Raw genomic sequence first — 135,640 nt, forward strand, 5'->3', positions numbered from 1 at the left:
GCTACCGTGCTGCCCCACTCAACCATTTCTAACGTGGGGTTGGGTTGCCGGAGGTGGGAGAATCAAACTCTTTTTCTGATATTTAACTGAAAGCTGCGTTTACTCTGTATCTAACCCTGTGCGGTACATCCGTAAGATCACAAGACATAGGAGCAGAATTAGGCCACTTGGCCCATCGAGTCTGCTCCACCATTCAATCATGGCTGATATTTTTCTCAGTCCCATTCTCCTGCCTTCTCCCCATAACCCCTGATCACCTTATTAATCAAGAAACACTCTCTGTTTGATGGGGACAGTGTAGAGAAAGCTTTACTCTGCATCTAACCCTGTGCTGTACATGTCTGGGAGTGTTTGATGGGATTGTAAGATGTGGAAAAGTAATTCCTTCAAGTGAGCATTCAAGTGCTTCGAAATGTGATTACTGCCTCCACCACCCTTACAGTCAGTGGGTTCCAGATCCTCACCAGCCTCTGGGTGAAAATATTACTCCCCAATTCCACTTTAATGCCTCCACCAATGACATGCGCTTTGGGAGAGCCAGCACAGACTCGATGGGCTGAAAGGCTTTCCTTCTGCACTATAGATCCTGCGATTGGCTTCAATGCTGTGCCTGAAATGGAGAATTCCCACCACGAACAAAAAAAAAAACCAAAAGGTCGAGAATAATCTCTGCTCAAAATTCAACACATTGTTCAAGTGAGGTGATTGGTTTAGCCTAAGAGTTTTGTTTAACTAATAATCCCAGGTATGCTTATGTCATTTTCTAAGATCGTGTACATACTGTATTACAATCTGACAGCAACACCTAGCTCAATGCCATTGGACTTGTAACAGAGCACATGTTTGTTGCCCGCTTTAAAACCAGCACAGTGATGTTCCGGATAGAATTATTAATGGAACCAGCTACATTTCCACTAAGCAGTCGAGGGATTAAGGGGCAATTTAGCATGGCCAATCCACCCAACCTGCACATAAGAACATAAGAACATAAGAACTAGGAGCAGGAGTAGGCCATCTGGCCCCTCGAGCCTGCTCCTGCATTCAATTAGATCATGGCTGATCTTTTGTGGACTCAGCTCCACTTTCCGGCCCGAACACCATAACCCTTAATCCCTTTATTCTTCAAAAAACTATCTATCTTTACCTTAAAAACATGTAATGAAGGAGCCTCAACTGCTTCACTGGGCAAGGAATTCCATAAATATCTTTGGGTTGTAAGGGTGAAACCCACATGGGCATGGGGAGAATGTGCAAACTCCACAGGGACAGTGACCCAGGGCTGGGATTCGAACCCGGGTCCTCAGCGCCGCAGTCCCAATGCTAACCACTGCGCCACATGCCGCCCTATTACACCCATTTATATAGATTCATAGAACCCTTACAGTGCAGGAGGCCATGCAGCCCATCGAGTCTGCACCGACCCTCTGAGCTACCGTGATGAAAGCCAACGGTGACAATTTGCTGATGCCACCAGCGTAGTGGTCGGATTTCAAACAATGACGAGACAGAGAATAGGAATGAGATACAGAATCTGGTGAACTGGTGTGACGACAATAATCTCTTCCTCAATGTCAACAAAATGAAGGAGATTATCAGCGATTTCAGGAAGCGTAGTGGAGAACATGCCCCTGTCAATGGGAACGAAGTAGAAAGGGTCGAAAGATTCAAGTTTTTAGGTGTTCAGATCACCAACAGCTTGTCCTGGTCCCCCCATGCCGACACTACAGTTAAGAAAGCCCACCAACGACTCTCCTTTCTCAGAAGACTAAGGAAATTTGGCATGTCAGCTACGACCCTCATCAACTTCTACAGATGCACCATAGAAAGCGTTCTTTCTGGTTGTGACACAGCTTGGTATGGAGCCTGCTCTGCCCAAGACCGCAGGAAACTACTAAAGGTCGTGAATGTAGCCCAGTCCAGCCTCCCATCCATTGACTATCTATAATTCCCGCTGCCTCAGAAAGGCAGCCAGCATAATTAAGGACCCAACGCACCCCGGACATACTCTCTTCCACCTTCTCCCGTCAGGAAAAAGATACCAAAGTTTGAGGTCACGTACCAACCGACTCAAGAACAGCTTCTTTCCTACTGCCATCAGACTTTGAAGGGACCTACCTTGTATTAAGTTGATCTTTTCTCTACACCTTGCTATAACTGTAACATTATTTTCTGCAGTCTCTCCTTCCTTCCCTATATACGGTATGCATTGTTTGTACAGCATGCATGAAACAATACTTTTCACTGTATACTAATACATGTGACAATAATAAATCAAATCAAAGAGAAATATTATAGCTGTTAAAACAACGGTTTACAAAGACAGCACTGCAATTCAGCACACCACAAATCCAGCACATCTCACTCCTGACTTTGGAATAAAACATTCACTTATCATGATAAACTATTTGCAAGACTTTTGGATGTGCAAACTTGCAACATCTTTCTGCTACAATTTCATACATATTGTCACGTTCCAGTATATTGCGAACTTCGTCAATATTTTAGGGTTTTAAAAACCACAAAGGATTATAAAAAAGACGACCGCCTGACAGTCACCGAACGTCTCCTGTGGATGGAAACATTCTTTGACTCAACACGGAACGCAGGGAACTTTCGCGACTGATGTTAGCTCAATGCCCTTTCCTGAAACTAATGCAAAAGGATAATTTCAAATTGAATGGGACACTCAGATACAAAGACACTACCTCTCGCAAACTCTCAAGCTGCAAAAAGTAATCATACAGGATATATAATCGACCTCACCACCCATCTGATTTGGTAAAGGACTTTGGACTTGTAACAGGGCACGTGCTAAGACAGCCATGTTTCTTACCTGCTCTTCATAGTGTCATAGAATTTAGAGTGCAGGAGGCCATTCGGCCCATCGAGTCTGCACCGGCTCTTGGAAAGAGCACCCTTCCCGAGCCCACACCCCCACTGTATCCCCATAACCCAGTAACCCCACCCAACACAAAGGGAAATTTTGGACACTGAGGGCAATTTAGCATAGCCAATCCACCTAACCTGCACATCTTTGGACTGCGGGAGGAAACCGGAGCACCCGGAGGAAACCCGCACAGACAGTAACCCAAGCCAGGAATCGAACCTGGGACCCTGGAGCTGTGAAGCAATTGTGCTAACCACTATGCTACCGGGCTGCCCCTAAACCAACAAGAAGCTGTTCTGGACAGAATCAATCAGGTAGCCACTGAACCAGCTACACATCTACTAAGCAGCCACGGTAACAAACAAACGTGCCTTGAATGGCTCCTCCCAACCACTTATAACTTCTAGTTCACCCGGGTTATCACCCTCCTGGAAAGTCGACTACAAGAGGCCCTGCAGTCTACTGAAAATCTTACAAGAGGACTTACAAGACCTTCACTTCAACCAAAATATCATTTCATCTCAGAAACCACAGGCCTGCAACGAAAGAGACTGACACAATTGCAAATTGTAATTATATTGTCTTTTCACCCTAATCTTTGAGTGCGTGATATAGTGTGGTTAGGTCAAGTGAGCGAGAATGCATTTTGAAACTCCAGGCAGAGATAATAAATATCCTTCTCTATTTTTGAGTGCAAAACTAAAATTGCTGCTGGAATTATTTAAATTGGGACAATCATTCAGAGGGTAAGAAAACACACACGAACAAAACTGATCACGGGCAGTAAGAAAACAGATATTCTGTCCATGACAATACATTCACTCCAACAATGTTTCATAATTTCTTCTATTTTTATCAGTACCACAATGTTCGAAACTTCTGATTGGTAAATGTGCAAATATGTTACACAAAAGAAATGATTGTGTCTGCTTGTCAGTAGAATCATAGAACAGTTACGGCACAGGAGGCCATTCTGCCCGTCATCTGTGTGCTGATTCTCTGAAGGGGCAATTCATCTATTACCACCTTGCCTTCTCCCCTGCACATTATTCCTTTTCAGATAATCATCCACTTCCCTCTTGAATTTTTCGATTGAAATTGCCTCCGCCACACTCTCAGGCAGCACATTACAGATCCGAACTACCTGCGACGTAAAAATGCTTTCCCTTATGTCGCCAATATTAATAGGGATCCAAGCGGATTACTGAAGTCAAAGTCAATAGACAGAGCTTTCCTTTGCCGACAAGAGGTTTTTTGACATGTTCTGTTTCATAGCTCTCAACCCACACAGACCAGTGTCCCAGCTATCCCCTATTTATACTTGCTCGGCTGTTTCTCTTAACCGTAACAATATAATTGCTATGACATTAACAAACATTACGCAGTTGACAAGACGTGCGTATTTTGTCAATTACCTTCAATTGGTGACCGCGGGTTCTCAATCCTTGCGCCAATGGGAACAGTTGCACTCCACCTACTCCGTCCAGCCCCTCATGATTTTGAATATCTCTGCCAAATTTCCTCTCAACCTGCTCTCCTCCAAGGAGAACGGTCTCAACTTCTCCAAACTATGTAAATAATTGAAGTTTCTCATCGCTGGAATATGTTTAGACGTTATACTTTTGCCAATGGGAATGAATATTTTCAGCCTGTAGAACTATGAGGGCTGATAGATGAAGATTCAGGAGTTGCTCAAGCACACACTGCTTGCAAAAGAAAGCAAAAATGTAGTCTCAACACCTGGAAGGGGTTATGTCCACATGTTCGGGGCATGCCCGAAGCTTAGAGGGTTTTGGCAGGGGGTTCGCCAGGGCTAAGTCCACGGTACTTAAAACACAGATGGCACCAAGTCCGGAGGTGGCGATTTTTAGAGTGTCGGAAGAGCTGGGAGTTCAGGGGACGAAAGAGGCTGACGTCTTGGCCTTTGCCTCCCTGGTAGCCCAGAGGTGGATCCTACTAATGTGGAGGGACTCAAAACCCCCAAAATTAGAGGCCTGGGTTAGTGACATGGCTGGGTTTCTCAGTCTCGATAAAATAAAGTTCGCCCTAAGAGGGTCAATGCTATGGTTAGCCCGGAGGTGACAGCCGTTCGTCAACTTTCTCGAAAATAATTAAAATGTCAGCCGAAGCAGAAAACCGGGGGGGGGGGGGGGGGGGGGGGGGGGGGGGGAGAAGATGGAGAGAGAGACCTAGTGTATTGCTTTATTGGTTGAGGGTCTGAAGAATGGGATGAGGATGGAAATGTTCATCGTACCATGTTTTTGTTGCTGGTATTGTTATTATTATAAAAACTACAAATACCCCTAATAAATATATATTTTTTTTTAAATACCTGGAAGGGGTTAAAATCCAGTCCTCGAACAGGACCCGCATGCTTCTCACTCTGCCCAATGATGGGATCGTTCCCTGATACAAGTATCTGATCTGCACTATAAAGGGTGATGGTTCCTGTATCACCTCCGGCTGCAATGACTCCATTGGAGCTTGTGCCATGGTTGCTCCAGATCAGCTTGTGAAATCTGCAACAGTCACCACATGCGGGTTACTTTCCCAAAAGAACAGAAATTCGATATTTAAACAATGTTCATCCTTCATCTAAACCGCTCTGCCCTGGCCATGCGTCATTTCTAAGATTAGGCTCCATGTCGGAGGGCTGCCAACACTGTTTTGTACCGTTGTCCTAGCTGTACCACACAGCAGAGGCAGAGTCTCTTATGGACAGATCATGAGCTCATTATATTGAGTGCGGTCCTGCGTTCTAACCATGCACAGGAAAGTTTGTAACAACATGCCCTCAATAGGAATGCACACAAACACATCTGAACAGTGACAAGGACTAGTTATCCCGTGAATTCTAATCTCAGTCACTCTGGATCTTTGTTTTTTGAAGAGAATCATAGAATTTGCAGTGCAGAAGGAGGCCATTCGGCCCATCGAGTCTGCACCAGCTCTTGGAAAGAGCACCCTACCCAAGCCCACACCTCCACCCTATCCCCGTAACTCCACCCAACACTAAGGGCAATTTAGCATGGCCAATCCACCTAACCTGCACATCTTTGGACTGTGGGAGGAAACCGGAGCGCCCGGAGGAAACCCACGCAGACACGGGGAGAAAGTGCAGACTCCGCACAGACAGTGACCCAAGCCGGGAATCGAACCCGGGACCCTGGAGCTGTGAAGCAATTGTGCTAACCACTATGCTACCGTGCTGCCCAAAGAGTATGGGCAACGTTTTTTAATTAAAAGGTTAACAGTCTTTTTAATTACCATGCGTTTAGGTACCATACGCCCACCACTCACCTATTGGTAGCAGGTAGGCAACCTCGCAATTTTGCATCCAATGAGGCATCTGAAAAGTCCAGCTCATAGATCTCCAGTGCAGCACTCGTGCTAAAGGTGGCATCCAACTGCTGTGCTGAGGTACCTGCAGTACAAAGGAAAGGTGTAACTTCCACTCCAACAATAATTGATAGCCTGATGCAATCCGTCTGCTGAAACAACTATGGCTATGGCCGTTATTCTTTCAGCCAAATTAATTTGCTGAATTTCAGATGGTGCCCATAGGACGAGGACAGCAACACTCGCAGGCCTTTTGAGTGACTGGAGGCAGCAACTGAGGATTTGGTAACATAGATAAGCAAGCATTACGGACGAACAAACTAATATCCAAGTAGAACGTTCCATCACCTCAGAACGGCTGATCAGCAATTAAGTGCTAATATACCGTCATTGTTGGAATATAGGGAAAGAGAAAGATTCAACTAACTGCAGTTGTACTGAAGGTGCTCATTACTGTGTTGCTCGACACACAAAGCTGCATCATTAAATGTGGGTTGAATGAGTGATGTTATGTCGCTACATCTCAAGTTAGATGTCCTGTGGCTCTCAAAAGCTGGGCCCAGTGCATCAAAGGCGGTCGGGCCAGGCTGGGTGATGCTGCATGACTCAATGGTGAATTATGCAACACCGGGGCACTGAATGTAAGGTGGTAGTGAGGGCAAGTATCCATTCCAAAGACTTCAGTACATAATGTCGGCCGGCGACACTGAGGGCTGTCGATGGATGGCAGGTAGGATTGCACCAAACTTGGTTTCATATCACTCCAGGCAGAGAGAGGTCGTGCGAGCGAGGGAGCCCGGGTGCCGGCGCGAGGGAGCCCGGGTGCCGGCGCGGGGGGGGGCGCCCGTGACAGAGGGGGAGTGAGTGAGAGTGTGAGGGAGTGAGGGAGAGTGTGAGGGAGTGAGGGGGAGTGTGAGGGAGTGAGGGGGAGTGTGAGGGAGTGAGGGGGAGTGTGAGGGAGTGAGGGGGAGTGTGAGGGAGTGAGGGGGAGTGTGAGGGAGTGAGGGGGAGTGTGAGGGAGTGAGGGGGGAGTGTGAGGGAGTGAGGGGGAGTGTGAGGGAGTGAGGGGGAGTGTGAGGGAGTGAGGGGAGTGTGAGGGAGTGAGGGGGAGTGTGAGGGAGTGAGGGGGAGGTGAGGGAGTGAGGGGGGAGTGTGAGGGAGTGAGGGGGAGTGTGAGGGAGTGAGGGGGAGTGTGAGGGAGAGAGGGGAGTGAGGGAGTGAGGGGGAGTGTGAGGGAGGTGAGGGGGAGTGTGAGGGAGTGAGGGGGAGTGTGAGGGAGAGGAGGGAGAGGGTGAGGGAGTGAGGGGGAGTGTGAGGGAGTGGGGGGAGTGTGAGGGAGTGAGGGGGAGTGTGAGGGAGGAGAGGGGGAGTGTGAGGGAGTGAGGGGGAGTGTGAGGGAGTGAGGGGGAGTGTGAGGGAGTGAGGGGGAGTGTGAGGGAGTGAGGGAGAGTGTGAGGGGTGAGGGAGAGTGTGAGGGAGTGAGGGAGAGTGTGAGGGAGTGAGGGAGAGTGTGAGGGAGTGAGGGAGAGTGTGAGGGAGTGAGGGAGAGTGTGAGGGAGTGAGGGAGAGTGTGAGGGAGTGAGGGAGAGTGTGAGGGAGTGAGGGAGAGTGTGAGGGAGTGAGGGAGAGTGTGAGGGAGTGAGGGAGAGTGTGAGTGAGGGAGAGGGGAGGGAGTGAGGGAGAGAGTGTGAGGGAGTGAGGAGAGGTGAGGGAGTGAGGGAGGAGAGTGTGAGGGGAGTGAGGGGAGTGTGGGGAGTGGGAGAGTGTGAGGGAGTGAGGGAGAGTGTGGGGGAGTGAGGGAGAGTGTGAGGGAGTGAGGGAGAGTGTGAGGGAGTGAGGGAGAGTGTGAGGGAGTGAGGGAGAGTGTGAGGGAGTGAGGGAGTGAGGGAGGTGTGAGGGGAGAGTGTGAGGGAGTGAGGGAGAGTGTGAGGGAGTGAGGGAGAGTGATGGGAGTGAGGGAGAGGTGTGAGGGAGTGAGGAGAGTGTGAGGGAGTGAGGGAGAGTGTGAGGAGTGAGGGAGCGTGTGAGGGAGTGAGGGAGAGTGTGAGGGAGTGAGGGAGAGTGTGAGGGAGTGAGGGAGAGTGTGAGGGGAGTGTGAGGGAGTGAGGGAGTGAGAGTGTGTGTGAGGGAGTGAGGAGTGAGCGTGTGAGGGAGTGAGGAGTGTGAGTGTGAGGGAGTGAGGAGTGTGAGTGTGAGGGAGTGAGGAGTGTGAGTGTGAGGGAGTGAGGGAGGAGAGTGTGAGGGAGTGAGGAGTGAGAGTGTGAGGGAGTGAGGGAGAGTGTGAGAGTGAGGGAGTGAGGGAGAGTGTGAGGGAGAGTGTGAGGGAGGTGAGGAGGTGTGAGGGAGTGAGGGAGTGAGGGGAGGGTGAGGGAGAGTGTGAGGGGAGTGAGGGAGAGTGTGAGGGAGTGAGGGAGAGTGTGAGGGAGTGAGGGAGAGTGTGAGGGAGTGAGGGAGAGTGTGAGGGAGTGAGGGAGAGTGTGAGGGAGGGGGAGAGGTGTGAGGGAGAGTGTGAGGGAGTGAGGAGTGAGAGTGTGAGGGAGTGAGGAGTGAGAGTGTGAGGGAGTGAGGAGTGTGAGTGTGAGGGAGTGAGGAGTGTGAGTGTGAGGGAGTGAGGAGTGAGAGTGTGAGGGAGTGAGGAGTGAGAGTGTGAGGGAGTGAGGAGTGAGAGTGTTAGGGAGTGAGGAGTGAGAGTGTGAGGGGTGAGTGAGGTGTGAGGGAGTGAGGGAGAGTGTGAGGGAGTGAGTGAGAGTGTGAGGGAGTGAGTGAGAGTGTGAGGGAGTGAGTGAGAGTGTGAGGGAGTGAGTGAGAGTGTGAGGGAGGAGTGAGAGAGTGTGAGGGAGTGAGAGTGGGAGGGAGTGAGTGAGAGTGTGAGGAGTGAGTGAGAGTGTGAGGGAGTGAGTGCGAGTAGTGGGAGTGCGTGAGAGTGTGAGGGAGTGAGTGAGAGTGTGAGGGAGTGAGTGAGAGTGTGAGGGAGTGAGTGAGTGTGAGGGAGGAGTGAGAGTGTGAGGGAGTGTGAGAGTGTGAGGGAGTGAGTGAGAGCGTGAGGGAGTGAGTGAGAGCGTGAGGGAGTGAGTGAGAGTGTGAGGGAGTGAGTGAGAGCGTGAGGGAGTGAGTGAGCGCGCGAGGGAGTGAGCGCGCGAGGGAGTGAGCGCGCGAGGGAGTGAGCGCGCGAGGGAGTGAGCGCGCGAGGGAGTGAGCGCGCGAGGGAGTGAGCGCGCGAGGGAGTGAGCGCGCGAGGGCAGTGAAGGCGCGAGGGAGTGATGCGCGCGAGGGATGTGATGCGCGCGAGGGAGTGAGCGCGCGAGGGAGTGAGGCGCGCGAGGGAGTGATGCGCGCGAGGGAGTGATGCGCGCGAGGGATTGATGCGCGCGAGGGAGTGAGCGCGCGAGGGACGTGAGCGCAGCGGAGGGAGTGAGCGCGCGAGGGACTGAGCGCGCGAGGGACTGAGCGCGCGAGGGACTGAGCGCGCGAGGGAGTGAGCGTGCGAGGGACTGAGAGTGCGAGGGAGTGAGAGCGCGAGGGAGTGAGAGCGCGAGGGAGTGAGAGCGCGAGGGAGTGAGAGCGCGAGGGAGTGAGAGCGCGAGGGAGTGAGAGCGCGAGGGAGTGAGAGCGCGAGGGAGTGAGATGGCGAGGGAGTGAGAGCGCGAGGGAGTGAGAGCGCGAGGGAGTGAGAGCGCGAGGGAGTGAGGGCGCGAGGGAGTGAGAGCGCGAGGGGAGTGAGAGCGCGAGGGAGTGAGAGCGCGAGGGAGTGAGAGCGCGAGGGGAGTGAGAGCGCGAGGGAGTGAGAGCGCGAGGGAGTGAGAGCGCGAGGGAGTGAGAGCGCGAGGGAGTGAGAGCGCGAGGGAGTGAGAGCGCGAGGGAGTGAGAGCGCGAGGGAGTGAGAGTGCGAGGGAGTGAGAGTGCGCGAGAGTGCGCGAGAGAGCGTGAGCGCAAGTGAGCGTGTAATGAACCCACGATACCATTTGCAGAAAGTCAGAATAGTCTCTTCAATATCTTGGCCAGTGTTCATCTTTCAACCAATCTCACTAAAACATTTGCAGTCATTTACATATTTGCTGTTGGTGAGGTCTTTCTGTGCACAAATTGGCTGCTGCATTTCTGCCATTACAATACTCACCACACTTAAAAAGGTTGACTGCCAAACACTATGGAGGTGCTAGTTCAATTCTAATTCTTTCTTTCCTTCTTCTAATAATAAAACTTTGACACTGGGGGAGGCAGTGGCGCGATGGTATTGTCACAGGACTAATCCAGGCTAATGCTCTGGGGACCAGGGTTCAAATCCCACCAGGACAGATTCAATTAAAACAAAATCAGGAATCAGAAGTCTAATGATAACCATGAAACCATCGTTGATTGTTATAAAATACCCATCACGAACGTCCAGATCGGCCGGGGTTGGAAGCGGGTGTGGAGGCAGATGTTTTAGCCTTCGCCTTGCTGATTGCCCGACAGCGGATTCTGTTGGGGTGCAGGCCGGCTTCTCTGCCCTGTGCCTCTGCGTGGCGGGGGGGAGAGAGGAACCTGCTGGAGTTCCTAACGCTCGAGAATGTAAAATTCGAGTTGAGGGGGGAAGGATGGAAAGGGTTCTACAACTCATGGGCCTTGTTCATCCTGCATTTTCACGAATTGGATGACATCGAACATTAGGGGGGAGGGAGGGGTTGGGGAGGTTTGGAATGTATAAATTAATGATGATTCTTTTCATTGGTGTTTTGTATTCAAAATGCTGGGAGCGGTTTGAGGGTGGGTGGGTAAGGGGGATGTTGACTAGGGGATTGCCATTGTATTTGCTGTGATCGTTAATTATTTGTGGTTGTAAATATGATGAAAATGTGAAAAAGGAGAATAAAAATATTTATTGAAAAAAAGGTTCACGAATGTCCTTTAGGAAAGGAAATCTGGGGCAGCACGGTGGCCTAGTGGTTAGCACAACCGCCTCACGGTGCTGAGGTCCCAGGTTCGATCCCGGCTCTGGGTCACTGTCCGTGTGGAGTTTGCACATTCTCCCCGTGTCTGCGTGGGTTCCACCCCCACAACCCAAAGATGTGCAGAGTAGGTGGATTGGCCACGCTAAATTGCCCCTTAATTGGAAAAAATAATTGGGTAATCTAAATTTATAAAAAAAAAGGAAAGGAAATCGGTCTTCCTTACCTGGTCTGGTCTACATAATAATAATCGCTTATTGACACAAGTAGGCTTCAATGAAGTTACCATGAAAAGCCCCTAGTCGCCACATTCCAGCGCCTGTTCGGGGAGGCTGGTACGGGAATTGAACCCGCACTGCTGGCCTTGTTCTGCATTACAAGCCAGCATTTTAGCCCACTGTGCTAAACCAGCCCATGTGACTCTTGACTCTATGTGGTTAACTCTTAAATACCCTCGGGGATGGGCAGCCAGTGACGCCCACATACCATGAACAAATTTTAAAAAAAATTACTGACACCACACCACAAAGTATGTCCTGGCCCCGCTTGCTTCACTAAGGTGAAATTTAGTAGGTTCACTAGGTTCTTACATTGTGCGATTGAATATCAAGATTACGCGGAACCCTTTCTGTTGTCAAATGCTCCACTGCACTAAAGGTACTGCACAGTTCAATAAATGGCATGGTGCATTTACGCTACCAAAGGACTTTCAACATTTGTGCTGGAAAACTAAGACCATATCACCTGGCATTGTACATTCATGCCTGAAGGTTGGGTTCAATTCAACCGAGGCTGTGGGAATAAAAATTGATCCCAGCATGAACCGAGTTTAGATCAGTCCCAATTTCAGTCGCCGGGTCAAAATCCTGGAATACCCACCCCATGGCAGTGTTGGTGTGCCTACACCTCCGGGGCTGCAGCGGTTCAAGATGGCCCCTCACCACTACCTTCTCGAGGGCAACTCGGGATGGGCAATAAATGCCGGCCGAGCCAGCGACGGCCAGATCCCATAACGGAATAAAAATACATTTAGATTTGCAAAGACCAGGGCTGCAGAAGATTGGCCACAACTCGTCTCTTTTACCTTGCCAGAGCAATAAAAAGCTATCAAGGGGATTGGGAAAAGTCACGCTCATCCAGCAGTGGGCCTTCATCTGACCATGGGGCTGAGGCACATTGCTGAGAAAAACAGAAAAAAACTTCAAACTGTATCTGGAACAATTGATGCCAATGGACACAGAGTGACCGACTGGAAAAGCGACCCATTTTCTGGCACATTTTGATTTCTGGAGCCCACGTTTAGCAGATGGAATCTTAGATTCATACAAAGTATAAAGAATTATATCTTAAAACAAAATACTATGAAAGGACATTAAATATGTATTTGCCCAAAATTGACACATTAACACTAATTCCAAAATATCACGGTGCAGAGTACATTTCCCAATGGTTTGGGTGAAGCTTCCGAAGTTACCTGTTGCCAAAAAGAGGGGATGGTGAGAAGCAGGACTCCAGGACTGAATGGCTGTCCTCTCAATCTCCTTCAGCTTCATCTTCTCTTCTCGACCTGACAAACAGAACACGATGATCATGAAAAACTGCCTTAATATCAGACGGGCACACCATGTTCTAATAGAGGGTCAGTGGTCTGACATATTAACTGCTCCTGTCTCCGTGATGCTGCCAGACCCAGCCCGGCATTTTCTTTTTAATGCTATTTATTTCAGATGTGTCAGTGTCGGCTGTATTTAACTTTAGCGCACCATGTAGGAGGATGACGATATTAGGCAGGGCTGGGAGATCCATTGTGGGGTTTGAGGACCAGCCCTTCACATCAATGCAATGAGAAAAGCGAGAGAAACTAAATTGAGGAGAGTGAGCACCTTGATGCAGAAATGGTCCTCAGCCATCAGCAGTTACTGCTTATTACAGAGTGAATAGAGAAGACCAAAGCAAAAAAAGGCTGTATAACTGAGCACTTGGGGGAAGAAAAAAAACACATCGAGAGATCGACATTTGAAAATAAAGACTTCTGTGCAAATCTCTCGGTTTCCCCAAGATGTTGCACTGTCATCAGATTTGGCAGCCTTCTGTTATAAAAGTAAAAGCGAATTACTGCGGATTTGGAATCAGCAACAGAAACGGAAATGCTGTATAACCTCAGCAGGTCTGACAGCATCTGTGGAGAGTCATCCAGACTCAAAGCGTTAGCTTCGTTCTCTCTCCACAGATGCTGCCAGTCCTGCTTGAGGTTATCTAGCATTTGCTATTTTTGTGGCAGCCTTCTTTCCACACGGACACAGCGGGCCTAGCAGTGCCTGCCGAGCCGCATTTCACCCACAGATTACTAACTGAAACGTTCCCGACAGAATAACTTGGGTGTTTACAGTCCTAGCTTGCAAACCAAGTCTCCGGTGGCCTGGTGGAAGAGGATTTTCGTCCAACTCGTTCCTCTCATAAGATATTTGTATCGATGCACTTTGGGAACGTGCCAACACACTGTGATGTTGCGGCAATACACTCCTGTGGTATCCCTAATTATTCACCATAAATTGCTCCCAGCACTGCTCCAAGTCTGACAACTGTCACTATTTCACCACAAGAGTAAAGTAGTTAAAATTACTCTCACTTTATAATCCAACCTTAAAAGGAACAAGTCTGTAACGAACGGTATTGCTGATTGTTCGTCCACAGCTCCAGGCATTGTAATACATCAATGATTACATTTTTCTGAAGCTTGAACAACACTGTTAAGTGCACCAGGGCAGCAACACTTCAGAATCAGCTCAGCTGCCTACCTTTTTGATCATGGGAGTACGTTCGAAGGGTGGTTAAGTGCAGAGGTGGGAGCAATCAGCAAAGAACTGGCAGGCAAGATGTCAAAAGAAAAAAATTTCAAACAAAGTTGCAGGTTGTACAGTCCTGGAGGCTGCCCCTCAGAGGAAAGGGTTCACGGAAAGGTAGTTGCAGGTTCAAGTTGCGCCTGTTGCAGCTCCTGGGCAGCACAAGTGATTAGCACTGTGGCTTCACAGCGCCAGGGTCCCAGGTTCGATTCCCTGCCGGGTCACTGTCTGTGCGGAGTCTGCATGTTCTTGTGTCCGCGTGGGTTTCCTCCGGGTGCTCTGGTTTCCTCCCACAGTCCAAAGACATGCAGGTTAGGTGGATTGGCCATGATAAATTGCCCTTAGTGACCAAAAAAGGTTAGATGGGGTTATTGGGTTATGGGGATAGGGTGGAAGTGAGGGCTTAAGTGGGTCAGTGCAGACTCGATGGGCCGAATGGCCTCCTTCTGCACTCTATGTTGTGTGTTCTGTCCCTGTGGCCATCGAATAACAAGTTAACACTTAAATGAGGTCGTGTTTTCGTGCAAACACCTTGTACAAGCTGCAGTGTAGAGCCCTCTCAACCAAACACACAGCCAATCAAAAACAAAATCAAATTCCATTCAACTCCTGCATATTCAAAGCTACTTTCCCAGGAGCTGGTGGTGCTCCAGGCCTTGAACAGATACACAAGCTTTGTGGACACAATACAAATGCACAAGTGTTTTCACTCCACGAGCTGACACAGGTGCATACCAAAACGTGAATACCAAAACACCAATGGGTCAAAACACAGTGCACATTCAACACATTGCAAAACGTCAATAAATAGATAGCTTTGGATGATGCAGCTCCATGGACCATTGGGAGATTATTGGCACACTTGTATCTTTGAGCAAGCACATCATTTTAAAGTTGTTCACGGTCTGACAACAGAGACAGACAGATGCACAGATTCCGGGCACAATTCTGACGACGGGCTGATTTCAAAGCTGGACCAGTCCCACGCCGGCATACATACTCACACCTCCTGTGGCATAACGTTGATCAGTCACCTTGCTAACCCTGTGGGGAAACAGGTCAGCACAAGCCGTTCTGTCCATATCAGACTGATTGCAGCCAGCCCACCAGAGAAATACTAAATGAAGCATCGACAGCTCCTTAGTGGGAATTTAAGAGGAGTAACCATATATTTTTGCAGTAACAGAGCAAGCATATCCTTCATTGTCAATGGAGGCAAAGATTTAACTTCACTACTGATCGTCTTCTGAAGTTCACCAGCCGCCTCTCCTTGCACCTCCAATGAAGCATCTTTAATGACATCCTACAACACATCCCAGATATTAAGTGGTACTGAATTAATTCATGATGTGGAGATGCCGGCGTTGGACTGGGGTGAGCACAGTAAGAAGTCTTACAACACCAGGTTAAAGTCCAACAGGTTTGTTTCAAACACGAGCTTTCGGAGCGCAGCTCCTTCCTCAGGTGAATGGAGAGGTATCTCCATTCACCTGAGGAAGGAGCTGCGCTCCGAAAGCTCGTGTTTGAAACAAACCTGTTGGACTTTAACCTGGTGTTGTAAGACTTCTTACTGAATTAATTCAAGCAGCGCACACGGACATTAACACTTGCATGGTATAAAATTCTCAGCCTTGCAGGACAGGGCATCGAATTATTTACTATATGCAACACAATGCATTGAATGATGTAGAATTGACAGGCCTTTCAACCCAACTTGTGTTTCGCTCCACAAGGGCCTCCGCCACTCGGGCAACATATTCTCTATTCCCTTCCACAAGTACGTAACTCACTCCCCCTTAAATGCAACAATGCTATTCACTTCAACGATTCCATGTTGCAGCGAGTTTTACATTTAAACCCATTTCCAAATGCGACACTGAAAAATTTGTCTTACACACCAAAGAATGGGGGGGAAAGGCAATGAAATGGCCCCAAAACACAAAATAACAGAGCTGCAATATCTGAAGGTCCTTCAGCACTCTCTGAATGAAATTGTACAGTTTTCATAGAATTTACAGTACAGGAGGCCATTCGACCCATCAAGTCTGCATCGGCCCTTACAAAGAGCACCCTACTTAAGCCCACATCGCCACTCTATCCACGTAACCCAGTAACCCCACCCAACCTTTTCTGGACACTAAGGGGCAATTTAGCATGGCCAATCTACCTAACCTGCACATCTTTGGACTGTGGGAGGAAACCGGAGCACCCGGAGGAAACCCACGCAGACACGAGGAGAACGTGCAGACTCCGCACACTCAAGTCGGGAATCGAACCTGGAACCCGGGAGCTGTGAAGCAACTATGCTAACCACTCTGCTACCGTGCTGCCCACAAATCCACACTTGCTGAGTCCACACTTGGGACGGCTCTACTCAATTTTGGTCTCCACATTTAAGGAAGGATTTGCTTGTATTGGAGGCAGTGCAGCGAAGGTTCACTAGATTGTGGTTACTGGGATGAGAGGGGTGTCCTATGATGAGAGGTAAAATTAAGACTCTGCACCTCTGGAATTTAAAAGAATGAGAGGTGATCTCAATGAAACATACAAGACTCCGAAAGACCTCGGCAGGGTCAACATTGAGTGATTCTTTTGTTGGGGAATCTAGCACATTGGGACAGTGTGTCAGGATAAGGGCTCGATCATTTAGGGCCAAGCGGAGGAGAAACATTTCCACTCAAAGGGTTGCGATTCTTTGGATTCTTTACCCCAGCGAGTGTGGATGCACCATGACTGAATATATTTAAGGCCGGGATTTACAGATTTTTGGCTTCTAAAGGAATCAAGGATATGGACAGCAGGCGTGGAAGTGGTGCTCAGGCCAATGATTAGCCAGGAGCGCATTGAATGGTGCCATATAGTCAACTCCTGCTCCATGTTCTTAACAACAAGGCTCTCAGCTCCAGCTTGAATTGCAATCGACCGTTGAAATTCCAGTGTTTATTCACCAATTAAACGTTGCAGCCTTACAGAAACACATGCATAGCCTTACAGAAACACACGCATACACCGTCAGCAGAATAATGAAATAAAATGAAAATCGCATATTGTCACGAGTAGGCTTCAATTAAGTTACTGTGAAAAGCCCCTAGTCGCCACATTCCGACGTCTGTTCGGGGAGGCTGGTACGGGAATCGAACCGTGCTGCTGGCCTGCTTGGTCTGCTTTAAAAGCCAGCGATTTAGCCCAGTGTGCTAAACCAACGTATTGTTCTATTAAATGGTATAATGCTCCAGTGCAACGTCCAGCTGACAATTTATGGGATTCACCAGCAGTTTATAAAGCTGATGCATGATGAAATTCCTGCCCATCTCCACTCCTCGACCATCCTGGCTGGCGTGTTTGTAATGTGCACAGTCTGTGTCACAATTCCACATCACTGGCTCAAACCTTGAACTGGTAAATTAGATAACAAAGCAATTGCTTGGGAGAAAAGCAGCTGACTAAACCTTTAGCGAAAACGCCAAAGAACGTATCAATACAGGAGACGCCCTGAAACTCCAGGATAGCAAAACCTTAGAAGAAAGTTGCAGTAATCAGATGGTTCAACTTTAAACACGGAGTATTGTTGAATAAAAAGAGACATGCCGACAAAAGTTTTTGACTTGCACGCATCAGGTACAGATGCAAGAATATCAAATTTCAAAGGGAACAATACTGCATGAGAAAAAGGGTGCTGACTGGTTAACAAGTTGACTGTGATTGGTTAATTCAACATCATCTCTTTTATCAGCAATACTTTAAAACCCTTGTGATTTTTGTCCGCAATAATCATAATTACAACAGTATCTTTGTATTTATTTAATGCTCCGCACCTGCAGAAAAACAGTTTCCGAGCCCTTTAAAATGAGGAAACACACGGTGTGTGGGAAATGGGGAAGGGAGATGGAGCAGCGAGTTTGTGGAACTAAGTTCATGTTCCAGAGGAAGGGTTACGAGGAGGTTTCTAAAGCAGGGGAAGAGTCTGGCAAAGGTGAACAAAGTAGAAGGCAGGAGCACTGCAGCCTAAACAGGAAGTCAACAATAGTGCAGAGGAGTTATAGACACCATTGTTAGACATGTGGTCCAAGTATTCATTTCCACAAATGACAGTATGAACCCTTTCAGGATCGTCAGGATCTTGTACGTTTCGATAAAATTACATTTTACTCTTCTAAACTCTTGTGGATATAAGCCTAGCCTGTCCAACCTTTCCTCATAAGACAACATTTCTTGTGTTGGTCTGATAAATTTTCTCTGAACTGCTTCTAATGAATTTACATCCTTCCTTAAATAAGACCAATTACTGTACACTGGACACCAGATGTGGTTTCATTAGTGACTTGTACAACCGCCCCACATTTATATTCAATTCCTCTCGCAATAATCTATTTGTTTTCCCAATTAGTTGCCATATCTGCATACTAGCCTTTGTGGGCCGTGCCCAAAGACACCCAGATCCCTCTGAATCTCAGAGCTCTGCAATCTCTCACCATTTAGATAATGAGCCTCGTTTTTATTCTTCCTGTCAAAATGGACAGTTTGTCCACATTGTACTCCGTTTCCAGAATATTGGCCCACTCGCTTAACATACCCGTGTCTGCTTGGAGCCCCCTTATGTTCTCTTTAAAACTTACTTTTCTGTCTATCTTTGTATCGTCAGCAAATATGGCAACCGCCATACTGCTGCCTCACAGCGCCAGGGACCCGGATTCGATTCGGGCCTCGGGTGACTGTCTGTGTGGAAGTTTGCACTTTCTTCCCGTGTCTGTGCGGTTTCCTCCAGGTGCTCCGGATTCCTCCCACAGTCCAAAGATATGCAGGTTAGGTGGGGTTAGGGGGATGGGGCGGGGCTTAGGCCTTGGTAGGGTCGGTGCAGACTCGATGGGCCGAATGGCCTCCTCTGCGCTGTAGGGATTCTAAGTTATCCAAGTAATTTACCTAAATTGCAAAACATTGAGGCTCCAACACGGATCCCTGTACTGGTTATAGGCCATCTGCTGGAATGGTCTGTAACATGGGAGAAAACACCTGACTTTGGCATCTTGGACTGCATGGAGTGGGGAGTTGTTATTGTGCTCAACTCGAACAACAGGAATAGCGTCTCCCTGGCCAGGAGAATGCAAGGTAAACCAACGAGGAACAAATTCAACAAAACATATCATGGCACGTGGAGAGCAGCGGCAGGAGAGGTACATCATTTGAGCAAGGCAACGCACTCAGGGATAACTCAGATAAAGCCCAAGTACTGCTTGCAGGACAGAAGCCTCGACCCTGCCGAAGATGTACTGTCGCTGATTAATTTATACCTGACTCCCATAATCTGCTGGAAGAGACCGATTTTACAAGTTTCATAATGAATGATTTGGTAAGTTGATAGGTTTGATAAGTAAATGCACGTGAATTATATTCACTTCTATTAGGGACAGCATGGTGGTGCAGTGGATTAGCACTGCGACCTCACGCGCCAAGGTCCCAGGTTCGATCCGGCTCTGGATCACTGTCCGTGTGGAGTTTGCACATTCTCCCCATGTTTGCGTGGGTTTTGCCCCCACAACCCAAAAGATGTGCAAGCTAGGTGGAATGGTCATGCTAAATTGACCCTTAATTGGAACAAAAATTGAATTGGGTACTCTAAATTTTAAAAAAAAAAATTCACCTCTATTGTGCAAGCCGTTTTCTAACTAAAATTAATGAACGTAGCTAAAACAGTGTAGTGTTATGGTTCCGGATCGGAACCCCCAGTTTTAGTTAAGATTCTGGATTAGAACCCAACTATCTGCATTTGGCAAAAACCGAGGGGAAATGTTACTGCACGACAGGGGTGATGACAGTGGCCAGTGGAGAACTTTTATATTAAAACAAACCTTAATTAGAACACAAAATTAACCACATCAGCAACAAAGAAATAGCTTCCTATTTAATAGGCTATTTCTTTAACATCTTAATTTGCTTCCTGAAACCTGCCTCTGCACTCCAATTAAGCAACCCATCTATTTCAAATACCACTTATATATAAAGTTGACAACGAGGTTTTATTTCCTTAACTTGGTACAGAGTCCTAGAGAGAGAAACCTTTTTTTAGAGCACATTGAAAATCTTCTGCTCAGCTTCACATCCTGGGAGCAACTCCTTTGCCCAGACAGACCTGGCCCATCCCATTAGCTACGTCAGCTGCTCTCAAGGCACACAGCATTCTTTTGCCTCTTGTTACAAGATGTACCTTAATTGGTTTAGCTAGGCTCAACCGATTCCAACATTACATTAGCTCTCCATCTGCAAACAGGTAAAATGGCTTTTAATATCTATTAGCAAAACACTTCCACTGCAAACATCACTGATTGCCTCACTTTTAATCACAGCTCTCGCAGACATACTGCCTGCCTGTCAGCATTTTAACCCAGGTTTTAATAATATTACTGTAAAATGACAATTTCTTATATCTATCACACAAGTCAGTAATTTCTATTGGCCAAGATTGTCATGGTGTTGAATGCAGGACTGAAGAATTTACTAAAATTCACAGAGATATTTGAAAGCTGAGAATCTGGAGATGGGCACTGAAGCATGTGGAATGGGCACATTACTGGGCAATTCAGTGTAGCACTCAAGTGTGCCAGCTTGCTTTGAAGCCTTTTCACAGCCTGGTATGGCAACAGCTCGGCCCAAGACTGTAAGAACCTACAGAGTCGTGAATACAGCCTAGTCCATCACGCAAACCTGCCTCCCAACCATTGACTTTGTCTACAACTCCCGCTGCCTTCCACAAGTCCCAAAAGACATGCTGTTTGGTAATTTGGACATTCTGAATTCTCCCTCAGTGTTTCCGAACAGGTGCCGGAATGTGGCGACTAGGGGCTTTTCACAGTAACTTCATTGCAGTCCTAACGTAAGCCTACTTGTGACAATAATAAAGATTATCAGGGCAGCACGGTGGCGCAGTGGGGGCACTGCAGTCTCATGGCGCTGAGGTCCCAGGTTCGATCCCGGCTCTGGGTCACTGTCCGTGTGGAGTTTGAACATTCTCCCCGTGTTTGTGTGGGTTTCACCCCACAACCCAAAGATGTGCAGGTTAGGTGCATTGGCCACGCTAAATTGCCCCTTAATTGGAAAAAACGAATTGGACATTCTAAATTTATTTTAAACAAATAAAGATTATTATTATAAATCCATGGTCTCCGACACCCTCTTGGAGCTTAGTACCTGAAGGAGGAGCAGCAGAAGACAGCCAATATTACAGAGATGAACAAAACCAGTTTTAATCAGGGTGGAAGCTAGCATGACAAAGGCTTTGCATTTCTGGCAGGGTAGTTGATGGAAGATTATTTTATTTACATATAATACGAACAAAGGTGCACAAAGAGTGCACAAGAGAGAAAGTCACTTCTTACTGCTGCACATCTTCCTGGAAATCTTGCTTTTCCAATGGCAGCAGAATTAGTAAACTCCAGCTGACATTCAGATGCTCTCTGCCTGTGACTAAATCCAAAGTGGTTCAGCCAGCATAAGTAGTGCTTAGTGACTTAATCCAAATTTGCAAAGTCAGGTGGGGTCGTTTTCAGGTTTGTAAAGGCGTGGCTAATTTTGCCATTTGTCACAGGAGAAAAATTAAGCAGAGATGCCAACGTTTGCTGGTTTCGAGATGAACTTTTACCAGGTACCAGCAGCAGAATGCGGCAAGAACCAATACATGATTTTTTAAAAATACTTCACATAAGACTGGGTACAACCACAAAATTGACGAAGAACCTCCAAAGCTCCCTCAATTTGAACAGCCATCCCACAAGACTGTATGCCGTAGGAGCAGATGTAGGCCATTCGGCCCATCGAGTCTGCTCCGCCATTCAATGAGATCATAGCTAATCTGATACGATAATCCTCAATTCCACTTTCCCACCTTATCCCCATAACCCTTGATTCCCTCACTGATTAAAAATCTGTCTATCTGAGCCTTGAACATACTTAACGACCCGGCCTCTACAGCTCTCTGCGGTAAACAATTTCACAGGTTCACAACCCTCTGGAAGAAATTCCTCCTCATCTCTGTCTTAAATGGGCGACCCCTTACTCTGAGACGATGCCCTCTGGTCCTCGACCTGCCACAAGGGCAAACCTCCATAGACATAGAATTTACAGTGCAGAAGGAGGCCATTCGGCCCATCGGGTCTGCACCGACTCTTGGAAAGAGCATCCTACTTAAGCCCACACCTCCACCCTATCCCCATAACCCAGCAAACCCACCTAACATAGAACATACAGTGCAGGAGGCCATTCAGCCCTTCGAGTCTGCACCGACCCACTTAAGCCCTCACTTCCACCTGATCCCCGTAACCCAATAACCCCTCCTCGCCTTTTTGCACACTAAGGGCAATTTATCATGGCCAATCCACCTAACCTGCACGTCTTTGGACTGTGGGAGGAAACCCACGCAGGCACGGGGAGAACGTGCAGACTCTGCACAGACAGTGACCCAGCAGGGAATCGAACATGGGACCTTGGCGCTGTGAAGCCACAGTGCTAGTCGCTTGTGCTGTGGTGCTGCCCAAACCCAAGAGCAATTTACCGTGGCCAATCCACCTAACCCGCACATCTCTGAACTTTCAGCATCTGGTAACTTTGCAAAAATGCAAACGAGTGCAGAGCAGTGCTCCAGGCCACTGGAACATGCCTGGAAACAAAGTTAATCCTGGAACTTTACCAACAGCAATAAAAAAAAGAATTCACACACAGGATCAAATACAGTGCATATCGTACATTGAAAAGAAGTATAAATAAATAAACCCTTGAACTTTGGCCTCACCAATAGAGTCACACTCAGCATCAAGAGGAAACAAGTAAGAAATTACCCACAGAAAACAAGGACGGAAAGGGTTGCCAGAGATGTTTATGCAACAGCGATGTGGAAAAAGTTTTCACTCAAACAAAAAAAGGATTTGCATTTAGATAGCACCTTTCACAACAGCAGTATGTCCCAAACCACTTTATCGCAAGCGAAGTCTTTAAAGACAATCACTGCTGGAATGTAGGAGATGCACCAACATATATGGACGCGGAAAGCCCCATCACAATGTGAGAATGACCAGATGATGTGTTTTTCAGTGATGTTCAAACAATCATAGAATCCTTACAATGCAGACCATTCAGCCCATCTAGTCTGCATCGACCCTCCAAAAGAGCACCATACTTATGCCCACTCCCCCACCCTATTCCCATAACCAAACCTACCCTTTGGGCACTAAGGGGGCAATTTAGCATGACCAATCCATCTGACCTGCACATCTTTTGACTGTGGCAGGAAACCGGAGCACCTGGCGGAAAATCACGCAGACTTGGGGAGAAAGTGCAAACTCCACAGTCACCCAAGGCTGGAATCGAACCCGGGACAACACCCGTGTCTCAGTGTGATGCACTCTCAGAAGAGGGGAAGCTTGCAACCCCATTTGGGAACCTGCATTTCAAACCTAGGACACAGCTTAACCTCTCACCTGAAAGATTGTACCTCCCGACAGTGCAACAAACCCTCGGCACTGCACTGGAATGTCAGCCAGATTTTTATTCTACATGGATCAAAAAATAGCAAAGCAATTGCAATGATACTAGAATTGTGGCACAGTGGTTAGCACTGCTGCCTCACAGCTCCAGGGACCCGGGTTCGATTCTGGCCTTGGGTGACTTTGTGGAGTTTGTACATTCTCCCGGTGTTTGCGTGGGTTTCCTCCGGGTGCTCCGGTTTCCTCCCACAATCCAAAGAGGCGCAGGTTAGGTGGATTGGCCATGCTAAATTGCCCTTAGTGTCAAAAGAGGTACAGGTTAGGTAGACTTACGAGGTTAGGGTGGGGGAGTGGGCCTGGGTAGAGTGCTCTTTCAGCGGGTCGGTGCAGACTCGATGGGTTGAATGGCCTTCTTCAGCAACATAGGGGTTATGTGCAGAGGAATAATGGGAAATGATCGATGTGGACGTTGCAGTCAACTTCCATTCGTTTTATCTTGAAATAGATCAGAGTTTCAAGTTTGAATTAAGCAATTCAAAAGCAAACAGAAATCATTTACTAAAAACAAGCAAATTAGCAAACAAATCCAACTGAGCAATATTAGTATTCTTGCATACTTTATACCTTCTCAAGGCCAATTAGGGGTGGACAATAAATGCTGGTTTAGCCAGCAGCACCCACATCAAATGAAAGAATAAAAAAATAACTTTATTTTTTAACTGCCAGCAGTCACCCAAGGACTCATCCAACTGCTCAATGTATCAAGCAGAACCCCTAATGGTTAGACACAGCATTCCAATAAGTCAGCAACCCAAAGCATCTCCTTGATCCAGCGGTCAGCAATCTCATAAAGGCACCTTGCAAAGCAGAAACCCGCATCTGGGACACACCAATGGGAGTGGCATTTGGGTACATAACTGCAGGAGGACGATCGATCGTAACATAGAACATAGAACCGTACAGCACAGAACAGGCCCTTCGGCCCTCGATGTGGTGCCGAGCAATGATCACCCTACTCAAACCCACGTATCCACCCTATACCCGTAACCCAACAACACCCCCCCTTAACCTTACTTATTAGGACACTACGGGCAATTTAGCATGGCCAATCCACCTAACCCGCACATCTTTGGACTGTGGGAGGAAACCGGAGCACCCGGAGAAAACCCACGGACACACGGGGAGGACGTGCAGACTCCGCACAGACAGTGACCCAGCCGGGAACCGAACCTGGGACCCTGGAGCTGTGAAGCATATATGCTAACCACCATGCTACCGTGCTACCCTAGCTGTCCAGTAACCTGGACACAATCAGCAGGAGGGGTTTAAAATCTGGGGATTGAGACCACATGGACACCTGAAAAGTCTCTGGCAAAGGGAAGGGAAGGCACAGGTGGGGATGGTGGAAGGGAGCATTGGAACCTAACACACAGCCTTCAGGGGAACAGACAGCATCGAGATCAGAGGCAAGTGCCTGAGGAGTTGGGGAAGGGACAGGAAACGGGAACACAAACCTCGACGGGCATCGGGATCACAGAAAACATCTCAGCAGGGGTAAGAGCGCATATGGACTGCGGGGACGGGGCGGGGGGGGGGGGGGGGGGGGGACATGGTAAATGGCACAGCGAAGCATGTCGATGAAGAAGGTTAAGGGCACATGAACCCGAGGCACCATCACCAGCAACAAGCACAGCATTACACAAATCTAAAAGTTCCACAAGCAGCGATATAACTGACCAAATTGCCTGTTTTTGGAGCTGATTGCAGGATAAGTGATAGCCTAAAAACTAGCAGGAATTTGGGTTCTTTGTCAAATAGCGTTATGTTGCATCCAAAAAGGGCAGAGGGGGGGCCTCATTCTCAACTCTCATCTGAGAACGGGAACCTCCAAGTGGGCAGCACTCCCCCAAGTATTGCCATGCCAGATGACAAGCTTGTGACTCTGGGGTGGGCCTTGGGCCTTCTGACTCAGACGAGGAGTGTCACCCATTGAGTCAAAGACTAACAACCTCAAAGGAGGGTGGGGGGGGGCGCGGAAAGAGGGAAGCAGAGTGAGTACATTCCAGAGTTTGGTGCCTCTGGGCAGGGTAAGGCACAGTTAGCAGGTGTGGCGTGGTGCAGAAGGCGACACGATCAAGGTGATGGGGCAGAGAAGGAGAGGTCGGGGCGGGGCAGTAAGAGCTGCGAATTGGTGAGGGAATTTAAAGCTGAGGCACTGTACCAGGTGGATCAGCTTGCGGGGTGGGGGGTCAGCCAGAGGCGAGTGGGGGGGGGGGGGGGGGGGGGGGGTGTCAGCCGGGGGGGGGGCAGGAGAGGGGGGGGGGAACCAGGAGAGGGGGGGGAAACCAGGAGAGGGGGTGGGGAAACCAGGAGAGGGGGTGGGAAACCAGGAGAGGGGGGGGGGAAACCAGGAGAGGGGGGGGGGGAAACCAGGAGAGGGGGGGGGGAAACCAGGAGAGGGGGGGGGGGAAAACCAGGAGAGGGGGGGGGGAAACCAGGAGAGGGGGGGGGGAAACCAGGAGAGGGGGGGGGGGGAAACCAGGAGAGGGGGGGGAAACCAGGAGAGGGGGGGGGGGGGAAACCAGGAGAGGGGGGGAGGAAACCAGGAGAGGGGGGGGGGAAACCAGGAGAGGGGGGGGGAGAAACCAGGAGAGGGGGGGGGGGAAACCAGGAGAGGGGGGGGGGGGGAAGAAACAGGAGAGGGGGGGGGGGGGAAACCAGGATGAGGGGGGGGGGGAAACCAGGAGAGGGGGGGAACCAGGAGAGGGGGGGGGGGAAACCAGGAGAGGGGGGGGGGGGAAACCAGGAGAGGGGGGGGGGGGGAAACCAGGAGAGGGGGGGGGGGGGAAACCAGGAGAGGGGGGGGGGAGGAAACCAGGAGAGGGGGGGGGGGAAACCAGGAGAGGGGGGGGGGGGGAAACCAGGAGAGGGGGGGGGGAAACAGGAGAGGGGGGGGGAAACCAGGAGGGGGGGGGGGGGAAACCAGGAGGGGGGGGGGGGGAAACCAGGAGGGGGGGGGGGGGGAAAACCAGGAGAGGGGGGAGGGGGAAACCAGGAGAGGGGGGGGGGGAAACCAGGAGAGGGGGGGGGGGGGAACCAGGAGAGGGGGGGGGGGGAACCAGGAGAGGGGGCGGGAGGGGGAGGGGGAAACCAGGAGAGGGGGGGGGGGGGAGGAACCAGGAGAGGGGGGGGGGGGAGAACAGGAGAGGGGGGGGGAGAAACCAGGCGAGGGGGGGGGGGAAACCAGGAGAGGGGGGGGGAAACCAGGAGAGGGGGGGGGGGAGGAAACCAGGAGAGGGGGGGGGGAAACCAGGAGAGGGGGGGGGGGAAACCAGGAGAGGGGGGGGGGGAAACCAGGAGAGGGGGGGGGGGGAAACCAGGAGAGGGGGGGGGGAGGAAACCAGGAGAGGGGGGGGGGGGAACCCAGGAGAGGGGGGGGAACCAGGGTGGGGGGGGGGGGGGGAAAACAGGGGTTGGGGGGGGGGGGAAACCAGGGGTTGGGGGGGGGAAACCAGGGGTGGGGGGGGGGGGGGAACCAGGGGTTGGGGGGGGGGGAACCAGGGGTTGGGGGGGGGAAACCAGGGGTGGGGGGGGGGAGGAAACCAGGGGTGGGGGGGGAAGAAACCCAGGGGTGGGGGGGGGGTGGGAAGAAACCAGGGGTGGGGGGGGTGGGAAGAAACCAGGGGTTGGGGGGGGGGGGGAAAGAAACCAGGGGGGGGGGGGGGAAGAAACCAGGGGTGGGGGGGGGGGGAAGAAACCAGGGGTGGGGGGGGGGGGACCCAGGGGTGGGGGGGGGGGGGAACCAGGGGTGGGGGGGGGGGGGGAACCAGGGGGTGGGGGGGGGGGAGAACAGGGGTGGGGGGGGGGGGGGGGGAAACCAGGGGTGGGGGGGGGGGGGAAACCAGGGGTGGGGGGGAAACCAGGGGTGGGGGGGGGGGGGGAAACCAGTGGGTGGGGGGGGGGGGAGAAACCAGGGGGGGGGGGGGGGGGGGAGAAACCAGGGGGGGGGGGAGGAAACCAGGGGTGGGGGGGTGGGGTATAAACAGGGGTGGGGGGGGAGGAAACCAGGGGTGGGGGGGGGGAGAAACCAGGGGTGGGAGAAACCAGGGGTGGGGGGGAAACCAGGGGTGGGGGGGGGGGGGAAACCAGGGGTGGGGGGGGGGGGGAAACCAGGGGTAGGGGGGGGGGGGAAACCAGGGGTAGGGGGGGGAAACCAGGGGTAGGGGGGGGGGAAACCAGGGGTAGGGGGGGGGGGGGAAACCAGGGGTAGGGGGGGGGGGGGGGGAAACCAGGGGTAGGGGGGGGGAAACCAGGGGTAGGGGAGGGGGGAACCAGGGGTGGGGGGGGGGGGGGGACCAGGGGTAGGGGAGGGGGGAAACCAGGGGTAGGGGGGGGGGAAACCAGGGGTGGGGGGGGGAAACCAGGGGTGGGGGGGGGGGGGGAACCCGGGGTAGGGGGGGGGAAACCAGGGGTAGGGGGGGAAACCAGGGGTAGGGTGGGGGGGGGAAACCAGGGGTGGGGGGGGTCAGCCAGGAGGATTGGGGAGGGGGGGGTCAGCCAGGAAAGGGGGGGGGGGGGTCAGCCAGGAAAGGGGGGGGGGGGGGTCAGCCAGGAGAGGGGGGGGGGGGGTCAGCCAGGAGAGGGGGGGGGTCAGCCAGGAGAGGGGGGGGGTGGGGGGGGTCAGCCAGGAGAGGGGGGGGGGGTCAGCCAGGAGAGGGGGGGGGGGGTCAGCCAGGAGAGGGGGGGGGGGTCAGCCAGGAGAGGGGGGGGGGGGGTCAGAACGAGGGGGGGGTCAGAACGAGGGGGGGGGGTCAGAACGAGGGGGGGGGCGGGGGGGCGCAGACCGAGGGGGGGGGGTGGGGGGGCGCAGACCGGGTGGGGGGGCGCAGACCGGGGGGGGGGGGGGTGGGGGGGGCGCAGACCGGGGGGGGGGGGGGGGGGTGGGGGGGCGCAGACCGGGGGGGGGGGGGCGCAGACCGAGGGGGGGGGGGGGGGTGGGGGGGGCGCAGACCGAGGGGGGGGGTGGGGGGGCGCAGACCGAGGGGGGGGGGGGCGCAGACCGAGGGGGGGGGGGGGTGGGGGGGCGCAGACCGAGGGGGGGGGTGCAGACGAGGGGGGGAGGTGGGGGGCGCAGACCGAGGGGGGGAGGTGGGGGGGCGCAGGACCGAGGGGGGGGGGTGGGGGGGCGCAGACCGAGGGGGGGGGTGGGGGGGCGCAGACCGAGGGGGGGGGGTGGGGGGGCGCAGACCGAGGGGGGGGGGGCGCAGACCGAGGGGGGGGGGGCGCAGACCGAGGGGGGGGGGGGTGGGGGGGGCGCAGACCGAGGGGGGGGGGGGGGGGGGGGGGCGCAGACCAAGGGGGGGGGGTGGGGGGGGCGCAGACCGAGGGGGGGGTGGGGGGGGCGCAGACCGAGGGGGGGGGTGGGGGGGCGCAGGACCGAGGGGGGGGGGTTGTGGGGGGGCGCAGACCGAGGGGGAGGGGAGGGGGGGCGCAGACCGAGGGGGAGGGGGGATGCAGACTGAGGGGAGGGGGGGTGCAGACTGAGGGGAGGGGGGGTGCAGACTGAGGGGAGGGGTTGCAGGACTGAGGGGAGGGGGGGTGCAGACTGAGGGAGGGGGGTGCAGACTGAGGGGAGGGGGGTGCAGACTGAGGGGAGGGGGGGTGCAGACTGAGGGGAGGGGGGTGCAGACTGAGGGGAGGGGGGGTGCAGACTGAGGGGAGGGGGGGTGCAGACTGAGGGGAGGGGGGGTGCAGACTGAGGGGAGGGGGGGTGCAGACTGAGGGGAGGGGGGTGCAGACTGAGGGGAGGGGGGGTGCAGACTGAGGGGAGGGGGGGTGCAGACTGAGGGGAGGGGGGGTGCAGACTGAGGGGAGGGGGGGTGCAGACTGAGGGGAGGGGGGGTGCAGACTGAGGGGAGGGGGGGTGCAGACTGAGGGGAGGGGGGTGCAGACTGAGGGGAGGGGGTGCAGACAGGGGAGGGGGGTGCAGACAGGGGAGGGGGGGTGCAGACTGAGGGGAGGGGGGGTGCAGACTGAGGGGTGGGGGGGTGCAGACTGAGGGGGGTTGGGGGGGTGCAGACTGAGGGGGTTGGGGGGGTGCAGACTGAGGGGATTGGGGGGTGCAGACTGAGGGGTGGGGGGTGCAGACTGAGGGGGGGGGGGTGCAGACTGAGGGGGGGGGGGTGCAGACTGAGGGGAGGGGGGTGCAGACTGAGGGGAGGGGGGTGCAGACTGAGGGGAGGGGGGGTGCAGACTGAGGGGAGGGGGGGTGCAGACTGAGGGGAGGGGGGGTGCAGACTGAGGGGAGGGGGGGTGCAGACTGAGGGGAGGGGGGTGCAGACTGAGGGGAGGGGGGGTGCAGACTGAGGGGAGGGGGGGTGCAGACTGAGGGGAGGGGGGGTGCAGACTGAGGGGAGGGGGGGTGCAGACTGAGGGGAGGGGGGGTGCAGACTGAGGGGAGGGGGGGTGCAGACTGAGGGGAGGGGGGGTGCAGACTGAGGGGAGGGGGGGTGCAGACTGAGGGGAGGGGGGGTGCAGACTGAGGGGAGGGGGGGTGCAGACTGAGGGGAGGGGGGGTGCAGACTGAGGGGAGGGGGGGTGCAGACTGAGGGGAGGGGGGGTGCAGACTGAGGGGAGGGGGGGTGCAGACTGAGGGGAGGGGGGGTGCAGACTGAGGGGAGGGGGGGTGCAGACTGAGGGGAGGGGGGGTGCAGACTGAGGGGAGGGGGGGTGCAGACTGAGGGGAGGGGGGGTGCAGACTGAGGGGAGGGGGGGTGCAGACTGAGGGGAGGGGGGGTGCAGACTGAGGGGAGGGGGGGTGCAGACTGAGGGGAGGGGGGTGCAGACTGGGGGGAGGGGGGGTGCAGACTGAGGGGAGGGGGGTGCAGACTGAGGGGGGGGGGGGTGCAGACTGAGGGGAGGGGGGTGCAGACTGAGGGGAGGGGGGGTGCAGACTGAGGGGAGGGGGGGTGCAGACTGAGGGGAGGGGGGGTGCAGACTGAGGGGAGGGGGGGTGCAGACTGAGGGGTGGGGGGGTGCAGACTGAGGGGGGTTGGGGGGGTGCAGACTGAGGGTTGGTGGGGTGCAGACTGAGGGGTGTCGGGGGTGCAGACTGAGGGGGGTGCAGACTGAGGGGGGGGGTGCAGACTGAGGGGGGGGTGCAGACTGAGGGGGGGGTGCAGACTGAGGGGGGGGGTGCAGACTGAGGGGGGGTGCAGACTGAGGGGGGTTGGGGGGGTGCAGACTGAGGGGGGGGGGGTGCAGACTGAGGGGGGGTGCAGACTGAGGGGGGGGGGGGGTGCAGACTGAGGGGAGGGGGGGTGCAGACTGAGGGGAGGGGGGTGCAGACTGAGGGGGGGGGGGGTGCAGACTGAGGGAGGGGGGGGTGCAGACTGAGGGGAGGGGGGTGCAGACTGAGGGGAGGGGGGTGCAGACTGAGGGGAGGGGGGGTGCAGACTGAGGGGAGGGGGGGTGCAGACTGAGGGGAGGGGGGGTGCAGACTGAGGGGAGGGGGGGTGCAGACTGAGGGGGGGGGTGCAGACTGAGGGGAGGGGGGTGCAGACTGAGGGGGGGGGGGTGCAGACTGAGGGGTGAGGGGGGTGCAGACTGAGGGGAGGGGGGGGGTGCAGACTGAGGGGAGGGGGGGGTGCAGACTGAGGGGAGGGGGGGGGTGCAGACTGAGGGGAGGGGGGGTGCAGACTGAGGGGGGGGGGGGTGCAGACTGAGGGGGGGGGGGGGTGCAGACTGAGGGGGGGGGGGGGTGCAGACTGAGGGGGGGGGGGGGGTGCAGACTGAGGGGAGGGGGGGGTGCAGACTGAGGGGATTGGGGGGTGCAGACTGAGGGGAGGGGGGGTGTGCAGACTGAGGGGAGGGGGGTGTGCAGACTGGGGGGAGGGGGGGTGCAGACTGAGGGGAGGGGGGGTGCAGACTGAGGGGAGGGGGGGTGCAGACTGAGGGGAGGGGGGGTGCAGACTGAGGGGAGGGGGGGTGCAGACTGAGGGGAGGGGGGGTGCAGACTGAGGGGAGGGGGGGTGCAGACTGAGGGGAGGGGGGGTGCAGACTGAGGGGAGGGGGGGGTGCAGACTGAGGGGGGGGGGGGGTGCAGACTGAGGGGAGGGGGGTGCAGACTGAGGGGAGGGGGGTGCAGACTGAGGGGAGGGGGGGTGCAGACTGAGGGGAGGGGGGGTGCAGACTGAGGGGAGGGGGGGTGCAGACTGAGGGGAGGGGGGGTGCAGACTGAGGGGAGGGGGGGTGCAGACTGAGGGGAGGGGGGGTGCAGACTGAGGGGAGGGGGGTGCAGACTGAGGGGAGGGGGGGTGCAGACTGAGGGGAGGGGGGGTGCAGACTGAGGGGAGGGGGGGTGCAGACTGAGGGGAGGGGGGGTGCAGACTGAGGGGAGGGGGGGTGCAGACTGAGGGGAGGGGGGGTGCAGACTGAGGGGAGGGGGGGTGCAGACTGAGGGGAGGGGGGGTGCAGACTGAGGGGAGGGGGGGGTGCAGACTGAGGGGAGGGGGGGGTGCAGACTGAGGGGAGGGGGGGTGCAGACTGAGGGGGGGGGGGTGCAGACTGAGGGGAGGGGGGGTGCAGACTGAGGGGGGGGGTGCAGACTGAGGGAGGGGGGGTGCAGACTGAGGGGAGGGGGGGTGCAGACTGAGGGGAGGGGGGGTGCAGACTGAGGGGAGGGGGGGTGCAGACTGAGGGGAGGGGGGGTGCAGACTGAGGGGAGGGGGGGTGCAGACTGAGGGGAGGGGGGGTGCAGGCTGAGGGGAGGGGGGGTGCAGACTGAGGGGAGGGGGGGTGTAGACTGAGGGGAGGGGGGGGTGCAGACTGAGGGGAGGGGGGGGTGCAGACTGAGGGGAGGGGGGGTGCAGACTGAGGGGAGGGGGGGGTGCAGACTGACACATGGGGGGGTGCAGACTGACACATGGGGGGGGGTAACTCACTCCAGCCGCCCTCCCGGTGCCTGAAGCACCAGCCCGGGCCTTGGAGCTCCAGGCCCTGCCCACCCACAGACCGACCCACCCACCCACCGGCTGGCTGGCTGGCTGGCAGGCCTCCTCTCCAGGCCCACTCCCCACCAACCCGGCGGCCGCTTGCTTACCGTCAGAGGACGCTGCCCGCCTGCAATCGGCCTCCCGCCCCGGGCGGACACCGCGATCTCTTCCTCGCCCGCACTCAGGCCAGAGACGTGGCAACTGCGCCGGCGCCAACTCTGCGCCCCGCCCCCCTCTGCACCTCCATGACCAGCGGGCGGGGTGGTTGCCGCCCTCTTTGTAAAGGCGAAACAAGTCGGCGCGCTGCCGCCAGACCCGACATCTTGGTAAAGGTTAGGCGGGTCGGTGCCATCTCGCCAGACCCGACATCTTGGTAAAGGTTAGGCGGGTCGGGTCGTTCAATCTGGACCCGCCATCTTTGTAAAGGTGAGGCGGCCCAATGGGTGGAAGGGAAGGATGCTTGCTGTCTGCAGTAGAAAGCCTAAAAAGTGCATTCCCAAAGGCCTGATGTGGGATGAAAGACTGAGTTATAGGATGGTCCTGTCATGATGTGCAGACATGCACATAATAGAACATAGAACAGTACAGGCCCTTCGGCCCTCAATGTTGTGCCGAGCCATGATCACCCTACTCAAACCCACGTATCCACCCTTTACCCGTAACCCAACAACCCCCCCCCTTAACCTTACTTATTAGGACACTACGGGCAATTTAGCATGGCCAATCCACCTAACCCGCACATCTCTGGACTGTGGGAGGAAACCGGAGCACCCGGAGGAAACCCACGCACACAGGGGGAGGACGTGCAGAGTCCACACAGACAGTGACCCAGCCGGGAATCGAACCTGGGACCCTGGAGCTGTGAAGCATTTATGCTAACCACCATGCTACCCTGCTGCCCCCTGCTGAGATATAAACAGGCAGCTAATGAACACAGAGAACAGGACATAACCAATCAGCAGGCAGAACACTTTTTAAAAAGAAATTTAGTACCCAATTCATTTTTTCTCCAATTAAGGGGCAATTTAGCATGTTTTATCCATCCACCTATTGAATCACACTCCTGACTTGTGCCTTGTTGATAATGGACAGGCATTGGGGAGTCAAGAGATGAGTTACTCCCCACCAAATTCCCAGCCTCTGACCTACTCCTGTAGACACCGTATTTATATGACTGGTCCCAGTTGCAGCTCCTGTTAGACCGCTTGACGGCTCTGGAGCTGCGGATGGACTCACTTTGGAGCATCCGCAATGCTGAGGATGTCGTGGATAGCACGTTTAGGGAATTGGTCACAACACAGGTGAAAATTACTGAGGGAGATAGAAAATGGGTGACCAAAAGACAGAGCAAGAGTAGGAAGGCAGTGCAGATGTCCCCTGCGGTCATCTCCCTGCAAAACAGATATACCGCTTTGGATACTGTTGAGGGAGATGGCTCACTCGGGGAAAGCAGCAGCAGCCAGGTTCATGGCATGGTGAATAGCCAGCTGTCATGGTGCACTTGGGAACCAAACGGGATGAGGTCCTGCAAGCTGAATTCAGGGAGTTAAACTAAAAAGTAGGACCTCAAAGGTAGTAATCTCAGGATTGCTACCAGTGCCATGAGCTAGTCAGTGTAGGAATGTCAGGATAGATAGGATGAATGCGTGGCTTGAGAGATGGTGCAAGAAGGAGGGATTCAAATTCCAGGGGCATTGGAACCGGTTCTGGGGGAGGTGGGACCAGTACAAACGGGACGGTCTGCACGTGGGCAAGACTGGAACCGATGTCCTGGGGGGGGGGGGGGGGGGGGTGTTTGCTTGAGCTGTTGAGGAGGGTTCAAACTAACGTGGCAGGGGGATGGGATCCGATGTAGGAAGTCAGGGGGGAAGTAAAACGGGGCCGGAAACAAAAAGGAGTAAGGGGGAAGGCAGAGAAGCCATAGTCAAAAATCAAAAAGGGCCACAGTACAGGGTATAGTGACTGAGGAGAGTGTCAAAAGGGAGGTTGCCAATGCAGAATTGAGGGTGTTGTACCTAAATGCGCGCAGTATACGGAACAAGGTAAATGAGCTTGTAAATTAGTTGTTTCTGCTCCACCTTCTCCAACCTCCTCACCCACTGTATAATCCATCACATTTCTACCCCTCTTCAGTTCTGAACAAGAGTCACACGGACTCAAAACGTTAACTCTGTTTCTCTCTCCTCAGACGCTGACAGTCCTGCTGCGTTTTTACAGCATTTTCTGTTTTTTATTTCAGAATTCCAGCATCTGCAGTATTTTGCTCTTATTTGCGAACTTAGTGTTTTTTGTAACGCAACCAGATTTCTTGAATTATATTTCACAGAATCAAAGAACCTCTATATTGCAGAAGGAGGCCATTCGGCCTATCAAGTCTGCACCGATCCTCCGAAAGAGCGCCCGAGCTGACCATGGGAGGAAACCGGAGCACCCGGAGGAAAGCCACACAGACTCCGCACAGAATGAGGAGGGTTCAAACTAACAAGGCCAGAATTGAATCCGGGTCTCTGGTATTTCCGCTGGGAAATTAAAATTTGGTGCATTTAATGGTCGACGTTGACAGCTAGGATTACCACTCAAAGCTGTTGGAAAAACAGTTTGAGCAATCTGCTTAGTTCTTAGAACACAGAACATACAGTGTAGAAGGAGGCCGTGCGGCCCATCGAGTCTGCACCGACCCTCTTAAGCCCTCATTTCCACCCTATCCCTGTAACCCAATAACCCCTCCTAACTTTTGGTCACTAAGGGCAATATATCATGGCCAATCCACCTAACCTGCACGTCTTTGGACTGTGGGAGGAAACCGGAGCACCTGGAGAAAACCCACGCAGACACGGGGAGAACGTGCAGACTCTGCACAGGCAATGACCAAGCCGGGAATCGAACCTGGGACACTGGTGCTGTGAAGCCACGGTGCTAATCACTTGTGCTACCGTGCTGCCCACAGTTCTGTAAAATGTTGTTTCTGTGCTTGGTGCTTTTTGACTACATGAAAGGTGCTATATAGATCCAAGTTGTTGTTGGTTCTCAAAGGCATTGGTCACACCGGACGAGTCAACAAGACATTTCGTTGGGTGCAGTTTGCAGCTCAAGGGTGTAAGAGGATGAAGATTCAGAACTATGCTGCTCAAGTAGCAGATGAGCAGAGTTTTGTGCAACCATGTGACACTGTCTCAGAAGCTCCTTGCTTTCCTCACGCAGACAGATGCCACAGACATACCCCAGGGCCAAAGAACTGACCAACTGTTATACATGTATGGTACTATATTGCGATGTGCACCATGAGCGAGATGATTAATTCAGCAGATATGGGACTACCACCATGGTGCAAACATACAACCCAAACATTGCAAAATCGAGTGCTGCATCAGGTTTTGTGGGAAGTTTGAGAAGGAACCAGCACTACAATTGATGAGAATGAAAACATTCGTCTGTGGAAGGGTTCAAGGAATCTAACAAAACCTTCCCGATGGTCGGATAAGACCATAGCCTTTGAATAAGACGCTGCAACTATATTTAACTCTGGGATATCACTCGGAAATCATAGATCATAGAATTTACGGTGCAGAAGGAGGCCATTCGGCCCATCGAGTCTGCACCGGCTCTTGGAAAGAGCAGACTACCCAAGGTCAACACCTTCCCCTATCCCAATAACCCAGTAACCCCACCCAACACTAAGGGCAATTTTGTACACTAAGGGCAATTTATCATGGCCAATCCACCTAACCTGCACATCTTTGGACTGTGGGAGGAAACCGGAGCACCCGGAGAAAACCCACGCACACACGGGGAGGATGTGCAGACTCCGCACATGATTTAGACAAAGCGGGAAATACTGTTAGAAATGGATTAAGGACAATATTAAACAACATGAATGACATGGATCAGAACGAATTGGAGGATCATCCGATGATGACCGTTCATTTGCAAGAAGTGGTGGAGGAATCGAAAAGGCACGCTCATCACATCAATAAAGTTCTAAGGGGATAAAAATGTTTTTGATGTAGAATTACTAGTGCAAAACGAGGCCATGCGGCCCATCAAATCTGCACCAACCCTCTGAAAGTGCACTCTACTTCGGCCCATGCCCTCACCCAATAACCCCACCTAACCTGTGGGACGTCTAACAACACTAGGTTAAAGTCCAACAGGTTTGTTTTGAATCACTAGCTTTCGGAGCACTGCTCCTTCCTCAGGTGAATGAAGAGGTGGGTTCCAGAAACATACATATATAGACAAAGTCAATGATGCAAGACGATACTTTAAACCCACTTTCTAGAACCCACCTCTTCATTCACCTGAGGAAGGAGCCGTGCTCCGAAAGCTGGTGATCTGAAACAAACCTGTTGGACTTTAACCTGGTGTTGTAAGACTTCTTACTGTACTCACCCCAGTCCAACACCGACATCTCCACATCATAACCTGTTGGACACTAAGGGGCAATTTAGCACGGCCAATCCACCTAAACTGCACATCTTTGGACTGTGGGAGGAAACCGGAGCACCCGGAGGAAACCCATGCACACACGGGGAGAACGTGCAAACTCCACAGTCACCCAAGGCTGGAATTGAACCTTGGTCCCTGACGTTGTGAAGCAGCAGTGCTAATCACTGTGCCACCAGGCTGCCCCGAACCTTATGGGGGCTGTTGAGAATTATGGTTGCACAATGTATGGTTCTCGATTGGTGAAATCAGCCTGAGAGAATCTCCAATGGACTGCGTAAGGGAGGTTGCCCTCCTGGGTTCCTGGAAGACCCAGCTATGACAATTTACCAACTGACCATTGCTGTCCATAAAATTAGAGGGCTGGAATATCCCAATGGCGGGAACGGCCAGGAAATTCCGGCCATTGACATTGAAAGGAGCACAGTTTAAATTTACCGGAGCAATACGTGGACTCAAAGGGTTCATTTTCATTCATTCATGGGAATGGGCATCGCTGGCATGACCAGCATTTATTGCCCATCCCACAGTGAGACAGGAATGCCATCTGGGGAACAGCGCCATGCTGGGGTTGGGTTTGCATTATCCTGTTTTAAAGGAAGAGAAGCCTTATCCTCGTTTTAGAATTGAATCCATTGTGGTCAAGGATTACAGTCACGTTTCACATTGGGCTCAACAGCTGGCTTGTAATGCAGAACAAGGCAGCAGCGCAGGTTCAATTCCCGTACCGGCCTCCCTGAACAGGTGCCGGAATGTGGCGACTAGGGGCTTTTCACTGTAACTTCATTGAATCCTACTTGTGACAATAAGAGGTTATCATTATTATTATTGTGACCAATACCCTAGGTGCATGCCACAAGTGGCTACGATCACTTGGACAGCCCTGGTTTGTCTGAGGGGATACTTTTATTTGCCCGTGTGAATGTAACAGAAAATGGAGAACCAACCCCCGACTTCACTACAGATCGGGAAGGGCCCAATTATACCGTAATTGCGACCAAGGGTAAAGAGTTCCTGACACATGTGGCATAGAATCTACAGTGCAGAAGGAGACCATTCGGTCAATCGAGTCTGCACTGGGCCTTGAAAGACCATCCTACTTAAGCCCAGACCTCCATCCTATCCCCATAACCCAGTAACTCGACCTAACCTTTGGACACCAAGGGGAAATTTAGAGTGACCGAACCACCTAACCCGCATATCTTTGGACTGAGGGAAGAAACCGGAGCACCCGGAAGAAACGCACACAGACACGGGGAGAAAGTGCAAACTCCACACAGTCACCCGAGGCCAGGATTGAACCTGGGTCCCTGCCGTTCTGAGGCAGCAGAGCTAACCACTGTGACATTATGCCACCCATAAATGAAATATACAAGGCATATAAAGGAAAGGGGGAATATTGTGTTACATCCATACACTAGGATCTGACCTGTTCTTGCCAGGGTGGAATGTGTTGGTTTACCCTGGCTTAACCTGTTGGGCAAGGTACACAGGTATTATCGAATCTTTATGCTCATGAGCTGGTGAATATTACCGGAGGGATGGAATTAAGTGAATGGATTAGAATCACAAATGTAGTAATGTGTGTATGCCAAGTTATACACTTAAGGGTGGATGCTGCAGCATTTTAATCTGTGTTACTTGTAAGCAAAATATAACCCAGTTATGGTGTGGACCTGTGTGTGGAGTTCACCAGGTGCTGGGAACACGCAGTGAGGTCATCAGGACAAAGGGAGAAGTTTGACTGATGACATTATTGCTGGAGCTCACATTGGACTTTTTAAAAAGACAGTTCAACTGAGCAGGGACACACCCACAGACACGTCAGGACATGTCGTTAAGGTAGTGGCCCAGGCTAATTGCACCAAGTAACTCTGCCGACAATAACTCTCATGGACAATGGCCTCTCTGATGTGTGCAAATGGCTTTTACGCCTCATCAAAAAGCAGATTACTGATATGTCCATGGAGACACCCACTCCTGCCAAGGGAAGGTGGTCTTGCATAGCCACGGTGGGATTGCTAAAGCACTGAAACCCTATTGGATGATTCGATTAAAGGTCTGATTTATATGTCAAGAGACCAGGGTCAGAACTGGGGTATAAAGCTACAGCTCACAAGCTGCAGCCAGGGGAGTGTCACCTGGTCTGTCACAGGAAGTCGTGTCGAAGGATTTGTTCAACAGGCTGAGCAGCCAGGAATGGGTCCCAGCACGCGTGTCTCACTAAACAACTGGTGTTGTCTGTTTCTGCTATTGTTCGGTAGGTTGATTTTAAGTTTCTTACTTTTTAAAAATGTTTCCAATTAAGGGGCAATTTAGCGTGGCCAATCCACCTACTCTGGCTTGTGGGGATGAGACCCATACAGACATGGGGAGAATGTGCAAACTCCACACGGATAGTAACCCGGGGCCAGGATCAAACCCGGGTCTTTGAGGCCAAGGTAGCAGTGCTAACCACTGCACTATTGTGCCGGCCTACTTGGTAGGTTAGTAAAGGTTTTCCACAAGGTGGAAATTGCATGCAAAGTTTGTTTTGTGTCACTGATACTTAGGAGAATGCGGGCCTGCGAGGGTAGCGAGACCCCATCTTCAAGAGGTTTACAATTGTTACAATTTTTCATAGCCTTAAAGTGAATGAAATGAAAATCGCTTATTGTCACAAGTAGACTTCAAATGAAGTTACTGTGAAAAGCCCCTGTGGTGATATGCATCACTGTAGATACAGAAGGGGTTAATGCAAGTACAAGTAGACTAGCTAGACACTAGAGGGAGCACCAGAGACATGACACACAGACACTCAACCAATAGGTCAGTAAGATAGGACACGGCCAATGGGCATTCACGATACACACAGAGCTGACACTACCACAGGGGTGCATTACACCAACCCATATATAAAGGACACAGCGCACATGATCTTCCTCTTTCCGGTGGAGACACCCGGTGAGTACAGACACAGGGTTGATTCAACATCACACCCACCACGTGGATTGTAGCAGACTGGTTCGTCAGTCTGAGTAGCTATAGAAGGATTAACAGTAGAGGCGAATCCGAGTAGGAGAATTGTAAATAGTTTAATAAACGTGTTGAAGTTATCTCCACGTCTGAACCTTCCTTTGTCAGAGTGAACATCAAGGAAGCAGCTTATGCTACGCCAAGACAGCACCTAGTCGCCACATTTCGGCACCTGTTCGGGGAGGCTGGTACGGGAATTGAACCATGCTGCTAGCCTGCCTTGGTCTGCTTTAAAAGCTAGCTATTTAGCCCTGTGCTAAACCAGCCCCTAAGTGATTGAAAATATTCAAAGTGATGTTATTTTTTTCACAAATAGTGTTTCATTCGGACCAGGAGATTCAGTTGCAATCTGCAGCTAAGGACAATGTTACGCTGCCTCCGGTAAAGCAAGACAATCTGTAATAAATTAGATACGTTGGTGGCACATTTGTGTCCAGTTATGTGGCTAATAGTGGTCGTCACTCAAACATTGAGTGCAGCCTTTACAAAATCGATTTTAGTTGACATCTTAAACTTCAAAAGGGAATGTAATGGATAGTGTTGTCTATCCCTTTGCTCCACTACATCTCATAGATCATAGATTTTACAGTGCAGGAGGCCATTCAGCCCATCTGTTGGTATAATCCTCCAAAAACATATTTCATTTTTATTTTCCGTCAATAGGATTCCATAAATAGGATGAATATTCGGCTATTTATTATTCAGACATTAGACATTATTGACTGTACAGAATAAAAGATCAGTCCCAAAATGATCTGCACCCTACAATCAGACAAGGAACACTGGTCAGATTTTATAATTCTGCACTTCAGGCTGCTCTTTGTCAGATGCTCCTCCATTCTCCAGGTACAGGTTATTGTAGGGATACTGTTTCGGAGCCTGCAAAAGATAATTAAACATGAAATATCAGCTTTTTTTTTAAACAAAGTATTTTTATTCTCCTCCTTTTTCACATTTTCTCCCAAATTTACACCCACCAACAATAAACAATAAGCAGTAACGAATATAATGTCAATCCCCATACCATCAACAACAATCCCACACTCCCACAAACCCCCAAACAGCAGCCCGCATGTTAACATAAACAAATAACAAAAAGGATTCAGGAATGACCCAGTCACCATTAACACACACAGTCCCCCTCATCCCAGCACCAATGTTCCATGTTATCCAAAAAATGCCCATGACTTGTAGAACCCCTCCATCCTTCCCCTCAGTTCAAACTTAACCTTCTCAAGAGTCAAGAATTCCAACAGCCCCCCCCCCCCCCACCAGGACACAGGGTGCAGAGGTTTGCTCTCCATCCCAACTGGATCCGCCTTTGGGCGATCAACAAGGCAAAGGCTACAACATCTGCCTCCGCACCCGTTTCCAACCCCGGCTGATACGACACCCCGAATATGGCCTCCCAAGGGGCCTGGGTCCAGTTTCACGTGCACCACCTTGGAAATTACCCTAAAAACCTCCTTCCAGTAATCCTCTAGCTTTGGACAGGACCAAAACATACAAACGTGATTTGCACCCCTCCTCGCACACAACTTCTACCCCCTCAAAGAGCCGGCTCATCCTCGCCCTGGTGAGGTGTGCTCTGTATACCACCCTCAGCTGTATCAGCCCCAACCTTATGCACGGGATGGACATGTTCACTCTCCGGAGCACCTCACACCAGAACCATATCCTCTCCCAACTCTTCCTTCCACTTTGTTTTGATCCCTTCCAGTGGTGCCTTCTCCTCTTCCAAAATAGCCCTGTAAACTATTGACACTAACCCCTTCTCCAGTCCCCCTGTCTTCAGCACCTCCTCCAGCAATGTGGAGGCCGGTTCCTCGGGAAGCTCTCTATCTCCTTCGTGGCAAAATCTCGAACCTGCATGTATCTAAACATTTCCCCCTGCTCCAGCCCATATTTCACTCCCAGCTCCTTCAATCCTGCACACCGACCCCCAAGAAACAAATCTTTCAGTGTCTTAATCCCCATCTCCTCCCATTTCCGTCCCACTTCCCTGGCTCAAATCTGTGGTTCCCCCCGAATCGGCATTTCAGTCAAGACAATTTACTGCACCCCAACGCCACCTTTCAATATTTTCCCCCTCTCTTCCTGAATATATTCATCCTCTGGCTTCTTTCCCAACTCCACGATCCTCAACAGTGGGTGCCAGTAAAGTATTCAACTGGTAGGGATGTTATGCACCACAGCCTTACTCAACATCACCTGAGGAAGGAGCAGTGCTCCGAAAGCTCGTGTTTGAAACAAACCTGTTGGACTTTAACCTGGTGTTGTAAGACTTCTTACTGTTACTCAACATCGACACAGATATACGCCCAGTGGGAAGATATATAGATAAGGGAACGCTCCTGCGTAAGACCAACTTGAATTTATATAGCACCTTCAATGCAGACCATCCCCAAAACACTTCACTGATGCAAAAAAAAAATGGTGCCCAGCCAAAGGAGGAGATATTGGGAGGGGTGAGTCCAAGATGTGGGGTTTACTGGAACACCTTAAAGGATTTGCAGGCGTGGAGGTGTTAGGCAAAGCAATCCCAAGATGTATGGTATCCAACTGTGGAGCTTGGAAATAGGGCCTGCAAATTTGGACGAGTGCAGAAATATAGGTTACAGATAGGGAGAAACAAGGCCCAAGGCCAAGGCTCAAGTTAAACATGGGAGGGCAGCACGGTGGCCTAGTGGTTAGCACAACCGCCTCACGGCGCTGAGGTCCCAGGTTCGATCCCGGCTCTGGGTCACTGTCCGTGTGGAGTTTGCACATTCTCCCCGTGTCTGCGTGGGTTTCGCCCCCACAACCCAAAAATGCGCAGAGTAGGTGGATTGGCCACGCTAAATTGCCCCTTAATTGGAAAATATGATTGGGTAATCTAAATTTAAAAAAAAAAAATTAAACATGGGGATGAGCATTTTAAAAATCAGACAGCTAGAAGGTTGGAAGTGGGTGGTTAGAGTGGGGCTTGATGAAAGATAGACAGTAGAACTGGATGAATGGAGAGAATCTGGTCAGGAGGTGGCAAAAGGCCTGAGGGTTTCAGAAGTAAGTGGGCTAAAACGAGGGGGGGGGGGGGTTGTGGAATTGATCATGTGGCTACAGAGTTTGAAGATTGAATACAACGGTCTTGCTCTCCCCAGTGTCGAAGTGGGAAGCTCACCAAGGAGCAAACGTCTGGCAGCAGAGAGGCATTGGAAGGACAGAAACACTTTGTGGGGAAAGTAGAACTGGGTGTCTCGGGGTATTTAGAATCTGACCGAGTATCCTCAATGAGACACTCTATAACCCTCTGGGACTCAACACTCTTAAATCTAAATAAGTTTTCAGACAACATTTATCGGTGATAATTCTGCGGTTGCCATTTATATCTTCTGTTGCTTTACTTGTCCCATTACCGCCTCCTTTTGATTTGTACCATCAAGGGCAGCACAGTGGTTAGTACTGTTGCTTCCCAGGTTCGATTCCCGGCTTGGGTCACTGTCTGTGCGGAGTCTGCACGTTCTCCCCGTGTCTGCGTGGGGTTCCTCCGGGTGCTCCGGTTTCCTCCCACAAGTCCCGAAAGACGTGCTATCCTGCAATTTGGACATTCTGAATTCTCCCTCCGTGTATCTGAACAGGCGCCGGAATGTGGCGACTGGGGGGTTTTTAACAGTAACTTAATTGCAGTGTTAATGTAAGCCTACTTGTGACAATAAAGATTGTTATTAAACCTCTTATAGTGACTTGCCAGTGCAGACACGATGGGCCAAACGGCCTCCCTTCTCCACCACAACAATTCTGTGACTTAATTTCTTCTGCCTGTCACCCGTATCATAGACCTTCCCTTACTTCTATACTTGCTTAAAACCTGCTACATCTCTAACCATTCCCAGTTCTGACAGAAGTCAACGACCCAAAACCTCCACTTTGTTTCTCTTTCCACAGAAGCTGCCTGACCTGCTGAGTATTTGTGGCATTTCCAGTTTTTAAATTAGAATTCCAGCATCTGCAGTTATGTTGCTTGTGTGTGACTGTGAGGTGTATTGCGTTCAACATCGCACGCATATCATGAAATGGAGAATTATCTCGGCGTTGGAACCAACAATTCTACAGACACGTGCTTGTAGGATTAGAATAGCGGTTTTAATATACTTACAACAGAGCCAGCCTGTTAGCCGTTGAACTTTCGGTGAACTGGCCGGCTGACCCTGTGGCACTGATCTTTATACAGCAGCTCCCGGGGGAGGAGTCCTGGGTGGAGCAAAGGGAGAAGCCCAGTACAACTCTCGAGTATTCCCAGAGCTACTCCCCCTGGTGGTCAGGTAGTGCAACTGCACTTACAATATAGACACATATATATGGATTATAATCCCGTGTGAATCACATTCACCACACTAGGGCAGTGCTGTTTTAAAAGAAGAGGAAGGAGGTTCAAAGGGACACTGACCACGGTAGCATCAATCAGACTTGATAGAGTAAGTAAATAAGAGATTAATTAGGCAGAAATTTAGAATTACAACTTACCACAGGCTGATATGAAGGAAATATCTCCCCAATGTAGAACATGAACAACATAAAACCTACAAAGCCACCCAATGTTTTGACCATAGTATTCCAGTCCACAGGACTTGGGGAGGTGTCCACACGAGTCCTAATGAACATGTCAAAGTCCCAATGCATCTGGAAAAAAAAAAGTTTTCAAATATGTTAAGTGATATTTAAAACAGTATTTAGAAAACATAAATTTATACAGCACCTTGTTGAATCTCACATTTAAAAGAATACTTTGCAGAGGACTATTTAGGTGGGTAAAATATTGAAGGCATTTTAAGCCACTGGATGACTGAACAGCAAATCATATAGAAATTACAGCACAAGAGGCCATTCAGCCCATCATGTCCATGCGGGTTGACAACTAGCTAACTGGCCTAATTTCAATTTCCAGTTTGTGGTCTATGGCCTTGTAGGTTGGAGCACTTTTTAAGTGCATACTCAAGGGTTTATTAAATATTATCCAGGGCAGCATGGTGGCGCAGTGGTTAGCATTGCTGCCTCACGCCAGCGAGGTCCCAGGTTTGATCCTGGCTCTGGGCCACTGTCCGTGTGGAGTTTGTACATTCTCTCCGTGTTCGCGTGGGTTTCGCCCCCACAACCCAAAGACATGCCGGTAGGTGGAGTGGCCGCCCTAAATTGCCCCTTAATTGGAAAAAGATAATTGGGTACACTAAATTTAAAAAAAAATATTATGAAGATTTGTGCTTCCACCACTCTTATCAGACAGTGAGTTCCAGATCTCCATCCTCCTGTGGTGAAGCAATTGCCCCTTGAATCCCCTCCACATCTCCTACCTCTTACCCTAACCCCATGCTCCCAGAAATGGACATCCTCAAACAATCCATCTACTCCACCTAGATCTCTCAATTGTATATACTTCAATCAGATCACCAGTCAGCCTCTTCTATTCCAAAGAAAACTCTTCAACTCTCTCCTTGTAACTAAAACTCTCCAATCAGGCAACATGCTCGTAAATCTCCTCTATACTGTCTTGTGCAGTCCACATTTCCCTATAGCGCAGTAACGATAATCTGCTAGTTTGCCAGTGTCCATTGGCCAGGAAAGATCTTCCAGGTTTTCTTATAATAACATGGCAGCACCTTTATGTCCAGAACAGGCTGATGGGATCTCGCGTATGGCATTTCCACAGCTCTACTCTGCATTATTGACATAGATCACCTGGCCAAGGTTTGATGTGGGACTTCAAACCAACACCTGCCCAAGAGACAAAGCGCTACCAACTGAACCAAAACTGTGAACGTCACACAAAAAAAATTATTTCAGCTGTTTGAAGCTTTTCTCACCGTAGCACACCAGGAAGGTCGCAAGTTCAAACCCCGCCTCTGGGACTTGAGCACATAATCTAGGTCTACCTAATCAGTACATGACTGAGGGAGTGCTGCATCGTCAAAGGTGCCACCTTTTGGACGATACGGTGAGCGGAGATCCGGTCTGCTTGTTTAAGTGGATGTAAAATAATCCATGGTAATTTGTCAATGTAGAGCTGGAGACCTTGTCAACATTTATCGCTCAACCAATTCCTAGGGCGGCACGATAGCAGTGGTTAGCACTGTTGCTTCATGGCGCCAGGGACCCCCGGTTCGATTCCCAGCTTGGGTCACTGTCTAGGCGGAGTCTACACATTCTCTCCTTGTCTATGTGGGTTTCCTCCGGGTGCTCCGGTGTCCTCCCACAAGTCCCGAAAGACGTGCTGGTTAGGTGAATTGGACGTTCTGAATTCTTCCTCTGTGTACCCTAACAGACGCCAGAGTGGGCGACTAGGGGATTTTCACAGTAACCCTACTTGTGACACTAATAAAGATTATTAAACAGATTAGCTGGTCATTCCTCTCAATGCTGTTGGCGGGATCTTATCAAACAATTTACAGTGCAGGAGGCCATTCAGCCCATCGAGTCTGCACCGGCCCTTGGAACGCGCACTCTACCTAAGCTCACACCTCCACCCTATCCCCGTAACCACACCTAACCTTTTCTTTTTGGACACTAAGGGCAATTTAGCATGGTCAATCCACCTAACCTGCACGTCTTTTGGGACTTGTGGGAGGAAACCGGAGCACCCGGAGGGAACCCACGCAGACACGAAGAGAACTTGCAGACTCCACACAGACAGTGACCTAAGCTAGGAATCGAACCTGGGACCCTGGAGCTGTGAAGCATCTGTGCAAACCACTGTACTACCGTGCTGCCCTTGTTCTGTGCAAATTGGCTGTCATGTTTGCCTACGCAACAGTGACTGACACCTCAAAACGATCGTCGACCTAACACACCTGGGCATCCTGAGGACATCCAGGTGCTTTATAAATGCAAGATCTGTACTTCCTCCTTTTGTTTTAACCATTAACAACTTGTTCAGAATTTTTAAATCAGTAAAAACAAAAGAATCAGAAGATTTTTGCTCCAGTGGTTGATTTGAAAAGTGCACCTCCTTAAATACGGAGCCAAAAAACCACAAAGATCCCATGTTTGATTCCCAGTTTCCACCCCTTTAACCCATTTTTCTTTTGCCAGAAGATGATTTTAAATCAGAGGAATGGTCTTTGAGCGTTTTCAATACTTTAGCCAGGAACAATAAACTTGGAGCCACTTGGTCAGGCCTGCTACATAGACCCTCCGCATCACTGCTTACCGGCTCACCCCAGTTGCGACGCAGGTCAGGCTCATCCCAGGTGTACCACGGATCTCGCTCTTGCTGCGACAGGTTCGGTAGTTTCGGGTAGTCACCAAATCTGTTTAGAGGAAAGCAAACTTTCAGTTTTGCTGTAAAGAGCCTGCAGGTGAAGCTACAATAGTTACTCGGGTAACACGTCAAAACAATTAAAGCCAGAAACCAAACTTTGTAAGAGTAAGATTCGATTAGATTGTCTTTTATCAACGTGACATTTTGGCACACCTCTGATTTCCATTATCCCATAGAATTAAACACATTTTGCCAAAATAAACTCACCCCATTCCATCGTCAGGATATGGCTCATAATCTTCCACCCTTATATTGTACTTTTTTGCTGCCTTCTCTCTCTCCTCTGGTGTTCTGGGATACGGACCTGGCAGCATGTCCTTAGAAAGATCAGAGGCTGCAGAGGAAAACCCAGAGCATCAGCAAAAACAATCTGGAGTTAACTCTTTTTAAAAGGTTTCCTGCACTATCGGAGAAACAGAGCACGGTTCAGTGGCACACACTGTAGCAATTGCAGATTGAGCCACAGGAGCAGGAGGGCGACAGCTAGCTGCCCACACATATTGGTACTGTTAAGGGGGAAAATAAGGGTTTAAAAAAAAAAGGTAAAAACAAAGGAAAACAGGGAACTGATTCGAGGCTGACAGCTGGAGAAATTATGAGATGCAAATTTGCCCATCAGTGGAAAAGAAGTATTTTGCAAATATGATTAGAGAAAATAATGGGGTTACAGAGGTGGTAACTTCAAAGTGGCGAGATAAGGAAATGGATAGGTACCAAAAACCAATTGCATAGGGTGAATAACATCAAAGGGAAATAAATAGTATAATTACGGAACTAATAAAGAAAAAGACAGCCAGCTAACCTCAGAACTGCACGGTGGCGCAGTGGTTAGCACTGCTGCCTCATGACGCTGAGGTCCCAGGTTCGATCCCGGCTCTGGGTCACTGTCCGTGTGGAGTTTGCACATTCTCCCCGTGCTTGTGTGGGTCTCACCCCCACAACCCAAAGATGTGCAGGGTAGGTGGATTGGCCACGCTAAATTGCCCCTTAATTGGAAAAAATGAATTGGGTACTCTAAATTTAAAAAAAAGTTGCAAATATAGGCCAGAAATCCCTGGTCGCTGCGATACCCTGTTCCTGCCGTCTCCCCCCCCCCCCCCCCCCGAGTTTCCCAGCAGCATGGGATGGCTTCCTTGACAAGCAGCGGGAATAGTGAATCCCACTGCCAGCGAACGGCATGCTGCTGAGAAACACACAGTTGGGATACAAGAGAATCCAGCCCGGATTCTCCTGAAAGCAGTCATTTTCTACCGCTGCAGAGTCTGAAGACCATTCCTTAGACGTGACCACCTTAACCCGCTTGCGATAATTATTTGCTGGATTTAGGTCGTAAAGTTACTTATTATTGGATGTTGTTTGGGAAATGGAGTGCCTCAGAGATCAGGTAACATAGGTTTGGGGACCAAGGGATAGTTTCATCCAAAATTATGTGCACAGTCATCAGTTACTCAAGTGTCATGCTGTATTATAGTCCTTCTTGTGTGTGTTTTTGTTGTATAGTGTTATTAATATGCATCTTCTTATTTAAATCTATTGCTGATGACATCAGTAAGTGCTGTCATGTCATTAGTTGTAGTTGTTACCAGTGCATATTCGTAGTTAAATGCCATTAGTTCTAATTCTATTCTGTTTCTGTTACTTCAATGTTTAACTAGCTGCTTCCGTGTTTGAGTCCATACTGTATTTTAAACTTCGAAAATTTCCTGTATTAAAGATTAACTTTCACAATGCATTTTGAGTACTTTTTGTGGTCACGTTATTACATATTTTTGCCGACGAGGATGGGATAACAAAATTTGAGTTTCAGCAATTTCCACACCACGTTTTGCTAAGTTTACCGATGGAAGTCATGTTAGCAGCACCCTGGCTTGTTTGTGCCCCCATCAGTGAGTTTGCGGAAGAGAACGAGAACTGGACTGTATGTGGAAAGGTTGGAACACCTTTTCTTGACGAATGGGATCACAGGCAAGGCTAGAAAGCGCTCAGTTCTGCTGAGTGAGTGGGACTTACAAGCGCCTGAGAAATTTAGTTATACCATGGAAGCCGGGGGAGCGGTGCATTTTATTTGCGGATTTAGTTACACTCATCCAGAATCACAACAATTCTAACCCCTCAGTAATTGTACATTTCAAATTCCAAATGTCACTTTCAGAAGACAGGACAGTCTGTCGCTAACTGTGTTGCTGAATTGAGGCAGCTCTCTGAACATTGCAGATTTGGGGCAGTTTTGGATGACATCTTCAGGACAGACTAGTCTGTGGCATTAACAAGGATAGCATTCAGCTGGGAGAAGCCACAATTACGTTTAAGAAGGCTGTAGACATTTCTCAGGGCATGGAAATGGCTGCCAACAACGCAAAAGATATTCAGAAGGCCAATGGCGGTACACAGGCAGATGCACCGAAAAAAGTTTTAAAAAAAGAAACAACAAGTAAAAAGGTGGAGACAGTGAAGTGGGTTTGGCGTGGAGGGTCACGCTCTGCAAATCACAGTAAGTTTATGGATACTGTCACCAGTGCAAACAAGGAGGAGCATTTAGTGAAAAATGCTGGGGTGTCAAGAGAAAGTCGAAGGCTGAGCCGGGAACTTAAAATGCATGAACGTCTCAGTTGGCGGTGCATTGCTTGGGAAACACAGACCAGGCAGAGGATCACTGATAAGACATGTTCAATATGAGTGAGAGACGTGCAGAGCCTATTTATGCTGCAGTGGAGGTTGGCGGACAGAATATCAAGCTGGAGGTGCACACAGGAGGCTCTATATCCGTGAGGAAACCTTCAGGAAGATTTGCTCAGAGTCCCTCCACGCTGATAAGATCCGTTTCCGACCTACCAAGGAGGCAAAGGCCAAAATGTCGGCCTCTCTCGCCCCCTGGACACCCAGGTCTTCCGACACTCCAAAGATCGCCACCTCTGGACTCGGTGCCACCATTGTTTTTAGTAGATTAAGGGGGGAGGGGGAGTTAGGTTAGTTCAGTCTAGTTTAGGCGGGAACAGTGAGTAGAGATGGGGGGTTACGTACTGAATCATGGATACATTTGTATTTGTATCTTTTGTTGTTATAAAACCATAAATGCCTGAATAAAATGTTTGTTAAAAAATATGTCAAAATGCAATTGACAAATCTGCTAGCCCACTTTAATCCAGACAGGGAACCTATTCTTTCGTGCGATGTCTCGCCCTACAGTGTGGGGTGGTACTTTCTCAGGTAATGGAGGACGAGTCCGAGTAACGCATTGGTTTTGCATCGAGAACGCTGAAAAGGGGCATTCACAGCTTGACAAAGAAAATCTAGCTATCGTTTTTGCAGTAAAAAGATTCCATCAGCGGGCAGCACGGTGGCCTAGTGGTTAGCACAACCGCCTCACGGCACTGAGGTCCCAGGTTCGATCCCGGCTCTGGGTCACTGTCCGTGTGGAGTTTGCACATTCTCCCCGTGTCTGCGTGGGTTTCGCCCCCACAACCCAAAAAAAAAATGTGCAGAGTAGGTGGATTGGCCACGCTAAATTGCCCCTTAATTGGAAAAAATAATTGGGTAATCTAAATTTATTTTAAAAAAAGATTCCATCAGTACCTCTATGGTCGTTTGGCCACCATATCTACCAACCCCACAAGACATTGATGAGCCTACTCAGCGAGTCAAAATGTATTCCTCCAATGGCCGCAGCAAGAATACTGCGCTAGGCATTTAGATCGTCAGCACAGTGTACAGGGCAGGGAAGGACAATGCTAATGCAGGCATATTAAGTCATCTCCCTTTACCAGATTTGCCAATCCAGGTATTGTGTCCTCCCGAGACTGTTTCCTCACCAGAGAGACTTGTCCAATCCCCAGGGACGGGCAGAGATCCTATTCTATCACAAGGTAAAAGATTTCTGATGCAAGAATGGCCATTTATCATCGAAGATGGTGGGTTGAAGCCTTCTGTGGGGCGGAAGGACGAGTTGATTGTGCAGGATGATTGCATGTTGTGGGGGTTGAGAGTGGCCATTCCGTCCCCTGGTTGTTTGCTAGAAATGGATGAAATTCCTGAGGTTCATCCAGGCTACTCTCGAATGAAACGTCTAGCCAGATCGTATGTTTGGTAGCCGAAGATGGAGCAGGATTTGGAGATCAAAATGAAATCCTGTTTTTAAAAATAAATTTAGAGTACCCAATTCTATTTTTCCAATTAAGGGGCAGTTTAGTGTGGCCAATCCACCTAGCCTGCACATTTTTGTTGTGGGGGCGAAATCCACGCAGACACAGGGAGAAATTGCAAACTCCGCACGGACAGTGACCCAGAGCCGGGATCGAACCTGGGACCTCGGCGCCGTGAGGCAGCAGGGCCACTGCGCCACCGTGCTGCCGAGCAAAGTGAAATCCTGATCTGCATGTTAATCTAACCAGAAGATGGTGCGACGAGCACCTTTCCATACTTGTTTGAGAATTCATGTGGATTTTGCAGCTCCCTTCATGGGTCAAATGTCATTGCGGATGCACATCCTGAGTGGTTGGAGGTATACATCATGAACAACATTACAGCCCCCAGTAGCATGCAGGAGCTACGTCAAGTCTTTGCAACTTCTGGGTTACCAAATTCTCTCATTTCTGATAACGGTACAACATTTACGAGCGAGCTGTCCCACGAGTTTGTGCAAATATGTCATGTGTGTACTGTGCCTTTTCATCCAACTTCAAATGGTTTGGCAGAGCGTGCTGTTCGGGCATTGAAGGAAGGATTGAAGAGGATGGCAGGTGATACTTCAGGGACCAAGCTCCCGTGATTCGTATTCCAACATCGTATCACACGGCAAACAACCACGGGTCTCTCACCAGCTGAATCATTGGTGGGTCGAAGACCGAAATCTCGCCTGAATCTGCTACATCCAGATGTCAAAGCAAAATTGGGGAGGAGACAAGAAAAGCAAAAGGAGAGTGATGATTATCATACCGAGGAGAGACGTTTTAACCCAAATCACTGTGCCTATATCAGGAATTCTGGCAGCAACCAGCGGTGGCTACCTGAAATTAAATGAAAATCGCTTATTGTCACAAGTAGGCTTCAAATGAAGTTACTGTGAAAAGCCCCTAGTTATTCTTAACCGGTGGTCCAGTATCTTTGGCAGCGAAATTGAACAATGGAAGAGTTGTCTGTAGGCATCAAGGTCAGATTTATCTGAGCCTTGACTCTGCGATAGCAAAAGTTCAAGATAACACAATAGAAGGAAATGTGGCTGTGGAAATTCAACAAGAAGTGTTGTACCAGGACGTCAGTGGACTCTACTTCAGGAGAGGAAGACTCGTGCCCAGATACTGAATCTACTCCTGTGCCCAAAAGTTCAGCTGAACTAAGTCACGCATCAGAAGAATTAACAGAGTCAACAGTGGTACTGCGCAGTTCACAGTGTAGTTGCAAAGCTACTGAAAGTTTGGTGTATGATTGCAGCATTAGTTTCATTGCTTTTCTGTCTTTAAGGGGGATTAAAATTTATGGGGGGGAAAGTGTAATAGAGTGTTATTATTTTGCATCTTCTTATTTAAATCCATTATTGATGTAATTAGTAAGTGCTATGAAGTCATTAGTTATTACCTGTGTATTTTGTATTTAACGGCTGTTAGTTCGAATTCTATTACTCTTATTTTGACATTTAACTAGCTGCTCCTGTTTTTTAGTGTCACAAGTAGGCTTACATTAACACTGCAATGAAGTTACTGTGAAAATTCCCGAGTTGCCACATTCCGGTGCCTGTTCGGTTACACAGAGGGAGAATTCAGAATGTCCAATTCATCGAACAGCACGTTTTTTGGGACTTGTGGGAGGAAACCAGAGCACCCGGAGGAAACCCACGCAGACACGGGGAGGATGTGCAGAATCCGCACAGACAGTGACCCAAGCCGGGAATCGAACCTGGGACCCTGGCGACAAAAGAAAATTACTGCGGATGCTGGAATCTGGCGACAATGTATTTTAAACTTTGTATTTTTGTATATTAAAGATTAACTTTCACAATGCGTTTTGACGACCTCTTTGTGGTCAAGTTTCCACAGTTTTTCTTTTAAGTTAATAAACATTCTTTATTATTTGTTCACACAACAACTGGACCATTTCTCACTGGGTGGTATGGAATTCCTCACAATATAGAAAAAACACATACACCACAATAGGAGGAAATGTTGCTGTGGGAATTCAACAAGAAGTAGTTCCTGTTGTACCAGGACTTCCAGTGGACGTTACTTCAGGGGAAGGACATTCGTGCATAAATACTCAATCTACTCCTGCGCCCACACATTCAGCGGAACTAAATCAAACATCAAAAGAGTTGGCGGAGTTACCAGTGGTACTGCGCAGATCACAGCGCAGTCGGAAAGCTCCTGAAACCGGTGTTCCACGCTACTCTTCTGGGTTTTGGGATATCCTCGCATTGAACGCCAGGGTGGTTTGTAACAATACTCCTCGGATACCTTGTCATCAAAGTAGGCTTTATTTTGTTGTGGAACCTAGATGAAGGGCCAAGGCTGACTATTCACAGCCTCGCCACTGTCAGAGACTGAACCAAACTGTTGGAAACCTTAGTATCATGATCGACTCCGGGCTGAGTTTTTGACACCTCACGAAACATAATTGCTTCCATCTACATAACGGGAGGTCTGGTGGGGCAATGGGTCGTAACCCTGCTTCTGAGCTAGAAAACCCAGGTTTGATTCCTACCCCAGGACCAAGGTGCATTCAGAATGCAGTTCGGCAGGTCGAACATCAACTTTTAAACATACACCAATAGCAGGCAGTAAGAGTGGCAGAGATCCCTGGTCAGCCATGTGATGGAAAGAACATTGGAGCCTCTACCATCACTATCTATAGCTCCAGAGTACAACATGCATGTTGAAGTGTATGATGCCACTCAACTCTGAATCTGAGTGAACTCCAACACACTTGGAGAACCCTCCTCCAACCCTACCTCACTCACTTGCTGCTAAACTCCTCAGCCACACCTCTCTTACCTCAAGACAGGACTTTCCCAAAACTCTCCTGTCCACCTTATTTCTTCCACCCACTAAACTTCAATTTAACCATTACCGTAGAATCACAAATCCCAACAGTGCAGAAGGGGGTGATTCGGTCCATTAGGTCTGCACTGACCCTCTGAAAGGCCTACCTCGGTCCACACCCTCACCCTATCCCTGCAACCCCACCTAACCTACACATTCCTGGACACTAAAGGGCAATTTGCATCATGGTCAATCCACCTAACCTGCACATCTTTGTGACTGCGGGAGGAAACCCACTCAGACACGGGAGAACGAGCAAACTCCACAAAGAGCTACCCAAGCCGGAATTTAACCCAGGTTTCCTCCCACAAGTCCCAAAAGATGTGCTGTTAGGTGAATTGAAACAGGCGCCCGAATGTGGCGACTAGGGGCTTTTCACAGTAAATTCAATGCAGTGCTAATGTAAGCCTAATTGTGACAATAAAGATTATTAAAGATAGACAGTAACTCACTTTAACCTCTCATCCTAAGACCAGATGTCCCAAGCAGAATCCTGCAGAAGGGACATATTAGGCACAAAACATTCACTCTGTTTCTCTCTCCACATTTACTGACAGACCAGCAGAGTTTTCCCAGAAGTTTTGCTTTTATTTGAAATATCATCAGCAGGCTTTTCCTTTTTATCTTCAAACTTGCGTGAAAGACTTTGGTATTAGCCCGTATTAGGTACACAAATGCCTGGCCTCCTCACTGAGCGGAGTGCTCTACTCAGCGAGTGACAATTAACACATTGGCACAGCACTGCTGCCTCACTGACCAGGGACCTCAATTCCGGCCTGGGTGACTGTGTGCGGAGTTTGCACTTTCTCCGTGAGTTTCATCCGGGTGCTCCGGTTTCCTCCCACAGTCATAGAACATACAGTGCAGAAGGAGGCCATTCTGCCCATCGAGTCTGCATCGACCCACTTCAGCCCTCACTTCCACCCTATCCCCATGAGCCAATAACCCCATCGAACGTTTTTGGACACTAAGGGCAATTGTAGCACGGCCAATCCACCTAACCTGCGCATCTTTGGACTGCGGGAGGAAACCGGGGCACCCGGAGGAAACCCACGCAGATACGGGGAGAACGTGCAGACTCCGCACAGACCGGGGATCGAACCTGGGACCCTGGCACTGTGAAACTACACTGCTAGCCACCGTGCTACCCAGTCCAAAGATGTGCAGGTTATGTGGGTTGGCCACGATCACGGTTGGCAGGGTTACGGGGACAGGCCGGGGCTGGGTAGGGTGCTCTTTCAGAGGGATGGTGCAGACTCAATGGGCCGAATGATCTCCTTCTGCACTGCAGGGATTCTAATGGATTTTAGCTTTGCAATCCCTCACTGTCAACACATCAGATCTCCCCAGGTTTGCAGCCAGAGCTGTTGGACAGAGCAGGGTCTGACCCCTGCCCCATCTCCAAGGTGACTGCACTGACACTGACTCCGGTGCTGCCACCTCCCCGCTGCGCAGTTTATAATCTCCGGTGAAATCCCCACTACTCACCAGCCCTAACACTGGCCCAGATCCTCTCCGGCTGCAGGCTCTTACGGACCCTCCTGCCCAAGGAGCCAAGGCAGCGACCACTCAGCGCCATTGCTCCTCGCCCCACTGCGCAAGCGCGGGAAAGACGCGCAGCAGCCTGGGTAAAAGGGGGCGGGGGCGCTGAGCTCAGGTTACACTCGGGCTGCAGAGCGCGATACGATCCTCCCAGCCGGAGGGGGCGCTGCCCTCAGGTTCCGGTGGGAGCTGATGCTGGCCAGAGTCGAAGCGGTCCTCCGGGGCGGAGGGGGCGCTGCGCTCAGGCTACACTAGGGCTGCAGAGCGCGATACGATCCTCCCAACCGGAGGGGGCGCTGCGCTCAGGCTCCGGTGGGAGCTGATGCTGGCCAGAGCCGACGCGGTCCTCCCGGCCGGAGGGGGCGCTGCACTGAGGCACCGGTGGGAGCTGATGGTGGCCAGAGCCGACGCGGTCCTCCCAGCCGGAGGGGGCGCTGCGCTCAGGCGGGAGCTGATGGTGGCCAGAGCCGACGTGGTCCTCCCAGCCGGAGGGGGCGCTGCGGTCAGGCTCCGGTGGGAGCTGATGCTGGCCGGAGCCGACACGGTCCTCCCGGCCGGAGGGGGAGTTGTGCCGCGGGGTCGGGCCGTGCCGGCTGAGGCCGCACCGCCCAGTTCCGGCGGCCGAGCTCATTGCGCGGCGGCTGTTGGCTCAGTTCGCTGCCGGCGGAGCTGGAGTGAGGGGCCGGCCGGGCCCCGCTCGGGGGGCGTACTCCCTGAGCAGAGACGGGCCATGGCGGAGCCCAGTGGGGATGAGAGGCGGCGCTGGAGCGAGGTCCAGCTGAGGAATTACACCTTCGCCACCAAGGACATCCCCAGGATGTCCCACAGCGATCCGCGGGTCGAGGCGCTGATAGACAACGAGGTAATGAGCGGGCGGGGCAATCCCTCAGAGATCCAGCACGATCCCTCAGGGATCCAGCCCAATTCCAGAGAGATCCAGCCCAATTCCAGAGATCCAGCCCAATTCCAGAGAGATCCAGCCCAATCCCAGAGAGATCCAGCCCAATCCCAGAGAGATCCAGCCCAATCCCAGAGAGATCCAGCCCAATTCCAGAGAGATCCAGCCCAATCCCAGAGAGATCCAGCCCAATCCCAGAGAGATGCAGCCCAATCCCAGAGAGATCCAGCCCAATCCCAGAGAGATCCAGCCCAATTCCAGAGAGATGCAGCCCAATTCCAGAGAGATGCAGCCCAATCCCAGAGAGATGCAGCCCAATCCCAGAGAGATGCAGCCCAATCCCAGAGAGATCCAACCCGATCCCAGAGACATCCAGCCCAATCCCAGAGAGATGCAGCCCAATCCCAGAGAGATGCAGCCCAATCCCAGAGAGATGCAGCCCAATCCCAGAGAGATGCAGCCCAATCCCAGAGAGATGCAGCCCAATCCCAGAGAGATGCAGCCCAATCCCAGAGAGATGCAGCCCAATCCCAGAGAGATGCAGCCCAATCCCAGAGAGATGCAGCCCAATCCCAGAGAGATGCAGCCCAATCCCAGAGAGATGCAGCCCAATCCCAGAGAGATGCAGCCCAATCCCAGAGAGATGCAGCCCAATCCCAGAGAGATGCAGCCCAATCCCAGAGCGATGCAGCCCAATCCCAGAGAGATGCAGCCCAATCCCAGAGAGATGCAGCCCAATCCCAGAGAGATGCAGCCCAATCCCAGAGAGATGCAGCCCAATCCCAGAGAGATGCAGCCCGATCCCAGAGAGATGCAGCCCGATCCCAGAGAGATGCAGCCCAATCCCAGAGAGATGCAGCCCAATCCCAGAGAGATGCAGCCCAATCCCAGAGAGATGCAGCCCAATCCCAGAGAGATGCAGCCCAATCCCAGAGAGATGCAGCCCAACCCCAGAGAGATGCAGCCCAACCCCAGAGAGATGCAGCCCAATCCCAGAGAGATGCAGCCCAATCCCAGAGAGATGCAGCCCAATCCCAGAGAGATGCAGCCCAATCCCAGAGAGATGCAGCCCAATCCCAGAGAGATGCAGCCCAACCCCAGAGAGATGCAGCCCAACCCCAGAGAGATGCAGCCCAATCCCAGAGAGATGCAGCCCAATCCCAGAGAGATGCAGCCCAATCCCAGAGAGATGCAGCCCAATCCCAGAGAGATGCAGCCCAATCCCAGAGAGATGCAGCCCAATCCCAGAGAGATGCAGCCCAATCCCAGAGAGATGCAGCCCAATCCCAGAGAGATGCAGCCCAATCCCAGAGAGATGCAGCCCAATCCCAGAGAGATGCAGCCCGATCCCAGAGAGATGCAGCCCGATCCCAGAGAGATGCAGCCCGATCCCGGAGTGATCCAGCCCGATCCCGGCGTGATCCAGCCCGATCCCGGCGTGATCCAGCCCGATCCCGGAGAGATCCAGTCCGATCCCAGAGAGATCCAGCCCGATCCCAGAGAGATCCAGCCCAATCCCAGAGAGATCCAGCCCAATCCCAGAGAGATCCAGCCCGATCCCAGAGAGATCCAACCCGATCCCGGAGAGATCCAGCCCGATCCCAGAGAGATCCAGCCCAATCCCAGACACATCCTGCCCAATCCCAAAGAGAGATCCATCCCGATCCCAGAGAGATCCAGCCCGATCCCAGAGAGATCCAGCCCGATCCCAGAGAGATCCATCCCAATCCCAGAGAGATCCAACCCGATCCCGATGTGATCCAGCCCGATCCCGGAGAGATCCAGCCCGATCCCAGAGAGATCCAGCCCGATCCCAGAGAGATCCAGCCCAATCCAAAAGAGATCCAGCCCAATCCCAGAGAGAGTTCCAGCCCAATTCCTGACAGATCCAGCCCGATCCCAGAGAGATCCAGCCCGATCCCAGAGATATCCATCCAAATCCCAGAGAGAGAGATCCAGCCCAATCCCTCAGAAATGAAATGAAAATCGCTTATTGTCACGAGTAGGCTTCAAATGAAGTTACTGTGAAAATCCCCTAGTCGCCACATTACGGCGCCTGTTCGGGGAGGCTGTTACGGGAATCGAACCGTGCTGTTGGTCTGCTTTAAAAGCCAGCGATTTAGCCCTGTGCTAAACAGCCCCTGTGCTAAACAGATCCAGCAAAATCCCAGAGAGATCCAGCCGAATCCCAGAGAGAGATCCAGCACAATGTGTCCCAGAGAGAGATCCGGCGCAGTGTGTCCCAGAGAGAGATCCGGCGCAGTGTGTCCCAGAGAGAGATCCGGCGCAGTGTGTCCCAGAGAGAGATCCGGCGCAGTGCATCCCAGAGAGAGATCCAGCACAGTGCGTCCCAGAGAGAGATCCGGCACAGTGTGTCCCAGAGAGAGATCCAGCACAGTGCGTCCCAGAGAGAGATCCAGCACAGTGCGTCCCAGAGAGAGATCCAGCACAGTGCGTCCCAGAGAGAGATCCGGCACAGTGCGTCCCAGAGAGAGATCCAGCACAGTGCGTCCTAGAGAGAGATCCGGCCCAATCCCAGAGGGAGATCTGGCCCAATCCCAGAGAGAGACCCAGCAAAGTTTCTATTCATCAGATGCTGAACACTGCACAGTGAAAATGTTAATCACCAAAAATTTAGAAAGGACCACATGTGGAACAAAACGCGTCACAAGTTTATGACCTTAAATTTGCTGCGAAGACAGTGAAGAATTCAATATAACTACTAACGCCACCAATAATAACTTAGTGGCATTTTGCTCAGCTAGTCAAACATCCGATTATCCAACTTCCAACTTATCAGAGTGTGGTTATTAGGGGCTTTTCACAGTATCTTCATTGCAGTGTTAATGTTAGCCTACTTGTGACAATAAAGATTATTATTTTGCAGGATCATGCAATGAGTTAATTTGCTAATCAGTCAGTTTTTGGTGATTATTGAGTGAGGGAGGTTAGCCACACCATTGAGAATCCGCAGCCCCCCCCCCCCCCCCCCCCGGAATCTCCTATCCACCTCAACTATCTCGTCCAGCCTCCCCGAACAGGCGCCGGAATGTGGTGACTAGGGGCTTTTCACAGTTACTTAATTTGAAGCCTACTTGTGACAATAAGTGATTTTCATTTCATTTCAGCAGAATCCTGTGAGCCTTGAACAAAATGTTCTCCCCTCGAACCGCCTTCAACGCTTCACAAAACACGGCCGCCGATACCTCCCCATTTCTGATTCAGCTCCCAATCGGCAGTCTCACCTTGCCACAAAACACCTTATCCGCCAAACGGCCCGAGAGACCTTGTTCAATCCCGCACACCTCTTTGCCAGTTGTGGGCCAATGTCCTGGTATATCCAGACTCAATTACCCTCCCATTCACAGACTCGCTTTGCCCTGGCCCACCTCAGGATCTTCTCCTTGTCCACGAACTTGTGCAACTGCACAATCACCGCCTGCGGCGGGCTCCCCAGTTCTCGGCTTTTGCCTCAAGTACCTGTGGGTCCTATCCACACCTTGTTCAGCACCTTCTCCTCCACCAACCCGGCCAGCATCTTCGAAACGTACTTAGAACATACAGTGCAGAAGGAGGCCATTCGGCCCATCGAGTCTGCACCGACCCACTTAAGCCCTCACTTCCACCCTATTCCTGTAACCCAATAACCCCGCCTAACCTTTTTGGACACTAAGGGCAATTTATCATGGCCAATCCACCTAACCCACATATCTTTGGACTGTGGGAGGGAACCGGAGCACCCGGAGGAAACCCACGCAAACGCAGGGAGAACGTGCAGACTCCGCACAGACAGTGACCCAGCGGGGAATTGAATCTGGGACCCTGGCGCTGTGAAGCCACAGTGCTAACCACTTGTGCTACCGTGGCGCTCGTTCCTTCCACACCCTCTGGCAGATCCGCACTTTCTGCCCCCGGACCTGTTTCCCTGCTGCTCCAACTTCACCCGCAGCAACTTGCATAGATCCCCCATGATCCCCACCTCCATCTCCAAAGACACAATCTAGTCACTCTGGTCGGACACCACCTTCTCCACCTCGAGGCACTTCTTCACCCAATCCATCGATCCTGGCAGAGGTGCCACTCCTCCCTCAATTGCCTTCGACCAGTCGCTCTGCATCTCCTTCCTTTGCTGGCAAATTTTCTCCTGGATGAAGCTCATCAACTGCTCAATCTGGGCTTTCCCACTGACGCCAACGCTTCCCCCTCCACAGGTCTCCGCCAACTCTTTAGCCAGGTCCTTAACTGTCACCTGCCGGGTCTGATAGCCAGTAGACATGCCAATCTTGGGGACAAACTCTCCCTCTACACCTTCCGCTCTGCTTTTACATAAGAACTAGGAGCAGGAGTAGGCCATCTGGCCCCTCGAGCCTGCTCCGCCATTCAATGAGATCATGGCTGATCTTTTGTGGACTCAGCTCCACTCTCCGGCCCGAACACCATAACCCTTAATCCCTTTATTCTTCAAAAAACTATCTATCTTTACCTTAAAAACATGTAATGAAGGAGCCTCAACTGCTTCACTGGGCAAGGAATTCCATAGATTCACAACCCTTTGGGTGAAGAAGTTCCTCCTAAACTCAGTCCTAAATCTACTTCCCCTTATTTTGAGGCTATGTCCCCTAGTTCTGCTTTCACCCGCCAGTGGAAACAACCTTCCCGCATCTATCCTATCTATTCCCTTCATAATTTTAAATGTTTCTATAAGATCCCCCCTCATCCTTCTAAATTCCAATGAGTACAGTCCCAGTCTACTCAACCTCTCCTCATAATCCAACCCCTTCAGCTCTGGGATTAACCTAGTGAATCTCCTCTGCACACCCTCCAGTGCCAGTACGTCCTTTCTCAAGTAAGGAGACCAAAACTGAACACAATACTCCAGGTGTGGCCTCACTAACACCTTATATAATTGCAACATAACCTCCCGAATCTGCCGAAACTACCCCACTAACGGGGTAAAACGTTCCAAAACCAACGCTGTCGAGCCAGAGCTGCCCTTGTGTGCGCCGACTCGCTCCATGGCCACCACCGGAAGTCCCAGAAGAAGAATTATGCCATACAGTGAGGTGCTAGAAATCAGACTTCATATTTCAGGTTATCCTCAGCATAAGAATTTAGTCTGGAAGCAACTATATATATTTAAAATCATTGCCGGGATGTGACTGTCACTGCCCAGACTTAAATACATACTTAAATACTGATGAATTGATATTACCCCTGTACAGACCACCTTGGAGAAACTCTTTACTTGACAATCAGTGTACGATAAGATGGGATGAGAACAACCGACCCATTTCCAATAGCCTTTCGTAAAAGAGAAACATTGGATTTCCTTGTTTCCTCAGCTTTAAGGACACCATATCTTGTATGGGATTAAGCCAAGCCCTGGGGGTCAGTCTGTGGGATGTGTTGAGTTAGCTGCTCTCAGCTCCCAAATCACCACCACCACCAGAATTTGTGTTTGAGGGCATGTGTGGCAAGGGCAAGATTGCACCGATGTGAAGCTCTCTCTCCAATACAAATAGTTTTCAGAGACCATACCTAAAGCATGCCGGGCTCACAGGCATTCCGTCTGAAGGATAATGCAAGAGAGTATTGGGGGAGGCCAAAAAGTCCCTGGACAGAGAGAGACCAACAGCCCCTTAAAATAGGAACCTGGGAGACACAATACTGGAGAAGCTGATACATTCATGTAAAGAGACTGAAAGAAATAGCCGCGTCCCATTGAGAGAGAGAGTGCACGCGGTGAATTTACGAGCTGAGGGTAGAGGCGTGTGTGTATTGCTCCCGACAGAAACAATAATGCAGGAAATTCATTGGAACAGACTGTAACATTAGTGAATTATTTACAGCGGACATCACTCCGAGAAGATGGAGAGGCAGCTCAATTAAAACGCGAGCAGTCTGCCAGCGGAACGCGGTGAATGCCCAGGCAGGGTCGGAGCGTGGGGCTTGACTTTGCTGTGTGATATGTAGGGGTTCTGCCATTCGAGTCAGTCTCAGTACTTGGGTATGGGGTACAAAGCAAATGGAAGATATTGAAGTTACTTTTGAATTAGAATCATAGAATCTACAGTGCAGAAGGAGGCCATTTGGCCTAGCAAGCCTGCTCCGGTCCGTGGAAAAAGCATCCATTCCAAGCCTCCACTCTAACCCAGTAACCCCACCTAAATCTTTGGACACTAAGGGGCAATTTAGCACGGCCAATCCACCCAACCTGCACTTCTTTGGACTGTGGGAGGAAACCGGAGCACCCGGAGGAAAACCAGGCAGACACTGGGAGAATGTGCAAACTCCGCACAGACAGTAACCCAAGGCCGGAATTGAACCCGGGTCCCTAGAGCTGTAAGGCAGCAGTGCTAACCATCGTGCCGCCCTTGTGATCAGTCACTGATGAAGTGTAATTTAACGCTAAACATTAATATTTAGGTTATTGAGAAACCTGTCCTCTGTTTACACCCACTTTAGCAACAATGAGTCGGAAAATCCTACTCGTCTCCAAAGCAAGTGATATATTCTCCACCTCGAGCGGTGTCGCGCTGATAGCAAAACAGCATTATGCTAGCCAATGTTTACCTCTTACTCTCCTCGACCCCGTCTCTGTTTGCTCGTGACCTCGTGACCTGACCCCATTTCAGTTTGCACTCTGGCTTCATAAGTAGATTTCTCTGAGCTATGGTTAAACAAAAGCGTCATTCGCAACCTCAGGACAATCTCAAAGCAAAATTTACAACCAAATAAATTACTTTTGAAGTGCAGTCACTGTTGTCAGGTCGGAAACGCGACAGTCAACTTGTGTACCACAGGCACCCACAAGCAGCAGTCAAATGATATGTTTTGGCGATGTTGGTCAAGGGTTTAATAGTGGGCAAGAAACCAGGGGAAACCTCCCCTTCTCCTCTTCAGATAGCACCCTGCAGTGTTGTACTTTCCATTTGAACCTGGGTCTCATGCAAAATATGGCACCTCCTTCATTGCAGCGCTTTCCCAGTAGCCCACTGGAATTCAAGCCCAGATCAGTGCTTCCCAAACCTTTTCCCCGTGTGACTCCTTTTGAATGTCCCAGACTTCACGTGACACCAGGGTGAAAGGGCGGCACGGCAGCACAGTGGTTAGCAATGTTGCTTCACAGCGCCAGGGTGCCAGGTTTGATTCCCGGCTTGGGTCACTGTCTGTGCGGGGTCTGCACGTTCTCCCCGTGTCTGCATGGGTTTTCCCCGGGGGCTTCAGTTTCCTCCCACAAGTCCCGAAAGACGTGCTTGTTAGGTGAATTGGACATTCTGAATTCTCCTTCTGTGTACCCGAACAGGCGCCGGAGTGTGGCGACTAGGGGCTTTTCACAGTAACTTCATTGCAGAGTTATTGTGAAGCAACAATGCTAACCACTTCTACCGTGCCGCCCCTGTATTTGGAAAGCAGTGGTATAATCAGACAAAGTCAACATGGATTTACAAAAGGGAAATCATGCTTGGTGCAAATTAACTGGAATGCTTTGAAGATGTCACTAATAGAGTTGACCAGGGGGAATCGGTGGACGTGGTTCATTTAGACTTTCACAAGGCTTTCAACAAGTTCTCACGTAGCGGATTGCTATGCAAAGTTAAAGAGTATGGGATTGTGGGTAGTGCCCCGAGATGGATAGAAAGCTGGTTAGCAGACAGGAATCAAAAAGTTGGAATAAATGGGTCTTTTTCCGATTGGTAGGCAGTGACTAGTGGGGTACCGCAGGATCTGTGTTAGGACCCCAACTGTTCACATTATATATTAATGATTTGGACGAGGGAACTAAATGCATTATCTCCAAATTTGCAGAGGATACAAAGTTGGGTGGGAGGGTGAGCTGTGAGGAGGATGCAGAGATGCTTCAGCAGGATTTGGACAGGCTGAGTGAGTGGGCACATGCATGGCAGATGCAGTATAATGTCGATAAATGTGAGGTTATCCGCTTCGGTAGCAAAAATAGGAAGGCAGATTATTATTTGAATGGGTGTAAATTGAGAGAGGCGGATACTCAGCGAGACCTTGGTGGCCTTGTGCATCAGTCGCTGAAAGTAAGCGCGCAGGTACAGCAGGCAGTAAAGAAGGCAAATGGTATGTTGGCCTTCATGGCAAGAGGATTTGAGTATAGGAATAGAAATGTTTTACTGAAATTGTATAGGGCATTGGTGAGGCCACACCTGGGGTATTGTGAGCAGTTTTGGTGTCCTTATCTAAGGAAGGATGTCCTTGCTATGGAGGGAGTGCAGCGAAGGTTTACCAGCCTGAATCCTGGGATGGCGGGACTGTCATATGAGGAGACACTAAATTGGTTAGGATTATATTCATTGGAGTTTAGAAGAGTGAGAGGGGATCTCATAGAAACATATAAAATTCTAACAGGATTAGACAGGGTAGATTCAGAAAGAATGTTCCCGATGGTGGGGGTGTCCAGAACTAGGGGTCATAGTTTGAGGTTAAGGGGTAAACCTTTTAGGACTGAGGTGAGGAGAAATGTCTTCACCCAGAGAATGGTGAATCTGTGAAATTCGCTACCACAGAAAGTAGCAGAGGCCAAAACGTGTAATTCCGAGAAGGAATTCGATATAATATAATCATCTTTCTTGTGACAAGTAGGCTTACACTGCAATGAAGTTGCTGTGAAAAGCTCCTAGTCGCCACATTCCAGCGCTGTTCGGGTACACAGAGGGAGAATTCGGACGGTCCAAATTACCTAACGTAGATACCTAACATCAATATAGCTCTTGGGGCTAAAGGGATCAAGGATAAGGGGGGAAGGCGGGATGAAGGTATTGAACTTGATGATCAGCCGTGATCATAACGAAGGGCGGAGCAGGCTCGAAGGGCTTAATGGCCTCCTCCTGACTCTATTTTCTATGTATATTTCTCTGTAATAGTTTGCTTTTCCAGTGTTCGCAAGAGGGAAGCATGTAGCAGTGATATGCAGCAGTGATGTGTGATGCGTTTATACTGCAGATTTATTGTCAGCGTGAAGCTCTTTGAGCTCTGTGTCCATGCTGAACTTGTGCCGTATAAATCAGATGCTGACTCCAGATCAAACAATTGATCCTATTCATTTCTGATTTGACGACTTATGGAGATAAGAAGGCTCAAATCTGACGCCACCAACAGCTTAGTTGCTGGTTAACATGAGGCATGCTGCCACTCTTTGCCCCTTATTCCAGGGCTATACCATATATGCCTTGAAGTAGAAACCACAGACAGCGGTTTGTGTAGTTTGCTGTGTATTCTGTAAATGCTACGCCCTGGTCTGTATTATTTATAGTCCGTCGGAGTGGCTGGACTTCCCAGTTCCACCTTTTTTAGTTGAAGTGAATGTTAAGGTTACATGATGACATTGTTACTTCAGTGATTCTGGTAATACCCATCAGTCATTCCATTGAACCTCAAAAAATTGGGTAATTTTCTATGGATTGATATAATCAGAAACTATGACGCTGCTCTATACTGCATGGTGAACAATGCTCTTGTCTCTTGCTGTTAGCATAGAGTGCGACTCCACAGCAGCACTTGTGCAAGGCGGTTTTGCTTAGTTTACTGGTACGACTCTCACATTAGAGCCAAAGAGTTTGAACCCAGGATTTTGGTGGACCGACAGTGCAGTGCCGAGCGACTGTTGTTGTTCAACTCGGAGATCAAGGCTACATATGCTTGTTTGGGTGAACGTACGAGATCCATTGACACTTTTCAGAATAATAGCTGTGTTTTCCCAGCGTCCCAGCCAACATTCGCCCTTGAACTAACACCAGCAAAGCTGGCTCATTGGTCATTTTATCTTTTTGCGGTTTAGTAGATCTTTCCGTGTGCAGATTAGTCACAGAGTTTACATTTCAAAAGTACTCAGAGGCTATGAAAGGGCCACAATAAATTGAGGTGTTCAACGGGAATCTGCCGCCGGGTCCTCATCTGTCACCAAAGCGAATGGGATTGACGCTCCCTGCAGGAATGGGCCTTCCAGCACTTGCTACGGAGTTGGGTTTTTAACCGTGCCGTCTGATTCATGCTGCACAGGTTTTGCATTGATCCAAAGCGGGAACTACTTTCGGTCAAAAGTAAACCTGTAGCGCAAGTGCTGCTGTAAATCACTGTTGTAGCAACTGCTTCTCTCAATAATAGAAATGGCATCCATAAGACCGTGTGCATGGAGAGCCACCCTGCATTCGTTCAATATAAACAATTGTTACATAGAGGCCTGGGTATTCACTTTAACAGGTGGTGTTATTTTAAAAGGGTAACCTCATTTGTTACAATTGCAGCAAAGTGTAGGCCGTGGTGCCTCTGCATTGAAATGAGGGAGGTGGTTTGGTTGCAGGCCTCCAGTTTGTGCCACAGAGGGTTTACTGCACAGAAGGAGGCCATTCAGCCCATTCTTTCTGTGCCAAAGTGAATCCGTAGAATCCCTTTTTTAAAATTTTCCCAATTGAGGGGCAATTTAGCGTGGCCAATCCACATACCGTGCACATCTTCTTTTGGGTTGTGGGGTGAGGCCCACGCAGACACGGGTTGGATGTGCAAACTGCACGTGGACAGTGACCCGGGATCGAACCCGGGTCCTCGGCGCCGTGAGGCAGCAGTGCTAACCATTGCGCCACCATGCCGCCCGATCCCTACAGTGCAGCGGAGGCCATTTTTGCCCGCGTTGGCCCACTCTCCTGCGCTATCCATGGAACCCCATCTACCTTTGGACACTAAGGGGCAATTTAGCATGGCCAATCCACTTCACCTGCACATCTTTGGACTGTGGGAGGAAACCTGAACACCCGGAGGAAACCCACGCAGAGACGGGGAGAACGTGCAAACTCCACACAGACAATCATGCACGGCTGGAATTGAACCCAGCGCTGTGAGGCAGCAGCGCTAACCACTGTGCCGCCCTGTCATTGTCCTGCTCCCAGTTTCTCTTGTAGCCGCGTGTTTTCCTCCACCTCTAAAATTTATCCCAGGTGCAACTGTCTCTGCCTCAACTGTTCCCCAAATCTGTGCAAATATATATTGGAAGAAAATGTTGAGAAAAAAACTACTCGCGTTATCAAAACCTTGACTGGAAAAAAATTCTGTCTGTACCATAAACATTGATTTATTAGCAGAATAAAAGTGCCCAGGAAAGGTGCATTATATCCTGCTCAACTGGTTCATTTACTAGTTCAGCTAAGCAAACGAGGTTCATTAACCCAGTCTGATGAATGTAGGAATTTCAATTATATTATAAGTAATTGGTACAGTAAGAGTTAAAAACTTGTTTTAAGTGTGTATGACCGCTGCAGTATTGATTTTAAAGAATCCTGGTTTGAAAGGTTTTAGGAGCTGGGGTGCCATTAGGGCATCGTAAAAGCTTGGTCTAATGGAGTTTTGTTTGGATTAAGGAGGGTTCCCTGTGGAGTTAGATACTTTGTGTTTCGCCTTGGTGCGCTGATGTAATTAATGGGAGGAGCTAAGGCATTTTGCAGAGAAGCAGTTTAGTTGGGTTTTAGATTGAGATGTGAGCAGAGGTCAAGCATCTGCCCTTACTGCAGTTCAGCTAATGATATGCCTGCAGACAGATTAGCCGTTACTTTTCAAGCAGTTCAGTCTGGTTAGAAGGTAAGATGAACAAGCTGAGGGGCAGCTTCTGGAGGAATACATCCAGAGTTTCTGCATGGTTCTGACAGGATTCAGGTCTTTCCTTTAAGACAGTCTCAAAGAACATCTTGGTAAAGCAGGTGTTCCTGAGTGCTCGCTGTATTTGAAAATGGACTGAGAGCTGAGATGTTATTTTTGTTGTTTGAGTGGGAATAAAGTTAGCAGTTAAGGGTTAATGTGTCACTATTGATTAGCATTGTTTAAGGGGTAATTGTAAGCTATTTTCTTGTGTGTTAATAGAACATAGAACGATACAGCGCAGTACAGGCCCTTCGGCCCTCGATGTTGCACCGACATGGAAAAAATCTAAAGGCCATCTAACCTACACTATGCCCTTATCATCCATATGCTTATCCAATAAATTTTTAAATGCCCTCAATGTTGGCGAGTTCACTACTGTTGCAGGTAGAGCATTCCACGGCCTCACCACTCTTTGCGTAAAAAACCCACCTCTGACCTCTGTCCTATATCTATTACCCCTCAATTTAAGGCTATGTCCCCTCGTGCTAGCCACCTCCATCCGCGGGAGAAGGCTCTCGCTGTCCACCCTATCTAGCCCTCTGATCATTTTGTATGCCTCTATTAAGTCACCTCTTAACCTTCTTCTCTCTAACGAAAACAACCTCAAGTCCATCAGCCTTTCCTCATAAGATTTTCCCTCCATACCAGGCAACATCCTGGTAAATCTCCTCTGCACCCGTTCCAAAGCTTCCACGTCCTTCCTATAATGAGGCGACCAGAACTGTATGCAATACTCCAAATGCGGTCGTACTAGAGTTTTGTACAACTGCAACATGACCTCATGGCTCCGGAACTCAATCCCTCTACCAATAAAGGCCAACACACCATAGGCCTTCTTCACAACCCTATCAACCTGGGTGGCAACTTTCAGGGATCTATGTACATGGACACCGAGATCCCTCTGCTCATCCACACTACCAAGAATTTTACCATTAGCCAAATATTCCGCATTCCTGTTATTCTTTCCAAAGTGAATCACCTCACACTTCTCCACATTAAACTCCATTTGCCACCTCTCAGCCCAGCTCTGCAGCTTATCTATGTCCCTCTGTAACCTGCAACATCCTTCCGCACTGTCTACAACTCCACCGACTTTAGTGTCGTCTGCAAATTTACTCACCCATCCTTCTGCGCCCTCCTCTAGGTCATTTATAAAAATGACAAACAGCAACGGCCCCAGAACAGATCCTTGTGGTACGCCACTCGTAACTGAACTCCATTCTGAACATTTCCCATCAACTACCACTCTCTGTCTTCTTTCAACTAGCCAATTTCTGATCCACATCTCTAAATCACCCTCAATCCCCAGCCTCCGTATTTTCTGCAATGGCCGACCATGGGGAACCTTATCAAACGCTTTACTGAAATCCATATACACCACATCAACTGCTCTACCCTTGTCTACCTGTTCAGTCACCTTCTCAAAGAACTCGATAAGGTTTGTGAGGCATGACCTACCCTTCACAAAACCATGCTGACTATCCCTAATCATATTATTCCTATCTAGATGATTATAAATCGTATCTTTTATAATCCTCTCCAAGACTTTACCCACCACAGACGTTAGGCTCACCGGCCTATAGTTACCGGGGTTATCTCTACTCTCCTTGAACAAAGGGACCACATTTGCTATCCTCCAGTCGTCTGGCACTATTCCTGTAGCCAATGATGACCTAAAAATCAAAGCCAAAGGCTCAGCAATCTCTTCTCTGGCTTCCCAGAGAATCCTAGGATAAATCCCATCCGGCCCCGGGGACTTATCTATTTTCACCTTGTCCAGAATTGCCAACACTTCTTCCCTACGCACCTCAATGCCATCTATTCTAATAGCCTGGGTCTCAGCATTCTCCTCCACAATATTATCTTTTTCTTGAGTGAATACTGACGAAAAGTATTCATTTAGTATCTCGCTTATCTCCTCGGCCTCCACACACAACTTCCCACCACTGTCCTTGACTGGCCCTACTCTTACCCTAGTCATTCTTTTATTCCTGACATACCTATAGAAAGCTTTTGGGTTTTCCTTGATCCTACCTGCCAAAGACTTCTCATGTCCCCTCCTTGCTCGTCTCAGCTCTCTCTTTAGATCCTTCCTCGCTTCCTTGTAACTATCAAGCGCCCCAACTGAAACTTCACGCCTCATCTTCACATAGGCCTCCTTCTTCCTCTGTTGTTAAAGATATTTTAATACTGTGTTCGTAATAAAGTTTGTTTTAATAAACCATATCCCTATTTTACGTGAAATCACTCAATTCACAGTCCTCCAAAATTAAAATAAGATATTGGGGTTTCTGTTCAGTATCCTAGCCAGATCTGGTCAGGATCATAATACCACTCTGTTCCGAGCTGCCTGTGGTGGCAGCGGGAATGTATAATTATCCTCTGCTCCGTGCTTGGGAGTTGTGGCAAATCAGCCAGAATTCTCTGTCCTGATTGCTTTTCAGAGGTTTCTTAGTCTAAGTGTGGCTTGTGTGAACACCGGGCTCGGATGCTGCTCTGTTCTCCCAATGACATGGGTCACAGTGCACCAAGGCAATGTTGCAGTCCACACTATCTATCTCAATGTATTTTTCTGCTCTTTGATATAACTTCAATTGTCAAAACTCACTTTAATATGGTGTATTTTCCATTGGTGTCAGTGATTTGTGGAATTGTGAAATTGGTTGATCGATTCATTCATTCATTGTCACATGTGCCGAAGTACAGTGAAACGTATTTTTCTGCAGCCAAGGGAGCGTACACAGTATGTACACAGTAGTCAAAAAGAATAATAGTTACAGTGAATGCGAAGAAATACACAGTACATCGACAAATACGTAATTGGTTACAGTGCGGAACAAAGGCCAAACAAAGCAAATACGACTTGAGCAAGAGCAGCATAGGGGGTCCTGAATAGTGTTCTTACAGGGAACAGATCAGTCTGAGGGAGAGCCGTTGAGGAGTCTAGTAGCTGTGGGGAAGAAGCTGTTCCTATGTCTGGATGTGCGGGTCTTCTGCCTGATGGAAAGGTCTGGAAGAGGGCAAAGCCTGGGTGGGAGGGGTCTCTGACAATGTTGTCTGCCTTCCTGAGGCAGCGGGAGGTGTAGACAGAATCAATGGGAGGGTGGCAAGCTTGTGTGATGCATTGGGCTGAGTTCACCACATTCTGCAGTTTCTTGCGATCTTGGGCTGAGCAGTTGCCATACCCGACTGTGATGCAGCCGGATAGGATGCTGTCTATGGCACATCTGTAGAGATCTGTGAGAATCGATGCAGACATGCCGAATTTCTTCAGCTTCCGGAGGAAGTAGAGACGTTGTTCGGCTTTCTTGTCTGTTGCACAACGTGAGTGGACCAGGACAGACTGTTGGTGATGGTGATCCCCAGGAACTTAAAGCTATCGACCATCTCCACTTCGGAGCCATTGATGTATGTGCACAGCAGACAACAGAATTATAATTTGAGCAAAAGATAACGATTCAATCAATGCCTTACTATCAAATTGAAGGAGAAATAAAGCATGCTTAGATCCTGTGTACTGTTCTCCTTCTAAAAAGGATCGAGAGAAACTAGAGCTGGTGTAAAACGAAATACATAAGGATGCTACCAGAACTGAAAATGTGTAACTATCAGAAATGGCTGGGGTTCTTTTCACTGGGAAAACGGCTGAGGGGACCCGTGAAAATTCTGAAGAGATTTGATAAGATAGACGGAGAGAATATCATGTATCATATCATAGGATTTCCAGTGCAGAAGGAGGCCATTCAGCCCATCGAGTCTGCACCAGCCCTTGGAAAGAGCACTCTACCCAACCCCCCCCCACCCTATCCCAGTATACCCACCCAACCTTTTTGGACACAAAGGGCAATTTAGCATGGCCAATCCACCCAACCTGCACATCCCTGGGAGGAGAGTGAATCCAGAGGCCATAGATATAAGATCGTCACTATTAAGGCCAGTAAAGAATTTAAGATAAACTTCTTTACCCACAGAGCGGGTTAGGCCTGTGGTGGGCAGCCTGGGGCCACATGCGGCTAATCTGGGTTCTGAGTGGGGTTCACGGGACATTTTGTTGACTGTTTCCCATGCGTAGGATTTCCATCCGCATATCTGGGTCGTTTTTTTTTTCCTACCTGTATGACTGAAGTGATTCGCACGTAAAGCAAGGGGCAAGTGATGATTGCTCACAACATTGAATGTGAGAGCCGTGCTTATTCTGCTTTTACCATTTGACATTGATGATAGTTACACTTGTATACAAATGATGAAGCATTTTCCATAACTTGTTATGAAATATTCAAGTGCAGTAAATGTATTCAATTTTATTCATGGGGTCACAGTTAGAGAAGAAGCCCAACTTCAATCTTGCGGCCCAGTGAGACGAAGGAGGCCCACTCACGAATGAAATGAAATGAAAATCGCTTATTGTCACGAGTAGACTTCAATGAAGTTACTGTGAAAAGCCCCTAGTCGCCACATTCCGGCGCCTGTTCGGGGAGGCTGTTACGGGAATCGAACCGTGCTGCTGGCCTGCTTGGTCTGCTTTCAAAGCCAGCGATTTAGCCCAGTGTGCTAAACAGCCCCTATCTGGGGGTAGAATGTGGCTCTCACAAGGAGTATTTGAGGTTAAAAGCATAGATGCATTTAGGAGAAAGCTGGATAAGGACATGAGAGAGAAAGGAATAGAAGGATATACTGATGGGGTGAGAGGAAGAAGGGGGTTCTTCTTGTCCATAAATGTCACCAATGGACTGGTTGGGCCAATTAGCCTCTTTCTGTGCTATAAAATGTAATGCTGCGGTTAAAAAGAATGCACGAGGATGATAATATCAGTTACATCCCAGACAGGGGTGGTGACGGAGCATAGCCAATTATAAAAATTGGCAGTCATCGGTCCCAACTGATCATGCCATTCATACTTTCAATGGGGCTTCAGGCAGGAAATCAAAGATTCCATGTGAAACAGATGCAAACTTTATTTAAATATGAAAATAGGCCGTGGAAGCCCTGCTTGGAATCTACTAACTGCAGAGGAATTTCTTCAGCCAGAGGGTGGTGGGTCTGTGGAACCCTTTGTACACTGAGGGTGAATTCAGAACGTCCAAATTACCTAACAGCACGTCTTTAGGGACTCGTGGGAGGAAACCGGAGCACACAGACCATGGGGGAGAACTCCGGGTGCCCCGGTTTCCTCCCACAAGCCCCGAAAGACGTGCTGTTAGGTAATTTGGACATTCTGAATTCTATCTCAGTGTACCCAAACAGGCGCCGGAGTGTAGCAACTAGGGGATTTTCACAGTAACTTCATTGCAGTGTTCATGTAAGCCTACTTGTGACAATAAAGATTATTATTATTACCTGTAGAGCTGACCAGTCTTTTCTCACTCTTATCTCATCTACGTTCCATTTTTGCTTCCTGGCTGCTTATTCTTGGTTTTACACACTTTTATTGCAAGCATTAACGTTATCATGTTTTTGCTAATCTCCCCAATCGCTCATAAAGTTCCAGCTATCGTTGCGACCCTTTCCTGGTCAGGAAGTCTGTAACCTGTACATCCTGTCTCACAGCTGGTCTGGAACACTACATCCCAACATTCCCATGATGTTTACCTATGTCGGGCCTCTTATTCATCCAGTTCAAATTTGCTCGGACAATCTTGTTTTGACTTTTACGTTTTCTCCCTTCTGACTTTCTGCCTGCCTTTGCTTCTTGCTCCTAAGTTTTGGGTTGTCGCTCCAGGTTTTTAACACTCGGCTGAACAATTTCGAGAGGTGATCTCTTTGCAATCTTGACATTTTTAACTAAGTCCCCTCAGAACCTTTCCCAAAGAAAGCAAACCCCACCACCACCACACCCCAACCCCCCTCAAACTTTTCCCAAACTAAAATTCCTGTTATCCGTGAGTCATCACTGTTGCTCAGCTCACTAACCTCTGAAGAATGATAACAGCTTTTGATGCATGTTTGAGTTTTGACTGTTGAGGAATGCCTGATGTGTTGCCAGCTGCGGCGCAACTTACACTTCTTGCCCCAGCTTCGTCAATTATTAACAAAGGTGTAATTTGGTTTGTGTGTTTGATCTGTTTGTCGGAGCTGCTCAGTTTGGAACTGAATACAGGCAGGCAGCTATAGGTTATAGGCAACAGTTAGGTTTGCCTATGGCGACAAACTGATTGATTTCAGTTTGCTTTTTCCAGTGTGGTCTTAGTTCCTTCAGGTAGCAGGCATTTTAAACTGAAGCATTGACTCATGAATTTTATTTGCCATGTGGAAATGGAACCTGCATCGACATGGTGCCTTTTGCAAGCTCAAGACATCCCACAGTGCTTTACAGCCAATGAGGTACTGAGGGTCCCAGGTTCGATTCCCGGTTTGGGTCACAGTGCAGAATCGGCATGTTCTCCCTGTGTCTGTGTGGATTTCCTCCGAGCGCTCCGGTTTCCTCCCACAAATCCCGAAAAACGTGCTTGTTAGGTGAATTGGACATTCTGAATTCTCCCTCCGTGTACCCGAACAGACGCCGGAGTGTGGCGACTAGGCGTGCAGTGTTAATGTGAGCCTAGTTGTGACAATAATAAAGATTATTATTATTTTTAAAATGGACAGATTTTTAATCAGTGAGTGAATCAAAGGTTATGGGGATAAGGTGGGAAAGTGTGAGGATTATCACATCAGATCAGTCATGATCACATTGAATGGCGGAGCGGATTCGATGGGCCAAATGGCCTACTTCTACATCTGATGGAAATGTAGTGATTATTTAGCAATGCCTCACAATCACCAAGGCAGAAGGGCGTGCCCCCCCCCCCCTCCCCCCCCTGTCCTTCTTCCCACACGTTTCCACCCATCTCCGAGAGGGCAGAGAAGGCTGCAGTTTAGGCTGAGTATAAAAACTGGCCAGTCATACTACAGTTGTATAGAACTTTGGTAAGGCCACACTTGGAATATTGCGCACAATTCTGGTCGCCACACTACCAGAACGGCGAGGGTGCAGAGGAGGTTTTCCAGGATGTTGCCTGGTCTGGAGGGTGTTAGCTATGCAGAGAAGCTGAATAGACTCAGACTGTTTTCATTAGAAAGACGGAGGTTGAGGGCCGACCTGATGGAGGTCTACAAGATTATGAGGGGCATGGATAGAGTGGATGGGCAGCCACTCTTTCCCAGAGTGGAGGGGTCAGTCACCAGGGGGCATAGGTTTAAGGTCAGTGGGGCAACGTTTAGAGGAGACGTGCGAGGCAGGTTTATTACACCGAGGCTGGTGTGCCTGCAACGCGTTGCCAGAGGAGGTTGGCCAAGGTTGGTGTTATGTACATTACTTGGAGGGCCGAAGGGCCTGTTCCTGTGCTGTATTGTTCTTTGCTGTTTGTTTCTGTGCAGAGGCTGCCGAATCTGCTGAGATTTTGCAGCACTCTGTTTTTATTATCGCTACCAACTTACCCTTAGCCAAGTGAGGGGAAGAATCAGAGCTATTTTCGTTAGCTGCCAGAAAAGCTTGGCTCAGCTTGCTTCTGATTTGTCTCTGAGGTCTATTCCCAGTCTTCCAGTGGCTCTGAAGTACGGACCTGGACTACTTTTAAAATGTTCGCCATTCTATCTTTTGGGGTTTGTTTTAAGTCTGAAGCCTTTGACGGCACTTTCAAAGTACCGTCTCTCTTTCCTTCCTTTCACTGTGACACTAGCTCAATAGCAGCAACTTTCTTTTAACATAGAAGAAGCTTCCCAGAGGTGTAATCAGGCAAAAATGGATATTCTGCCAAAGGGGGAGATATTAGGCGGGAAGACTGTAACCTTGATGGAAGAAGTGGGTTTATGGTAGCATCTTAAAGGAGGAAAGCGAGCTGAAGGTTCAGAAGAGTTTAAGAGAGATGAGTTCTGGACCATGGGACCTAGATTGAAGCAATGTGCGGGTGTACAAGTTTCAGAATCAAAGGAACAGATAGCCCTGTGAAGAATTGTCGAACTGTTGATGGTTGTAGATAGGGAAGGGCTTAAATCAGTGGCATTTGTGTTGAGACCAGATTGTTATCTGTTGTTGCATTGAAATGTAATAACTGGGCAATTCAACTTTAAGCGCCTCCTCGTGAGGGTCTAGCGCTAATGTACAAATGTTTGGCAATGTTACTTTCAGGATATCGACCACTGAAGCTGACGGTACAAAGAGCATTTTGCTTTGCACAATTTAGAAGTTGAGTCTGACCTTCGTGGGAAGTGGAGTGGAACTCCTTCCTCCAGGGAGTCTCAGTCTGCTGTCAGGTCGGGAATCGAAGCTGCATTTAAACTGCATTGGAAGTGTTGGCGAAAAGTGAAACCAGTTTGCCGCAGTGCAGTAACACAAATCCATCTCTAATTCTTTGGCAACACCGTAACTCAATCTAGGCTGGGAATGGTTGCAAATGCTGAACTATTAGTTTTGCTGCATTGGGTCTAATCTCTGGGTGAGAGGTGTTGATGCTGAATTATTGACAATGCTGCACTAAGTATATAAAAGCGAAATACTGAAGATTCTAGAAATCATGCAAAACCATGGGGCAGCATGGTAGCATTGTGGATAGCACAATTGCTTCACAGCTCCAGGGTCACAGGTTCGATTCCGGCTTGGGTCACTGTCTGTGCGGAGTCTGCACATCCTCCCCGTGTCTGCGTGGGTTTCCTCCGGGTGCTCCGGTTTCCTCCCACAGTCCAAAGATGTGCAGGTTAGGTGGATTGGCCATGATACATTGCCCTTAGTGTCCAAAATTGCCCTTAGTGTTGGGTGGGGTTACTGGGTTATGGGGATAGGGTGGAGGTGTTAACCTTGGGTAGGGTGCTCTTGCCAGGAGCCGGTGCAGACTCGATGGGCTGAATGGCCTCCTTCTGCACTGTAAATTCTATGTAAATCTATGTAAATGCAAAATAAAACCAGAAAATGCTCAGCTGGTCAGGCAGCATCTCTGGAGAGAAAAAAATGTGTCAATGATTCCCGTTCATGATCTTTCATCATAACTAGGAAACGCTAGAGATGTGACAGGTTTTAAGCAAGTCTCAGTCATTTAAGATGCATCTAGACAGATGTATGAACGGGCGGTGAACAGAGGGAAGTAGATCCTTGAAAAATAGGTGACAGGTTTAGATAAAGGATCTGGATCGGCGCAGGCTGGGAGGGCCGAAGGGCCTCTTCCTGTGCTGTAATTTTCTCTGTTCTTTGGCAGTCGCTCGGGATTGCGGATGACTTGCGTCCACTTCAGTTTGATGGGTTCTGTGATGGTTGGTGAGTCCAATGCGCAATCTATAGATTCTGGCACATGTGGGGCAGGGGGGGTGCCTGGACCATTGGGTAAAAGAATTGTTTAGAGGTTTGTACGCTCTTTCCAACACCCTCAACCTCACCTCTGCATGCTCCCAGCGAAAGTCCTCTGTGTTCCCAAAGGAACTGTCTCCATTTTGGCCAGTCACAGGCCAGGGACCCCCCATGAGTCGGTGGGGAGTTTGACCTCTTCATGGGTGCATTGAGAACATCCATGAAGTGATGTCCTCCTCAGCGTTTACTGACACAATTGAGTTCTAAGTGGAGCAGTAGCTTTCGGGGGTCTGGCATGCGAGTGACATGTGTGGAACTGGTTTTGCATGATTAGCACTTTGATGCTGGGCACATTGTCTTGGGAGGGGACGCTGCTGTTGGTCCACCAGATTTGGAGGATCTTGGGAAGGAACCGCTGGTGGTACTTCTCCAGTGCTTTGAGGTGACTGCTGTTGGCTGTCCAAGTCTCCGAAGTCACAGCGCGGGGATCAGCGCCCCCTTGCAACCCATAAAGTTAGTCTTGAGTTTGAGATCCCATAGAATGGGATCCTGGACCTCAAAAACTTTCTTCCTCAGTCGGCCGAAGGGACACATTGGAAGTGACAAACAACTTCACCGTCTATATCTGCCTTCGTCGAGAGGAGGCTCCAAAGATGCGGGAAATGATCACGTTTCCCTGGATCTTTTGATTGATCCTAATCGACGGAGGGAGGTGTGCTGTGGGAGCTGGTTGGCAGAAGATCTTAGTTTTCTGGTGTTTAATCAAAGGCCTATTTCTTCCTACGCTGTTCTATAGTGTAGGTCAGATAGGCTTCAGATGGTTTCACAGGTCGGCGCAACATCGAGGGCCGAAGGGCCCGTACTGCGCTGTAATGTTCTATGTTCTATGAGAAGGTGTCAAAAGTAACCTTGAGCGCAGTTTGAGTGAGCACATACACGTGCATCATCTACCAACTGAAATCCAGATGACTGAAGTTACAGCGATTTTGGCTTTGAATTGAAGGTCAAACAGTTTCGCATCTGTTCTGGAAATTATCTCGACGCTTATGAGCAGTTTGCCGGAGGTGAGGTGCAGTAATTGTGCGGAATCTGCACATTCTCCCCGTGTCTGCGTGGGTTTCCTCCGGGTGCTCCCACAAGTCCCGAAAGACGTGCTTGCTAGGGCAGCACGGTATCATTGTGGGTAGCACAACTGCTTCACAGCTCCAGGGTCCCAGGTTCAATTCCGGCTTGGGTCACTGTCTGTGCGGAGTCTGCACATCCTCCCCGTGTCTGCGTGGGTTTCCTCCGGGTGCTCCGGTTTCCTCCCACAGTCCAAAGATGTGCAGGTTAGGTGGATTGGCCATGATAAATTGCCCTTAGTGTCCAAAATTGCCCTTAGTGTTGGGTGAGGTTACTGGGTTATGGGGATAGGGTGGAGGTGTTGACCTTGGGTAGGGTGCTCTTTCCAAGAACCGGTGCAGACTCGATGGGCCGAATGGCCTCCTTCTGCACTGTAAATTCTAAAAAAAAAAATTCTATGGACATTCTGAATTCAGCGTACCCAATCAAGCGTCGGAATGTGGCGACTAGGGGATTTTCACAGTAACGTCATTGAAGTGTTAATGTAAGCCTACTTGTGGCACTAATAAAAGATTATTACATGTCAGGAAGCGTTGACCGTTTCTGCCTCCAGGAGCTGCCAGACCTGCTAAGTTTATCCAGCATTTCCTTTTTTTATTTCAGATTTCCAACATCCGTAGTATTTGGTTTTTATTTTTCGGGTGTATCTCTGGGTTGGACCTGAAGATTAAAAAAAATAATTTTCTGGGGTGCGAGTGATGCTGGCCTGTGTACCCTTAAATTGCCCCTCGAGGAGGGGGTGGTGAACTTTCCCTCCACTCCCACCCTCCCATCTGTAGGTACACCCACAATGCTGTTAGGGAGGGAGTCCCAGGATTTTGATCCAGCGGCAGTGAAGGAATGGCCGGTATATTTCCAAGTCAGGATGGCGAGTGACTTGGAGGGGAACTCGCAGGCGGTGGTGTTCCCCAACCGGCAGAGGTCACAGGCTCGGAAGGAGCTGCCGGCGGGGGCTTGGCGAGTTGCTTGCAGTGCGTCCTGTCGACGGTACACACTGGGCTGGTCTAGCACAGGGCTAAATCGCTGGCTTTTAAAGCAGACCAGGGCAGGCCAGCAGCACAGCTCAATACCCGTACCAGCCTCCCCAAACAGGCGCCGGAATAGGGGCTTTTCACAGTAACTTAATTCGAAGCCTACTTATGACAATAAGCGATTTTCACTTTGTTCATTCATTTCACCGCTGACATTGTTGAAGGTGACGGATGTGGTGTCTGGCAATCAGGGTGATGCTGGGCTATTAGCAGTGCTGCCTTAAGTATATCTGTACCTGGGGAGGGGTGATGATGCTGGACTATTAGCAGTGCTGCCGTGAGTGTATCTGTACCTGGGGAGGGGTGATGATGCTGGACTATTGGCAGTGTTGTGGAAGTATATCTGTGGACTGGGACGGTGTTGAAGTGGTGCCACACTGGGCTGTCTCTCCCTCCCTCTTTCTCTCTCTCTCTCTCCCCCCCCCCCCTCTCTCTTGCTAGCCTTGCAGCTTGCCTCCTCCCCCATGTCCCTGTGTACGTTGCTGCAGTCACGTAGGCTCTGGGTGCTGCTGGATGTCGGTGTTAGCGGCACCTCGCGGCTGCAGCAAGCTCCCGCTTCCACTTCCTCACTGGGCTCAGCCGCAATTGCAACACACGGCGTGTGAAACAGAAAGCGCAGGCGGGCCATTGACAGCTCAGCAGTTGCATCCTCTTTAATGGCAGCGCTGGCCGGAGCGTGGGGAACGCCTGCCCGAACCCCCAGATTGAGCTTCTTCCCTTCTCCGGCAGTAAATTGCAAGGCAATTGTTTTTTTTTAGCATTGCATTTGTTTTTATGTCTGTGTCCCAGTCTTAGGAGCTGCAATAACAGCGGGAAGCTCCATGCTGAGCCCAGTGTGTAGTGAGCCGGAGGATTCAGCTCCCGTTTACCAGACGTCCCAACGCAAATTAAACATCTGAACTGGGTTCCACTTAATAGCTCTGCTTCACATTCGCCCTTGCCAACCCCCCCCCCCCCCCCCACACACACACACAGTAGGTGGCCTGGAGTCTCCAGGTATTCCGTATTATGTATTCTCTTGTATTTTCTTGAATTTTGTTTAATTCCCTTTTCTTCCATGTACTGAATGATCTGTTGAGCTGCTTGCAGAAAAATACTTTTCACTGTACCTCGGTACACGTGACAATAAACCAATCCAATCCAATTCCAAACTCATAGAATTTACAGTGCAGAAAGAGGCTATTCTTCCCATCGAGTCTGCACCGGCCCTTTGAAAGAGCACCCACTCCTCCACCCTAATCCTGTAACACCACCTAACCTTTTGGGCACTAAAGGGTAATTTAGCACGGCCAATCCACCTAACCCGCACATCTTTGGACTGTGGGAGGAAACCCACGCAGACACGGGGAGAACGTGCAGACTCCGCACAGTCACCCAAGGCCGGGATTGAACCTGGGACTCTGGAGCTGTGAGGCAGCAGTGCTAACCACTGTGCCACCCCTCATTTCCAGGCATCACTGAAATTAGCAGAGGTGATAATAGCTTTAGCTGTTTCAACAAAAGTGGTATTGTCACTGGACTAGCAATCCAGAGAGCCGGAGCAAGATCCAGGTGCGAATCGCGCCACGGCAGATGGTGCAATTCAATAAAAGTCTGGAATTAAAAGCCTAACGACTTCCATAAAAACCATTGCCGATTGTCATAAAAACCCATCTGTTCCACGATTGTCCTTTAGGGAAGGAAATCTGCCGTCCTTACCCTGGCCTGGCCTACATGTGACTCCAGACCCACAGCAATGTGGTTGACTCTCAAATGCCCTCTGAAATGGAGGGCACTTAGGGCCAGCAATAAATGCTGGTCCAACCACCGACCCACACGTCCCGTAAAATGAATTAAAAAAAAATACATCTGTTTGCTCGTCACAACAATATCAAAACATGGGACGGGAACAGTCATTGAGAATCCACTGAAGTATAAAGTTTATTCATTTTCTGATTAAATAAAAAGTGCTGAAAATACTCAGCCGGCCTGGCAGCATCTGTGGGGAGAGAAGTTCGATGTTTTGAGTGGAATATGAGTCTTCAGAACCTTCCAAACCCACGACCGCTGCCATTTCGAAGGACAAGGGCAGCAGACACGTGGGATCACCATTACCTAGATGTTCCCCTCCAAATCACTCACCATCCTGACTTAGAAATATACCACCCTACCTTAACTATCGCTGTGTTAAAATCCATAAAATCTGCACTGACCCTCTGAAAGAGCAGCCTATCTAGGCCCACTGCCCCGCCCTATCCTTGTAACCCCACCTAACCTGCACATCATTGGAAAGCTAAGGGACAATTTAGCATGCCCAATCCACCTACCCTCCACATTTGTGGACTGTGGGAGGAAACCCACGCAGACACGAGGAGAACATGCAAACGCCACGCAGTCATCCGAGACTGGAATTGAACCTATGTCCCTGGCACTGTCAGGCAGCTGTGCTAACCACTGTGCCACTAGGCCTCCCTACCTAACAGCACTGTGGGTGTACCTACACCTCATGGGCTGCAAGTGGTTGAAGAAGGCAGCTCACCACCATCTCGAGGGCAATTAGGGATGGGAGATGAATGCTGGCCTTGCCAGAGACGTCCACATCCCATAAATGAATAATTTTTTTATAAAGGATGGTAGAAATATGATGAGTTTTATGCCATTGGAAGGGGAGGAAGAGGAAATACATAATATTGGCTGCTCACAATGTGGTCTCCTGCACATTGGGGAAACCAAAGACAGACTGGGTGATCACTTTGTGGAACACCTCCACTCAGTCTGCAAGCATAACCCCCGAGCCTCCGGTCGCCTGCCATTTCAATGCACCATCTCGCTCCCACGCTCACATATGTGTCCTTAGTGTTCCGGTGAAGCTCAACACAAGCTTGAGGAGCAACACCTCATCTCTGGGGCAGCACGGTAGCATAGTGGTTAGCACAAATGCTTCACAACTCCAGGGTCCCAGGTTCGATTCCCTGGCTTGGGTCACTGTCTGTGTGGAGTCTGCACATCCTCCCCGTGTGTGCGTGGGTTTCCTCCGGGTGCTCCGGTTTCCTCCCACAGTCCAAAGATGTGCAGGTTAGGTGGGTTGGCCATGATAAATTGCCCTTAGTGTCCGAAATTGCCCTTAGTGTTTGGTGGGGTTATGGGGATAGGGTGGAGGTGTTTACCTTGGGTAGGGTGCTCTTTCCAAGAGCCGGTGCAGACTCGATGGGCCCAATGGCCTCCTTCTGCACTGTAAATTCTATGATTCTATGATTCCAGTTAGGCACTTCACTTGCTGCCGACCTAAAAGTTGTTTTTCGTGGTTTTGCTTTTGGACAGAGCTGTTCAACATTCTGCCTTTCACATTCACTCTGGGCCAACGCTTTCTTTCCTTACCTCCACCACTGCCACTCCCGCTGCCTTTTGTTCCATGACATTTTTGTTCTTTAATTTCTCCCGCCATCACGCTATCCCAGACCTTTCCTTAGGCTCCGCCTCCCTTCCTAAGCAGAGTCATATTCGACTCAACACCGCAACTCTGTTTCTCTAATCACAGATGCTGAGTGTTTCCAGCACTTGTGCTTTTTATCTCGGATTTCCAGCATCTGCAGAATTTTGATTCTATTTCACATCTGATTGGATTGGGAAGGAGCCTCAGAAGGTTTGACATGTCGGTTAACCAGTGGCAGGAGATTAGGGGGCTGGACACAGAGGCAGGGGTTTGTGATGACCGCTCCAGGAATACATGGGACCACTGGTCTAGTATGAAGATATCAAGCATTCAGAGGACAGAAAAGAGTGTTTTATCATGCCTTTGTTACGATCCCAAACTGACAGTCAGGTCCCAGAATGGAAACCTGCCTCAATACACCATGACTTTCACTATTTGTTTAGAGACACAGATGAATAGTCAGAGGGCTGCCAATTAACTTTAAACAAAAGAATAAAACCTTTATTAAACATGAAGAAATTTGACAGTAACACAATACTCCTTCACCCTTCTATAACCTCACAGATTTTTAAGGATAACACAAGTGTTATGGGCCAGGGTTTAGAGAACCCCAAAGTGTATCGTGGAATTCACCTGACCCACAACTTTTAATAGATTGTGGTATGGGGAGCACACGGCCCACTCTAGGTGTGGTACAGCAGAAATGGAAAAGTTTTTTTTTAAAGCAAAAAAAAATGTTTATTCTATGAACTCAAGTTAACCTTTTTAAAACATACAGTGAACATCTTAGCAACCATCAATTCAAATACAACCCCCAAAGACTACAACACTAAGTAAACCTTTAGGCTTTCTCTTTTTAAGATCCATACGACTTAAAAACAAAACCTTTATCAGAAGCACATCAGGTTAAAGTCACTACTGAAAACATTTATAATTCTGAATTCGCCAAATGATCAAGAGATAGTCTTTTGATGGCAGAGAGAACAGCAGTACACCTGCTTGGTCTGGCTTCAACTCCAACACTGAAAATGAAAATAAAACACACCCTGCAACAAATGTTAAAAGCTGACAGACAGCCCAGCTCCACCCACTCTCTGACATCACTGCAGTAGTAAACACCTATTTCTTAAAGGTACTCTCACTACAGATATTTACATACACACCCATTTATAAACACCCATTTCTTAAAGGTACTCTCACAGCACACAAGTTTGTTCTTGGTGAGTACACAGTCCATGTGTACAGGCTAACTGTAATCATACATAGAACATAGAACAGTACAGCACAGAACAGGCCCTTCGGCCCTCGATGTTGTGCCGAGCAATGATCGGGGTGGCACGGTGGCGCAGTGGTTAGCACTGCTGCCCACGACGCTGAGGACCTGGGTTCGATCCCGGCCCTGGGTCACTGTCCATGTGGAGTTTGCACATTCTCCCCGTGTCTACGTGGGTCTCACCCCCACAACCCAAAGATGTGCAGGTTAGGGGGACTGGCCACGCTAAATTACCCCTTAATTGGAAAAAAAATAATTGAGTACTCTAAATTTATATTTAAAAAAACAAAGGCTGCAAATGAAGCAGGATGCCTAAGGCTTTCACAGTTTTGATCGTCCTATTCTGATATCTCCCTCCGATTATCCATATAAACTGCAGTTTTCTGCTCTGACCACGAGCATGCTCTCTGTCGCTGCCCAGACATACACCGTGATAATAATAATAATCGCTTGCCCTTGTGGCATTCGTTGTAATATTGAAGGAAATTCATATTGACGTACACTTTTGTCCCGTTTTGCTGTGGTGTCACTACATGTGTTATAAGATGGTATGTTTTAGAAAATACAGGGAAATAAATTGGCACAGATTGTTACAAACAGGCAACGCCTATGCAATTGGGATAGCATAGGGATACATACATAGAAGATAGGAGCAGGAGGAGACCTTTTGACCCTTCAAGTTTGCTCCACCATTCATTTTTTAAAATAAGTTTAGATTACCCAATTCATTTTTTCCAATTAAGGGGCAATTTAGCGTGTTCAATCCACCTACCTTGCACATCTTTGGGTTGTGGGGTCGAAACCCACGCAAACACGAATGTGCAAACTCCACACAGACAGTGATCCAGAGCCGGGATCGAACCTGGGACCTCGGCACCGTGAGACTGCAGGGCTAACCCATTGTGCCACCGTGCTGCCCTCTGCTCCGCCATTCATCACGATCATGGCTGATCATCCAACTCAATAGCCTAATCCTGCTTTCCCCCATAGCCTTTGAACCCATTCTCCCCAAGTGCTATATCCAGCCACCTCTTGAACATATTTGATGTTTTAGTTCCTACTACTTCCTGTGGTAATGAATTCCACAGGCTCGCCACTCTTTGGGTGAAGAAATATCTCTTTATCTCTTGTCCGAAATGGTTTACCCTGAATCCTCAGACTGTGACATCTGGTTCTGGACACACCCATCATTGGTAACATCTTCCCTGCATCGACCCTGTTTAGTCCCAATAGAATTTTAATAAGTCTCTGAGATCCCCTTTCATTCTTCTGAACTCCAGTGAGAACAATCCCAACCTAGTCAATCTCTCCCCATATGACAGTCCCGCCATCCCTGGAAGCAGTGAATACTTCCTCAATCTGCCTGTTAAGTGGCGATGCTGCAGAATTGGGAAGAAGGTTAATAAATGTACACTTGTGCACAACGTTTCAGTGAAATCTACATTACGTTTTCTCTTTTTGCGTTCCAGGAGCCAGTCGTGTTGACTGATACCAACCTGGTGTACCCAGCGCTGAAATGGGACCTGGAGTACTTGCAGGAGAACATTGGCGATGGGGACTTTTCTGTTTATGTCGCTAAAACACACAAATTCTTGTACTATGATGAAAAGAAAATGGTTAACTTCAAGAACTTCAAGCCAAAGTCTAGACGGGTTGAGATGAAATTCAGTGAGTTTGCGGAAAAACTTGGTAAAATCGAGCAAGGTGACAGCAGGTAAAACATGAACACCAGACCTTGTACTGCGCAGCTAAAGCACTTAGCCTTAATGAAAATGCTGTTTGATCCTGGACTAGAGGGAAAAGGCAACTTGGATTTATTTAGTACCTTTCCCAAACCTCAGGATGGCCAAAAGCGCTTTGCAGCCAATGAGGTACTTTTGAAATCTAGATACTTTAGTCATGTAGGAAAATTGGTGACCAATTTGCACATAATAATGTCCCGTAAACGGCGACGGAAACACAAAATGCTAGAAATTCTCTGCAGTTGAGTACCCAGTTCATTTTTCCAATTAAAGGGCAATTTAGCGTGGCCAATCCACCTACCCTGCACATCTTTGGGTTGTGGGGGCGAACCCCACGCAGACACGGGGAGAATGTGCAAACTCCACACGGACAGTGACCCAGAGCCGGGATCGAACCTGGGACCTCAGCGCCGTGAGGCTACTGCGCCACCGTGATGCCCTAATTCTCTGCAGATCTGGCAGCATCTGTTCAGAGAGAGGCAGAGTGGGATTTTCTGGCCTGTCTCAGGAAACTCTTGCCCTAAGTATCAGCCTGATGACCTTCCGTCGGAAGTTTGGGATTTACTAAGTTTTAAGCAAGTGAAAGGGGATGGTGGAAGGACGGGTAAAGGGACGTCCTGGGAGAAAAAGGAGAGATTCAAAGATTAGCACTGTTATTTCACAGCGCCAAGGACCCGGGTTGGATTCCCAGCTTGGGTCGCTGTCTGTGAGGACATAGACATGGAACATACAGTGCAGAAGGAGGCCATTCGGCCCATCGAGTCTGCACCAACCACTTAAGCCATCACTTCCACCCTATCCCCGTAACCCACCTAACTTGTTTGGTCACTAAAGGCAATTTACCATGGCCAATCCACCTAACCTGCATGTCTTTGGACTGTGGGAGGAAACCGGAGCACCCGGAGGAAACCCACGCAGACACAGGGAGAACGTGCAGACTCATCACAGACAGTGACCCAGCAGGGAATCGAACCTGGGACCCTGGCGCTGTGAAGCCACAGTGCTAGCTACTTGTGCTACCGTGCTGTCCAGTCTGCACGTTCTGCCTGTGTCTGCGTGGGTTTCCTCCGGGTGCTCCAGTTTTCTCCCACAGTCCAAAGATGTGCGGGTTAGGTGGATTGGCCGTGCTAAATTGCCCGTAGTGTAAGGTTAATGGGGAGGATTGTTGGGTTACGGGTATACAGGTTACGTGGGTTTAAGTAGGGTGATCATTGCTCGGCACAACATCGAGGGCCGAAGGGCCTGTTCTGTGCTGTACTGTTCTATATTCTATCTATAAAAAAAGTCCCAAAGGACGTGCTTGTTAGGTGAATTGGACATTCTGAATTCTCCCTCTGTGTACCCGAACACGCACTGGAATGTGGCGACGAGGGGATTTTCACAGTAACTTCATTGCAGTGTTAATGTAAGCCTACTTGTGACACTAATAATGATTATTATTATTAAAAAGAGTTCATGACGCATGGCCACGGTAATGGGACAAGCAAAGAAACAAAACATTTGACCAGAGCGGAAAATCATGAACAGCTGCTGTGGTAAAGTAAAGGAGAATGAGAGAAAAATATAAACCAGCAAAGAGAAGGGAAATGATAGAGGGGCCTGGGTTAAGATTGAGCATTGTTGAACTCAATGTTGAATTCAGATGGCTGTAAAGTGGCCATTCGAAAGATGGCGCGCTGTTCCTCGAGCTTGGTTTGATCTTCATTGGAACATAGCAGGAGACTGAGGACAGAAAGGTCAGAGAGTGGGAACAAGGTGGAGAATTAAAATGGCAGGCAACTGGAAGCTTGGGGTCATGATTGAGGACTGAATAGAGATGTTCGGCAAAGCGGTTCCCGAGTCTGCGTTATGAAGAGGCAACCACATTGTGAGCAGTGAATGATATTGAAAAAAGTACAAGGAAATTACTGTTTCACTTTCGGCGGTCTTGTCTGGTGATGGCACAGTGGTTAGCACTGCTGCCTCACAGCGCCAGGGACCCAGGTTCGATTCCGGCCTCGGGTGACTGTGTGGAGTTTGCACCTTCTCCCCATGTCTGCGTGGGTTTCCTCCGGGTGCTCCGGTTTCCTCCCAAGTCCAAAAATGTGCAGGTTAGGTGGATTGGACATGATCAATGTACGAGGGCATTGCAGAGAAGTGGATCCAGGTCAGGTGCCCTTTCAGAGGGCCGGTCCAGATTTGATGGGCCAAATGGCGGTCTTCTGCACTGTTGGGATTCGATGATAAGGGTTAAGGTAAAAGTGCAGCATCTTTTATGGTTTGCGTGGGTGAGGAAGACCCTACGGGTTAGGAGGGTTGTCCTGGAGTGGGGGGGGGGGTTGGCTGGCACTGCCAAGCATGATGAACTACTACTGGGCAGCGAACATCGCCATGGTTAGCAAATGGGTTGAGGGGGTGGGATGGGCCGGCGTGGGATCGGATGGAAGGCGGCATCGTGTAGGAGAACGAGTTTGAGGGCCTTACAGTCAGCGCCAGATATTCTGTGAGCCCAGTGGCGGTGGCGGCCTCAAGGGTATTTGGGCAGTGGAGGCAGCATTTGGGACTGGAGGGTGCCTCAGTGTGGGCACTGATCTAGGGGAGGGGAGGGGGGGAGGGGGGGGGGGGGTAAGTGGGCGTTGATGGTTTATAATGTTGTTTGGCTGTTCTGCTTTTGTCTGTTTATATGAAAATGCCTTGAATAAAATGTATATTTTTTGAAAGTGCAGATGTTGTAGAGGAGCAAGCAGTGAGGATGACCAGTTTAGTGATGTTGGATAAGGGTAAATTCTAGTCATGACCCCTGCTGTGCTTCGAATAGCGCCATACACTCTTTTGCATCCACTTGAGAGAGATTTGGTTTAAAATTTCTTCTGAGAAATAGTTGGATACTTACTGTACTATGTGTTTATTTTTTAACATTTCCCCCCCTCTCCTCAAAATATTTAACCCGTCATGAAGTGTGTCCCATGGGCAGCAGAAGGTTTTCTGATCCATTCCTCAAAGCTCAGCTCTGAGCCCAGATAAAGAATATCAGACTATTTGACTAATTGAGGCATCACAGCTGAGCTTAGCCCTCCTCGTCCGCTGTCAAACTGCAGTGGTGCCTTACTAACCACCTAGAGTTCAAATTTCATTGTGTTTTTCAAACCCATCAACCCTATCTGAGGCCATTCTATCACTCAACACCATTGGACCTGGAATTAAAGCAGGGTCTTTCACCTTCCCGTGGGCTCTTACTGCTTGAGCTGGGAGCCCCTTGGCTGGCTTTCAGTCACCACCTTGACAGCATTAGTTCCCAGGTTTATTGTTGGAAAAGTAACTTTTAACAGGAGGACCACGTTAAGCTTGCTGCTTCCCTGCTAGCAAACCAACTTCCGAAAATGAAGACTGAATAAACACTGTCAAGACTGTCATTTCAGCTTTCCACCTGAACCAATTGAAAGCTAGGGAAGAACCTCCTGTCCAATTCTGTGGTTAACCACTCACCCACGCACAGACGCCAAAATAGAATAGCATCCCTAAAGTGCAGAAGGCGGCCATTCAGCCCCATCGAGTCTGCAATGACCCTCCAAAAGAGCACTCTGTCTAGGCCCAATCCCCTGCCCTATCCCCGTAACCTGCACCCAATCCAAGCCCACACCTCCACCCCAACCCAGCAACCCCACTTAACGTTTGGACACTATGGGGCAATTTAGTGTGGCAAATCCTCCTAACCTGCACATCTTTGGACTGTGGAGGAAACTGGAACACCCGGAGGAAACCCACGCAGACACTGGGAGAACGTGCAGACTCTGCACAGACCCAAGCCGGGAATCGAATCCGGGTCCCTGGCGCTGTGAAGCAGCAGTGCTAACCACTGTGCTACCATGTCGCCCGTTTGTTTATAATTTAGAAAAGTGCACTATTCTCATTGACTGTATTTTTCAAGAGAGTGTATTTGTGTGTGTTCAGTCTTTGGGGTGAACACGTGAATAAGCAATCCTCTTTGTTTAAATCCGCAAAAAACTTGCTGCTGTTTTTGATACTCGGGTTATGAAACACACACGTCTTCATTTCTGAAAACCGCTGATTAGACAGTAAGGGAAGGGAAAAGAGATTTCAGTTCTCTCTCATCCCTGGACCGTATCACCACACTCAAAAAGAAACATTCTCTTCTGCATTTGGCTACCCACGTGTTTCCTTCATGTCAGAGTTGACACGGTAATGCTAGCCAGCCATGAAAATGGAAAAAAAAATGATTCCCAGCTGGGTCACTGTCTGTGTGGAGTCTGCACGTCCTCCCCCTGTGTGCGTGGGTTTCCTCCGGGTGCTCCGGTTTCCTCCCACAGTCCAAAGATGTGCGGGTTAGGTGGATTGGCCATGCTAAATTGCCTGTAGTGTCCTAATAAAAGTAAGGTTAAGGGGGGGGTTGTTGGGTTACGGGTATAGGGTGGATACGTGGGTTTGGGTAGGGTGATCATGGCTCGGCACAACATCGAGGGCCGAAGGGCCTGTTCTGTGCTGTACTGTTCTATGTTCTATGTCACGAGTAAAAAAAAAAAAATATTGTCACGAGTAGGCTTCAACTGAAGTTACTGTGAAAAGCCCCTAGTCGCCACATTCCGGCGCCTGTTCGGGGAGGCCGGTATGGGAAAGTGTGGAAACTCCTTGGTGTGAAGCATAGAATCATAGAATTAAGAGTGCAGAAGAAGGCCATTTGGCCCATCGAGTCTGCACCGGCCCTTGGAAAGAGTACTTAAGGCCATGCCTCCACCCTATCCCCGTAAACCAGTAACCCCACCTAACCTTTTTTGGACATTAAAGGCATTTAGCATGGCCAATCCACCTAACCTGCATTTCTTTGGACTGTGGGAGGAAACCCACACAGACACGGGGATTTGTGCAGACAGTGACCCAAGCCGGGAATCAAACCTGGAACCCTGAACTGTGAAGCAACGGTGCTAACCACTGTGCTACCTAAAGCAGACTGAATCTGGATAATGTTCCATTATGTGCACACGCTATCTTCTTCGAAGTGAAATGGTAGCCCTATTGTTCAAGTTGCTTTTTATCAAACAACATTGGAAACACATTGTTAAGTGAGTAAAAAGGGCTTATGGCTTCCTGTAGTCACGGAGGTTGCTGCGATTGACCTGTGTCCCTCCAAAAGATCAGGGAAGGGAGGCAGAAGTCAGTGAGGGTTCCAGACCCTAATCACTACTATCTGAAGGCCTTTTCTGAAAATGTGCGTGCTTGTGATGGGATCGTGCTTACCTGCGATGCCCCTTCATGCCGTCCAGTTCTAAGGACTCTCTTGAGAAATGGTCCCATAATTTACATTTGGGCTTAAGAACAAATTGACAGAAAATATAGCTAATGTTGAGGAAGAATGCAGCATAGTTCAAGAAAACATAGAAAACTTGTAGATTTGGCAGCGAAGTGGCTTTAATACAGATTTAATAAATGCCATAGAACAATGTTTTTCAAACTTTTTTTCCTGAGACCCACTTTTGCCAACCAGCCAACATTTGGGACCCACGCCAGACGACCGTCGCGACACACACCGGCCAACCTTCACTGACCTTTGCAACACACACAAGTTCACTTGCATTCAATGTGAAAGAGCCTGGTTGGTCCTTACATTCTCACTCCAATCATGTTCACAGGAAGAGGGAGGAATGCACACATCAAGTGCAGACTTCAGCCAGTTCCTTTGTGCCATCTTCATCTTTGTGAGAACGGAAAATCCAACCTGACACATATAGGTTGTCATGAAAGGCAACAGCAACAAAATGCTTGTTTTACTCAGCACTGGATAGTTCTGGGAGATGCTATTACAGCCTCATGGGCTTTTGGCATTTTTTAAATGTGTTATCAGAGGTCAGGAGCAGCAGCATAGTCTTTTCATTTGGAGACAGCTGTAAGTTAATAACTGATCTGGGGTCTCAACCTTAAAGGGAACTTATCACCCACCATTTCACTTTCAAAATCTAAAACCTCTTCTATCATTTGCCAATACTTCCCTGCATGTAACACATGGCTTTGCATCCTTAGTTGCATTGGCACAATTGACAAAACCATACTTCAAGAAATCATCTTCATACTGCTTTGTTCCCGAGTTGAGTTTGTTCTCTGTTAACCAGAGACTGTACAGAGCTTAAAACAAGTACTGCTCTGTCCTGTGCTGGGCTCCTGAGCAGCTCTCTGCAGCAGATTCACATGTAAGATCCTGGCCAGTAAGTTCACTGACCATTTATTTCTCTGACTGGCTCTTAACTTGTAAGAAAATTATTGATCTTCTCAGTCCTATTGCCTTGCTTGCCAGCAGCTAGGAAATGGAAGAAGCTCACCTCTGATTTCGGGCCGAAAGCGCGTACATACCGAGCGCTTGTCGTCAAGTGCAAGTGCAGGGAGCGTGGCCTGCTCACTACTCCCCCTTCTGGCCAGGAGAGTCATTTCTTTCTTATGTTAAAGGCGGCAGTGGCTACCATTTTTTTTTAATGAATCTTTTTATTCTCCTCATTTTCATCAGTAAACTAAAGAAAAAACAAATACAATAACAATCCCCCAGTCAAAAAAAAACGCACCCCACTCAATATACAGACTAAGATATCTGCACGTGCATTCCAGGTAAAAAAACAAAAATTCACAATCAATCCATAAACAGTGTAACCAAAGACAGCAATACCGCCGACCCCCCCCCCCCCCAACCAACCCTTCCTATCCGTCATCCTCTTAACTCCGGGCCCTGCCCACTGGGCTTGGCCAATCCCGTCCCATTGTTGTGGCCGCCATTCTCAATGAAAATGCTGGCAGCAGCCGTTGGGTTCTTCACCCTCGATCGAGGGCCAGAGCGGGAACGCTGCGGCCGATTACTCCGCCACCCTCCCAACACCCACCCGCGCGGCCCACGCTTTGAAAAACCCTGCCACAGAAAGTGACAAACTGAATTCCAGTTGAGAATAATGCATAAAGGTGTTAACAAAATTGAGATTTGTTTCAAATTCATACTTTTCAATTCAAAAGTAATACAATGCAAAATACTGCAGATATTCGGGGTAGCACAGTGGTTAGCACTGTGGCTTCACAGCGCAAGGGTCCCAGGTTCCATTCCCAGCTGGGTCACTGTTCTCTCTGGGCCTGTCCTCCGGGTGCTCCGGTTTCCTCCCACAAGCCCCGAAAGACGTGCTTGTTAGGTAATTTGAACATTCTGAATTTTCCCTCTGTGTACCCGAACAGGTGCCGGAGTGTGGCGACTGGGGGCTTTTCACAGTATCTTCATTGCGATGTAAGCCTACTTGTGGCAATAAAGATTATTATTATATTGTAAACCTGAAAAGCATAAAATGTTGGAAATACTTATCATAGAATCCCGACAGTGCAGAAGGAGGCTATTCAACCCATCGAGTGTGCACCGACCGGCCCACTCAGAGCCCCCACCCAACCTACACATCCTCGGACGCTAAGGGGCAATTTTAGCATGGCCAATCCACCTAACCTGTACATCTTTGGGACTGTGGGAGGAAAGCGGAGCACCCGGAGGAAACCCACGCAGACACGGGGAGAAAGTGCAAACTCCACACACAGAGTCACCCAAGGCCGGAATTGAACCCACTTCCCTGGTGCTGCGAGGCAGCAGTGCTAACCGCTGTGCTACCGTGCCATCTATTCTCTCGTGCTCGACAGGTCTGATGGCGTCTGTGGCGAGAAAAGCAAGAGTTAACATTTCGGGTTAATTACTCAGTTCTGATGACAGGTTGTTGATCTGAATCATTAACTTTATTTCCCTCTCTTGGAATGCTGCCAGACCTGCTGAGTAGTTACAGCATTTTCTATTCCAGTTTCAAACGCAGTGAAGCTATATTAAACTGCCTCAGGACCCTGGTGCTGTACACAATCCTAGCCTCCATATAATAAAAAGCACATCGAAGCACTGTCAAAAGTGCAGAAATGATCAGATCTGAGAGGCTACAGCTATCGGAAAAGAACAAACGGGTTGTGGGTTTTTTTTTGGTTTCGAGATGACAGGACCGAAAGATGATCTGATCGAGATCTTTGAAATTATGAATGGACAGGATAGATGTGGAAAGAATGTTTCCACGTATAGGGAGGAACCAAAGCTAGTGTCATGAATACAAGTCCATGAGTAATAAATATAGTGAGGAGAAATCTATTTACTCAGTGGTTGGATTACGGAACTAGCTACCACAGGAAGAGCTTGAGGCGAATGATTAGAGGCTCTCAAGAGGAAACTAGAGAAGCATATGAGAGAAAAGCGAATGTAAAGATGTATTGAAAAGATATGATTAAATATGAGACAAGGTAGATGAAATGAAATGAAAATTGCTTATTGTCACGAGTAGGCTTCAATGAAGTTACTGTGAAAAGCCCCTAGTCGCCACATTCCGGCTCCTGTCCGGGGAGGCTGGTACGGGAATCGAACCGTGCTGCTGGCCTGCTTGGTCTGCTTTAAAAGCTAGCGATTTAGCCCAGTGTGCTAAACCAGCCCCTGGGAGTAGACCTGTCTGGAGAATAAACGGCAACGCAGACTAGTTGGGTCGATTCAACAGTTTCTGCGCTGCATACGCCTATTGTTCAGAGCAGCACATTTTCTCGGAATAAATTAGTAGCACAGTGGTTAGCACTGCAGCTTCACAGCGCCAGGGTCCCAGGTTCGATTCCCCGCTGGGCCACTGTCTGTGCGGAGTCTGCACGTTCTCCCCGTGTCTGCGTGGGTTTCCTCCCACAGTCCAAATACGTGCAGGTTAGGTGGCTTGGCCATGATCAATTGCCCTTAGTGACTAAAAGGATTAGGAGGCGTTATTGGGTTACGGGGATAGGGTAGGTCTGAAGGCTTAAGTGGGTCGGTGCAGACTCGATGGGCCGAATGGCCTCCTTCCACACTGTATGTTCTAAATGTTGGTTTACTTTGTTTAGTTTTTTTAACTGCTCTGGCATTACCCTAACCCTGAGCGATCTGTAAACAAGAGATTTATTTGAAGATGTTGTACACATGTCTGGGGTAGCTTTGTTCGGATTATATAACTTGTTGCGGACAGGATTTGTGTGTTCCCTTTTATTACCTATGGTCAATATCTTTGTATATAAGGGGTGTGTATTTTGTTCCACTCAGAGCGATATCCCAATTAAATAATTTCAGCAGCAAGTTTTCAGTGAGTTTTAAAATAACGAAGGTTAATTGTTGCCATACACTGGATTTTTCAATACACCATCTCACACACACTATCGCACACAAAGGTTAGGTGTGGATGAAAGTAAATCAATCTGATTATAACTTGTAGTTATTTTAGTCTTATTCATGGCAGATCTGTAATTTCTTCGATAATTCAAGTTTTTTGTTGAAGTAAAGATCTTGTAAAATATCTTTATATAAACTGTGAGGTTTCTGGGCCACACGGTGGCAGAGTGGTTAGCACTGCTGTCTCACGACGCCAAGGTCCCAGGTTCAAACCCGGCTCTGGGCCGCTGTCTATGTGGGGTTTGAAAATTCTGCCCATGTTTGCATGGGTTTCGCCCCACAACACAAAGATGTGCAGGGTGGGTGGATTGGCCACGGTAAACTGCCCCTTAATTGGAAAAAATGAATTGGGTACTCTAAATTTTTTTTTTTTTTAACTGCAAGGTTTCTTGTAGTCGACCTTCCAGAAAGTTAGTTCTCAAGTGAACTCAAAGTTGGAAAAGGTTGGAGGAAGTCCTCAGCACCTCTCACTTTCAAGGTATCGCTGTTTCTTACATTGGCTGTTTGAGTAACATGCAGCTGGTTAGTTGATGGCTTTCTGTTGGAACTCTTTCTGCAGATCAGCTTCTTGGGATTTTTTAAAAGCAAATTGAAAATAAGGCTGCCTGATCACGTGACTTAATCCAGAGACGCTGAGCGCTTGTCCCACAATTTCAGTTTGAGAAACAAATTCACTTTTAAAAATCTGGAAACAAAAAGGTTGCCAATCAAAGTGACAGCAAAGCTGGCTCGCTAATGTCCTTCTGGTGTCCCAGTTGTTATTCCAGCTCCTCACTCGTCTGGCGCACTGTTAAACGCCCTCTGAACTGGCCGAGGAAGCCAATCAGTCAGACAAGTAAGGATGGGAAATAAATGTCGGCCTTGCCAGTGATCTCCACTACCCAAGAATGTAGGGGTGGTGAGGGCAGCACGGTAGCACAGCGGTTAGCACAGTTGCTTCACAGCGCCAGGGTCCCAGGTTCAATTCCTGGCTTGAAGGAGCCCTTGGGGCACTTGAAGCTCATTTCTCCAATAGAAGAGTTTGGGCTGGTGTTTTAATCAAGAGAGTAATCTACTTTCTCATCACATTCTCAGGTTGCGGGAGTCACTGGCAAAGCAACATTTATTTCCTGCCCTAACTTTGAAGTGTTGCCCACTTCAGAGGGCAATTGACAGTGCACCACATTGGTATTGGGACTGGAGTCACAAATGGGTCGTTAAAAGCACGTTAGTGCACTGGTTGGTCTCCCAGACTGATGACCAACATTTTTGTGTCCAGGGTTTTAATACCAGTTCTCAAACGGCGATTTGCACTCGCGTTCTCTGGATTGTGTTCAGTAAAGTGACGGGTGCACCACCATACCCAGCACTGGAGTGTACGCTTGGGAGTTGTTTGTTGTTGGGAAGACCTACCAAAAAATGAAAGCTCGGGATGATGAAAGTGGAGACCAAGATGGGCAATATTGCAGAGGTAGAAAGAGGCACCAGTTGTGGGATTTAATGCTTGGTTTAGCTGAAGTCGGGCACCATCTGAGGTTTGCAGTTTCGATTGATAAAAGACTGAGATCGAACACTTATCAAGAGCAAGGAGAAGAGACCAGCGTAAAGTTTTCATGAACGCAGGGCCTCACAAAGCACTTCACATCCATCGAGGTACCTACTTGGTGTTGGAGTTCAGTTTATATAAATGGTGGAAAAATTAGAATCATAGAATCCCCACAGTGTAGAAGGCGGCTGTTCGGCCCATCGAGTCCGCACTGGCCCTCTGAAAGATCACCCTACCTATCCCCATAACCTAGTGACCCCACGTAACCTTGGAACACTAAGGGGCAATTTAGCACGACCAATCCACCTAACCTGCATATCATTGGACTGTGGGAGGAAACTGGAGCACCCAGAGGAAACCCATGCAGACATGGGGAGAACGTGCAGGCTCCGCACAGTCATCCGAGGTCGGAATCGTACCTGGCACTGAGGCAGCAGTGCTAACCACTGTCTAACTGTATACTGAAGAAGTATCACATTAGTGCGTGGTACAGAAGGCAGCAGTAATTTCCCTATATTGCTGGTCTGTACATCACAGTAATTACAATGCTTATTCTGGGCCTTCAACAAACTTCCTTACAGTTCTGGACAAGTTCTACTTTGCTAGATATAGAAGTGGTTATTGGTAAATCTTTCTCCAGGTCCTATCCTTCTCCACCAGTGTAATGCCTGCCGTTTACCGTACCTTGATTAGACCACACTGCAATACTTGCAGTGACGTGCAGGTTAGGTGAATTGGCCGTGCTAAATTGCCCTTAGTGTCCAAAAAGGTTAGGAGGGGTTATTGGGCTACGGGGATAGGGTGGAAGTGAGGGCTTAAGTGGGTCGGTACAGACTCGATGGGCCCAATGCCTTCCTTCTGTACTGTATGTTATATGTAAATGGCACCTTTTAAAGGAGAGGCAGTGGCATCGTGGTATTGTCGCTGGACTAGTAATTCCGAGACCCAGGGTGAGGACCTGAGGACCCAGGTTCGAATCCCACCACGGCAGGTGATGGAATTTAAACTCGATAAAACATAAAATATTAAAAGTCTAATGAAGACCATGAAACCATTGTCAATTGTCATTTTTAAAAAAGAGCTCGTTCACTAATGTCCTTTAGGGAAGGAAATCTGCTGTCCTTACCCGGTCTGGCCTACATGTGACTCCAGACCCACAGCAATGTGATTGACTCTAAAGTGTTCCCTCAAGGGCAATTAGGGACAGGCAATTAATGCTGGCCCAGCCTGCGAATGCCACGCCCCATGAACGAATAAAAAACAAAATATAGCAAAATGCCACAAGACGCTTCACAGGAGCACTGGCAAACAGAATTTGACACTGAGTCTTGTAAGGGGATTTTAGAACAGATGCTTGTCAAAGAAGTGGATTAAGGAGTGTTAATGGAAGAAAAGATTAAACAGGTTGGAGTTTTCTTTTCTTTACAAAAGAAGTTTGAGAGGTGACCAAATAAAAATCTTTTAAATTACATAGGGATTTGAAAGGTTAGACATATAAATGATCTTTCACTACTTGGGGAGTCCAAAATAGTCACTATAAATTTAATAAAGAACTAGGGAAAACATGTTTACCCCAAGACTGATTACTGGCAGATTTTGTTTGATTTTGCTCCTCGATATAGCGCCTTCAGGTTTTAAAGTTGCTCTCTAAATTCGGCTTGTTATTGTAGTAAGTGGAACCTGCTACCCGGTAGCAATTGAGGTAAATACCATCGCTATCTTTCAGGAGAAGCTAAGTAAATTCACGAGGGAGAAAGGTTATGCCGATGGGGGACAAAGTAAGGTGAGAGGAGGCTTATCTGGAGCATCATCACCAGTATAGACCGATTGGAGGGCAGCCCGGTGGCGCAGTGGGTTAGCTCTGCTGCCTCACGGCGCCGAGGTCCCAGGTTCGATCCCGACTCTGGGTCACTGTCCGTGTGGAGTTTACACATTCTCCCCGTGTTTGCGAGGGCTTCGCCCCCATAACCCAAAGATGTGCAGGCAAGGTGAATTGGCCACGCTAAATTTCCCCTTAATTGGAACAAAATGAATTGGGTACTCTAAATTTATTGGGGAAAAAAAGTATAGACCGCTTGGGGCAAATGGCCTGTTTCAGCGCTGTAAATTCTCTGTCAAGCCTTGTGTGCATGAGGGAGATGCAGAGTAAATAGAATCTTGGACCCCCGTCGCGGTGGGGAAAGGGCTGTAAAATGCAGCCCTTCAAAAGAGTCGTTCAAAAGTCCATTGATTTCAGCAGTGTTAGGAATGGGTTAACAGACCTTCCAATTAAGTACTAATTTGATATCAATTATCCGGTGGCAGTCACTGATACAGGTTACAGGTGACATTATTTGTTGGAGATCTGTGTGTGAAGTTGGATCAAAGAAATAAAGGTGTTTCGTGGAGAAGCAGAACTCGTGTCTCCTCTACTCTACAGCAACCCAGAAAGTTACACAAGAGGAATCGTAAATTCCCACCAATGTAAAATTCCATCCCAGGTGTGAGCGAGGGAGAGATTACAGTCCGCATGCAACTCTTTCCAGCTGTCCATTATTTGATGTGCATTTATCCCCTTGTCTTAATTTTCTTTCAAAGTTCTTGCAGCAGGTCCTACGTTACAATAAATTGTTTCTTCGCCCTTTCATTGCAGGTATTACTTACAACAAACACTGAATGATACAGTAGGGAAGAAGATTGTCATGGATTTCCTGGGTTTTAACTGGAACTGGATTAACAAGCAACAGACTAAGCGGAACTGGGGACAGCTCACATCCAATCTACTGCTGGTAGGGATGGAAGGTACGTAGTCACTCTTTCTAGGGTCCTTCATCCTCGTATTCTTAACCTATCACTTTTCAGATTTCTAAAAGTAAATCTTCAAGCCGATTCATTGACATTTCAGCTGTCCTGATGGAAGTCTTACCAATAATTAAATAATTTAACAATTTAGAAGCAGTGCGAATGTTAATATTTCTCTATTTGCATATTCTTGAAAAAAATACACATACTGTCAAAGTTTTTTGCCTTGCATTCATCAGGACAGACCCAAGAATGCCAAATTCCAAAGGGAGCAGCAGGTTATACTTGCCATTCAGTGGGGTGGAATTCCCACAATAGATAATGGAGACAAAAAATATATTTGTGAGTCCAAGATCATAGAATCGTAGATATTTGAGGGAGGTTTTGATCACGATCAAGAAGCAGAAACTGTTTCCACCGGTCAGTGAGTCGGTAACCAGAAGTAAGGTCGCCAATGAAAATCGCTTATTGTCACGAGTCGGCTTCAATGAAGTTACTGTGAAAAGCCCCTAGTCGCCACATTCCGGCGCCTGTCCAGGGAGGCTGGTACGGGAATCGAATCGTGCTGCTGGCCTGCTTGGTCTGCTTTAAAAGCCAGCGATTTAGCCTGGTGAGCTAAACCAGCTCAAGGACTTTTAGGACATGGGTTCCCCTATAAGAACGTGATGGGTTCCATGTTGACTTTTTACTGACAAGTGGATAAATATTTGGAAGAAAAAGTCAAAAGGTTTTGGAGTTAGGGCAAGTGATTAGGTGGCTGGCTCTTTCGGAGAGCTGGTGATGGGCTGAATAGTGGTCTCCTGTGCTGGAATATCCTAGAATCCTATATGTCAACAAGAGTAGAATACATGCACGAGGAACTCGGGCGCAAACTGTACAATCATCTGGTCAATACTGTGTTATTCCTGGTCACCCAAGCCTCAAAGGAACCATTCGAGCTCTGTGCAGGAAGGCCTGAAGTTACTTTGTAGCTGTATATGTAAGATTATAAATTGTATAGGAAAGATTATCCAGCATTTTACTTCAAACTAAATTATGTGGTTATATTAAGGGGATGCAGGGTTAAGCAGGTAGATGTACAATAATGTTAGGAAGGTCTTCGTACATTGTGGTCAACCCATGGAATGGCCATCTAAGTAGAGTAATGGAGATGAAAACACTCAGACTATTTAAGAATCAATTGGATGCTGCAAAGGGGCAACTATGCGGGGAGGATTTTTCTGGATCGATCAATTGAAAATGGGCTTGACCTTCAAATGGCCTTTTCTCTTTTTCTAGGAAATGTCACGCCGGCACACTATGATGAACAGCAGAACTTTTTTGCACAAATTAATGGTTACAAACGCTGTATTCTCTTCCCACCTGATCAGTTTGATTGTCTATATCCATACCCAGTTCATCACCCGTGTGACAGACAGAGCCAGGTAAGGCATCCTTTAATCAATAATCCGACTTATAATAATCGCCTGAAAGTGGCATTCATTTTCCAAAGTAAGCTGTTCTCATCTAAATACTGCTCCTCAAGGACCCATTAATAATAATCTTTATTGTTGTCACAAGTAGGCTTACATTAACATTGCAATGAAGGGGCAGCACGGTGGTGCAGTGGGTTAACCCTGCTGCCTCACTGCGCCGTGGTCCCAGGTTCGATCCCGGCTCTGGGTCACTGTCCGTGTGGAGTTTGCACATCCCCCCGTGTCTGCGTGGGTTTCGCCGCCACAACCCAAAGATGTGCAGGGTAGGTGGATTGGCCAAGTTAAATTGCCCCTTAGTTGGGAAAAAAGGAATTGGGTACTCAAATTTATATTTAAAAAAACAACCTCTAACTTACTTGGCCGCTTGACCAAAGTCCAGTCCTGCGGAGGCGCAGAAATTCTCTCCTAAATATTGGGAGGCCAAAGGCATTGTCTTCAGATCCCGCCACAAACCCTGTAGCCTACCCAACTATGCCATCCGTCTCTCCGGAGACTGCCTGAGACTGAACTTGTCTGTTCACAAGCTGGGTGCCCATATTTGACCCAAAGGTGTTGCTCTGACCACATAGCTGTGCCATCGTGGAGATCTCCTATTTCCATCACGTCGCCCACTTCCACCCCACCAGCTCCCCCATGCATGGGTTACCTCTTAACCTGATTATTCCAACACTCTCCAGTCCAGCCTCCCATGTTCTACCCTTTGTAAGCTTGAGGTCATCCAAAATTCTGTTGCTTGAGCACAAAGTCACTCCCAGTCTCGCTGCCCAACACTGGCTTCTGGTTAAGTAACACTTCAGTTTAATATTCTCGCTGTTGTTTACAAATCCTTCTGTGGCCTCACCCCCTCTCCTCTCTATTAACTCCCACACCCCTCTCAGATATCTGCACTCTTTCAATGCTGGACTGTTGAGCATCTCCCGTTTTAATCGCTCCACCATTAGTGCCCGTACGTCCATCTGCCTGAGCCCCAGTCTCTGAAATTCCCTCCCTAAATCTCTCGGCCTCTCTAACTTTCCTCCGTTAAGGTAATCCTTGAAATCTGCCTCTTTGGTCATGGCTCCTTCCTCAGAAGAATGGAGAAGTATGTTCCAGAAACATTTATATAGACAAAGTCAGAGATGCCGGACAATGCTTGGAATGCGAGCATTTGCAGGTAAATCAAATCATTACAGATCCAGAGATAGGGGGTGATCACAGGTTAAAGAGGTGTGAATTGTCTCAAGCCAGAACAGTTGGTAGGATTTTGCAAGCCGACAATCACCAGGCAGGAATGTTCCCTTCCAGTCGGGGAACACTTCAGCAGTCAAGGGCATTCAGCCTCTGATCTCCGGGTAAGCGTTCTCCAAGGCGGTCTTCAGGACACGCGACAACGCAGAATTGCCGAGCAAAAGCTTATAGCCAAGTTCCGCACGCATGAGTGCGGCCTCAACCGGGATCTTGGATTCATGTCGCATTACATCCACCCCCCACCTTCTGGCCTGGACTTGCAAAATCCTACCAACTGCTCTGGCTTGAGACAATTCACACCTCTTTAACCTGTGATCACCCCCTATCTCTGGACCTGTAATGATTTGATTACCTGCAAATGCTCGCATTCCAAGCATTGTCCAGCATCTCTGACATTGTCTATATAAATGTTTCTGGAACATACCTCTCCATTCACCTGAGGAAGGAGCAGTGCTCCGAAAGCTCGTGTTTGAAACAAACCTGTTGGACTTTAACCTGGTGTTGTAAGACTTCTTACTGTGCTCACCCCAGTCCAACGCCGGCATCTCCACATCTTTGGTCATGCTTTTAGTCAAATGACCTAATACCTTCCTATGACTCTGTGTCACATTTTGTTTGCTAGCAGGCCTGTGAAAACCCCTTGGGGCATTTTGTCACGTTGAAGTTGTTGGAAAAGGACAACTTGAACTCCTTGCCCGTGGTCATAGATCATGGCCACCTCATGTATTTTCCTCTATTTCTTTCTTTTTCTGAAGATTTTCAAACTGGTCTCCTTGGTTCCACTGTGAATGCAGATAACCCGCCCTCAGGCCGTGGTCAGTACTGATCTGATGTGACCTGTTTGTTCGTGAGGGCTGCCATCCGTTCTGTGCTTTCCGACAGCAGCAGTGACACGATGGGTTCAGCAACATCACGGCACTCTGTGGGGCTGACTGTTCCGAAAAAGGTCAAAGTCACCTTTACTTCAAAGTCCAGGGGACCTTGACCCATTACTCAATCAGCAGAAACATAAGGCAACAACCCGCCCTTTTCAGTGCTGATTTGAAGAGCCCGTCTTAAGGATGGGAACGATAGAGGAATATAAATACCACAGTGATCCCCTCCTGAGGCCAGGTTTGAGGTTTACGATAGCCCAACTTTTCCTCAGAATTCCCGTATTCTAGAAGATTGGGTGAGCAGTCAACTATTGATGCAGGAAGGACGGGTTGCCCACACTTATCAGAAAGCGATAATATGTGGAAAACGCTGACAATAATCCTTACAGTGGAGAAAGAGGCCATTCGGCCCATCGAGTCTGTACCGACCTTGCGAAAAAGCACTCTACCAGGCCCAAACCCCTACTCGATCCCCGTACCTCACCTTCACATCTTTGGACACTAAGGGGTAATTTGGGATGGCCGATTCACCTAGCCGGCACATCTTTAGACTGTGGGAGGAAACCGGAGGAAACCCATAGTCTCGGGTTGCCTTTTGTGCACGCATTTATTTTTCACATTGGGGTCTGGGCAGCAGCAAGAAATGGAAGACCAAAGGGTAAATGTCATAAATTGGAACTGAGAAAGCTTAAGAAACAAGAGAGTCATAAAAGCAGAGAAATAGAGCAAGAAATGAGAGAAGGGAAGGAGTTTCGGGAAGTTGCAAAAACCCGTTCGCGTCAAAACATTTCCTGAACAAAGGGGCACTGGAGGGGGGGGGGGAAAGAAAAGTGTTTGGTTTGGGCGAGACCAACCGAAGGAGGGCATGGACTCATTGAACGTTTGCTTGCCTAAATTTCTGACGAGGTAGGTAACTCCCATCGGCGAAGTCCTCTTTGGGAGAATGCGATTGATTTTAACCTTGGTTTTTGAAACGGTTTTTCTCTTCTATCATCCATCCAGGTGGATTTTGAAAATCCAGATTATGAAAGATTTCCCAACTTCAGGAACGTTGTAGGATATGAAACAGTGGTTGGGCCTGGAGATGTTTTGTACATCCCTATGTACTGGTAGGTAAAACACCAAACTTAACAGCACTTGTTACAAATTATTGCAGCACATTACGGTTCAAAAATGCATGTTGGTCACTCTCCCAGCAGCAAATGAAAGAGATTCAGTGTGGGGAAGCAGATTAAATTACTGGGAACAAAAGCGAAACACAAATGAGGATGTATTTTCATGTATCATGGACAAAGGGGTGGCATTCTCTCAAGTAACATGTAATATACCATTTGCTGTATACACTGGGATAGCTGTGTTTGATATGGAAGAGTTCACATTTTCCCCATTTACCTATAGTGTGGGTAGGCGTGGTTGGAGAAACCTATGCGGAGCATTAGAATAATGTACTTTTCATTCCATATCTGAACACGGACAGCATTTCCTGTGATGTTAGGATACTTGTACAATAAGTGGGGCAAGATTGTCAGAGCAATAGGACAATTTACTCTGCACTGACCTGCAGCAGTAGCTTTATCAAAAGTGCAGGCGTGAAAAGAACTTTATTCTGGAGCAAGATTATCTGCAGTAAATTCGGTGTTGAGAAAACTGCGCAAATTGCGAAGGGCATGTCACAACTCATTATCTGAAGCAATCCTGGTCTACATATTCAGGGTGAGAAATAGAGGAACAGGAGTGGGACGATCACTTGATTAAACCCGCTTCTGCATTTTGTCTCAGTTGCTTCATGAAACTCTCCATTTGAAAGAATCCGAGAGATCAACATTATTGCAGCACAAAAGGAGACCAATTGGTTTACCCTTAGATAGAACATAGAACGATACAGCGCAGTACAGGCCCTTCGGCCCTCGATGTTGCACCGACATGGAAAAAAACTAAAGGCCATCTAACCTACACTATGCCTTTATCATCCATATGCTTATCCAATAAACTTTTAAATGCCCTCAATGTTGGCGAGTTCACTACTGTTACAGGTAGGGCATTCCACGGCCTCACCACTCTTTGCGTAAAAAAACCCACCTCTGACCTCTGTCCTATATCTATTACTCCTCAATTTAAGGCTATGTCCCCTCGTGCTAGCCACCTCCATCCGCGAGAGAAGGCTCTCGCTGTCCACCCTATCTAACCCTCTGATTATTTTGTATGCCTCTATTAGGTCACCTCTTAACCTTCTCTCTAACGAAAACAACCTCATGTCCATCAGCCTTTCCTCATAAGATTTTCCCTCCATACCAGGCAACATCCTGGTAAATCTCCTCTGCACCCTTTCCAAAGCTTCCACGTCCTTCCTATAATGAGGCGACCAGAACTGTACGCAATACTCCAAATGCGGCCATTCTAGAGTTTTGTACAACTGCAACATGACCTCATGGCTCCGGAACTTAATCCCTCTACCAATAAAGGCCATTACACCATAGGCCTTCTTCACAACCCTATCAACCTGGGTGGCAACTTTCAGGGATCTATGTACATGGACACCGAGATCCCTTTGCTCATCCACACTACCAAGAATTTTACCATTAGCCAAATATCCCTCATTCCTGTTATTCTTTCCAAAGTGAATCTCCTCACACTTCTCCACATTAAACTCCATTTGCCACCTCTCACCCTTGTTGCAGAGTACAGCTATTCGGCTTTAGTGTACTTTACTCTCACATTCACGAGAAACCAGGTGAAGACTATTAAGAGTAATAAACTAGGCCTTAATTGCGAGGTATAGCACGGGCTATTCCAAGCCGGCATGCCAGAGAAACCTATTCAAGGATTGTACAGGCACATATATTTCAGATTCAGTTACAAGAAATTAACTTGTACCTATCATTTGTTACTAGTTATCCATGTCCAATTCTGACTGTTGATTAGGTTTACATCATGCATAGTATACGGGAACAATTAACCAATTACAAGTGCGCGTGTACTTAATTATAATATACCATCAGTACAAAGACATGTACATGCTGTCTCCTAATATTTATCATCGGTTCCTCATTATCAGCACTGTGGGTATCAATCACCTGCTTGTGTGATTCCTTTAACCTATAATACCCATTTCCCAAAGTAAAAGTGTTACAGCAATAAACAGTTTGTTTGTGTTTATGCCTCCCTTTCGGTCTCCTGTCAAACAATCTGGCACCAGAGCAAAGTGGTGAACGTTCCCACATTGTCCATTGCCATCCTTGATAATGACTATCTGTTGCTTGTCCTTCCTGGGCCCCCATCACCAGCAAGATGTGTCCTTGGTGGTTTCCTACAGCTGATACTTCAGTACAGATCAATACAGAAGAACTTTAACCCCGTCAGCACTTGGTGGATAGCTAGAGTTTCAAAACTAATTCAGGTATAGGGTGTGATTCTCTTAAAAGAGAACAAACTCCCATAGCGGGCACGTTTAGCCACGTGTTTCCCGGCGCTCGCTATGGGACGCGCGGCCAAAGCGGCACATAGCCCCGTTTTGTACAGTGGGGAGCTCCACTCGTCATAACTCCCCAGTGTAGCGAGCGGTCGTGATGCCATTTTAAAATCGGGGCTGGTTTAGCACAGGGCTAAATCGCTGGCTTTTAAGGCAGGCCAGCAGCGCGGGTTCAATTCCCGTACCAGCCTCCCCAAACAGGCGCCAGAATGTGGCGACTAGGGGCTTTTCACAGTAACTTCATTTGAAGCCTACTTGTGACAATAAGCGATTTTCATTTCAAATAGTGTCCCAATCTCCGAGGGCCCGAAGCGACCGCCTCTGTTTTAAACTCAGCTTTCCAACGATTGCATCCGTTCAGCTATTTTAATTTCCCCGCTGCTTCCGGGATGTTTCGCTGGAATTGCAGTAATGCACCTGAAATTTTCTTTCCACGTCTTTGAGCTTTTAGGGAACACCCTGCAGTGCTCCTCCAAACACGGGGCTGTGACCAGAAAGAACATTTTGAGCTGCATTGTACCAAGATGAAGGACAGGTTCCTAGTCTTGCAGTGGTACAAGCTATTTAAGCTGAATCACATGTCACTGGAAACACTATCTACTCAAGTTGATTCCTTCAATCTGTGGTGTATCGGTACCAAGATATTATATACCTGTAGCGATGATATTAGTTTCCATTGTTCCCTACTCCTTTCAGCCCTCGTAAGATAATCAATGGATGCTCTGCTCCCAAGTATTTTCCTCCTGTTGCTTTGAACTGCATAGGAGTGGCACAAATTAGATGCAATTGCATCTGGAATGATTTTCTTTTTAGAATCATAGAATCCCTTCAGTGCAGAAGGAGGCCATTTGGCCCATCAAGTCTGCACCGACCCTCTGAAAGAGCACCCTGCCCAGACCCACTCCCCCGTCACCCGACCTAACCTTTAGACACCAATGGGCAATTGAACTTGGCCAATCCACCTAACCTGCACATCTTTGGACTGTGGGAAGAAACCAGAGCACCCGGAGGAAACCCACGCAGACACGGGGAGAACGTGCAGACTCCGCACATGTGTCACACCCCTTTGTCACCGTGCCGGTTCGGAGGGGAGCCCCCAGGTGGTGGTGTTCCCATGCGTCGGCTGCCCTTGTTCTTCTCGATGGTAATGTTTGTGAGTTTGGATGGTGCTGTCTAAACAGTCTTGGTGAGTTCCTGCAGTGCGTCTTGTAGACGGTACACACAGCAGCCACTGTGATGGAGGCAGGGAAACAATGCCAATCAAGTGGGGTTGCTTTTTCCTGAATGGTGTTGAGCTTCTTGATTATTGTTGGAGCAGCACTCATCCAGGCAAGTGGAGGATATTCCATCACACTCCTGACTGCATTGTTGATGGTGGGCAGGATTTGGGGAGTCAGGAGGTGAGTTACTCGCTGCAGGATCCCTAGCCACCAACCAGCTCTTGAAGCCGCAGTATTTATATAGCTAGTCCAGCTGAGTTTCTGATCAGCGGTAATCCCCAGGATGTTGTCCATGTCTTAGAATCATAGAATCCCTACAGTGCAGAAAGAGGCCATGCGGCCCATCAAGTCAACACCCACCCTCTGAAAGAGCACCCTGCATAGGTGAACGCCCCCACCCTATCCCAGTACCTTACCTTTTGGACACTAAGGGGCAATTGTGCACGGCCAATCCACCTAACCTGCACAACTTTGGCCTGTGGCAGGAAACTGGAGCAACCGGAGGAAACCCACGCGGAAATGGGGAAAACGTGCAAATCCACAGTCGCCTAAGGCTGGAATTGAACCCGGGTCCCTGGCGCTGTGAGGCAGCCGTGCTAACCATGGCGCCCAGTGTTGTATTTGGACATGGACTGCTTCTTTTACACATGCTTACCAAGAAAGTGAGGTACCGTAAAGTCTAGGGATCTGTACCAGGTATTGCTTCCCAGCATTAGCAACGCCACGTCACTCCGCCTCTGACCCCACCTCACGGCCGCTGTTAAGTTTGGTGAAGCTCCAATACTCCTGCATGTCAGTCAAGATAATGATTCAGACTTTGTCTGGAGTCCACCTGTGACCATGTTACTACCTGGCATCTCGGCTTGCAGCAATAAAACGCAGTGACTTTTCAAACGCAAGTAGCAAGTAAATAGGTTTCACGCAACATTGGGTTAGGATGAACAGGAAGCTAATAATAATAATGGTTGTAGAATTTGAACAATATGTCCCTGCTGGTAGTCTCTGAAAATGTGTTCCACATCAGTGCCCCCATAGTAATAATTTAAATTAATTCCAGGTGGCATCATATTGAGTCATTGCTTAATGGAGGAATCACTATTACTGTCAACTTCTGGTACAAGGTAAGTGCAGCAAGAGACCGATTCGCATTGTTACAATCAACTGTTTCGAGCAAGCCCTTGAATGTGTTATCATCTCCCAAATCCATGCCCATCTTTCCAGGATCTTCATGTTTCAGTCCCTTCAATCTTCTGTCCAATACCGAAACATAATACTGCCACAATATCAAAGTCATAAATGACACCCAATGTGATTGTGACAAAGGTTAACTTCCCCTCCTGGTTCTTCGCGTCCTGTCTTTACCGTTTGGCACGGTTGACCGCAGCATGCGCCTCCTAAGCTGCAAGGTGGCACTGTTTTCACCTGCTTCCAGTGTGCTGAAGGTGCGATATAAATATAATCTGTTAGTGTTCAGAGAGAAACACCAGTAATAATTGGTAATTGGGATGGCACGGTAGCACAGTGGTTAGCACTGCTGCTTCACAGCGCCAGTGTCCCACGTTTGATCCCCGGTTTGGGTCACTGTCTGTGCGGAGTCTGCACGGTCTCCCCGTGTCTGCGTGGGTTTCCTCCAGGAGCTCCGGTTTCCTCCCACGAGTCCCGAAAGACGTGCTTGTTAGGTGAATTGGACATTCTGAATTTTCCCTCCATGTACCCGAACGGGCGCCGGAGAGTGGCGACGAGAAGCTTTTCACAGTAACTTCATTGCAATGTTAATGTAAGCCTACTTGTGACACTAATGGTTTCTCAGTTGTAGAAGAGCAGGGTGCAATTAACACCTCAGTTGGCCTCCAGTTGAAACCAGCAATTTTTTAGGTGCTGGTTGGTGTCAACCAGTTGAAAATTCTGTTTGTACAAAAGTTTTTTTTTCACAACTTAATGTATAACTGAAATTTCTTCTTCCCAGAGTGGAATGGGTTAGATTATTCTCAAATGTTGTGCCTGATAAATCCACACAAATGCAGTGTGCACGTAATATTTGCAAGTCAAAAGACTTCCAATGTTTCACAGACATGTGTTGAATAGATTTTCAAACAACAGTGCGGTGGAATTGCACAATTGCTGATAATGTTCCTGTTTATCTTAAGGGTGCGCCAACTCCAAAGAGGATCGAGTACCCATTGAAATCCCATCAGAAGGTCGCAATTATGAGGAATATAGAAAAAATGCTGGGAGAGGCTCTTGGGGAACCACAGGAGGTAAACCACATTCCAAATCTCAGTTACTCCACAGATATTCTTCAATGCTAAATAGCAGCAGGCAACATTAAACACAGTTAGCGCAAGACATGCGTCGCAACCTAGCAGATCTCCCTGGTGTGTAGTAACTGTGGTAAGTAGATAGTGGGGTTCTGTTGTAACAGAAAGCAGCCACTCACTCACAGAGTATGAGTATCACCGACAAGACCAGAATTTGTTGCCCATGTCCAATTTCCCTTGAGACTGTTGGTGACCCACCTGCTTGATTGCACCTGAATGGCTTGCTCGGACATTTCCGAGGATAGTTACGTGTCAACCGCATTGCTCTGCGTCTGGAGTCGCATGTAGGTCATACCGGGTAAGGACAGCAGATTTCCTTCACGTTTCGTGAGCGAGGTGGATTTTTCTGACAGTTCAGGGTCGCCATTACAGATACTAGCTTTCATTCCAGATTTATTTTACTCACTTACCTGACATCTCCCAGCCAAAGTGGTGGGAATTGAAATCACGTCTCCAGATCATTAGTCCAGTCCTCTGAATTACGAACAGCGACACAATTCTTTTCAGCGCCTTTAATGGAATAAAGCATGCCAAAGTGCTTCATGGGAGCGCTGCAAAACAAAATGTGACAGCGAGACACATTAGAAGATGTGAAATTAGAAGATCTTTTTTTAAAATAGTTTTATTCAATTTTTAACATTTCAAGTATACAATCCAACAAAACCACAAAAAACTACCGAGCCCCCCCCCCCCCCCCCCCCCCCCCACCCACCTACCCAAAAGCTGACAGGAACCAACTCTTTAAAATGTACCATAAACAAACTCCATTTCTTGCGGAACCCCTCACGCACACCCCTCAAAATAAACTTGACTCTCTCCAAATGCAGGAACTCCCATCAGATCCCCCAGCCACACTGAGGCACAGGGCGAAGAGGCTGACCTTCACACTTACAGGACCCACCTGTGAGCAATCAGCGAGGCAAAGGTTAAAACATCTGCCCCCTACTTCTGTCTGCAACTCCGGCAAGTCCGACACCCCGGATTTGGTCTCCAGGGGACTGGGTTCCAAATCCACGTCCAAGATCACTGACGTGCTAAAAAATGACCTCCAAAATCTCTCCAACTTTGAGGAGGACCAGAACATAGGTGCATGATTAGCTGGGCCCCCTCCCACATTGCTCGCAAGTGTCCTCCAACCCCTCAAACAACCGGCTCATCCTCGACAGGTGCACCCTATAGTTGGACCAGTCCCAACCTCGCGCACGAGGTTGAGGCGTTCACCCTCCGCAGCGCCTCACACCACAACCCCTCCTCCAGCGCTATCCCCAGCCCCTCCTCCCTCTTGGCCTTGACCCCCTCTAATGACACCCTATTCTCTTCCAACATTCTCCCATAAATCGCCACGGTGACCCCCAACCCCATCACTGTCAACACCTCCTCCAACAATGAGGAAGGCGGCCACCAAAAAAGTCAGAAAATCCTTCTTGGCAAAGTCCCGCACCTGCATAAATCTAAAGCCCCCCCCCCCCCCAACCGCGGAATCCCAACCTTCTCCATCAACTCCTCCAAACTCGCAAACTGCCCTTCCAGCAAGAAGAAATCAGAAGATAGTGACACAAAAGCTTGATCGAAGAGGTGGATATTAAGGAGTGTGTGAAAGAGGTAATGCAACACCGTGAGGCGGACATGTAGGGGCAGGCCTTGCTCGTGCAGCTTGTAGATTTACATCTGATGATAACAGGACAACTTTCCACATCTTTTGACTTGTAGCCAAACCTAACTGTCATGCTTACTTATCGGTGTGGTGGAGATCCTGAGGGTTGTTCGACGATCCTGTCATGGCCTTGGCCTTTCCAAGCAACATAGACGGTGATATTCTCCTGCTGTTCATCAAGAAAAGCACAGGAAGAATATTACATTGAATCCCAACAGTGCAGAAGGAGGCCTTTCGGCCCAGCGGGTCTGCACCGACCCCTCTGAATGAACACCCTGCCTCGGATCAATCCCAGCAGGTCTGACAGCACCTGTGGAGAGAGAAGGGAGCTAATGTCCCGAGCGGATGGCTCTCTGTCAGAGCTGGGGAATTGAACCCGCGCTGTTGGCCTCACTCTGCATCACGAACCAGCTGTCCAGCCCACTGAGCTAAATAACAGCTGGGAGGACAACTTTCCACATCTTTTAACTTTTTAAAATCCCTGCGGTGCTGAAGGCGGCCATTCGGCCCATTGAGCCTGCACCGACCCCGCTAAAAGAGCACCCGAACCCCGGCCCACCATACCGCCAGAACCCCACCTGGCTTTTGGAACCGAAGGGGCACTATTGGCCTGGCCGATCCACCTCATAGAATTTACAGTGCAGAAGGAGGCCCATCGAGCCTGCACCGGACCCTGGAAGAGCACCCCATCCTATCCCGGTAACCCAGTAACTCCACCCAACCATTGTTTAGGACATTAAGGGCAATTTATCATGGCCAATCGACCTAACCTGCCCATCTTTGTTCTTCTTTCATCTTTGTGGGAGGAAACCGGAGCACCCGGAGGAAACCCACGCAGACACGGGGAGAACATACAGACTCCACACAGACAGTGACCCAAGCCGAGAATCGAACCTGGGACCCTGGAGCTGTGAAGCAACTGTGCTACCGTGCCGCCCCTAACTGGCACATAAGCACATAAGAACTAGGAGCAGGAGTAGGCCACCTGGCCCCTCGAGCCTGCTCCGCCATTCAATGAGACCATGGCTGATCTTTTTTGGACTCGGCTCCACTTTCCGGCCCGAACACCATAACCCTTAATCCCTTTATTCTTCAAAAAACTATCTATCTTTTATCTTAAAAAACATTTAATGAAGGAGCCTCAACTGCTTCACTGGGCAAGGAATTCCATAGATTCACAACCCGTTGGATAAAGAGGTTCCTCCTAAACTCAGTCCTAAATCTACTTCCCCTTATTTTGAGGCTATGCCCCTTAGTTCTGCTTTCACCCGCCAGTGGAAACAACCTGCCTGCATCTATCCTATCTATTCCCTTCATAATTTTATATGTTTCTATAAGATCCCCCCCGCATCCTTCTAAATTCCAACAAGTACAGTCCCAGTCTACTCAACCTCTCCTCGTAATCCAGCCCCTTCAGATCTGGGATTAACCTAGTGAATCTCCTCTGCACACCCTCTAGCGCCAGTACGTCATTTCTCAGGTAAGGAGACCAAAACTGAACACAATATTCCAGGTATGGCCTCACTAACACCTTATACAATTGCAGCATAACCTCCCTAGTCTCAAACTCCATCCCTCTAGCAATGAAGGACAAAACTCCATTCGTCGTCTTAATCACTTATTGCACCTGTGAACTAACTTTTTGCGACTCATACATTAGCACACCCAGGTCTCTGCACAGCGGCATGTTTTAATATTTTATCATTTAAATAATAATCCCTTTTGGTATTATTGCTACCAAAATGCATAACCTCACATTTGTCAACATTGTATTCCATCTGCCAGACCCGAGCTCATTCACTTAACCTATCCAAATCCCTCTACAGACTTCCGGTATCCTCTGCACTTTTTGCTTTACCACTCATCTTAGTATCGTCTGCAAACTTGGACACCTTGCACTTGGTCCCCATCTCCAAATCATTTATGTAAATTGTGAACAATTGTGGGCCCAACACTGAACCCTGAGGGACACCACTAGCTACTGATTGCCAACCAGTGAAACAGCCATTAATCCCCACTCTTTGCTTTCTATTAATTAACCAATCCTCTATCCATGCCACTACTTTACCCTTAATGCCATGCATCTTTATCTTTTGCAGCAATCTTTTGTGTGGCACCTTGTCAAAAGCTTTCTGGAATCCAGATATACCACATCCATTGGCTCCCCGTTATCTACCGCACTGGTAATGCCCTCAAAAAATTCCACTAAATTAGTTAGGCATGACCTGCCCTTTATGAACCCATGCTGCATCTGCCCAATGGGACAATTTTCATCCAGATGCCTCGCTATTTCTTCCTTGATGATAGATTCCAGCATCTTCCCTACTACCGAAGTTAAGCTAACTGGCCTATAATTACCCGCTTTCTGCCTACCTCCTTTTTTAAACAGTGGTGTCACGTTTGCTAATTTCCAATCCACCGGGACCACCCCAGAGTCTAGTGAATTTTGGTAAATTATCACTAGTGCATTTGCAATTTTCCTTGCCATCTCTTTTAGCACTTTGGGATGCATTCCATCAGGGCCAGGAGACTAGTCTACCTTTAGCCCCATTAGCTTACCCATCACTACCTCTTTTGTGATAACAATCATCGCAAGGTCCTCACCTGTCATAGCCTCATTTCTATCAGTCGCTGGCATGTTATTTGTGTCTTCCAATGTGAAGACCGACCCAAAAAACCTGTTCAGTTCCTCAGCCATTTCCTCATCTCCCATTATTAAATCTCCCTTCTCATCCTCTAAAGGACCAATATTTACCTTAGCCACTCTTTTTTGTTTTACATATTTGTAGAAACTTTTACTGTCTGTTTTTATATTCTGAGCAAGTTTACTCTCAGAATCTAACTTACTCTTCTTTATAGCTTTTTTAAAAAATAATTTTTATTGATATTTTCAAAAGATATCAAAAACAGAAAATTACAACAAGAAAACAGTATTAACAACAACAAAAAAAGAGAAAAAACATAATAACCCCCAAAACCAACCCCCCCCCCCCCCCCCCCCCCGAAACTACAAAAAGAAGAAATAGGTGAGCATCTGGTATATTCAATAAACACATGTACACGTTTCTCGCTCTCTCTCTCTCTCTCTCTCTCTCTCTCTCTCTCTCTTCCCCCCCCCCCGGGAAAGGCTGCCACCGCCTAAAAAACCCCAGTACTGCTCCCCTCAGGGTAAATTTCACCCCCTCCAGTTTGATGAACCCCGCCATATAATTGATCCAGGTCTCCACGCTTGGGGGCCTCGCATCCTTCCATTGAAGCAAAATCCTCCGCCGGGCTACTAGGGACGCAAAGGCCAGAACACCGGCCTCTTTCGCCTCCTGCACTCCCGGCTCCACTGCAACACCAAAAATTGCGAGTCCCCAGCCTGGCTTGACCCTGGATCCTACCACCCTCGACACCGTCCTTGCTACCCCCTTCCAAAATTCCCCCAGCGCTGGGCATGCCCAGAACATATGGGCATGGTTCGATGGGCTCCCGAGCACCTAGCACACCTGTCTTCGCCCCCGAAAAACCTACTCATCCTTGTCCAGGTCATGTGGGCCCTATGTAGCACCTTGAACTGTATGAGGCTAAGCCTCGCACAGGAAGAGGAGGAATTCACTCTTTCCAGGGCATCCGCCCACATCCCCTCAATCTCCTCACCCAGCTCCTCTTCCCATTTACCCTTCAGCTCCTCCACCGAGGCCTCATCCACCTCCTGACTGACTTGGTACACATCCGAAATTCTCCCTCCTCCAACCCACACCCCCGAGAGCACCCTGTCCCGTACCCCACGTGGGGGCAGCAGAGGGAACCTCTCCACCTGCCGCCTGGCAAACGCCCTAACCTGCATGTACCTAAACATGTTCCCGGGGGAGCCCAAACTTCCCCTCTAACTCACCCAGGCTCGCAAACCTCCCATCCACAAACAGGTCCCTCAACCTCCTAATACCTACCCTGTGCCAGTCAAGAAACCCGCCATCGATGCTCCCTGGTACAAACCGGTGGTTCCCCCGTATCGGGGACTCCATCGAGACCCCCACCTCCCCCCTATGCCGTCTCCATTGCCCCCAGATTTTGAGGGTAGCCGCCACCACCGGGCTCGTGGTATACCTCGTTGGAGGGAGCAGCAACGGCGCCATTACCAGCGCCTCCAGGCTCGTGTCCACACAGGACGCCATCTCCATCCTCTTCCATGCTGCCCCTGCCCTGTCCATTACCCACTTACGCACCATCGCTGCGTTGGCAGCCCAATAGTACCCACAGAGGTTGGGCAACGCCCCCCCCCCCCCCCCCCCCCCCCCCCGCCCCCATCCCTGCCCCGCTCCAAAAACACCCTTCTCACCCTCGGAGTCCCATGCGCCCATACAAATCCCATAATACTCCTGTTGACCCTCCTAAAAAAGGCCTTCGAGATAAGGATGGGGAGGCACTGGAACAGGAACAAAAGCCTCGGGAGCACCGTCATCTTGACTGACTGCACCCTGCCCGCCAGCAACAGCGGCAACATGTCCCATCTTTTAAACTCCTCCTCCGTTTGCTCCACCAGCCTAGTGAGGTTAAGCTTGTGCAGGGCCCCCCAGCTCCTAGCCACCTGGACTCCCAGGTACCTAAAGCTCCTCCCTGCCCTTTTCAGTGGGAGCCTACCAATCCCCTCCTCTTGATCCCCCGGGTGCACGACGAACAGCTCACTCTTACCCAGGTTGAGCTTGTACCCTGAAAAGCCCCCAAATTCCCTAAGAATCTTCATCACCTCCGGCATTCCCCCCACTGGGTCCGCCACATATAGCAACAAGTCATCTGCGTATAGTGACACTCGGTGCTCCGCCCCACCCCGCACCAGACTCCTCCAATTCTTCGACTCCCTCAACGCCATGGCCAGGGGCTCAATTGCCAACGCAAAGGGGACAGCGGGCACCCCTGTCTCGTCCCCCGGTACAACCGAAAGTACTCCGATCGCCTCCTATTCGTGGCTACGCTCGCCATTGGGGCCTCATATAACAGCCTCACCCAACTGGCAAACCCCTCCCTGAACCCAAACCTTTCCAGCTCCTCCCACAAGTACCCCCACTCAACCCTATCAAATGCCTTCTCCACGTCTAATGCTACCACTATCTCCGCCTCCCCTTCTACCGCTGGCATCATTATAACATTCAGAAGCCTACGTATATTGGTGTTCAGCTGCCTTCCCTTCACAAACCCCGTCTGGTCCTCATGAATGACCCCCGGCACACAGTCCTCTATCCTTGTGGCCAAGATCTTCGCCAACAGCTTGGCATCCACATTTAACAACGAGATCGGCCTATATGATCCACACTGCAGGGGGTCCTTGTCCCGTTTAAGGATCAAGGAAATCAGCGCCCGTGACATAGTCGGGGACAAAGCCCCCCCCCCCCTCCCTTGCCTCGTTAAAGGTCCTAACCAACAGGGGGCCCAGCAGGTCTGCATACATTTTGTAAAATTCGACCGGGAACCCATCCGGCCCCGGCGCCTTCCCCGACTGCATGCTGCTTATTCCAGTAACCAGCTCCTCCAGCTCAATCGGCGCCCCAACCTCTCCACCTGTCCCTCCTCCACCTTCGGAAATCTCAGCCTGTCCAAAAATCCGTCACTCCACCAATCTCCCTGGCCGCATCCCGCTTACGGAGCTGATGCGTCAGCATCCTACTCGCCTTCTCCCCGTATTCGTACACCGCTCCCTGTGCCTTCCTCCATTGAGCTTCCGCCTTTCTGGTGGTCAGCAAGTTGAACTTGACCTGAAGGTTACGCCGCTCCCTCAGGAATCCCTCCTCCGGAGCCTCCGAGTATCTCCTGTCCACCCTCACCATCTCCCCCACCAACCTCTCCCTCTCTCTTATCTCTCCCCTCTCCCTATGGGCTCGGATGGAAATCAACTCCCCTCTAATCACCGCCTTCAATGCCTCCCAAACTGTCCCCACCCGGACCTCCCCATTATCATTGGCCTCTAAGTACCTCTTGATACACCCCGAACCCGCCCGCCCACCTTCTCATCCGCCAGCAGCCCCACCTCCAGGCGCCAGAGCGGGTGCTGGTCCCTCTCCTCCCCCAGCTCAAGGTCTACCCAGTGCGGGGCATGATCCAAAATGACTATGGCCGAATACTCGGCATCCTCCACCCTCAAAATCAGCCCCCTGCTACTTTATAGCTTTTTTAGTAGCTTTCTGTTGCCCCCTAAAGATTTCCCAGTCCTCTATTCTCCCACTAACCTTTGCCACTTTGTATGCTTTTTCCTTTAATTTGATAGTCTCCCTTATTTCCTTAGATATCCACGGTCGATTTTCCCTCTTTCTACCGTCCTTCCTTTTTGTTGGTATAAACCTTTGCTCAGCATTGTGAAAAATCGCTTGGAAGGTTCTCCACTGTTCCTCAACTGTTTCACCATGAAGTCTTTGCTCCCAGTCCACCTTAGCTAGCTGTTCTCTCATCCCATTGTAATCTCCTTTGTTTAAGCACAAAACACTAATGTTTGATTTTACCTTCTCACCCTCCATCTGTATTTTAAATTCCACCATATTATGATCGCTCCTTCCGAGAGGATCCCTAACTATGAGATCATTAATCAATCCTGTCTCATTACACAGGACCAGATCTAGGACCGCTTGTTCCCTCGTAGGTTCCATTACATACTGTTCTAGGAAACTATCGCGGATACATTCTATAAACTCCTCCTCAAGGCTGCCTTGACCGACCTGGTTAAACCAATCGACATGTAGATTAAAATCCCCCATGATAACTGCTGTACCATTTCTACATGCAACAGTTATTTCTTTGTTTATTGCCTGCTCCACCATAATGTTACTATTTGGTGGCCTATAGACTATTCCTATCAGTGACTTTTTCGCCTTGCTATTCCTGATTTCCACCCAAATGGATTCAACCATATCCTCCACAGCATCGATGTCATCCCTTACTATTGCCCGGATGTCATCCTTAAATATCAGAGCTACACCACCTCCCTTACCATCTACTCTGTCCTTCCGAATAGTTTGATACCCTCGGATATTTAACTCCCAGTCGTTACCATCCTTTAACCATGTTTCAGTAATGGTCACTAAATCATTGTCATTCACGATGATTTACGCCATCAACTCATTTACCTTATTCCGAATACTACGAGCATTCGGGTAAAGTACTCCTATGTTGACTTTTATACCTCTGTTCTGAATTTTAACACCTTGATCACTAATCTCTTAAGTTATTTTTCCTCTTAACGTTTGTCCTAATTTTCCTTGTCGTTGAACTCATATCTTCATCTTTGAACTTGTAGCCAAACTTAACTGTTGTGCCTTGCAGTTACGTTCTATCTTTAGCAAACATAATCTGAGCAATCATTAATCAAGTGAAAGAATTATGGTTGAATAAGGTAAAGTCAGGAGGAATATTAGAGTGATTTAAAATAACGATCATACATCACATTGCACCCATAACATTAAAGCTCGAATATGCTTTTTGGCCGATTCGACAGTATCAGCTGAGCTAAATGGATAAGTATGGGAAAACTTATCAAGATCTTCAGTCAGTAGAAAGCTGTAAAAAAAGCTGTCACTGTCGACTGGGAAATGAGAACCAATGTCCCAATGATGTGATTGTGAACCGCTGAAGTATCACGTTTTGTGCTTAGCGCATTAAACAGAGTAAATGCAGGAATCAACGACAGAACAATAAACATGCCTACCCAACACTTAACACGACACTATAGATTTGAAAACAAACTCATCAGCAACAACAAATGCATAACATTATGCATTTGGTGTTGCTGATAAGTTTGTTTTCAAATCTATACCGTCATGTCAAGTGTTGGGTAGGCATGTTTATTGTTCTGTCGTTGATTGGGACATTGGTTCTCAACCTTAATTGCGCAGGTTGAATAATTGAAATATAACGCCGATTTAACTGGTGACAGTGATGACGTAGGTTTCCCCCTCTCGCCTCACTCTCTTCCCTCCCCACCAACACCTGCTGCTCTTCCCGCTCTCCGATAATCCACAGCTTCCTGTTTACTTGAGCAGCATTCTAAAGCTAACTCTTTATTTGCTTCCCGGCTAGGTTGGGCCATTATTAAACACGATGATTAAAGGTCGATACGATTAACCGTCGCGATGCGGACTGTTCAAAGACACTTGCTTGGAGTTAATGGTGCCGGACTGAGCATAATGTACAACGAGTGTTACATGCCTGGACTTTACCGACAACGCAGGAACTCTTCCACTTGTTCAAAGTTGGCTGTCGTTGATCATTGAAGTGAATTTTTATATCTGCCATCTGTGTGCCTGTCAGACAGAAGATTGACACCCGACGTCTGGTATCAAATGATTGGCACATTGCCCTGAAAACATTATAGCACTGAGTGTGTATGTAGACCACTTTCCACCAACTTATGCAGCTTTATGTTTCTTTCTGAAATGAAAACGAATGAGTCATTGTACTAATGCTGCTGGGGTGGCGGTACCCTGCTCAATGCTGCTGGAGTGGCAGTACCCTGCTCAATGCTGCTGGAGTGGCAGTACCCTGCTCAATGCTGCTGGGGTGGCAGTACCCTGCTCAATGCTGCTGGGGTGGCAGTACCCTGCTCAATGCTGCTGGAGTGGCAGTACCCTGCTCAATGCTGCTGGAGTGGCAGTACCTTGCTCAATGCTGCTGGAGTGGCAGTATTGTACTAATGCTGCTGGGGTGGCAGTATTATGCTAGTGCTGCTGGGGTGGCAGTTTTGTGCTAGTGCTGCTGGAGTGGCAGTACCCTGCTCAATGCTGCTGGGGTGGCAGTATTGTGCTCAGTGCTGCTGGGGTGGCAGTATTGTACTAATGCTGCTGGGGTGGCAGTATTGTGCTAGTGCTGCTAGAGTGGCAGTATTGTGCTCAGTGCTGCTGGTGTGGCAGTATTGTGCTAGTGCTGCTGGGGTGGCAGTATTGTGCTCAATGCTGCTGGGGTGGCAGTATTGTGCTAGTGCTGCTGGGGTGGCAGTATTGTGCTAATGCTGCTGGAGTGGCAGTATTGTGCTAGTGCTGCTAGAGTGGCAGTATTGTGCTCAGTGCTGCTGGTGTGGCAGTATTGTGCTAGTGCTGCTGGGGTGGCAGTATTGTGCTCAATGCTGCTGGGGTGGCAGTATTGTGCTCGGTGCTGCTGGAGTGGCAGTACCCTGCTCAATGCTGCTGGGGTGGCAGTATTGTGCTCAGTGCTGCTGGGGTGGCAGTATTGTACTAATGCTGCTGGGGTGGCAGTATTGTGCTAGTGCTGCTAGAGTGGCAGTATTGTGCTAGTGCTGCTGGAGTGGCAGTGTTGTGCTAGTGCTGCTGGGGTGGCAGTATTGTGCAGATGCTGCTGGAGTGGCAGTATTGTGCTCAATGCTGCTGGAGTGGCAGTATTGTGCTCAGTGCTGCTGGAGTGGCAGTATTGTGCTCAGTGCTGCTGGAGTGGCAGTATTGTGCTCAGTGCTGCTGGGGTGGCAGTATTGTGCTCAGTGCTGCTGGGGTGGCAGTATTGTGCGAGTGCTGCTGGGGTGGCAGTATTGTGCTCAGTGCTGCTGGGGTGGCAGTATTGTGCTAGTGCTGCTGGGGTGGCAGTATTGTGCTCAGTGCTGCTGGGGTGGCAGTATTGTGCTAGTGCTGCTGGGGTGGCAGTATTGTGCTCAGTGCTGCTGGAGTGGCAGTATTGTGCTAGTGCTGCTGGGGTGGCAGTATTGTTCTCAATGCTGCTGGAGTGGCAGTACCCTGCTCAATGCTGCTGGGGTGGCAGTATTGTGCTAGTGCTGCTGGGGTGGCAGTATTGTGCTAATGCTGCTGGAGTGGCAATATTGTGCTCAGTGCTGCTGGAGTGGCAGTATTGTGCTCAGTGCTGCTGGAGTGGCAGTATTGTGCTAGTGCTGCTGGAGTGGCAGTATTGTGCTCAGTGCTGCTGGAGTGGCAGTTTTGTGCTAATGCTGCTGGAGTGGCAGTATTGTGCTAGTGCTGCTGGAGTGGCAGTATTGTGCTCAGTGCTGCTGGAGTGGCAGTTTTGTGCTAGTGCTGCTGGAGTGGCAGTATTGTGCTAGTGCTGCTGGGGTGGCAGTATTGTGCTAGTGCTGCTGGAGTGGCAGTATTGTGCTCAGTGCTGCTGGAGTGGCAGTATTGTGCTAGTGCTGCTGGAGTGGCAGTATTGTGCTAGTGCTGCTGGAGTGGCAGTATTGTGCTAGTGCTGCTGGAGTGGCAGTATTGTGCTCAGTGCTGCTGGAGTGGCAGTATTGTGCTCAGTGCTGCTGGAGTGGCAGTATTGTGCTAGTGCTGCTGGAGTGGCAGTATTGTGCTCAGTGCTGCTGGAGTGGCAGTATTGTGCTAGTGCTGCTGGAGTGGCAGTATTGTGCTCAGTGCTGCTGGAGTGGCAGTATTGTGCTCAGTGCTGCTGGGGTGGCAGTATTGTGCTCAGTGCTGCTGGAGTGGCAGTATTGTGCTAGTGCTGCTGGAGTGGCAGTATTGTGCTAGTGCTGCTGGAGTGGCAGTATTGTGCTCAGTGCTGCTGGAGTGGCAGTATTGTGCTAGTGCTGCTGGGGTGGCAGTATTGTGCTAGTGCTGCTGGAGTGGCAGTATTGTGCTCAGTGCTGCTGGAGTGGCAGTATTGTGCTAGTGCTGCTGGAGTGGCAGTATTGTGCTCAGTGCTGCTGGAGTGGCAGTATTGTGCTCAGTGCTGCTGGAGTGGCAGTATTGTGCTCAGTGCTGCTGGAGTGGCAGTATTGTGCTCAGTGCTGCTGGAGTGGCAGTTTTGTGCTAGTGCTGCTGGGGTGGCAGTATTGTGCAGATGCTGCTGGGGTGGCAGTATTGTGCTCAGTGCTGCTGGAGTGGCAGTTTTGTGCTAGTGCTGCTGGGGTGGCAGTATTGTGCAGATGCTGCTGGGGTGGCAGTATTGTGCAGATGCTGCTGGGGTGGCAGTATTGTGCTCAGTGCTGCTGGGGTGGCAGTATTGTGCTCAGTGCTGCTGGAGTGGCAGTATTGTGCTAATGCTGCTGGGGTGGCAGTATTGTGCAGATGCTGCTGGGGTGGCAGTATTGTGCAGATGCTGCTGGGGTGGCAGTATTGTGCTCAGTGCTGCTGGGGTGGCAGTATTGTGCTAATGCTGCTGGGGTGGCAGTATTGTGCTAATGCTGCTGGGGTGGCAGTATTGTGCAGATGCTGCTGGGGTGGCAGTATTGTGCAGATGCTGCTGGGGTGGCAGTATTGTGCAGATGCTGCTGGGGTGGCAGTATTGTGCAGATGCTGCTGGAGTGGCAGTATTGTGCTAATGCTGCTGGGGTGGCAGTTTTGTGCTAGTGCTGCTGGTGTGGCAGCTTTCTGCTGAACACTGTTGGTTTCCTTGCACAGAATGTCAACGTTATCACTCGGCACTTCCATGATTTAGCTTAATAATTGGCTACCTTTGATTTTAATAGCTTACAATTTGAGATGAATTCCTGTGACTGACACTCGTGTCTTAGAATACTTGGTTTGAAATATTGACCGACTTGGGGATGTATCTTTCTGAAACGTCAGAGTGAAAGTCAGACTTTTTACGCGCTGGACATTTATCAAGTGCTTTTGGTCCAGAGCAGTGTGCCAGTCTGTGATCAGAGTGCCAGTCTGTGCCCTAGTGATCAGTGTGCCAGTCTGTGCCCTAGTGATCAGAGTGCCAGTCTGTGCCCTAGTGATCAGAGTGCCAGTCTATGCCCTAGTGATCAGTGCCAGTCTGTGCCCTAGTGATCAGAGTGCCAGTCTGTGCCCTAGTGATCAGTGCCAGTCTGTGCCCTAGTGATCAGTGCCAGTCTGTGCCCTAGTGATCAGAGTGCCAGTCTGTGCCCTAGTGATCAGAGTGCCAGTCTGTGCCCTAGTGATCAGAGTGCCAGTCTGTGCCCTAGTGATCAGAGTGCCAGTCTGTGCCCTCGTGATCAGAGTGCCAGTCTGTGCCCTCGTGATCAGAGTGCCAGTCTGTGCCCTCGTGATCAGAGTGCCAGTCTGTGCCCTAGTGATCAGAGTGCCAGTCTGTGCCCTAGTGATCAGAGTGCCAGTCTGTGCCCTAGTGATCAGAGTGCCAGTCTGTGCCCTAGTGATCAGTGCCAGTCTGTGCCCTAGTGATCAGTGCCAGTCTGTGCCCTAGTGATCAGTGCCAGTCTGTGCCCTAGTGATCAGAGTGCCAGTCTGTGCCCTAGTGATCAGAGTGCCAGTCTGTGCCCTCGTGATCAGAGTGCCAGTCTGTGCCCTCGTGATCAGAGTGCCAGTCTGTGCCCTCGTGATCAGAGTGCCAGTCTGTGCCCCCGTGATCAGTGTGCCAGTCTGTGCCCCCGTGATCAGTGTGCCAGTCTGTGCCCCCGTGATCAGTGTGCCAGTCTGTGCCCCCGTGATCAGTGTGCCAGTCTGTGCCCCCGTGATCAGTGTGCCAGTCTGTGCCCCCGTGATCAGTGTGCCAGTCTGTGCCCCCGTGATCAGTGTGCCAGTCTGTGCCCCCGTGATCAGTGTGCCAGTCTGTGCCCCCGTGATCAGTGTGCCAGTCTGTGCCCCCGTGATCAGTGTGCCAGTCTGTGCCCCCGTGATCAGTGTGCCAGTCTGTGCCCCCGTGATCAGTGTGCCAGTCTGTGCCCCCGTGATCAGTGTGCCAGTCTGTGCCCCCGTGATCAGTGTGCCAGTCTGTGCCCCCGTGATCAGTGTGCCAGTCTGTGCCCCCGTGATCAGTGTGCCAGTCTGTGCCCCCGTGATCAGTGTGCCAGTCTGTGCCCCGTGATCAGTGTGCCAGTCTGTGCCCCCGTGATCAGTGTGCCAGTCTGTGCCCCCGTGATCAGTGTGCCAGTCTGTGCCCCCGTGATCAGTGTGCCAGTCTGTGCCCCCGTGATCAGTGTGCCAGTCTGTGGCCCCGTGATCAGTGTGCCAGTCTGTGCCCCCGTGATCAGTGTGCCAGTCTGTGCCCCCGTGATCGGAGCGCCTGTCTGTGCCCCCGTGATCGGAGTGCCTGTCTGTGCCCCCGTGATCGGAGCGCCAGTCTGTGCCCTCGTGATCGGAGCGCCAGTCTGTGCCCTCGTGATCGGAGCGCCAGTCTGTCCCCGCGTGATCAGAGCGCCAGTCTGTGCCCTCGTGATCAGAGCGCCAGTCTGTGCCCTCGTGCTCAGCGCCAGTCTGTCCCTGCGTGATCAGAGTGCCAGTCTGTGCCCTAGTGATGTAATATTGCAATGTTGATTATTGTTCTGTTAGCCAGAATAATTGTATTGTTATTTTGAAGGGTTGTACAGTGATTGGCACCACTTTTGGAACTTTAGCATGCACTTATTTAATTTAATTTTTGGAGCACTCCAACCTATTCGTCTGTTTCTTTCTGCCTCTCATTCTATGCCTCTTTATATCTCCATCTATCTGTCTGTCTCTCTCTCCATCTGTCTGTCTCTCTCTCCACCTGTCTCTCTCTCCATCTGTCTGTCTCTCCATCTGTCTGTCTCTCTCTCTATCTGTCTGTCTCTCTCTCCATCTGTCTGTCTCTCTCTCCATCTGTCTGTCTCTCTCTCCATCTGTCTGTCTCTCTCTCCATCTGTCTGTCTCTCTCTCCATCTGTCTGTCTCTCTCTCTCCATCTGTCTGTCTCTCTCTCTCCATCTGTCTGTCTCTCTCTCTCCATCTGTCTGTCTCTCTCTCTCCATCTGTCTGTCTCTCTCTCTCCATCTGTCTGTCTCTCTCTCTCCATCTGTCTGTCTCTCTCTCTCCATCTGTCTGTCTCTCTCTCTCCATCTGTCTGTCTCTCTCTCCATCTGTCTGTCTCTCTCTCCATCTGTCTGTCTCTCTCCATCTGTCTGCCTCTCTCTCTCCACCTGTCTGCCTCTCTTTCTCCGTCTATCTATCGGCCTCTCCATCCGTCTATCTGTCTCTCCCTCATTCATGCTCTCTCTCTGTTCCCCCACTCCACTGTCTGACTAGATAGAGCTTGTGAAAATACATCTTCCATTTCAATCAGAGACTTTCTGCAAAATCATTCTTTTCAGTGCCGTTTGTTGCTGACCGGTGGGGAATTAATATGAACCGTTGCGTCACAATGTCTGCTTCCACCCCAGAAACAGTCTGACTGTAAACTGAGTGAAACCTAAATATTAGACCGTCTGCTTTAGCGTTCCCAGCTGAACTGGCTTAAAACCAAATAAAAAGCAAAACACTGTCGATCGATGTTGGAAATCTGATCCAAACGCAAAAAACACTGGAAACACTCAGCAAATTAGATAAGATCTGTGGGGAGAACAGGCCAGACTGGCTCTGATACACCAAAAACACCTCTTCTGTTCTTTGACCTGAACGTGTAGTAACCTTCTTCCCTTCCCGTCTCCTATTCTGTGACGAGGAGACAATCTAACTCCCGATCCACCCAAACCACACACATTCAGCACTTCCTGCTCACCCGAACCCAATTTAGCCAGTCTGCTGAAGGAAAGACACGCTCTTCGCCACAGTGGAATTAGCGAGGGACTGCCTGAAATCTCATCTTTTTGCTCATGTGCTGCCTGTATATCCTTCACTATCCATGTTTGCTGCCCCAATAAGGGAGCTGGAGGCCATTCACTTCTCTATCACCAAAGACATTGGTTGTGGAATAAAAAGATTAATGATCGCTCACCTCAACACCCAGCCGACTCCAAGTTAACCATACGCACAGGCCGAATGCTAACTCTTTGAAAGACAGTAAGAAGTCTTACAACACCAGGTTAAAGTCCAACAGGTTTCGAATCACTAGCTTTCGGAGCACTGCTCCTTCTTCAAGTGAATGAAGAGGTTTGTTCCAGAAACATATATAAAGACAAAGTCGCAAGACGATATTTTGAATGTGAGTCTTTGCAGGTAATTAAGTCTACAGGTCCAGACGGAGCAACTGGAGAGGGGTAACCCCAGGTTAAAGAGGTGTGAATTGTCTCAAACCAGGACAGTTGGTGGGATTTCGCAAACCCAGGCCAGATGGTGGGGGGTGAATGTAATGCGACATGAATCCCAGGTCCCGGTTGAGGCCACACTCATGTGTGCGGAACTTGGCTATAAGTTTCTGCTCGGCGATTCTGCGTTGTCGTGCATCCTGAAGGCCGCCTTGGAGAACGCTTACCCGGAGATCAGAGGCTGCTTGACTGCTGAAGTGTTCCCCGACTGGAAGGGCACATTTCTGCCTGGTGATTGTCATGCGATGTCCGTTCATCCGTTGTCACACTGTCTGAAAGACAGAACATAGGATGTGGACATTCCTCTCGAGGTGGCACAGTAGGAGGGGGGCTCTAAGTGCTGCTCTTGTGTGTATATTCTGTATAATCAGAAACCAAATAAAGATCGTGTGGCCTTGTTAAGGAATCGTTGAAGTTCATGATGTGGAGATGCCGCCGTTGGACTGGGGTGGACGCAGTAAGAAGTCTTACCTGATGAAGGAGCTGCGCTCCGGAAGCTAGTGATTCCAAATAAACCTGTTGGAATTTAACATGGTGTTGGAAGACTTCTTACTTTGAAGTTCATGCCAGAAGTGGCTGAAGGCTGGAATATGACTTGGAGCGGTGGGGATTTGTAACAAGTGCGACAGGCGGTGGGTGGGTGCCAGACCAGTAGTTGAGGCGATTCGTCCGTTGATTTTAAGTTTTTCAAATTCTGAATTTTTTTTTTGGTTTGTTTTTAACTTGCTTTTTTATAGTTTGGCTTGTTCGGTCCCGGTGGAGACACAAAAAGCAGGAGTCTTTCCCGCCAACGTCCCCACCCCATCTCCCACTGTTCAGTATCTGCGGTTGGAGTACAATGAACCCACCTCCCTCTCTGCCCCCCCGCCGCCCGGACGCCATCAGACCTGTGCAGCTATCGCTGAGCAAGCCGGGAGTATTCTCCTGCCAGGAGAAGGCTGAAAGAGAGACCCCCCAAAGAGATATTCAGGATTACCAAAGGGTTTGCAAAGGTGGACGAAGAGATGGTGTCTCCCATCTGTGGGGAAGACCACAAAAAAAACTAGAAGGTTATAAATAGCAGGTAATCACGAATAAATCTGAACAGGAATTTGGGGGAAATTACCCAATGCGCAGGAATGCATTTAAAGGGAAGCTAGGGACGTCCACAAGGGACAAAGGAATAGAAGAAGCATGAAGGGTGGGAGGAAGTTCTGCCGGAGAGGTATAGGCCATTTCGCCTTTGATACAATATGATTCAGTGATCAGGAACACGCCAAGCAATGGTCCTCTCTGGGTTTGAGACCCTGTTCTCGCCCCGCTCCCTGCCCTCTCTTCCCCCCTCCTCGCCTCCCTGGTCAGAAACGGAAAGGTTTTTTCTTCCGCGGAGCGCCGATACGCAGCGTTACACGGCAGGTGTTTCTTTCCCAGCTCACGCCGGAGGCAGCGCTTCCACCCCATCCCATCAGAAACCAACAGCAGCATTTTTCCTTTAACTGCCCCACACCAGCAAATTAAATGTCGGCACGTCACCTTGTCAAAGAGCAGGGCAGTGCCATCGAGGGAGAGAGAGCATGGTCGAGATAATATCTCAACCCATTTCTGGCACAGTACTGAAACAGGTGTGAACTGTGGATAGTTTGCCGCTCGAGGTTTTTGAGTTGGTAAAGCTTTGTATTATGCCCTGTGGGTGAAGTTTGCTGGTCCCTGATTTTCATGCATGGCTATTGTGTTTACTTTTTTTTAAACCCCTGCAAGTGATAAAGAGGACCGTATTTCGACCCAGGTAATACTTGCAATTCTCCATTTTCAGCAAAACATTTCTTTTAAACAATACGGACTCTGGATTGGGACAGGGAAGGAACGGTTTATCAAAAGATATATTTCCTGAAGTGTGACTGTTGAATGATGACCTCTAATTAACTTCAGTCGCTACCTATCGGACTTCATATTGATCGGAAATGTAGCTGAAGAGGTTCCCCAGTGACAAACCCTTCGCTGTAAGACTCTGCCCCAGACACACTTGCGTCTCTCACATGTGCTTCCTCACTCAGTACGCACGACAACCTAATAGCGTTAGAGTCTCTTCCCCCCCCCCCCCCCCCCCCCCTTCCCTTTGTACAAAGGATGATACTAGATTTCTGGACTAGCTTCTCCATGGCGATCGCTCGCTAATGAGTAAGATTGTCCACCAGAAGAAGCTCCATGTTACTGGTCACGGGCTCTGCGGCTCCTTGCGATTCGAGAGCTCCATCGCCAAGCGCACACTTGGCGGGTGTTTCCGAGAGATGGAATCGATCCTCGGACACTACACCGCTGGTATCCCTTTCTCAGGCACCATTCCCAGGCTTCCTGTTGCCGTCAAACATCCTCGAAGAATTGTATCCCCGTAGAAATGTGTCCCGAGTACAGGTCATTGGAACGACAAAATGTACTCGCCATTTATCACAAGCCTTCTCTGGAATTTATTTCATTAAACTTCTGCCCGAGGAAGTGTCGGATCGAAGCGCTTCTATTTTTCACATTGAAGACTGACTGTGATCAGTAACATGCATTGATTCTAAAGGAGTCTCTCGGAAGGGTTAGAACTAATTCGTTCATTCCCCTCTTCCCCCTCCACCCGCAAACATATTCCACAAGCCTAACAATGACAGTAATCTTCTGATATATGTACCGGATGTGTATAATTTATATTACCTGTTCTAATTCAAGTCTTTTTTTTTTAAACCCTGCTGTTCTGCTGGAATTCTGTAAAATTTGTCTGAAACATAAAACATTGAAAGTCAATATTGGCTGTTGATGGGATCTGGGTGAATGTTTGCATTGTTAAAATCCTCAGCGCTAACCCCCCCTCCCCCCCCCCCCCCCCCCCCCCCCCCCCCCCCCCACCCAGGTGGGTCAGAATGCCAGCCCTGTAAAAAAAAATGAAATGAAAATTGCTTCTTGTCACAAATAGGCTTACATTAACACTGCAATGAAGTTACTGTGACAAGCCCCTAGTCGCCACATTCCGCCGCCTGTTTGGGGAGGCTGGTACGGGAATTGAACCCGTGCTGCTGGCCTGCCTTGGTCGGCTTTCAAAGCCAGCGATTAAGGCCCTAGGTTTAAGCTACCTGCTAAGCTAAGCTACCCGATCTCGGCCAAGACTGGGAGGTAACAATTCCAATCCACCCCATTCCAGTTTGTGATTTTTTTTCCTTTTTTAAAAAAAGATGGCCGAATTTGAAACCTTTTTGCAATATGGGGGGGGGGGGGGCATGCGGCAGGGTGATGCAGTGGTTAGCATTGCTGCCCCTCAGTGCTCAGGACCCGGGTTCGATACCAGCCTTGGGTCACTGTCCATGACTGCGTGGGTCTCACCCCCACAACCGAGAGAGATGTGCAGGGTAGGCGGATTGGCCGCGCTAAATTGCCCCTTAATTGGAAAAAAAAATAATTGGGTTCTCTAAATTTATTTTAAACAAAGTGGGGGAGGAAAATGAGTCTGACAAAGGAGTGAGGGGGCAGGAGGAATGGCCATGGTGTAAGGGAAGGGCTGACGGGCCATAAGATATAGGAGCAGAATTGGGCCACTCGGCCCATCGAGTCTGCTCCACCATTCAATCATGGCTGAAATGTTTCTCATCCCCATTCTCCTGTCTTCTCCCCATAACCTCTGGCCCACTTATTAATCAGGAACCTATCTATGTCTTAAAGGCACTTAGTGATTTGGCCTCCACAGCAACCGAGCTGAAATTGAGCTGACAAACTGCATCTTACCACATGTAAACTGATCTCAGAGAGGCAAAGCTCATACAAAAGAAAATACGCTTTCAGCACCGACAACTCGTAAGGTGAAAGCTCAGCATGTGGCAAAGGTTGAAGCTCAAAGGAGCAGTAAATAAATGTACATCAAACATACTTCAATATAATTTTGCTAAAATGGTGCGTCAGCAATAATGGCACGAAGATTAGAAGCGATGAGATGCTTTTCCTCTCATTTAAAGTGCTTGCGACAATGTCCCTTCACCTGAGCACTTTATGGGATGAGATCCCTTTGGCTCAGTCGGTTGAGTTGAGGCCAATGGCCTGATCAGCTAGGCCAGATACAGAATTGGACAATCTAAATTAAGCAGCGGGCAACAGCTTGAGCAGCCAAGCTTGATGGGAATTCGGACAGGCAGAGTTTAAACACTAGACACTGGTCAAGGTCAAGCCGAAACAAACCTGTTGGACTTTAACCTGGTGTTGTAAGACTTCTTACTGTGCTCACCCCAGTCCAACGCCGGCATCTCCACATCAAGCCTAGCCTTGTGCTGGGAGCGGAGGTGCTCGACCTTGACCAAATAAGTTTGTGTATTTGTTGTGTTTTGTTTATTTGCCAGTATCGGCGAGACTCACTGGAAGTTAGTGAACCTTCCAGAAGGGTGCGGAAAAATAGGGGAGGGGGTATAAGAAGAGACATCTGGAGGCGACCCCAAGCGAAGACTCGACCACCTAGCAAAGACACAACAGTGATGGAAAAGGGCCTGCGAGGCCAACTCTCGCGAAGAAGACCCCGAGTTCAGAGACAAGGTCATCGTAATCGTCAAGAGCTTAGCGAAGACAAAGAGTCGTACCCAGTGGGGGGTGCAGCCTGGCCAAGATTAACTGCACAAGTAGTATCAAGAGTCTCAGACAGTACAGTGTTGCTAAGTTTGATTGAGGGTTACGAGTCTTTTTAATCGAGTTGATATTAATAGAACATAGAACAGTACAGCACAGAACAAGCCCTTCGGCCCTCGATGTTGTGCCGAGCAATGATCACCCTACTCAAACCCACGTATCCACCCTATACCCGTAACCCAACAACCCCCCCCCTTAACCTTACTTTTTAGGACACTTAGCAATTTAGGACACGGGCAATTTAGCATGGCCAATCCACCTAACCCGCACATCTTTGGACTGTGGGAGGAAACCCACGCACACACGGGGAGGACGTGCAGACTCCACACAGACAGTGACCCAGCCGGGAATCGAACCTGGGACCCTCGAGCTGTGAAGCATTGATGCTAACCACCATGCTACCGTGCTGCCATAATAAGGTTCTTTAAAATCAGGTTGAACCACAATTCGACTCTTGTCCTTTGTTTGGCTCATGAGTAAGTGCTCCTGGGTAAACGGGTTTTAGTATAAATTGGTTGAAAGTGTCTAACGTTACAGACAACGGCGATGGTGCTGGGTGCGGGTGTCGTGTTACTGTTCACTCAAGAGTCCAGTTCTATCCTTTCATGGGTCGTAGGCGACACCAGCGGGCCAGCAATTGTTGCCCATCCCAGGGCCGCACGGTGGCGCAGTGGGTTAGCCCTGCTGCCTCACGGCGCCGAGGTCCCAGGTTTGATCCCGGCTCTGGGTCACTGTCCGTGTGGAGTTTGCACGTTCTTCCCGTGTTTGCGTGAGTTTCGCCCCCACAACCCAAAGATGTGCAGGGTAGGTGGATTGGAAACGCTAAATTGCCCCTTAATTGGAAAAAATGAATTGTGTACTCTAAATTTATATATTTGTTTTAATTGTTGCCCATCCCTAATTGCCCTTCAACTGACCTTGGGGAGGCTGTGGGTTTGGAGTCTCATGTAGTCCAGGTAAGGACGGCAAATTTCCTTCCCTAAAGGGAGGGGGCGTTGCGCGCGCCCCCCCCCCCCCCCCCCCCCCCCCACCCCCGAGCTCCTAAATTCTGGAATTCTTCCGATCCTCCCCCATTCTGTTTTCCTTTTTAAGATTCTCCTTGGCCAACCTCACCTGTCACCTTGGCTTGGCGTCAATTCTTTTGTCTCTTAACACCCATTGTACCATCCAAATGCAAATTGTTAATGAGGACGAAATGTTCCCGAGGCGATGAGGAGGGATTGGCAAGATCAGAGCTTGAGGCACATTTGCATAACGAGTTTTCCTGTGCGATACTTTCATGTGTGTACATGCTGTGTTTCTTATAACCAGGCCACACTTCAAACCATGTGCAAAGCCGCCTCTTTTGATATCGCTGTCTGTGATTTTGTTTAATATAAATTTAGTGTACCCAATTAATTTTTTACAATTAAGGGGCAATTTAGCGTGGCCAATCCACCTACCCTGCACATGGAACATAGAAAATACAGCACAGAACAGGCCCTTCGGTCCACAATGTTGTGCCAAACTTTTGTCCTAGATTAAGAACAAATCAATCTACACCCGAGCATTCTACCGTAATCCATGTACCTATCCAATACAACTGCATCATCACCTCACGGCTCTTAAATTCAATCCCTCTGCTAATGAACGCTAGCACACCATAGACCTTCTTCACAGCTCTATCCACATGAGTGGCAACTTTCAAAGATCTGTGAACATAGACCCCAAGATCACTCTGCTCCTCCACATTGCCAAGAACCCTACCGTTAACCCTGTATTCCGCATTCATATTTGTCCTTCCAAAATGGACAACTCGCACTTTTCAGGGTTAAACTCCATCTGCCACTTCTCAGCCCAGCTCTGCATCCTATCTATGTCTCTTTGCAGCCGACAACAGCCCTCCTCACTATCCACAACTCCACCAATCTTTGTATCGTCTGCAAATTTACTGACCCACATCCTTGGGTTGTGGGGGCGAAACCCACGCAAACACGGGGAGAATGTGCAGACTCCACACGGACAGTGACCCAGAGATCGAACCTGGGACCTTGGTGCCATGAGGCTGCAGGGCTAACCCACTGCGCCACCGTGCTGCCCCCGCTGTCTGTGATCTAACTCCACTTCACTTTCTCACTGGGGAGTTTCATCCAGAGGTAAGGACCTGCCTCTTCCACACTCTACTTCCAATTCACTCAGGTACAGTTCTCCGAATGTTATACTCACAGCTCAGATTGCAGCTTTCAAATCCCGGCTCCCAGGGGTAGCGGTGACTACTAAGTGCTCTGTGTGTATGGATTATTTATGTTTTAATATTTCCAATTAAGGGGCAATTTAGCATGGTCAATCCACCTTACCCTGCACATCTTTGGGTTGTGGGGGCGAAACCCACGCAAACACGGAGAGACAGTGACCCAGAGCCGGGATCGAACCTGGGACCTCGGCGCAGTGAGGCAGCAATGCTAACCACTGTGTCACCCTTCATTGGTGAATTATAGCGCTTTGGATGTGGGTTGCTAACTGGTTGGATGTATTCCTGGAGCTTACTTCCAGCCTGCCTCCTCACTTCTGCCATTGGTCACCAGATCTGTCCATCTTCACAGTGCCTTCCCATAGACAATCGGAAAGCAAAGAGACTCTTATTTGCCCAACTGGGCATTTTAAAACATTGATAAATGTTCAAACTAAATGGCAAATAAAAATATGGCCCAATTTAACGTCCACCTTGTTTTTGGCTCGGAGGTTTGCTTGTTCCTGGGGATTCTTTCATTCCTGAAGACACTGAGGGTTGGCAACCTCATGTTGCCTGGAACACTTCCAAGCTTCATCCAACCTTTCCCAAATTGAAACAGGATGGGAAACGGCCAACAGTGGGGCAACGCTCGGGAAAGGTGGGCTGCGAACTTGGTCAAAGAGGCCTTTCCAGTGGAGAATTTCAGAGAAGAGTGAAGTGAAGAGGCCGAGGGATTTGAGGAGCATGTTCAGAGAGTATGCCACGGTTGAGATGGGATCTGGGCGGACGATGGCAGCCTGATTTACAGCATCTGCAATATTTCGCTTTTATTAGACGACGAAAGGAAAGCCCAGAAGATGTGACAAGTGTGAGGTTGTCCATTTTGGAAGGACAAATATGAATGCGGAATACGGGTTAACGGTAGGGTTCTTGGCAATGTAGAGGAGCAGAGACGTCTTGGGGTCTATGTTCATAGATCTTTGAAAGTTGCCACTCAAGTGGATAGAGCTGTGAAGAAGGCCTATGGTGTGCTAGCGTTCATTAGCAGATGGATTGAATCTAAGAGCCGTGAGGTGATGATGCCGCTGTACAAAACCTTGGTAAGGCCACATTTGGCGTACTGTATGCGGTTCTGGTCACCTCATTTTAGGAAGGATGTGGAAGCTTTGAAAAAGGTGCAAAGGAGATTTACCAGGATGTTGCCTGGAATGGAGAGTAGGTCTTACGAGGAAAGGTTGAGGGTGCTAGGCCTTTTCTCATTAGAACGGAGAAGGATGAGGGGTGACTTGATAGAGGTTTATAAGATGATCAGGGGAATAGATAGAGTAGACAGTCAGAGACTTTTTCCCTGGGTGGAACAAACCATTACAAGGAGACATAAATTTAAGGTGAATGGGGGGATATCAGAGGTAGGTTCTTTACCCAGAGAGTAGTGGGAGCATGGAATGCACTGCCTGTGGAAGTAGTTGAGTCGGAAACGTTAGGGACCTTCAAGCGGCTATTGGATAGGTACATGGATTAGGGTAGAATAATGGAGTGTAGATGAATTTGTTCTTAAGGGCAGCACGGTAGCATTGTGGATAGTACAATTGCGTCACAGCTCCACGGTCCCAGGTTCGATTCCGGCTTGGGTCACTGTCTGTGCGGAGTCTGCACATCCTCCCCGTGTGTGCGTGGGTTTCCTCCGGGTGCTCCGGTTTCCTCCCACAGTCCAAAGATGTGCAGGTTGGGTGGATTGGCCATGATAAATTGCCCTTAGTGTCCAAAATTCTATGATAATCTATGATTAATCTATGAGGGGCTGGTTTAGCTCACCAGGCTAAATCGCTGGCTTTTAAAGCAGGCCAGCAGCACGGTTCGATTCCCGTACCAGCCTCCCCGGACAGGCGCCGGAATGTGGCGACTAGGGGCTTTTCGCAGTAACTTCATTGAAGCCTACTCGTGACAATAAGGCGATTTTCATTTTCGATTAACCTTGGACAAA

The 135,640-nt window shown here is 49.3% G+C and overlaps 3 protein-coding genes across 5 annotated transcripts in view; 1 reads left to right on the top strand and 2 right to left on the bottom strand.

Moving 5' to 3' along the window:
- The window catches only part of sec31b (SEC31 homolog B, COPII coat complex component), a 109,383-nt gene extending 76,699 nt beyond the window's left edge, over positions 1-32,684 (bottom strand). For all 3 annotated transcript variants that reach the window (XM_038782697.1, XM_038782698.1, XM_038782696.1), the window contains exons 1-4: positions 32,568-32,684; positions 12,629-12,721; positions 6,188-6,311; positions 5,220-5,406 (exon numbers count right to left, since the gene is read on the bottom strand). In XM_038782697.1, the coding sequence (XP_038638625.1) occupies positions 5,220-5,406; positions 6,188-6,311; positions 12,629-12,707 (390 nt within the window). In that variant the 5' untranslated portion in view covers positions 12,708-12,721; positions 32,568-32,684. The remainder of the gene's footprint in view (positions 1-5,219; positions 5,407-6,187; positions 6,312-12,628; positions 12,722-32,567) is intronic.
- Positions 32,685-40,592: 7,908 nt separating this feature from the next.
- On the bottom strand, positions 40,593-55,863 carry ndufb8 (NADH:ubiquinone oxidoreductase subunit B8). The gene is made up of 5 exons (XM_038783076.1): positions 55,726-55,863; positions 47,417-47,543; positions 47,099-47,198; positions 44,422-44,577; positions 40,593-40,797 (listed from the first exon to the last, which is right to left on the bottom strand). Exons 1-5 carry the CDS (start codon positions 55,814-55,816, stop codon positions 40,705-40,707), a joined length of 567 nt encoding a protein of 188 aa, XP_038639004.1. The 5' UTR covers positions 55,817-55,863; the 3' UTR covers positions 40,593-40,704.
- A 430-nt stretch (positions 55,864-56,293) lies between these two features.
- On the top strand, positions 56,294-121,316 carry hif1an (hypoxia inducible factor 1 subunit alpha inhibitor). Its single transcript, XM_038783049.1, has 8 exons — positions 56,294-56,641; positions 85,896-86,140; positions 99,543-99,691; positions 100,970-101,115; positions 104,271-104,377; positions 109,015-109,078; positions 110,105-110,215; positions 119,976-121,316. The coding sequence occupies exons 1-8, from the start codon at positions 56,303-56,305 to the stop codon at positions 120,018-120,020; spliced, it is 1,206 nt and encodes a 401-aa protein (XP_038638977.1). The 5' UTR covers positions 56,294-56,302; the 3' UTR covers positions 120,021-121,316.
- The last annotated feature ends 14,324 nt before the right edge of the window (positions 121,317-135,640 follow it).

Source organism: Scyliorhinus canicula, chromosome 22, assembly GCF_902713615.1.
Source record: "Scyliorhinus canicula chromosome 22, sScyCan1.1, whole genome shotgun sequence".
NCBI lineage: Eukaryota > Metazoa > Chordata > Chondrichthyes > Carcharhiniformes > Scyliorhinidae > Scyliorhinus > Scyliorhinus canicula.

Bases quoted from the DNA above. Each gene is read 5' to 3' on its own strand.
- ndufb8 (XM_038783076.1), bottom strand. From the start codon at position 55,816: ATGGCGCTGAGTGGTCGCTGCCTTGGCTCCTTGGGCAGGAGGGTCCGT. The intron at 47,544-55,725 runs GTGAGTAGTGGG...TTTCCTCTGCAG, and splicing joins CTGGGCCAGTGTTAGGGCTG to CCTCTGATCTTTCTAAGGAC. The intron at 40,798-44,421 runs GTAAGTTGTAAT...TATCTTTTGCAG, and splicing joins TTCCTTCATATCAGCCTGTG to GCTCCGAAACAGTATCCCTA.
- hif1an (XM_038783049.1), top strand. From the start codon at position 56,303: ATGCTGGCCGGAGCCGACACGGTCCTCCCGGCCGGAGGGGGAGTTGTG. The intron at 104,378-109,014 runs GTAGGTAAAACA...AATTAATTCCAG, and splicing joins TTGTACATCCCTATGTACTG to GTGGCATCATATTGAGTCAT. The intron at 109,079-110,104 runs GTAAGTGCAGCA...GTTTATCTTAAG, and splicing joins CTGTCAACTTCTGGTACAAG to GGTGCGCCAACTCCAAAGAG.